The 144,179-nt window shown below is 39.2% G+C and overlaps 24 non-coding genes across 24 annotated transcripts; all 24 read right to left on the reverse strand.

Moving 5' to 3' along the window:
- Positions 1–32,872: 32,872 nt before the first annotated feature.
- trnat-agu (transfer RNA threonine (anticodon AGU)) lies at positions 32,873–32,946 on the reverse strand. Its single transcript has one exon. It is a non-coding gene; the product is annotated as a tRNA-Thr (tRNA).
- Positions 32,947–33,796: 850 nt separating this feature from the next.
- Positions 33,797–33,870, reverse strand: trnat-agu (transfer RNA threonine (anticodon AGU)). The gene has a single exon. It is a non-coding gene; the product is annotated as a tRNA-Thr (tRNA).
- A 15,767-nt stretch (positions 33,871–49,637) lies between these two features.
- On the reverse strand, positions 49,638–49,711 carry trnat-agu (transfer RNA threonine (anticodon AGU)). The gene has a single exon. It is a non-coding gene; the product is annotated as a tRNA-Thr (tRNA).
- Positions 49,712–51,483: 1,772 nt separating this feature from the next.
- On the reverse strand, positions 51,484–51,557 carry trnat-agu (transfer RNA threonine (anticodon AGU)). Its single transcript has one exon. It is a non-coding gene; the product is annotated as a tRNA-Thr (tRNA).
- Positions 51,558–53,329: 1,772 nt separating this feature from the next.
- On the reverse strand, positions 53,330–53,403 carry trnat-agu (transfer RNA threonine (anticodon AGU)). Its single transcript has one exon. It is a non-coding gene; the product is annotated as a tRNA-Thr (tRNA).
- A 1,772-nt stretch (positions 53,404–55,175) lies between these two features.
- Positions 55,176–55,249, reverse strand: trnat-agu (transfer RNA threonine (anticodon AGU)). Its single transcript has one exon. It is a non-coding gene; the product is annotated as a tRNA-Thr (tRNA).
- A 1,772-nt stretch (positions 55,250–57,021) lies between these two features.
- On the reverse strand, positions 57,022–57,095 carry trnat-agu (transfer RNA threonine (anticodon AGU)). The gene has a single exon. It is a non-coding gene; the product is annotated as a tRNA-Thr (tRNA).
- A 2,695-nt stretch (positions 57,096–59,790) lies between these two features.
- Positions 59,791–59,864, reverse strand: trnat-agu (transfer RNA threonine (anticodon AGU)). The gene has a single exon. It is a non-coding gene; the product is annotated as a tRNA-Thr (tRNA).
- Positions 59,865–61,310: 1,446 nt separating this feature from the next.
- On the reverse strand, positions 61,311–61,400 carry trnar-ucu (transfer RNA arginine (anticodon UCU)). Its single transcript is given in 2 exon segments — positions 61,311–61,346; positions 61,364–61,400. It is a non-coding gene; the product is annotated as a tRNA-Arg (tRNA).
- An 833-nt stretch (positions 61,401–62,233) lies between these two features.
- On the reverse strand, positions 62,234–62,323 carry trnar-ucu (transfer RNA arginine (anticodon UCU)). The gene is given in 2 exon segments: positions 62,234–62,269; positions 62,287–62,323. It is a non-coding gene; the product is annotated as a tRNA-Arg (tRNA).
- A 1,159-nt stretch (positions 62,324–63,482) lies between these two features.
- Positions 63,483–63,556, reverse strand: trnat-agu (transfer RNA threonine (anticodon AGU)). Its single transcript has one exon. It is a non-coding gene; the product is annotated as a tRNA-Thr (tRNA).
- Positions 63,557–64,406: 850 nt separating this feature from the next.
- trnat-agu (transfer RNA threonine (anticodon AGU)) lies at positions 64,407–64,480 on the reverse strand. The gene has a single exon. It is a non-coding gene; the product is annotated as a tRNA-Thr (tRNA).
- A 4,541-nt stretch (positions 64,481–69,021) lies between these two features.
- On the reverse strand, positions 69,022–69,095 carry trnat-agu (transfer RNA threonine (anticodon AGU)). Its single transcript has one exon. It is a non-coding gene; the product is annotated as a tRNA-Thr (tRNA).
- A 2,695-nt stretch (positions 69,096–71,790) lies between these two features.
- On the reverse strand, positions 71,791–71,864 carry trnat-agu (transfer RNA threonine (anticodon AGU)). Its single transcript has one exon. It is a non-coding gene; the product is annotated as a tRNA-Thr (tRNA).
- An 849-nt stretch (positions 71,865–72,713) lies between these two features.
- trnat-agu (transfer RNA threonine (anticodon AGU)) lies at positions 72,714–72,787 on the reverse strand. Its single transcript has one exon. It is a non-coding gene; the product is annotated as a tRNA-Thr (tRNA).
- Positions 72,788–75,482: 2,695 nt separating this feature from the next.
- On the reverse strand, positions 75,483–75,556 carry trnat-agu (transfer RNA threonine (anticodon AGU)). Its single transcript has one exon. It is a non-coding gene; the product is annotated as a tRNA-Thr (tRNA).
- A 5,464-nt stretch (positions 75,557–81,020) lies between these two features.
- On the reverse strand, positions 81,021–81,094 carry trnat-agu (transfer RNA threonine (anticodon AGU)). The gene has a single exon. It is a non-coding gene; the product is annotated as a tRNA-Thr (tRNA).
- Positions 81,095–81,944: 850 nt separating this feature from the next.
- On the reverse strand, positions 81,945–82,018 carry trnat-agu (transfer RNA threonine (anticodon AGU)). Its single transcript has one exon. It is a non-coding gene; the product is annotated as a tRNA-Thr (tRNA).
- Positions 82,019–83,790: 1,772 nt separating this feature from the next.
- Positions 83,791–83,864, reverse strand: trnat-agu (transfer RNA threonine (anticodon AGU)). Its single transcript has one exon. It is a non-coding gene; the product is annotated as a tRNA-Thr (tRNA).
- Positions 83,865–85,310: 1,446 nt separating this feature from the next.
- Positions 85,311–85,400, reverse strand: trnar-ucu (transfer RNA arginine (anticodon UCU)). Its single transcript is given in 2 exon segments — positions 85,311–85,346; positions 85,364–85,400. It is a non-coding gene; the product is annotated as a tRNA-Arg (tRNA).
- Positions 85,401–87,482: 2,082 nt separating this feature from the next.
- On the reverse strand, positions 87,483–87,556 carry trnat-agu (transfer RNA threonine (anticodon AGU)). Its single transcript has one exon. It is a non-coding gene; the product is annotated as a tRNA-Thr (tRNA).
- Positions 87,557–92,097: 4,541 nt separating this feature from the next.
- trnat-agu (transfer RNA threonine (anticodon AGU)) lies at positions 92,098–92,171 on the reverse strand. The gene has a single exon. It is a non-coding gene; the product is annotated as a tRNA-Thr (tRNA).
- A 523-nt stretch (positions 92,172–92,694) lies between these two features.
- Positions 92,695–92,784, reverse strand: trnar-ucu (transfer RNA arginine (anticodon UCU)). The gene is given in 2 exon segments: positions 92,695–92,730; positions 92,748–92,784. It is a non-coding gene; the product is annotated as a tRNA-Arg (tRNA).
- Positions 92,785–93,617: 833 nt separating this feature from the next.
- Positions 93,618–93,707, reverse strand: trnar-ucu (transfer RNA arginine (anticodon UCU)). Its single transcript is given in 2 exon segments — positions 93,618–93,653; positions 93,671–93,707. It is a non-coding gene; the product is annotated as a tRNA-Arg (tRNA).
- Positions 93,708–144,179: the final 50,472 nt, after the last annotated feature.

Raw genomic sequence — 144,179 nt, forward strand, 5'->3', positions numbered from 1 at the left:
GTAGGTGATCATTCAGTTTCTATACATGTATTGACTTTCTTTTTTTGTCTTAAAAGTGTTTCGGACCTCATGAACCAAGGGTCTGTGCATCTGCAACTGTGTGTGACTCGCTACTATCTGTCTGCAAGTGTGTTACAGGTAGGTGATCATTCAGTTTCTATACATGTTTTGAGTTTCTTTTTTTGTCTTACAGGTTTTTCGGACCACATGAAACAAGGGTCTGTACATCTGCCACTTTGTGTGACTCGCTACTATCTGTCTGCAAGTGTGTAACAGGTAAGTGATCATACCAAGTAGGTGATCATTCAGTTTCTATACATGTATTGACTTGCTTTTTTTGTCTTACAGGTTTTTTGGACCGTATGAACCAAGGGTCTGTGCATCTGCAACTGTGTTTGACTCGCTACTAACTGTCTGCAAGTGTGTAACAGGTAAGTGATCATTCAGTTTCTATACATGTATTGACTTGCTTTTTTTTGTCTTACAGGTTTTTCGGACCACATGAACCAAGAGTCTGTGCATCTGCAACTGTGTGTGACTCGCTACTATCTGTCTGCAAGTGTGTAACAGGTAGGTGATCATTCAGTTTCTATATATGTATTGACTTTCTTTTTTGTCTTACAGATTTTTCGGACCGCATGAACCAAGGGTCTTTCCATTGCCACTGTTTGTGTGACTTCCTATCAATCTGTCTGCAAGTGTGTAACAGGTAGGTGATCATTCAGTTTCTATACCTGTTTTGACTTTCTTTTTTTGTCTTAAAGGTCTTTCGGACCACATGAACCAAGGGTCTGTGCATCTGCAACTGTGTTTGACTCGCTACTATCTGTCTGCAAGTGTGTAACAGGTAGGTGATCATGCAGTTTCTATACATGTATTGACTTTCTTTTTTGTCTTAAAGGTCTTTCGGACCGCATGAACCAAGGGTCTGTTCATCTGCAACTGTGTGTGACTCGCTACTATCTGTCTGCAAGTGCGTAACAGGTAGGTGATCATTCAGTTTCTATACATGTATTGACTTTCTTTTTTTGTCTTACAGGTTTTTCGGACCACATGAACCAAGGCTCTTTGCATCTACAACTGTGTGTGACTCGCTACTCTCTGTCTGCAAGTTTGTAACAGGTAGGTGATCATTCAGTTTCTATACATGTATTGACTTTCTTTTTTTGTCTTCCAGGTTTTTCGGACCACGTGAACCAAGGGTCTGTGCATCTGCAACTGTGTGTTACTCGCTGCTATCTGTCTGCACGTGTGTAACAGGTAGGTGATCATTCAGTTTCTATACATGTATTGACTTTCTTTTTTTGTCTTACAGGTTTTTCGGACCACATGAACCAAGGCTCTGTGTGTGACTCGCTACTCTCTGTCTACAAGATTGTAACAGGTAGGTAATCATTCAGTTTCTATACATGTATTGACTTTCTTTTTTGTCATAATGGTTTTTTGGACCTAATGATCCAAGGGTCTGTGCATCTGCGACTGTGTGTGACTCGCTACTATCTGTCTGCAAGTCTGTAACAGGTTGGTAATCATTCAGTTTCTATACATGTATTCACTTTCTTTTTTATCTTAAAGGTTTTTCAGAGCTCATGAATCAAGGGTCTGTGCATCTGCAACTGTGTGTGTCTCGCTACTATCTGTATGCAAGTGTGTTACAGGAAAGTGATCATTCAGTTTCTATACATGTATTGCCTTTTCGTTGTCTTACAGGCTATCAGGGCCAATGGCTCCCCACTTCCTGATAGTGGCAATGGAAAGACTATTCTTGGCTGTATGCACTGTGTGTGTGGCTCGCTATCAATCTGTCTGCAAGTGTGTAACAGGTAGGTGATCATTCAGTTTCTATACATGTATTGACTTTCTTTTGTTTTCTTAAAAGTCTTTCGAACCACATGAATCAAGGTTCTGTGCATCTGCAACTGTGTGTGACTCGCTGCTCTCTGTCTGCAAGTGTGTAACAGGTTGGTAATCATTCAGTTTCTATACATGTATTGACTTTCTTTTTTTGTCTTACAGGTTATTTGGACCGCATGAACCAAGGGTCTTTCCATTTCCATTCTGTGTTTGACTCGCTATCAATCTGTCTGCAAGTGTGTAACAGGTAGGTGATCATTTAGTTTCTATACATGTTTTGACTTTCTTTTTTTGTCTTAAAGGGCTTTCGGACCACATTAACCAAGGGTCTGTGCATCTGCAACTGTGTGTGACTCGCTACTCTGTCTGCAAGTGTGTAACAGGTAGGTGATCATTCAGTTTCTATACATGTATTGACTTTCTTTTTTTGTCTTAAAGTGCTTTCGGACCACATGAACCAAGGGTCTGTGCATCTGCAACTGTGTGTGACTCGCTACTATCTGTCTGCAAGTGTGTAACAGGTTGGTGATCATTCTGTTTTATACATGAATTGATCTGCAGCTGTGTGTGACTCGCTACTATCTGTTTTCCAATTGTGTAACAGGTAGGTGATCATTCAGTTTCTATACATGTTTTGACTTTCTTTTTCTTTCTTACAGGTTTTTTGGACCGCAGGAACCAAGGTTCTGTGCATCTGCAACTGTGTGTGACTCACTACTATCTGTCTGCAAGTGTGTAACAGCTAAGTGATCATTCAGTTTCTATACATGTATTGACTTTTTTTATTGTCTTACAGGTTTTTCGGACCGCATGAACCAAGGGTCTTTCCATTACCACTGTATGTGTGGCTCGCTATCAATCTGTCTGCAAGTGTGTAACAGGTAGGTGATCATTCAGTTTCTATACATGTATTGACTTTCTTTTTTTGTCTTGCAGGTTTTTCAGACCTCATGAACCAAGGGTCTGTGCATCTGCAACTGTTTGTGACTCGCTACTCTCTGTCTGCAAGTGTGTAACAGGTAAGTGATTATTCAGTTTTATACATGAATTGATCTGCAACTGTGTGTGACTCGCTACTATCTGTCTGCAAGTGTGTAACAGGTAAGTGATCATTCAGTTTCTATACATGTATTGACTCTCTTTTTTTTGTCTTAAAGGTATTTCGGACCACATGAACCAAGGGTCTGTGCATCTGCAACTGTGTGTGACTCGCTACTATCTGTTTGCCACTGTGTGTGTGGCTCGCTATCAATCTTTCTGCAAGTGTGTAACAGGTAGGTGATCATTCAGTTTCTATACATGTATTGACTTTCTTTTTTTGTCTTACAGGTTTTTCGGACCACATGAACCAAGGGTCTGTGCATCTGCAGCTGTGTATGACTCGCTACTATCTGTCTGCAAGTGTGTAACAGGTAGGTGATCATTCAGTTTCTATACATGTTTTTACTTTCTTTTTTTATCTTACAGGTTTTTCGGACCACATGAACCAAGGGTCGGTGCATCTGCAACTGTGTGTGACTCGCTACTCTCTGTTTGCCACTGTGTGTGTCTTGCTATCAATCTGTCTGCAAGTGTGTAACAGGTAGGTGATCATTCAGTTTCTATACATGTATTGACTTTCTTTTTTTGTCTTAAAAGTGTTTTGGACCTCATGAACCAAGGGTCTGCGCATCTGCAACTGTGTGTGACTCGCTACTATCTGTCTGCAAGTGTGTTACAGGTAGGTGATCATTCAGTTTCTATACATGTTTTGACTTTCTTTTTTTGTCTTACAGGTTTTTCGGACCACATGAAACAAGGGTCTGTACATCTGCCACTTTGTGTGACTCGCTACTATCTGTCTGCAAGTGTGTAACAGGTAAGTGATCATACCAAGTAGGTGATCATTCAGTTTCTATACATGTATTGACTTGCTTTTTTTGTCTTACAGGTTTTTTGGACCGTATGAACCAAGGGTCTGTGCATCTGCAACTGTGTGTGACTCGCTACTATCTGTCTGCGAGTGTGTAACAGGTAGGTGATCATTCAGTTTCTATACATGTATTGACTTTCTTTTTTGTCTTAAAGGTCTTTCGGACCACATGAACCAAGAGTCTGTGCATCTGCAACTGTGTGTGACTCGCTACTATCTGTCTGCAAGTGTGTAACAGGTAGGTGATCATTCAGTTTCTATACCTGTTTTGACTTTCTTTTTTTGTCTTAAAGGTCTTTCGGACCACATGAACCAAGGGTCTGTGCATCTGCAACTGTGTTTGACTCGCTACTATCTGTCTGCAAGTGTGTAACAGGTAGGTGATCATGCAGTTTCTATACATGTTTTGACTTTCTTTTTTTGTCTTAAAGGTCTTTCGGACCGCATGAACCATGGGTCTGTGCATCTGCAACTGTGTGTGACTCGCTACTATCTGTCTGCAAGTGTGTAACAGGTTGGTGATCATTCAGTTTCTATACATGTATTGACTTTCTTTTTTGTCTTAAAGGTCTTTCGGACCGCATGAACCAAGGGTCTGTGCATCTGCAACTGTGTGTGTCTCGCTACTATCTGTTTGCCACTGTGTGTGTCTCGCTATCAATCTGTCTGCAAGTGTGTAACAGGTAGGTGATCATTCAGTTTCTATACATGTATTGACTTTCTTTTTTTGTCTTAAAAGTGTTTCGGACCTCATGAACCAAGGGTCTGTGCATCTGCAACTGTGTGTGACTCGCTACTATCTGTCTGCAAGTGTGTTACAGGTAGGTGATCATTCAGTTTCTATACATGTTTTGAGTTTCTTTTTTTGTCTTACAGGTTTTTCGGACCACATGAAACAAGGGTCTGTACATCTGCCACTTTGTGTGACTCGCTACTATCTGTCTGCAAGTGTGTAACAGGTAAGTGATCATACCAAGTAGGTGATCATTCAGTTTCTATACATGTATTGACTTGCTTTTTTTGTCTTACAGGTTTTTTGGACCGTATGAACCAAGGGTCTGTGCATCTGCAACTGTGTTTGACTCGCTACTAACTGTCTGCAAGTGTGTAACAGGTAAGTGATCATTCAGTTTCTATACATGTATTGACTTGCTTTTTTTTGTCTTACAGGTTTTTCGGACCACATGAACCAAGAGTCTGTGCATCTGCAACTGTGTGTGACTCGCTACTATCTGTCTGCAAGTGTGTAACAGGTAGGTGATCATTCAGTTTCTATATATGTATTGACTTTCTTTTTTGTCTTACAGATTTTTCGGACCGCATGAACCAAGGGTCTTTCCATTGCCACTGTTTGTGTGACTTCCTATCAATCTGTCTGCAAGTGTGTAACAGGTAGGTGATCATTCAGTTTCTATACCTGTTTTGACTTTCTTTTTTTGTCTTAAAGGTCTTTCGGACCACATGAACCAAGGGTCTGTGCATCTGCAACTGTGTTTGACTCGCTACTATCTGTCTGCAAGTGTGTAACAGGTAGGTGATCATGCAGTTTCTATACATGTATTGACTTTCTTTTTTGTCTTAAAGGTCTTTCGGACCGCATGAACCAAGGGTCTGTTCATCTGCAACTGTGTGTGACTCGCTACTATCTGTCTGCAAGTGCGTAACAGGTAGGTGATCATTCAGTTTCTATACATGTATTGACTTTCTTTTTTTGTCTTACAGGTTTTTCGGACCACATGAACCAAGGCTCTTTGCATCTACAACTGTGTGTGACTCGCTACTCTCTGTCTGCAAGTTTGTAACAGGTAGGTGATCATTCAGTTTCTATACATGTATTGACTTTCTTTTTTTGTCTTCCAGGTTTTTCGGACCACGTGAACCAAGGGTCTGTGCATCTGCAACTGTGTGTTACTCGCTGCTATCTGTCTGCACGTGTGTAACAGGTAGGTGATCATTCAGTTTCTATACATGTATTGACTTTCTTTTTTTGTCTTACAGGTTTTTCGGACCACATGAACCAAGGCTCTGTGTGTGACTCGCTACTCTCTGTCTACAAGATTGTAACAGGTAGGTAATCATTCAGTTTCTATACATGTATTGACTTTCTTTTTTGTCATAATGGTTTTTTGGACCTAATGATCCAAGGGTCTGTGCATCTGCGACTGTGTGTGACTCGCTACTATCTGTCTGCAAGTGTGTAACAGGTAGGTGATCATTCAGTTTCTATACATGTATTGACTTTCTTTTTTTTGTCTTACAGGTTTTTGGACCGCATGAACCAAGGGTCTGTGCATCTGCAACTGTGTGTGACTCGCTACTCTCTGTCTGCAAGTTTGTAATAGGTTGGTGATCATTCAGTTTCTATACATGTATTGACTTTCTTTTTTTGTCTTACAGGTTTTTTGGACCGCATGAACCAAGGGTCTGTGCATCTGCAACTGTGTGTGACTCGCTACTATCTGTCTGCAAGTGTGTAACAGGTAGGTGATCATTCAGTTTCTATACATGTATTGACTTTCTTTTTTTGTCTTACAGGTTTTTCGGACCACATGAACCAAGGCTCTGTGTGTGACTCGCTACTCTCTGTCTACAAGATTGTAACAGGTAGGTAATCATTCAGTTTCTATACATGTATTGACTTTCTTTTTTTGTCTTACAGGTTTTTCGGACCACATGAACCAAGGGTCTGTGCATCTGCAAATGTGTGTGACTCGCTACTATCTGTCTGCAAGTGTGTAACAGGTAAGTGATCATTCAGTTTCTATACATGTATTGACTTTCTTTTTTTTTGTCTTCCAGGTTTTTCGGACCACATGAACCAAGGGTCTGTGCATCTGCAACTGTGTGCGACTCGCTGCTATCTGTCTGCAAGTGTGTAACAGGTAGGTGATCATTCAGTTTCTATACATGTATTGACTTTCTTTTTTTTGTCTTACAGGTTTTTGGACCGCATGAACCAAGGGTCTGTGCATCTGCAACTGTGTGTGACTCGCTACTCTCTGTCTGCAAGTTTGTAATAGGTTGGTGATCATTCAGTTTCTATACATGTATTGACTTTCTTTTTTTGTCTTACAGGTTTTTTGGACCGCATGAACCAAGGGTCTGTGCATCTGCAACTGTGTGTGACTCGCTACTATCTGTCTGCAAGTGTGTAACAGGTAGGTGATCATTCAGTTTCTATACATGTATTGACTTTCTTTTTTTGTCTTACAGGTTTTTCGGACCACATGAACCAAGGCTCTGTGTGTGACTCGCTACTCTCTGTCTACAAGATTGTAACAGGTAGGTAATCATTCAGTTTCTATACATGTATTGACTTTCTTTTTTTGTCTTACAGGTTTTTCGGACCACATGAACCAAGGGTCTGTGCATCTGCAAATGTGTGTGACTCGCTACTATCTGTCTGCAAGTGTGTAACAGGTAAGTGATCATTCAGTTTCTATACATGTATTGACTTTCTTTTTTTTTGTCTTCCAGGTTTTTCGGACCACATGAACCAAGGGTCTGTGCATCTGCAACTGTGTGCGACTCGCTGCTATCTGTCTGCAAGTGTGTAACAGGTAGGTGATCATTCAGTTTCTATACATGTATTGACTTTCTTTTTTTGTCTTAAAGGTCTATCGGACCACATGAACCAAGTGTCTTTCCATTGCCACTGTGTGTGTGGCTCGCTGTCAATCTGTCTGCAAGTGTGTAACAGGTAGGTGATCATTCAGTTTCTATACATGTATTGACTTTCTTTTTTTGTCTTAAAGGTCTATCGGACCACATGAACCAAGTGTCTTTCCATTGCCACTGTGTGTGTGGCTCGCTGTCAATCTGTCTGCAAGTGTGTAACAGGTAGGTGATCATTCAGTTTCTATACATTTATTGACTTTCTTTTTTTGTCTTACAGGTTTTTTCGGACTGCATGAACCAAGGGTTTGTGCATCTGCAACTGTGTGACTCGCTACTCTCTGTCTGCAAGTGTGTAACAGGTAGGTGATCATTCAGTTTCTATACATGTATTGACTTTCTTTTTTTGTCTTAAAGGTCTATCGGACCACATGAACCAAGTGTCTTTCCATTGCCACTGTGTGTGTGGCTCGCTGTCAATCTGTCTGCAAGTGTGTAACAGGTAGGTGATCATTCAGTTTCTATACATGTATTGACTTTCTTTTTTTGTCTTACAGGTTTTTCGGACCACATGAACCAAGGGTCTGTGCATCTGCAAATGTGTGTGACTCGCTACTATCTGTCTGCAAGTGTGTAACAGGTAAGTGATCATTCAGTTTCTATACATGTATTGACTTTCTTTTTTTTTGTCTTCCAGGTTTTTCGGACCACATGAACCAAGGGTCTGTGCATCTGCAACTGTGTGCGACTCGCTGCTATCTGTCTGCAAGTGTGTAACAGGTAGGTGATCATTCAGTTTCTATACATGTATTGACTTTCTTTTTTTGTCTTAAAGGTCTATCGGACCACATGAACCAAGTGTCTTTCCATTGCCACTGTGTGTGTGGCTCGCTGTCAATCTGTCTGCAAGTGTGTAACAGGTAGGTGATCATTCAGTTTCTATACATTTATTGACTTTCTTTTTTTGTCTTACAGGTTTTTTCGGACTGCATGAACCAAGGGTTTGTGCATCTGCAACTGTGTGACTCGCTACTCTCTGTCTGCAAGTGTGTAACAGGTAGGTGATCATTCAGTTTCTATACATGTGTTGACTTTCTTTTTGTCTTACAGGTTTTTCATACCGCTTAAACCCCTCCCTCCCTGATGTTGGATCTGTCCTTCAAGGGTCTGTGCTTGTGCAACTGTGTGTGACTCACTACTATCTGTCTGCAAGTGTGTAACAGGTTGGTGATCATTCATTTCCATACATGTATTGACTTTCTTATTTGTGTTACAGGTTCTCGAGAAGTCCATCAACCTCTTCTTCTCCCTTAAGGTGTATCCTTCTAACAAATATATTTTCATCTGCAACTGTGTGTTTCGCTGTCCATCATTCTGCAACTCTGTAACAGGTAAGTGATCATTCAGTTTGTATACATGTATTGCTTTTTGTTGTCTTACAGGCTTTGAGGACCAATGGCTCCCCCCTTCCAGATGGTGCATACAGCCTACAAGTGTCTGTCCATTGCAACTGTGTGTGGCTCGCTATCTATGTGTCTGCAAGTGTGTAACAGGTAGGTAATCATTCAGTGTCTGTACATGTATTGACTTTCTTTTTTTGTCTTAAAGGTCTCTTGGACCAAATGACCCCCTCCCTTCCTGATGGTGCATACAGCCAGCAAGGGTCTGTCCATTGCAACTGTGTGTGTGGCTCGCTATCTATCTGTCTGTAAGTGTGTAACAGATAGGTGATCATTCAGTTTCTATACATGAATTGACTTTTTGTTGTCTTACAAGCTTTCAGGACCAATGGCTCCCCCCTTCCTGATGGTGCATACAGCCAACAAGGGTCTGTCCATTGTAACCGTGTGTGTGGCTCGCTATCAATCTGTCTGCAAGTGTGTAACAGGTAGGTGATCATTCAGTTTCTATACATGTATTGACTTTTTTTTGTCTTACAGGTTTTTCAGACCGCATGAACCGAAGGGTCTGTGCATCTGCAAGTGTGTGTGACTCGTTACTATCTGTCTGCAAGTGTGTAACAGGTTGGTGATCATTCAGTTTCTATACATGTATTGACTTTTTGTTGTCTTACAGGCTTTCAGATCAATGGCTCCCCCCTTCCTGATGGTGGATCTGTCCTTCAAGGGTCTGTGCATCTGCAAATGTGTGTGACTTGCTACTATCAGTGTGGAAGTGTGTAACAGGTGGATGAACATTCAGTTTCTATACATTTATTCACTTTCTTTTTTGTGTTACAGGTTCTCAACAAGTCCATCAACCTCTTCTTCTCCCTGAAGGTGTATCCTTCTTACAAATATATTTTCATCTGCAACTGTGTGTGGTTCGCTGTCCATCATTCTGCAACTCTGTAACAGGTAAGTGATCGTTCAGTTTCTATACATGCATTGCCTTTTTGTTGTCTTATAGGCTTTCAGGACCCTTTCATGTTCCCCCATTCCTGATGGTGGATCTTTCCTTCAAGTCACCTGTGTGTGGCTCGCTATCCATCTGTCTGCAAGTGTGTAAGAGGTAGGTGATCATTCAGTTTCTATACATGTATTTTCTTTTTTTGTCTTACAGGTTCATGACCCCATGAGCCCCTCCCTCCCTGACCATGCATCCAGCCACCACAGTCTGTCCATCTGTAGCTGTCTTGCTCGCTGTCTAATGTTCTGCAACTGTGTTAAAGGTAAGTGATCTTTCAGTTTCAAAACCTGTATTGACTTTATTTGTTGTCTTACAGGTTCTGAGGATGTCATTATCCCCTCCCTCCCTGATGGTGGTTCTGTCCATCAAGGGTCCATCCATCTGCATCTGTGTATGGCTCACTGTCTATCTGTCTGCAACTGTCTAACAGGTAGGTGATCATTCAGTTTCTATACATGTATTGACTTTCTTTTTTTGTCTTACAGGTTTTTCGGACCGCATGAACCAAGGGTCTGTGCATCCGCAACTGTGTGTGACTCGTTACTATCTGTCTGCAAGTGCGTAACAGATAAGTGATCATTCAGTTTCTATACATGTGTTGACTTTCTTTTTTTTGTCCTACAGGTTCTGATGGTGGATCTGGTGGACAAGGGTCTGTCCATGTGCAACTGTGTGTGTGACTCGCTGTCTATCTTTCTGCAAGTGTGAAAGGTTAGTGACCATTCCATTTCAAAACTTGTCGGCTTAACTTTTTTTTGTCTTATAGGTTTTCAGGACCCCATCGTGATGGTAGATGTGGCCAACAAGGGTCTGTCCTTCTGCAACTGTGTTTTTTGCTTTATATCGATCTGATTCTGTGTAACACATAGGTAAACATAAAGTTTCTATATATGTATTGTCATTTGTTTTGTCTTACAGGTTCATAGGACCCCATGACACCCCCCCCCCCCCCGTAATAGTGGATCCGGGCAACAAGGTTCCGTCGATCTGAATCTTCCTTTTGTGCTTCTTGATTCAGACTGTTGTCAGGCCACCCACTGCTCCTGACTCAGTCCCAGTGATGAGCTCCACTGGTAGAGAGACCTCACTTCTGGTTCTGTGGTGGACCCTCTGCTCAGAACTCCATCAAGACATCTCCATCCCTACAGCCTGCAGCTAGGCCGAGAAATTAAGCAGCGCCTATGGGAGGAGTGCCGCTGTCCTGCTCGGAGTATGGAGGTCCAGATCTCAGAGGTCTTCAACTCACCAACTGGGACAAGCTTCACCCCTCACTTTGAACTGGACACAAGCAGAGAGCCACTGCCTAAGCAACCCAAGAGGAAAAGGAGGAGGCGAAGACACTGAGATCAGGAAACATGACTTTTAACTCTTTTTTACTATTTTAACTACTTTTCTTCTTCTTCTTCTTTTTCTTCTTCTTCTTGTTATTATTATTATTATTATTATTGTTATTAAAATGTACTTTTTTCTCTCATAACTGATGTACTGTCATGAACTTTGGCACAGAAATGTGCAATTGTGAAATATAAGCTTAATAATAGAACTGCAAATTTTACATTAGGGTTCACACTAATCTATAAACCTATTCTAAAGAAAAGTTCTTTAGAACTGAGCTTCTAAATTTCACTGAACCAAACTGGATTTAACTTCAACAAAGTACGGATACATAACATGCTTACCATTTGCACTATGATTATTTGCACAGCTGTACAGATGTTAAGTTTCTGTAGATGTTTATCATATCTGTACATAATAGTTTGTATATAGATGTCTACTCGGGCTACATATTGATGTACAGTATTCATACCTGTACAAGTACAGATTTCTGACTACAGATTTTTTTACAGCTCTTTGTTACTTTTTTTTAACTTATTATTTATTCGATTTATTGTTTCGTGTATTTTTCTCTTTTAGTATAATACTTGTTAACGGTCTGTTTTTTTTGTTACTTGTCATACTTGTGTTGCTCTCACCAAGTAAAATTGTAACATAGTTGGCAGAATATAGAGATTCTGAGATTTGGGGTTTACTGTGTAAAGTGGTCTGTTTTCATCTATTTCCAGAGGTAAAAAGTAACATTCCCACTTCTTTTATTACAGTAGTTTTAATAAAGTATGAGGACATCACATATTTGGGCCTAGGTCATCTTCATTCATCTTTAATAAAAGGCTATTAATCATCAGCTGCCAACGATGCCTCCCAAAACCTGTTAAAAATCTCTACTTTTCCAAACTGAGGATTACATCTTCATCTAAAATGGTTTAAACTGGTTTATGCTGGTCTGGTTTGCTGGGGTATTTTTCTAGAAGGGCAGTTTCTCAAAGGTTTATAGTCTTTGTGATGCTCTTATACTGTAACACCTGCTGGTGCAAGGTGCGTTCCACTGATGTGTCTGTGTGCATTTTTCACCACTTAAATAGTAAATAAGCCTGTTAAAGAATTGATTGTCCATAAAATACTCTTATGAATTATTCACACAGGATTATGAATTCTTTCTAGAAAACAAGCAGTACATTCTTATACACCAAATACAATAATAATTAATAAATACAATAAATGAAAGTCTAAATGAACTAAAATGACAATCACTTGTTAGTGTTACCTTTATGGTAATAGAAGGGAAGTGGTATTTTGAGGAACCAATATTCTGTAGTCAACAGTAAACAATTATTTAAATATACTTTTGGTATTATATTATAAATGGATTATTCTAATATATATTTTCATTATGTAATATAACATAATTATAATATTATTTTTAAAGCACAGTCTATACTTACCTGACATCGAGAGTCTCTACACCCAACTGAATGACAGGTGGAAGACGCGCCATGTAGCGATTAATATTATGTCAGTAACAGCTTCCTTGTATAAAGACTCAGCGCTTCTAGGTGTAAGTAGGTCAGACGGGCCGGTGCCGTGACACATCTACCCCCCGACTGTCCCATTGGTTAAAATATTGCACATCTTCACACAGTTGTCATACTTATATGCCAGATTAAAATTTATGGAAAGATATTTATTGATCATTACTGAGACGTTTTTCTCTGAATAAAGTTTTGCTTTTATCTTTATATAAATTTATCTTTATTAATCAAATGTTAAACACTAGCATGTTAAACTGATGTAATACTGTTGTTGCTACTCTGGCATTTAAAACTGATAATAACAGGTAAAGCTAGTGTGACCCATACTAAGGGTATTACAGTAGGAGAAGAGCAAGTACACCTTTCTAATTGTTTGCTCCAGTTATCATTTGGTTCTTTGCCAGGGACATGTGCAGGTAGCAGGAGGAGAGCTCTCCTTAAAGTTCAGCACAGCTTGGAATTCTTCATTCGGACGGTTTGGAGGATGTGGAGGAGTGAACTGCTGTACAGGCCAGGGAGTCCGGTATGCAGCATTGAAGCCAGATGCAGGTATTTGCTGTGTGTTGGTTTTAGTAGTTGATGCTGTAACGGAGTCACAGTATCTGCTGCTGTTCAGCTTGTGTGAAAGCAGGTGTCTGTTGGTTCTAGTGTGCAGCAGCTTGGACTGCAGTTTTAGTGAGGCTTTGAGGGCTTCATTTAAAATGGATGGTGTTTGTGGCATTGAACCCGGTCTGCAACAGTGAGGCCTAGATACAGGTCCCTACTGTTTGTGTCCAAGTTAGCATGTAGCAAATGTAGAGTCTGCTCGCTAATGCACTTGTCTTTAAAGCAAACTCTTACTGACTGCAGCGTGTAGCAGTGCCTGGGGTTTGGGACTGAGTCTGGGTTAGTGAGCAGAGCTCTAAGGCAGATGCACTAAACCTTTGGTTACAGGTGTGTAAATGTATGTAATTGACTGGGGGTTTTGGTGGAAGCTGCAGAGCATTAATGTAGTGTGTTTCCCCTTACAGGAGTCGAATCCCTGCTAGTTTAAATGAATCACTGCTCTTTCCTTCCCCTTTACATGCTTTTATAAATAAGAGTCTTAATCTCATTGTTTTATTGAGTGCCAATATTTTAGACCAGTGTTCTCTTTAGATTAGTTGTTTCAATGTACAACAATTAGTAAATGAAAAGTAGTAACTCCTTTTTTTCTTTACTGTAACATCGTACATCGAAGTGAGTAACAAGCTTTGGGTCGTTGTGGAATGTATAATTCACATGTATTTATAATTTGGTGGTTTTGTTGTGAAGTTTGTAGTGTTCACTTATTTATTTAATTAATTAATTTATTTTATTTTATTTTATTTGCGCTCTTTAAGTTCTTGTATCTCATTGTGTTTGTTTCATGGTTGTGCTCCTGACTTCCTATATATCCAGTTAAATGGATAATTGGTACTTGAGGTTGTAATACGACACTGTCTTATTTTTACTCATTTTCATGTGCAATAATTTTACACTAGTTATCGTGCACTTGCTATCCGCTATCGAGCTAACCTTGTGTAAGATCATCAGATAATTGGGATCCAAATAAAATAATAAAGCAATAAAAAACAACTACCACTAGATAAAACACACTGTTAAGGGGGGGGGGGGGGGGGGATACAATCCAAGAGAACTTGTAGTGACGAGAAATATCAGAGACCCCCCTACTGAGGACATTATATGACCTATACTATTAGACATTATTCTAAATGGATGAACCACTTGATTATGCCTTCCGTTTTGTTCGGACCCTAGAGGGCGCTCAACCACAAGTCCAAAATGAATGGGTCCATACAGAGCTTTTGTGCAAAAGTAATAATGATTTTGATATAGATAACTGCTCACATTCTCCACACAATACATCATAAAACAACTCAACACACATTTTAATCAATTATAAGACATCATTTAAGACGTCAGTGAGTCTGACCAGCCAATAAGCGGTTCAGTTCACCAGTCAATCAGCACTCAGCAGCCAGAATGGGAGCGGTTTCTGCTCTACATCTGTTTCCTGTAGGGCAGGACGTGTGTGCTGTTACATTTTTTTCTTATTCATTTATGTAAGGATTTCTTCTGCTTTAGTAATTAAATATTAAAGATGATTCCTGCCTGAAAGACCAGAAAAAACATTCAAACATTTTTAACCACTGAAACCACTGAAGTCTTATAATTGTTGATTAAAAGTGTGTTGAGTTGTTTTCCTCTGTTCTGTGTTACAGTGAGAGCTGTTATCTGTATAAAAATGATGAATCATTTATAAATGACAATTTTGGGTCTCTGGTAATTCTTGCTCCTCCATCAGCAGCAGAGTCCCTGGGTCAAACGAAACAAGCCTTGTCATTTCTTTTATGATTGATACAGTCAGTTACAGATTCTGGCCGCTAGACGGCGACAAAGCGCCAATTACACGGGTGTCACTCCAGTAAGGGCAGACATATGTTTGTCGTAGCATCTCTGTTTCTGGTTAACGTGTTATTTATAACTGTATATTCAGTGCCAGCATTCAATAATTTATCTGGCGCCCTGGTGGTGTCCAGCACTTTTCTGATACAATCAATAAAAAATCACCAATTTAATTTAATTTAATTTAATTACATTTAATTAATTTTAATTTAAAAACATCTGTTAAAAGCCACCACTGTTAATACATTCAAATTCATGTAAAATCATTGATTGAATAATTCAATATCAGTATAATTTAAAAATGTTAAAAATGATAAACGCTGTGAGGGGAAAATACAGCGCTGATGTAATGTGGTTAAGTGACCAGCAGATGGCAAATATTCCGTTTAATATCAGACTGAGTTAAACCTGTGTTAAAAGACCAGCAGCTGGAAAGCTCCAGTAGAAATCTGATTTAATGATCATATAAATGATCAGGACAGATGAAGAGGTTCGTTAAGCAGGGTGACCAGACGCCCTCTTTTTACCGGACATGTTCTCTTTTTGGGATGTGAAAAATGTGTGCGCATTTATTTCACATCTGTGTCTCATTCTACAGTCACTACTCAGTCTGTGTGCGGATTTATACACTGGAGTTTAATATTAGAGAACAACACACAATTTCCTAAAGGTCAAGGTCAGGAGTGAGCAGTATTTTAAACATACTTCATGAGTTGCATATATTCTAATGCACAGTATAAAAACGTAAATGAGGTATTTGAAAAAGAACACTGATCAAAATTAGAGAACACTCTCAGACACCTGCAAATTGTTGGTGTTAATCTGGCACGTGGTGCTAATTTCCTTAATTATCTGACAAACCCTATTTAACTGGCAGCATAACTTTCCTGTTTTCACTGACTTTGCAAAATGGAAAGCCATTCCAAAGTGACTGAAACCCTCCGTCAGCAGGTTGTCAAGATGAAGGCCAAAAGGGTGACCCTATCAGCCATAGCAAGAGAAGTTGGTCGTATCCCAAGTCTGTGATTTCTAGAATACTGCATCTTTACAACACCACAAACTCATTCAAGTCCCCCAAGAAGGCTGGTCGTCCACGAAAGACAAATGCAAGAGAGGACAGGATAATGCGGAGAATCTCCATGGGCAATCGGTTCAACACTGCAGCTGGAATTGCTCACTAGTTCAACGTTTACAAGCATTTGGACTGAAATCCCACTCTGCAGTGACCAAACCTCTCATTAGCAGAAAGAATCAAAAGGCTAGATTAACCTTTGCTGAGGAGCATGTTGTGTGGACAGAAGAAAAGTGTTCCAGATTTCACTTTAGTGATGAAAGCAAGTTTCATTTATTTGGGTCTGATAGGAAACCGTCGACAAGCTGGGAAAAGACTGAACCCAAAGTGTGTAAAGAAGTCAGTAAAAGGTGGAGGAGGAAATGTCATGGGTTGGGGAATGTTTTCAGCAGCAGGAGTTGGGCCTGTCATACAGCTACACGGCAGAGTGAATGCAAGTGTGTATCAGAACCTTCTTCAACAACACGTGGTTCCTTCCTTGCATTTGTCACTCAGTCAGCCAGCAATTTTCATGCATGACAATGCCCCCTGTCACACAGCAAAACGGGTAAAGCAGTTCCTTGAAACTGAAAACATTGAAACAATGAAATGGCCAGCTCAGAATCCTGATCTAAACCCAATAGAAAACATCTGGAAAATCCTTGGTGATAAAGTTATGGCCAAGAAACCAAACTGTGGAAGAAACTGCATGAAGAGTGGACCAAAATCACATCAGAGCAGTGTGAGAGACTAGTGATGTCCTGTGGCCGCAGATGTGCTGAAGTCATTCAAAGCACATGCCTGTACACTTCCTACTGACTGGTGACTGTTGTAACCTTCAGAAAATGTAGTTGTAATCTTTCTCTGTGCTACAGTCATTGCTGTTCTCTAATTTTGATTATTGTGTTTTTTGTGAAATAAAGATTTGTTGTTGAATACTTTGGTTATTTTGTTAAACACTGTTTTGTTAAACACTCACAAGGATTTGAAATCCTTCAAATGTTGACCAATGAAGATTGCATTATTTCTGCAAAAATCAAGTGTTTATACATTGTTCTCTAATTTTGATTTCCAGTGTACAGCTTTAAACATGCCTGTTGAAGCCCCGCCTTCTCACCGACACGATTAGTCTACATGTACAGGGGTCTACAGCAACCATTGGTCAAACTGCTTCTCACCACAGTAGATTGGTCACAGCCTAAAACACAAATGTAAATAAACACAAATGAGCTTGTCTGTATCTGAGTTTTTTATTTTATTTAGGAATTTGTTTATATATTTTACATTGACATGAATCTGAAAAACTTAAGTAAACGGTGGTAAAAGTAAAACTTTGTTTTTAATTATTTTACTTGACACTCAAGTTGGACTGAAAGGAGATGATTTGGCCCTGTAAGCAGAGTAAGGCTATTTATTAATTTTGTTAAATGAGTAAATGTACGTGCTTTAATGTTCATAAACAAACTTGCTTGAGATATTAAACATTACATATTAATGTCCTTCTCTTACTAAAATGACACTCAATGGAGTAATAGTCATACTGTTCAGTAATGACAAACACTTCAATTAAAATAAAACCTTTATTCATTTTTAAGCTTCTCAGGCTGCAGCAGATTAGGGCTATTTTTACAATCGAATAATCTGACAATTATTGAAATAAATAACTGATTTAGCTTGAGGTAGTTTAAGGTATTTGCTAAGTAACAATTAAGTTCATAAAAAAATTATAACTTAGTCAGAAATTCACTGTGTTAATGAATTACGCTGCTAATATAAAAGTTATATAATATAAAAGATTAATAAAACTCCAATACCTTTTCTCTTTTAAATTTTAAACCCAAGGATTAGTAATGTAGCAGCAATAAAATATAACAAAAATAGATCCGTTTTCCCTTAATCAGTTTTCATATACATTTTTGGATGAACAACAAAATAAAAGTGGAAGTGGGAATTAATGTAAGACAGTAATTTTCTCAGTCAAAAAGTATTTTATGTTGCAGATTCGTTTGTATTAGTCACTTTTATTTTGTGGGGTCTGGCCAGAGCCACAAAGTAGTCGAGAGACTTTAGCTCGTTACCGGAGAGCGGGACTTAATCTGTAAGCAGCAACCTGATTGATTGTTTTTGTTGAAGGGCGGGACATAAAGTAGCTGAAAGCATTGTTTAGAAGGGGTGTCCACAATATTTGGACTTAGACACTGCTTAATTTACCAGCCTAGGACTGGAGGACTGGAGAGTGATCCATATTGAGGCCATGGAACAGCAGGGAGGCTCTCCACCAATGAAGCTCGTCTCTGGGACTGAATCAGGAGCAGTGGGTGTTCTGAAGGCAGTCTGAATCAAGAAGCACAACAAGAAAATTCAGAACCTGATTTCTGAACATCTTCAGTTGAGTCATGTATGATTGTTCCTGATCTGTTTCTTCAACTAGTTGTTTTTGGACCTAAATCTACATCTACAGAGGAGCTTCCATCTACTACCTCTGCTCTGAAGGAGGAGTATATTAAATGAGAGAGGATCATAGATGAAGGGTTTCTAGGTTGAGCTGGTGTGTGGTTTACCTGCTGAGGAGTACTGATAGACGTGGAGATGCAGACTAGGGCTGCAGATTAATAATCAATTAATCTGTCGAAAAAAAATACATTTCCATGTCTTTATTTAAAAATAGAACATTGAATAACAGAGCAAATAAGTGTGTACAATAATTCAATAATAATAGATTACATTATTAAATAAATTAAATAAATTAAAAATAAAATAAATGAAATAATAAAGAAAAATAAGTGCATTGCTGATGCAAACACTGCACTGTATTGGAGTGAGGAGTGAGACAGGATGAATTGCCTTTAGTTTGTATGCACATTTAAACACTGCTTAAGTGAATTACACAGATAATAAAAGTAACACATACACACACTTACACACTCTATCATTGTCATTGTCCAGTTAAGCAAAAAACAGCATGTGCCGTGTTACACCGGTTCACATAGTGTGAGTGCACCGTTATGTTTCCTCACTTCAAAACAGAACTAACTGGGGTTATTGTAGTGACTGTGCTCCCACATTGGTGAGGATTTAAGCTGAACTTCTGTTCTGCGTCATTCATGTTTAATTTTTTGGAATATTTTTACTTCTTGATGTTAAATTTATTTTAAAGATTACGCCTCCGCTCTGACTCGCTTCGCTCATCTCCCTCTTATTTATAATTTTTTTCCAGAGTAGACAAAGCGCCACAGGTAACGTAAGCGGAGATGAGCTGATATGACAAGGCGAGTAACACATACATCGTGCGACACAACAAATCCATAATGAAATTCGTTGCCAACACTTTTAATAATCGATTATTATCAATTTTATAGATTCAGTGTAGCAGCTCTAATGCAGACATTTCCTCCAAGTCAGCCGTTTTGTAGATACTAGTGTCCTTCTGAAGCCGTACTGGTCTGCAGAGGAATGATTCCTTGAATTCTGAAACTAAAATACGAATGTTTAATTATTATTATTAATTATTTTGCACAGTTTAAAATATTACTATTTTTTACATATAAATGTACCATTTCTGTACAAGATGTTAAGGTTGTATAGAGGCCAAACCTTAATCCACTGCATTCAACCGATACTCACTTCGTAATCAATGCTAAACGAGTCTGCTTTCACTAAAGCTTTCTCTTCTTTTAAGCATATCATGAGTTTTAACTCTTTAAACAGTTTAAGAACTAGAGCTCAAGCTGTACGCACCTCTCCTCTGCCGTGCCGCAGAAGACTGGTGTTCTGCCGATTTCTACCCATCCAAATGTGACCTGTGCAAGCGCGGACCCACAACCCACCAACAAATGCTTTCATGTGTTTTTTTTTTTTTTTATGATAAATCTGTTTTTCTCACGTGCAAAATACAATCTCAGCAGACATGTAGAAAGTACTAGAGACCCAGACTTGAGTAAAAGTACAAGTGCTCTATCAAAAAAGTGACTTGAGTAGAAGTAGAAGTGTCTTTAAGCTCCAGACTTAAGTGGAAGTACTTAAGTATTGCATGTAGTTACTTAAGTACTGAAAGTAAAAGTACAGTATTGTGTTCTGTAGTTCTTACAGAAAGCAGTCAAAAGTCTGAGTATCAGTGTTTCTATTATTTCAAATGCTCAGACTTAAGTACTGTCACAGTTCCTCTGGCTGTAGTAGAAGGACAGAACTGTAGAAGACGGAGTTCATGAACATGAACCATTCGGCCACATACGAGTATTTGAAGGTGGGGAAGGTGGTGTTTCTTCTAGTGGTTCTTCCATCTCGGAATAAACTGCAGAGCTCTAGCGTTAGTGTCCTCACTGCAGCTGCAGCACATAAACATCTAACGGAGTAAAAGTATTAAACTCATCCAAAATATGTAGTGAAGTAAAAGTGGAAGTAGGAGATAAAATAATCCTCCAGTAGATACAGATACAGTATTTTAGTACTTAAGTACAGTACTGAAGTAGTTCTACTTCATTACTATATATCTCTGAATCTGAGGATTTACTCGGGTGTTAATATATATAAATATATAAAAATGATTTCTTATTACCATTATTAGCTTATATTTACACTGACATGGTGATTTACACTCTCCTGCTGGGAGCGTTCTCTCATATAATGATTTTAGTCTATCATCATTTCCTACTTACTGGTGTATTTAGGCAGCTTTATCTGTAAATATACACTATGGTAACATTGACAGAAAACGTGATCCATGCACAAACCGTTCCTGGTTAGTGCGAGAAACATGAGTGATGACATCAACTAATTTTTTTTATTTAACTAAATTTAAAACTAATCTTAGTTGTTGCATCCAGACCTTGCAGAATAGTGTAAAATAGTGTGTATTTATGTGTATAGATTCTGGATTTGAATTTGTGTATCATATACTATATAATAAAAGTCACTTGACTTGATTTAGGTAAGCAGCCACTGAATCTGGATCATGATAATATTGTTAATGGTGATAATTCTGCAGATGATGCAGATCATTTGTCAGCCTGATAATGTCTCTGTCTGTCTGTCTGTCAGTCAGTACACACAGTGGCGGGGAAGGTGCAGGGACCCTGTCAACAGATCAGTGAAATGTGAGTACACACACACACAGACTAGCTTTCATCGAGCGTACCATCATCACCATCTCAGTGTATGTTCAACAGGGTAAAGTTAGTTAAAGGTTTTGGATTGGAATTAGGTTTATGAGTAGTGTTATGCTTTATTTTATAGGTGTTTGAGGTGTAGGATAAGTGAGACTCATGCACTACATGGACAGATGTATTGGGACACCTGCTCATTCATTCTTGATGCTGTTTTATTGGATTGACTGTCTCTAGTGTCTAGGGAAGGCTGGAGACAGCTTACTAGATTTTGGAGCATTGCTGTGAGGATTTGATTGCATTCAGCAAGAAGAGCATTGGTAAGGTCAGGATGTTAAATAATCACCACCCCAACTTATTCCAAAAATATTGGATGAAACACCATTAATCACTCCAGAGAATGTGTTTGAACTGTGGCGCAGTGGAACATTCCACAGTTCCACTGTGCCACAGCTCAATACTGGGGGGCTTTATACCCCTCTGCCCCACGACTGGCATTAGGCAGCATGGTGCCAATAGATGAATGCTCCAGAGAGTCCTATTCTGTTGGCACTACTTCTCTACAAAGACTAAAGTGTGTGCATTTGCATATATGTGCAATGGGTGCAATTTAAAGTAGCTGAATGCATTTATTAGAAGGGGTGTCCACAAACATTTGGGCATATAGTGTGGGTTAAGTGAAAGGGTTTGCAAGTAGTTTTAGACAACCCAAATTTTACAAATATTTTTACAGTAAAATGTTACAATATCTGCAGTTTATTGAACAATTCTTCATGCAGCTCATGATTAAACATGAGAGAAACGAGAGCGTCTGGCTATCGATAACAGGGTTGTGGGTTCAATTCCTGGGCTTGGCAAGCTGCCAATGTTGGGCCCTTGAGCAAGGCCCTTTAACCTCTCTGCTCCCTGGGTCGCTGGAGTTGGCTGCCCACCGCTCGGGGTGTGTGTGTACTCCCTGCCCCTAGATCACTAGTGTGTGTGTGTTCACTACCACAGATCGGTTAAATGCGGAGGACACATTTCGCTGTGCAGTGACAAATACATGCACCTTTACCTTTTTCTTTTTTGGTAGGTCTGAAAGTAGGTTAGTTTTAAACAACTGAAAAGGAGAAATTTGAAAAAGATCTTTTTACAATAACATTTAACAATATCTGCATTTCATTGTACAATTCTTCATGCAGCTCATGATTAAACATCTGTTCTGAGAGAAAAAGTACATTTATTTACAAGAGAAGTGATCATTAAAGTGCAGTGGTTGAATGTTCTTCACCTCATCTACAGAGGAGCATTACTACCTCTGATCTGAAGGAGGAGTCTATTAAATGAGGGAGGATCATGGTTGAAGGGGTTCTAGGTTGTGCTGGTGTGTGATTTACCTGCTGAGGAGTACTTACAGACTTGGAGATGCAGCTGTAAGTGTGGACCAGCCTGGAGCTCAACACCTGTATTGAGATCTCTGGAGCTTTGGCCTTAGAAAGTCTACTTTTTAGCTGCAAGTACTTCAGCCGTCTAGTAGGTACTAGTTTCCTCCTGAGGCCGTACTGACCTGCAGAGGAACGATTCCTCAAATCCTGAAACTAAAATATGTATATTTAATAATTACACACAGTAACAATAATTAGTCTAATTTAATAAAAATACACCTCAGAAGATAAATGTACCATTTCTGTAGGAAATAAATCTTGCTGTTGTTAAAACAACCCTTGAGGAGCAGATCTGTGATACTCATCACACTGGTTCCTACAACAGCTTGCACTGCTAATGACAGAAAGAACAGAAAAACCAGAGGAAGCTGAAGGTGTGGAAGGCGATGCCAAGGCCCAGCTCATTTGTGTGACTACTTGATTTCAGATCCCCTGAGGTGGTGTACTGAAGCTAAATTACACACATTCAGTCACTGTCCAATTACTTATGACCCTGATTGTATTTAAATCAGCCCATTTTAAGCTCTAATGTTTATCTAATGTTGGTCTTGTCCATGGTTAGGTTTGGAGTCTGACTGTTTGAGGCTGTGGACAGGTGTCTTTTATACAGATAACAAGGTCAAACAGGTGGCATTAATACAGGTAACAGGTGGAGGACAGAATAGCTTCCTAAAGAAGAAGTTACAGGCCTGTGAGAGCCAGAAATCTTGCTTGTTTGTGGGTGACCAAATACTTATTTTCCAACATAATTTACAAATAAATTCTTTAAAAATTCTACCATCTGATTTTCTGGATTTGTTTTCCTCATTGTCCTCCCTTGTCTTTCATAGTTTCACACACCTCTTATTGTTCTAAGTAGGAGAACTTGCACAATCAGTGGCTGACTAAATACTTTTTTTTGTCTCACTATAAATGATTATTAAATACAACAAATGAAAATCAAAATAAATGAACTAAAATAAAGAATGACGTTCACCTGTTAATGTTATTGTCATGGCGTGTACGGCCAGACCTGAAGGGATGAACACTCGCAGAAATGGAAATCGAAGCAAGATACTTTATTAACCAAATACAAAACAATGGGATCCAAAAAGCAAAGTGCAGCAACATGGGCAAAACCATGAACAGAACCAAAACGCAACAAGTCAGATGGCAAACAAAACAAACCTGGGACTGGGAGGAGCAGGGAGCTAAACGAGAGTGAAACGAGGGGGAAAACTAAAGGGGTATAAACACAAAGCCACAAACCTCGCTTGGGCAGAGAGGGGAGATACTAAGGACAGAGCCGAGCTCTGTGTACAAACAAAGGTAGCGGGGGAACCAGCTGCCAGACCAGAAAGCAAGGCCGACCTAACCTGAACCTGTAGAGTACTGCCTAGAACTTGGTTCACCATGGAACCTGAGCAGGAAGCGAACGTACCTGGCTTGCCTCCGAGTCGGACAGAGAATCTCTCCTAAACATGGGCCGCAAAACTAGAGCTGACCTGAACACGGCGGTAACGTGTGAGGAATCCCAGAGCGTCACAGGGATTCCAGTAGAGTCAATTCACGGCAGTGAACAAAGGGAACTACGCTCCTTTAGTACTCCCAGTCCCAGGTGAAACACATGAACAATGAATCAACACAAATGAACAGAAACGAACAGGAAGTCCTTATTATTATTACTATTATTATTTAATATCTTTTAATTATAATAATATTATTTTTGAACATCCAGTGAACAGTTTAAACTCACCTGGCATATCGAGAATCTCTACACCCAACTGAATGACGTGTGGAAGAAACGCCATCTAGCGATCATTATATGTCAGTAACAGCTTCCTTGTATAAATATAAAGTGGTATGAGGAGTTTAATTGAACCCTACGCCACTGTTTCCTTAAACTAGAAGCTGAGTGAATATTTACTGCTGGAAGGTCTAATTTACACTGGAGAGTGATATCATTTTTCTTTATGCTTTAAAAATTAAATTCTTTAGAAATTTTTATTCAGTTTTTATTACACACTGTGCTGTAATGGCTCCCGCAAGCTTAAGACTCTCCACAGGGGGTGCCATTAGTGCACAACTAGCTCTGTTTGAGTCGATTCTGCGCATGCGTGGACCAATTATTTTTACAGTTTTCATGTGTTTTTCATGATAATTCTGTTTTTCTCATTGCTTCATGCAATCTCTGCTTACCGTTAATATTTGCTAGAGTGAAAAAGTGTAAACTGTGATTAAAAAAATAAAAGTATTAAAAAACGATTTCTTATCACCTCTGTTACCTCATAATTATTACTCTCATATAGTCACTAACACTATATCTCTCATATACGTCTGCTGGGAGCATTCTCTGATATGATGCTTTTAGCCTGTAGAAATATCCCACCTACTGGTTCATTTAGGCACATTTACCTTCATAAAGAAACACATGGCTGCACAACTCGACCGGACCGCCATCGTCTGCATAGCAATTATCAAACAGGTACAAACTACATCCTCTCCTTATTAGAAGTACTTGAGCAGCTTTGGTGTAGAGATGGTTATTGAGAAGCTTTTCAGAGTATTAACACAGTTCAGTGCTGTTGAAGCATTTGACTCCTGACTCCATGCTGCCATCTAGCGTCTAGTTTCATTTCCTACAATGACTGTTTCTGTCCTTTAATACAACGTAAATGTCAATTTGATATTTTCTAAATTAAATTAATATACCACTGATATAATTCTCATTCTTATTAACAACCGATAAAGATAATAAAATAAACTTTATTTTACCTAAAAATGTCTCTCTCTTTTTTCTTTTTTTACACACTTTCACACACTCTGGAAAGTGGGCGTCAGAGTGACTGCATTCAACCCATATTCACTTCCTAATCAATGCTAAACGAGTCTGTGTGTGTCTGTTGGGATTGTTGGGCCCTCATCTGTTTAGACGCATACTATCCTAATTGCTGCTGCCCTAACATTGCATTTAAACCACTCCCATTTGTTCAGAGGTGAAATTTCCAGTAGTGAAATATCTTCAATTAAGTAAAAGGTTACTATTAAATTTCCAAATTGAATTCAAAGGTGATTTACATTTGTTCCCAAGAGAGGAACAAGGTAACTGAACAGTGATCAGTTAAAGGAGATGCTGAAATTTCACAGCTTAAAATACTATCCGTCACATTGTGAGGGATTAACCAGTAGTGTAGCCTTGAACACTGACCTTTATTGGAAGCATTAAACCAGGTGTACTGTCTGGCATTGGGGTTTCCTGTCCTCCAACAGTCTGTCAGATTAGTATTGGAGACTAAGTTATTGAAAATATAATCAAAAAGATGATGCTGCCCTCTAGAGGGAAGACGGTCAACTGAGCCATCTGGAACTACATTAAAGTCTTCTCCTATAACAACCTCATCTGTCGAGTATTTTACCTTCCATTACTTTATCTTCCTACAAAGGTCTGCTTCAAATATTTGGTTAATCGCAATACTGTTAATCGCATATACACAAACTAAAATGAATTTTGCTCCATCAGTATTCACAACTACCAATGACTAATAACATCTGTATCACATACATGGTCCAATAAATCTACACTATGGTAGCATGCTTTGACAAGTAAGTGAAACTCACCAGAACATGTGATCCATGTACAAACGGTCCGAGTTAGCACAAGAAATATGTGTGGTGACGTCAACAACTAATCGTCTATTAAATACTAATGAACTAATTGGGTCGTCGATTTTTGTAGACTATGTCGATTAGCTGTTGCACCCCTACAGCAGATATTCTGTCTGGTTTGTTCTGTAAAGTAATGAAATAAAAACAGTAATATTACTAATATTAGAATCTAAACAGTTGGTAATTATGTGGAATATTATATGGAAATTATATAAACATCAGGGAAAATATGTAAAATTGGTATATTTGGAATTGTACAATAATATATGTTGTTTATATCCTGTAATATAACCTTATTTTCTACTACAGACTCACTCACTATAAGAGCTTATATGTAAATATGTTTATTTGGAACAGATCGCGCATAATAGTGTAAAATAGTGTATATGTTTATATATTCTGTATTTGAATGTGAATATTGTATACTTGGTCACTACAAAAGATTTTTAAATATAAATATAAAAGACTATAAAAGATTTTAGGGAAGCACTCATTTGTTAGCCTGATAATGTCTCTGTCTGTCTGTCTCTCAGTAAAGGCTGAAGAGGCCATGGACCAGCACAGAGGTCCCTCCACCAGTGGAGCTTGTCTCGGACTGAGTCAGAAATAGTGGGTGGACTAACGTAAGTCTAAATCAAGTGTGATTCAGAACCTGATTTCTGAACATCTTCAGTTGAGTCATGTATGAATGCTGCTGATCTGTTTCTTAAACTGGTTGTTTTTGGAACTAAATCTACATCCACAGAGGAGCTTTACTACCTCTGATCTAAAGGAGAAGTGTATTCAATGAGGGAGGAGCATAGTAATGAGGCCGCCCTGACCTGCAGACAAACAATTTCTCAAACCCTGAAACTAAAATATGAATATTTAATCATTATGTACATTTAAAAATATTTATCTAAATTTCATAAAAATATACCTCAGAAGATAAATGTACCATTTCTGTAGGAGATGTTCCCAAATAAATCTTGCTGTTGGTAAAACAACCATTGAGGAGCAGATTGTGGTACTCATCATCCATAAGGAGCTGAAGGTCTGGACAGCGATGCCAAGGTTCCTATTTTCCTGTTATTTAAACAATTATTTTTTAAACCAGATATGAACCAATTATGGTTACCTGGTGGATTTGATTGCATTCTGCGACAACAGCTTTAGTGAGGTCAGTATATTGGTTGATCACCCCACCTAATAATCCCCAACTCTCCAAACCATCTCTAAAATTTTGTATGGAGCACCATCCATCATTTCAGAAAACACAGTTCCACTGCTCCACAGCTCAATCTAACCTACAGGGGCTAGACAAGCTGTGTGTGTGTGCATTTGCACATCTGTGTCAGCAATGGGTGCAACATAAAGTAGCTGAAAGCATTGTTTAGAAAGGTTGTCCACAAATATTTGGACTTATTGTGTAAGTTAAGTGAAACGCTTGGTAGGTTTGAAAGTAGGTTACTCTCAGACAACCCTGAAAAAAGTGCAGTGGTTGAATGTTCTTCACCTCAGGCATCAGCTCTCCACTGGTGTCCAGTTCAATATGGAGGGTGAAGCTTGTTCCGGTGGCCTCAGTGATACAGACCAGAACTTCCACACTCTGTTGGACAGCGGATCTCCTCCCATAGACACTGCTTGATTTACCAGCCTAGGACCAGAGGACCGGAAAGTGATCCATACTGAGGCCATGGAACAGCAGGGATGTCTCTCCACCAATGAAGCTCGTCTCTGGGACTGAATCAGGAGCAGTGGGTGTTCTGAAGGCAGTCTGAATCAAGAAGCACAACAAGAAGATTCAGAACCTGATTTCTGAACATCTTCAGTTGAGTCATGTACAGGTGCTGGTCATAAAATTAGAATATTTTGAAAAAGATGATTTATTTCAATTCCATTCAAAAAGGTAAACTTGTATATTATATTAATTCATTACACACAGACTGATATATTTCAAGTGTTTATTTATTTTAATTTTGATGGTTATAACTGACAACTAATGAAACCCCAAATTCAATATTTATATTATATCTATCAATATATATATAATATTGCCGTTAAGTAAATTCTACTCAGCTAATTTTATTATTAAAGCAACATTTGTGTTACATACAATTAATAAAAACATTAAAAAACTCGATTTGATTTTAAACTACATATATTCTTATTTTATTATGTGTTGGTAACTTTTAATTATTTAGTAAATATTAATGAACCCCAGTCCCACTTTTTACAGTGCATTGCTTCTTAGTAAGTCCGCTTCATGTCCACATCAGAAACAACTGAGTTTCCATTTAGTCTAGAAGGACAAGACTTTACTCTATGAGGCCAAAACTTTGTCATAAGCCTAGACTGATGATTCCCAACTCCACTCATTGAAGCAACACTCCACTCATTGAAGCAACCCTCCCTGCTTACTTTCCAGCTCTCTTTGCTTTAGCACAGCTGATCCAACTCATCAATGGTTTGAGGAGCAGCTGATCAGTCTGATCAGTTCTGCTAATGGAGAGAGAATGGATTTCTGATCACTGAACTGATGAGCTCAGTTAACTCATTACTGCCAGTGTACAACCTATAGAACAAAGCCCTTATTTAATGAACAGGGACATGTCCAGGACTTCTCAGTAATGATCCTCTATAGTTTCTATAATTAATAAAAAGAAATCATTATTCACAGGACCCACAGCATACCTGCATCACAAGTACATGTTCAAATCTATACATGCACCACAGTTTAGCCTCACAAAAACTGGTACAGACATCCTGATGAAATTTGAGATCTGGAACTTCTTAGTGTGGCAGACCAAGCTAAGCTGCAGTTGTTCTACAGGATATTATCAGAGTTATTCACTGACATATTTCTCAGGGCAGTCCAAAATGCCTATGAGAGCCGGCTTCTCCTCATTCATGGCTGCTGCTTTGTTCACCTTCAGCAGTTTTTAGGACCAGACCATTAAGTAGTCTGATAAAAGAGCGGAAAAGGTCTGTGCTGATGACTCTTTTTAACCGTGTCCTAATCTGAGGAGACAAGGACAGACATTAAATAATAGCTACATACAGCACACTTGAATAGAATATATACAGTAAATCTGACATTTACATTTACATCTGACTTGTGTGACTGGTTAGCTGTCTCTCAGTGACCAGAGCTGACCATCTCTCGAGGATCTCCTTTTGGGTTCCTTTTTATGTTGTACAAATTCCACATGAGATTAAGATAAGCGAGTGCAGATCATTTAATTCCTGCAGTATTTTCAAGCCTGTCAAGCAGAATGGCATGATCTACGGTGTCAAAGGCAGCACTAAGGTCAAGCAGCACAAGAATAGTAGTGCAGCCTCTATCAAATGAAACGAGGAGGTCATTTGTGGCTCTTAGTAACGCTGTTTCAGTGCTGTGGTTGGGTCTAAATCCAGACTGAAAGACCTTGTAAATGCTACTGTTGTGCACAGCAGCAGAAACACTGCTTTTTCTAGGACCTTGGCTATGAAGGGGAGATTTGAGATTGGTGTATAATTACCAAGCTCATTGGGGTCAAGGTTAGGTTTTTTGAGAACAGGTTTGATAATTGCTGAATGAAGGGATTTAGGTATGTAGCCAATGTTGAGGGAAGAGTTAACTATAGCCAGTACTGGTTGTATAACCCTAGGCAGAACCTGTTTAAACAACTGTGTTGGAACAGGATCTAGTACACATGAGGATGACTTTAATAGGCTATTCAGAGTATTCAGAGTGTGCATTAAAGCTGGTGCACCATTCATCAACATTCACTGCAGTGGTCAGGGACTGACTATGAATTTTTAATGTTTTCAATTTTATCCTGCTAATGTCAGCAGGAATGGCTGAGTTAGTTTGTCTGTGACTGCTGGTGAGTTTATTCACAGTATTAAAAAGGAATCTGGGGATATTTTTGTTATTGTCTATTAGTGATGCGATTTATGAGGATTTGGCTTTAATTAAAGCTTTTTTGTATTCCGCATGACTATGATGCCATTCAAGCCGTAGAGAGTACGCATATGGTCATTACACCAAGGCGCTAGCTTTCTCTCCCTAATTTGTTTGATCTTAATTGACGCAACATTGTCAAGATTAGAGCGGAGCACAGACAGCAGATCATCTGGTTCATGCTCAAGTTCTATATGATGAGATGGGCTGGAGATGGTTAAATCTGGAAGGTTATTAATGAATACACTAGCTGTAGACATTGTTATGGTACGTTTGCTCATAAAGCGAGGCATCAGGTGGATATCCTGGTTTAAGACTACAAACATGATTAGGTAATGGTCAGAAATGGAGTCAGGCTGAGAAATGCTTACTACATGTTCTGTTTCAATATGCAGGGTCAGAACTAGGTCTAGTGTATGGTTGGACCTATATCTAGGAGTTGGACCTATAACATTTTGAATGAATCCCAAAGCATCTAAGATTGATTTAAACCTAATTCTAAGGGGGTCCTAAGGACTCTTTTCAAAGTGAATACTGAAATCTCAAACAATAAAAGCCTTATCAGTTGTGGTGGAAATCTGTCAGAGAGTGATGAAGCAGACAAGGGAATATGCATTGAGTAGCAAGTTTAATGAATCTGCACGCAGCTCGTGACCACGATACAGACTGCCTCAATGGTATTCAACATACATACTTATAGGAATATCCCCCACCCACCCTCACATGTTGCATACGCATCCTGAAGTCATGACTTACGACACCTGGCACCTCCTAAGAAGGAGTGTATGTAATTAACACTAGTGGTGTGTGACCTCTGGCACACTTTTCTGCCTATTGTTGATAGATTTAAGACACTGTGCCCCTGAGTGTGAGGGTGAGTAAGGGGACAACATGATTAACTGCTCTGTTTCAGCTAATGCTTACCCATATATTTCTTATCTGGCCTCGGCTGGCGCCAGACATAGTATCAGAATGTACTGTACAACTGTGCAGTAGATTATATAGAACAGAACATGATTTACGAATACGAAATATTAAGGGGATACAAGATTAAATGGATACATTATGAATCAGCATGATTACAATATTTTTCATGACACAGTAGAGACAGCTACTTCTGAAAAGAAGTCAGCAATTTCACTAACAAGATCTGTATAAGGTCCAGGAGGACGATAGACTGTAATAAGCAGGAAAGAGAGCTGCTTTTTAGAAGCCGGAGAAAAGCCTGCCACTTTTAGAATAAGCACTTCAAACGATTTAGCTTCATAACCTGAGTTTAGGATTATGCCTAGAACTGAATCATAGATTGTGGCAACGCCGCCACCACGACCACACCTGAGTGGATAACTGCAGTAGTTAAAGCCTGGGGGAGTTGATTCATTCACAGCAATAATTCATTAGGTTTAACCCACGGTTCACAGAGACACAGTGAACTGAGGAGGTTTACAGTTAGAATTTCATTGACAATGACGGCTTTACGTGTTAGAGACCGTACGTTTAACAGCCCAAACTTAACGCAGGAGTTGCTAGTACTCGGACATCACGAAGCGCTGTTGATTCTGATTGGGTTGTTAAAATTGATTTTTGAACGTCTATGATTATCTGCAAGACTAAGCACACACCAAAGCTCTGCATACTGTTAGTCATAGTCTGACGCCAATAAAAAAGGGTTGATTTACTCATTGTAGCAGTTACTGATTAAAGATTACCCAAGGAAAATGCACTGCTGGGATTCAAACGCAGAACCTCCTGTTTACTAGACAGGCGCTATAACCAACTAAGCCGCGGCGCCGTACCTGACTGGTCTTCTATATCAATACAATATAGCTTCAGGCAAACTCAAAAACATTCTCTTCCATACAAACTTCACACAGACAGCAAAAACAACTTCCCTGATTAGGAACCTCTGCATTTTCCAGAAACAAATAACATCAACTCTGAAAGCTTGTCTCAATTGCTTAAACCTATCATATACATGTACAGAGTACTAGACCTTGTCACACAGAATGTACACACAAAACTTTGCATCTTTTGTTTACCCTTCAGGTTCCGTTTAAACATCTTTTAATGGATCAGCAAACATTATTCTGATTCAGAAAAGGCTAAAATCCAACATTTCAAACTGCTTCATCTCACTTTTCACAAATACATGCAGAATCTTCTACAGCACAAATATGTTCCAATACCCCAACATCAAACAGAATATTTCTGAAAGTTTGAAATTGCTATTAATTAGGTAAAAAGACTAGACAAAATCTTGCAAATAAAAGTACAAAAGGGTAGTAGACAGGGCTATAAAGAAGAGGAAACACTCCCGACTCTGGTGGGACTCAAACCCACAACCTTTGAATTGCTCCAGCTATTCATCTAGAAGTCCAATGCGCTATCCATTGCACCACAGAGCCCAGGTTAAGAAACTGGTTCCTTGGCCAACCTTCCTATAAAATAACAGTAGTGCTGCTAATATTTGAGGCAAATAATAAATTTACTATGCATATGTAAATCCCAGTGGTCTGATGATTATCTGCAAGTCTAAGCACACAACAAAGCTCTGCATACTGTTAGTTATAGTCTGACACCAATAAAAAAGGAGATGATTTACTCATTGTAGCAGTTACTGATTAAGGATTACCTAAGGAAAAGGCACCACTGGGATTCGAACCCAGGATCTCCTGTTTACTAGACAGGCGCTATAACCAACTAAGCCACGGCGCCGTACCTGACTGGTCTTCTATATCAATACAATATAGCTTCAGGCAAACTCAAAAACATTCTCTTGCATACAAACTTCACACAGACAGCAAAAACAACTTCCCTGATTAGGAACCTCTGCATTTTCCAGAAACAAATAACATCAACTCTGAAAGCTTGTCGCAATTGCTTAAACCTATCATATACATGTACAGAGTACTAGACCTTGTCACACAGAATGTACACACAAAACATAGCATCTTTTGTTTACCCTTCAGGTTCCGTTTAAACATCTTTTAATGGATCAGCAAACATCATTCTGATTCAGAAAAGGCTAAAATCCAACATTTCAAACTGCTTCATCTCACTTTTTCACAAATACATGCAGAATCTTTTGCAGCACAAATATGTTCCAATACCCCAACATCAAACAGAATATTTCTGAAAGTTTGAAATTGCAAATAATTAGGTAAAAAGACTAGAGAAAATCTTGCAAATAAAACTACAAAAAGGTAGTAGACAGGGCTATAAAGAAGAGGAAACACTCCTGACTCTGGTGGGACTCAAACCCACAACCTTTGAATTGCTCCAGCCACTCATCTAGAATTCCTATGCGCTATCCATTGCACCACAGATTCCAGGTGAAGAAACCGGTTCCTTGGCCAACCTTCCTATAAAATAACAGTAGTGCTGCTAATATTTGAGGCAAATAATGAATTTACTACGCATATGTAAATCCCAGTGGTCTGATGATTATCTGCAAGTCTAAGCACACACCAAAGCTCTGCATACTGTTAGTCATAGTCTGACGTCAATAAAAAAAGGGTTGATTTACTCATTGTAGCAGTTACTGATTAAAGATTACCCAAGGACGAGGCACCGCTGGGATTCGAACCCAGGATCTCCTGTTTACTAGACAGGCGCTATAACCAACTAAGCCACGGCACCCTACCTGACTGGTTTTCTATATCAACACAATATAGCTTCAGGCAAACTCAAAAACATTCTCTTGCATACAAACTTCACACAGACAGCAAAAACAACTTCCCTGATTAGGAACCTCTGCATTTTCCAGAAACAAATAACATCAACTCTGAAAGCTTGTCTCAATTGCTTAAACCTATCATATACATGTACAGAGTACTAGACCTTGTCACGCAGAATGTACACACAAAACTTAGCATCTTTTGTTTACCCTTCAGGTTCCGTTTAAACATCTTTTAATGGATCAGCAAACATCATTCTGATTCAGAAAAGGCTAAAATCCTACATTTCAAACTGCTTCATCTCACTTTTCACAAATACATGCAGAATCTTCTGCAGCACAAATATGTTCCAATACCCCAACATCAAACAGAATATTTCTTAAAGTTTGAAATTGCTATTAATTAGGTAAAAAGACTAGAGAAAATCTTGCAAATAAAAGTACAAAAAGGTAGTAGACAGAGCTATAAAGAAGAGGAAACACTCTCGACTCTGGTGGGACTCAAACCCACAACCTTTGAATTGCTCCAGCTATTTATCTAGAGATCTAATGCGCTATCCATTGCGCCACAGAGCCCAGGTGAAGAAACTGGTTCCTTGGCCAACCTTCCTATAAAATAACAGTAGTGCTGCTAATATTTGAGGCAAATAATAAATTTACTATGCATATGTAAATCCCAGTGGTCTGATGATTATCTGCAAGTCTAAGCACACACCAAAGCTCTGCATACTGTTAGTCATAGTCTGACGCCAATAAAAAAAGGGTTGATTTACTCATTGTAGCAGTTACTGATTAAAGATTACCCAAGGAAAAGGCACCGCTGGGATTCGAACCAAGGAGCTCCTGTTTACTAGACAGGCGCTATAACCAACTAAGCCACGGCACCCTACCTGACTGGTTTTCTATATCAACACAATATAGCTTCAGGCAAACTCAAAAACATTCTCTTGCATACAAACTTCACACAGACAGCAAAAACAACTTCCCTGATTAGGAACCTCTGCATTTTCCAGAAACAAATAACAGAGAGAGATATAGGGGGCACTTTTCATCAAACTAATTTTGACAGGTCGTCTCGACCAATCAGATCGTGCCACGTCATCAAACCACGCCCCCTGTACGTCCCTCCCTCAACCAATCAAAAGCCTGCATTTTCACCGGAAGTCCCGCCTTCTGGATATCCCGCCTTCCGGAAGTCCCGCCTAATGTTTTGCCGTCCAATCGGGTAGCTGGGGCACTTTTCATCAAACATATTTGACAGGTCCCTTCCGACAACCGTTATCAATTCTCACATACCAATGCTGTGCCCATGTGTATGTGTGTGCGTAATCATTGTATGTAATGGTGAGCCTAGCCGGGGTCAAAAGTTCCTAGTCCCCAGACCTTCAGTCAGACCCTGATTCATCAAACTTATCTGACAGGTCCCTTTCGACAACTGTTACTCATTTCCACTCCCCAAAACTGTGCCACGTGAGAGAGAGATAGAGAGATAGAGAAAGAATTGATCAGAGATCTTTAGACTTTTATTTACGATTCAATCACGTATTACACGCAATGATTCGGTAACATCATTTAAAAAAGGCGCCCAATCAGGTGGCCGAGATACATACGATCGAGCAAATCAGAGTATGCAACGTCATAAGTCTCCACCTATTCATTCAATAGGCCCTGTAGGCCAAAGGATTTAAAGGGTCAGTGTTTGTGCGGCGGTTAGGGTTAGAAGATAGCCGTAATAATCATGGCTTCTGTCACAGATACTCCCAAAAAGATGAAACTGACTCTGGCTAAAAGGCGATTGCGTTTGAAAGACACAGACACGATTTATGCGTGGTGTTTGTCTAACGGCTATTATTTCGGGTTCTATTATCATGAAGAAAATGATGCGATGATTTTGTACAGCGGGCCGACATCAAGTTTTGCGGATGCCTCTGAACTTTTTTCCTTGCAACGCGATGAATGGCATACTTTCAAAAGACATTTTGGTTGTATGTATACTTATATTAAATTTAGATATTCGGATTGTAAAGAAGAATACGACGAGATTTTTAATCTAACGTGGAAACCTTGCAAGTCGCTGCGAACATTCAGTCTTTGTCCGAAAAGGAGTGAAGAAAAGTTTGAAGTATGTCTCACCGTAATTTACATGATCAGATGTTGCGCATTTGAGGAAGAATCTAATGAGAGAGACTTTCAGATGGTCTTTAAATGGAAAGATTTTCAAAAGATGATTCTCGAATATTTTGCAAAAATTGACGGCACATTCAATATGGTAAAAACATAGAAAACAAGAGCGACTTCAGAATCTTTTCTTTTTTTTTTTTTGATTTATTTATTTTTTATTTTTTTTATCATTATTTCTTTTTGGAATTTATTTTTGTAATAATAATTCTTTACACGGTCACATATATACATATAAAATTGCATATTTCATTCCTTAAAAACACTTGAAGACAAAAACTATGCGGCTCCGATTCCTTGCCTGATGGACCCCCAGGAAATTGGGGGCATGACCTTTTACGACCACTATCCCACCCCCCTTGTTTCAAAACTGCATTTAAGCAACAGCTTGATCGAATTGGAAGTTCATTTTGAAAGCGTCTCTTTTTTTTTTGAAGAAATCCCCAGCAAAATGGAACACTCTCAAGGTAAGAAAACTTTGTCTTTTACTACATACAATGCATTTATTAGAAAATAGGTAAAGTATAGCGCTCGAAATTAAGTCAACGCATGTTTTTATGTATCTTCTTAAGGTTTAATACACTTTTGATCGTAAGTAATGTAAGTAATATTTTAAAGTTACATGTATCGCATGCTTCCTGGTGATCTACAAATGAGAATTATGAAGTAATTTTAAACACAAATTAAGATACATGTAGTTTGTAATCTCTTTTTTAAATTATTTATTTATTTTTCTTTGATTTTAATCAGCTTCCGGAAGAACATTGTCCAACGCATCAAGTAAGTAACTTTTTAGCTAAAATGATGATGATTAGTATTCTGTGCAATATAACCTTGTGATATAAAATTGTATATTTTATTTATAGACCAGGATTCATATGAACAATTTGATGATGTTATCTTTGTTCAACAATACAATCCACCGAGTAAGTCAATTGAATTTTATTTTATTTTTTCATCCTATGAAACCGATAGTTTTTAGAATGAATGCATTTACTTATTGTATTAATTGTTTAGGTTACAAATCTGAAGAGAGAGATTTTCTAGAGGAAAATAGCGATCGGAGATCTAACACACCATCCGGTCAGTTAATTATATTTCATTTAAAGTAAATACATTAATTAAATACGCATTATACTTATTTATACGATCCCTTGCTTTTAGATTTCGACAACCAATCCAATCATCTCTATCAACCAACTTCTCCGAGTAAGTGATGTTAAACACGTTATTTTGTCAGAAAATGATTTATATTTCTTTACTTAATTACATATTTAATACCTTTAATAGGACCTCAAATAGATGAAGGATCTGCAGACCGCTTCTCCAACACCCATCCATTTGGTGTGTAGATTTTGAGTAATTTAATATATATATATATATTATATATATATATATATATATATATATATATATTTTTTTTTTTTTATTAATTTATTTTATTTCTTTCTTTATTTTTATTTGATTGTTTCAGATTCCGGCGACGATTTATATCAGGACGAAGCATTGGATCATCTCTATGACTTCCGATATCTGTCAAGAGCGGTGGAAATATCTCATCGACGACTGAAGTTTATGACTACGCACGGATCAAGTAACGATATTGCAACCGCTTATTCCACTTTTAAAAACCGTGTGGATCTTCTTATTACTCATTGTAATACTCTGTTTAGTCATGTCTCAGAAACGCCCCAACAGTGATCCTCTAAACATTGATGCTAAGAAGTCTAACATCACCCCATTCTTAAGAGATGCTATAAATGAGCTTAATCAAAGATTGGCTCAAACCTGTGAACACAATCCCAATATAGTCTCTGTATCATCTCCCGACATTAATGTAGCGAATGAAACACCTCAGGATTTTTTGACCGATCTAAACCAATGTCTGTCAAGATTGCAAAATACTCTAAATGAACACGATACGTGCGCGGCTCTGAACCCTTTCCTCTTAGAAGCTGTGAATAATCTTAATCAAAGTTTATCTTTATCTCAGGAACATAACCCAGTTACACAGTTGTCACACTCAGTCATTAACTCAGAAAACCCACCAGATATTCAACACGACGTCTTTAATGAACTAAACCAAAGTCTGTCAAGATTGCAAAATGCACTAAACGAACAAGATCCAATTACCGCGATAAACCCCTTCCTGTTAGAAGCAGTGAATCAACTCAATGAATCTTTGGCACACCCCAGCGATCACAATTCTCATATTGATTCTGTATCATCTCCCGACAATAGCAAAGTGTATAACCCAACTCCTCGAGATTTTTTCTCCGATCTGATTGACAGTCTATCGAGATTAAACGATAATCTGGAAAATTTAAGTCAGGCATCACACATTTCATCAATCAGTTCTGTTCACGATAATGAAACAAGTAACACAACACATAACCCAAATCATATCCCTTTGGAAGATTCTATTAACCTTTCGTCCGACAGTGACGATGATCAAATGGGATATGGTATAGATCCGAATATCGTAATCAATCGTCTTGAAAGATTCAATACCACAGAAATTAGAAGGCGGGTAAACTTTGCATCGTTAGGAAATGTTGACAGTTTTGCAGAGTTTTACAATTATGTACTAGAACTCATAAATCAAATGCTCACTGTCGCTAATGAGGAAGTGGGCCCGCGTGACGTTGTTCACGTCGAAATTCAAGGTAATACTCTGAATGTTTCATCCCCAGTTCAGGTAAGAAACGGGGTTGTAGATTTAGAATCAATTCTAAAGATGATTGAAAACGCTGTTCAGAGTAAATTTTAAATACTTTCTGACGAAACTTTGCAACTGGTAATTCGAATCGTACACGCACCCCGTGGTGGAGGACGTAATAAGCTATCACACTTGTTCAACTCGGACATTGTTCAGAAAAAGATGAAACACCTGTATGTTTTTCAAAACAAAGATAACCTGTGTTTTGCCTTATGCATTTCCCGATTATTGAACCCTGACAAAAATGATTTTCAAATCAAACAACTAGCGACACAATTACAACACAATGCGGGATTATCTGTAAATGATGCGGTCAGTCTGGCTGACGTAGCACATTTTGAACAGTCGCTGAATTGTAAAATTGTAGTGATGTCCTGTGACGGAAACAAAAATGGGTACTCTTATTTTCAAAACAGTAAGATGCCGCATGACAAAACCTTGTTCTTGTTCCTGCACGAAAATCATTATTACGGTGTGAAAAACCTCAAAGCTCTATTAGGCACGTCCTACGTATGCCCTTACTGCTATGCAGGATTTAACGATATGAAACATCATAAATGTGATTTCCATTGCAATGTGTGTCTTGACAGTGAATGCCCCTGTCATCCTAAAGAATCTGTACAATGTAAAGATTGCCTAAGGATTTGTAGATCGGCATATTGCTATGCAAAACATAAATCTAAAGAAGGTAGAAGTTGCCCACCATGTAATTTAAGGTACTACTGTCCTGAGTGTAGCTATGGTGCAGTGGAGGTACGCGGACGATAGGTTTCTTAAACCGGGTAAAGCTAACGTCTTTATAGGTATTTTCACTACAGCCTATGCTAGACTCGAACTGTACAGCGTTATTGATCGTCTGCAACAGAGGTGTTTGTACACAGATACCGACAGCGTCATCTTCAAAAGTAAACCGGGTGACTGGATGCCGCCTCTGGGGGATTACTTGGGTTGTCTCACGAGTGAACTGGACCCGGGTGATCATATTGTAGAATTTGTAAGTGGCGGACCAAAAACCTACGGTTACAGAACTTTCAAGGGTAAGACTACGATGAAAGTCAAAGGCATTACATTAAACTATGCTAATACTAAAGTTGTAAATTTGGAATCCTTGACAGAACTGGTTGACAAAAGTGTGAAAACCCCCTATCATAACGGCGAAATAATGACCTCCCACAATCAAATTGTCAGAGATAAAAGAGGCTTTCACTTGAAAAACAAAGCTCAGATGAAAAGGTTCAGAGTCGTGTACGATAAACGCGTTCTATTACCGGACTTTACAACCTTACCTTACGGGTATTAATCGAGTTTTCATTCGTCAAAAAAAAAAAAAAAAATAAATAAAAAAAATAAAAAGAATAAAAAAAATGGACGGTAAAAAATGGTTTGATGCTAGGCTTCAGCTCCCTTTTTCTTGCATAGTTTGCGGCCCCAGCAATAGCGGGAAATCTTTTTTTATCAAAATGTTGCTTGAAAATTGTAAGAATGTCATGTCAAAAATTCCAGATCAGATTGTTTGGTGTTATACCTGTTGGCAGCCTATGTACGATGATCTGATGAAAAATATAAACGTTCGATTTGTTGAAGGTATACCCGACTCTTTGTGTGATGATGAACTATTTCCTCCCCACAAAACTAATTTATTGGTGATTGACGATTTAATGGAAACGGCTAGCAAGAATGAGGAAGTAGAAAAAGCCTTTACAAAATATACTCATCATAGAAATCTGAGCGTTATCTATCTGGTTCAAAATCTGTTTTTTCAAGGGAGAAGCAGCAGAACCATCAACTTAAACACCAACTACATGGTTCTTTTTAAAAATCCTAGAGACAAGTTACAGATTAGCGTGCTGGCGCGTCAAATGTATCCGGGTAACAGCAAGTACTTTTTAGAAAGCTTCCAGGACGCTACCTCTAGGCCTTACGGATATTTATTTGTAGACTTGAAAGCGTCGACGCCAGAAGAACTTCGTCTCAGGTCAGGACTGTTTTCCTGGGAGAATCCGGTAGTGTATGTACAGAAAAAAACAAAACAAAAACTGAAATGACATCCGATCGACTCAAGAGAAATTTACACGTGTTAAGGGCTCTATATCAAGCTACTCCTCGAGAAAGGAAGCTTATATTATGTAACGCCCCTGAGGATCTCATACTCGCCATTTACGAAATAGCTCTAAATCTACTGAGAGGACGCATTCCTTTAACGACTCATCAGTATCGGCAATTGAAAAAACGGAAAAAATCAATTAAACTTTTTGCTGATAAACGAACGTCTGTGGAAGCTAAAAGAAAGTCTATTAAACAAACCGGGGGGTTTCTTTTACCTTTGTTAAGCGTTGCAGTACCCTTCATCAGTAGTTTAATAGCATCGCGTCAGAAATAACATGGAAACTGCCGAAAAAATGTATTTGGTACCTCACCACCAACTCGAAAAACTTAAAAACTTGAGCGGTCAAGAAAATGTTAGAAAGACTGTAGAAAACGATATAGATGAAGAGATGCGTCATATTCTGGCTAGGACCGACTTGAATCCTTATGAAAAGGCAAAACTTTACGCCGTAACCTTGCAAAGATTTCTAAACCTAGTCAAAAGAGGGGATGAAGAAACTGCTCAACTAACGCTTTCGCTTCCCCTTGAATCTCAAAATAAAACGGTTACCGGTTCGGAAGAGGACGGTAGTTTGACCGAAGATGAAATTTTAAAAGAGGTCATTGATAATGTTCCGTCCAGAACCAGAAAAAATGCTTCCTACATCATGGAGAAAATATCAAAGTCTAGTGGCGTTGCTTCATGGAACGACGATGGAGAGTTTATTTTCAAAGGGAAAGCGATCAAAGGATCACACATGTTGGACTTGGTTAAAAATCTCACGGCGCCTCTAAAAGTATCCGATGACCGGAGACCCCTAGGATGGTCCGAAATGCTACAAACCGTAGCCGACTTAAACATTCCCTTATCAACCATTTCTAACGCGGGTGTTCGGCGTAAAATATCCGGCGTAAAGAAAAACAAGTCATTGTATTCTCAGGTAGTTTCAAACAGCTCGGATCATAAAAGAAGCCATTCTGACTCATCTAGTCACAGTACCCTTGAACCTGTTTTTAAATCCCCCAGTTTTACTTCGTCAAGCTGGTTAAATTTTTAATGATGTGTATTGTCGTGTTGATATAAATAAATGATGAGACGATGTAAAGTTGTATAATCTTGTAAGTTGTTCTTTATTTGAATAAACGGTGCATACATTTTTTTTCTCGTATCCTGCGTTGTTATTTCACTATGCATTACATTCTAAATTTTTCACCGCAGTCAACGCATTGAACACATTTCATGACACAAGTTTTATTTACTCTAGGATACATTTGTTTGACGAAAGATACAACTGTGTTATCGTTTCTTTTCAAATCACTGGTATACATAGACATAATATGATTAAACGAATATCCTTTAGCTCTGTGACATAAAAAGAATATGCAGTGTTGTCCGCAACAAACCGATTCAAACCTTTGAACTTGCTTTGAGTTGTGACTTATTTTCAAGCAGTTCTTCTTTAAAAATGAATAAATAGATTTAGGAAAGAGTTCATAAGTCGGTGGGTTTCCGTACGAGTCAAAAAATTCTCCTGAGGTTTCGTCATTTAGGCTTAAAGCCAGCCAGTGTTCCCCTGGCATGTAACTCGGGTGAGTGTTTACGATGAAAAGCGCAGGAAAATGTGTCACGGCGTTCTCGGGTAATTCATCGCAGGCAAAGACGCCTCTGAATATATTTTTTACAGCGGGGCAACTTCTCATCACATCCAAAAGTTCTCCGGTATCCATGTTTACTGATAATCGATGAGAATGTTTCGCCGATTATTGATTTCCAGAATCGAATCAAAACTGGCGTAAACGATTAGGTTTACGGTTTTCGGAAGAGGGTTTCGAAATCTTAGCTCCAGTCTCATATTTCCAGACTTTATTAACGATAGATGTTGTCCGCAGTCATCATCGGGGCTCAGATTGAACGCGATCAGGGTGTAGCCTTGCGCATAATCTTGTCTGTTTATCGACAATCCTTGATCCTTAAGATGTTTTCCGGACGCTAAAATTAACGAATGAAATTCACGAACGACATTTCCTGATTCAAAATTAGGCTAAAATGGTTTTGCCGGATACTGTGTTCCGTCAACGTAAAGAGCGACAAACTCTGTATCGTAATGTTTAAAATGGAAGGGGTTCTTATCTGTCACTCCGCTGAAAGCGTCATTGTCAACCATTCCGAAAATGACGGTTTTAGGGAGAGGTCCCAGGAATAGATTCTCTTGGGTGCATATACGACTCCCTGCCGGTAGACTGAAGGTCTTCATGCTTACTCTTTCGATCGGGTATTTGGCTGTGGAGTTGAGCAACGCCTGAGCGTGTCCCAACTTTACAGCCGGAGACACTGTTACTTTTTTCACAAACAGAGATGCCAAAAGTAATTTAAGATTGTAATTCCTGACTCCTTCTTTCATGAGACAAAATTCATCTTTACTTCGAACCATTTTAATTTTTAAATCAACACCGTTCAGTAACAGTTTATCCTGAAAAAATATATCGGAGTGAATATGACCGATCAAGTCAAAGGTTTTGCTTTCGGAACTAAAAAGGTCTCTGTTTCTGAATCCGTTGTTACGGCCTTGTGGGTCCGTCACATCCATATGTCCGGCGGTGTCTTTGTAAAATAGCCCCGCGGAATATTGCGTTTCCAAAGCAGATTTGCTAAAATTTAAAATCAATTCCATAATTGCTCTGTAGGGGCTCTGTATTACTCGACTGACTTATGAGACGATCTCCCAGCATAACGTCTACTTGAGAAAAGAGAGACGCAATGGGATAGTTCACAACTCCGACCTTAGCATCGTTAGCTATGTTGGTGCCGTCTGTGTTTGTGATTTTACACCGGAGATGTAAAAAAGTGTTGTTCAAGTCTAGATAGTCTTCACCATTGCCCGCCACGAAAAACTCCAGGGGTCCATTATCCGTTACGGCTGAAAGCGGCGGTATTTCGATGTAAACATACTTTTCAATGCTCGTTTGGGCGTACGGTAGCGTAAAAATATCTAATTCCGACTTGGTGCATTCTGACGATAGACTGTGCAGGAAAGCCATGGCTTTAAAAAATGTTCACCTTTCTCTGTTTGACAGATGATGATGATGATGATGATGATGAGGTAGAACGCTTGTTTCCTCTTCGTTTGGTCTTTTTTACTCTGACTTTACCTTGCGTGATCTTGCGTTTTTTATTCGGAATGACGTACCTCCTTCCAGGAGGCCACCTAGCGTTTTTGTAGGTTATCGTAGCGAGTCCTGATCCCTCCTGTTTTTCAGTTCTGTTTGTGACGATGTTACTCACCACATCGCTTACGATACCTTTTGCTGCGGATTTTAAATGAGGTTTTGCGATAGTGAATCCCCTTTTTATAATAGGAACGGCCATCCTAAAAAGCGCTTTAAAGATTCCACCTAACCCCGACCCATACATGGTCGGACTTCCGTGATAGCCAGGGAGACCATGCCCGGCTTGCTGCTGATAGTAGTCCACGTAGACCTAAGGGTCCGCATACCTTGGGCGAATCATCGTTTAATCACGAAAAGAATGTTTTGCGGGTCTAAAGTGAAGTTTAGCCACAAATTTCCCGTAGAGAAAAGGAACATGCAGATCTTGGTCAGTTTTGACTTCGATGATTATATCGCTTATCAGATTCTTACTCACACGTACGTAGTGTGGCTTGTTGTAGGTTAATGTGACAATTTCGTTGTTTTTACCGCTTATATGTACGCACCTCAACAAAGGTACAAAACTATCCCCTACTCTTTGATAATGAATAATATCTGTATACACAAACATTGTGTAAAATCCCCCGTAAATGTCGGAAGGATAGGGAGCCTCTGGGTTTTCACGCGTGAGTTCTTTTTTTTCTTCCAGACCCAGCACATGCGCCAGTTTTCCGTATGTACTTAGGGAATAGGGCTTCTTTGTGTCCAAACGGATTTTGTTGGTCTGGGGGTTGTATTTAATTCTTACCTCAAGGCCTAAAAGTTTTAAAACCCTGTTCATTTCGTTAACCAATTCTTCCAGGTCACGGTAATACCCCTGGCTCATTTGACAGGTATGATAATCTATGGTAACGCCGTTGTCATAACGTACAAAAAATAGACTTTCCCAATTTCTCAAAGAGTACCATGTATGGGGATATTGCACTTCTGTAAGTGCCACCTCCCAATCGCCAACCAACTCGATGGGTTTAGCAAATTTAGTAGTGTAATTCGAAATCTTATTGTTAGGATAAACGTCGAGGGATGAGTTGCTCGGTAGAGTCACAAAGAACCCACTCTCTTCCATGGTGCACCGATTATGATTTTCATTCGGATATCGTCTCAACGATTTAAACTTTGACAATGTCCTTGGACGGAATCCAAGAGTTAAATTTATCGGGCCACCCTACCCATTTCACTAAACACCTCTTTTTACCATTTTGTACCTTTTCATCCAATATTTTTTCTATTTTAAATGATTTATCTTTTCCTACTATAATCTTTTGCAGTTCTTGTTCATAAAACGTACCCTCTATCTTCTCACCATCGGCGTCTTGCAGTTTGTATACCGGAGGCTCTCTCGGTATCTGTTCGGAAATTGTGAAATATTCATCCGTGTAGTTTTGCTCGTAACCTTTTTCAAACTGACTTTTTAAGCGTGAAATCCTAACAACGTCACCAACCTTAAACTTAAACAGTAGTTTCTTTGTTCTTGAAGGAAACAACCCGTACAAGGTTTTAAATACTTTGAAAGAGTTTGTTTCATTGACCTCTGCGGGTTTCATTTTTATACTGCTGTGGTAGTTGTGGTTGTAGGCGTCAACCAAATCCTGAACAACATCAGAGTATTTTCTCGTATTAAAGGCCGTAAAATATTTCCACATTTTATTCCTGAGCGTCTTGTTAAACCGCTACCGCAGACGGAAGCTTTCAGTCCTGTACCCGTAGCAAAGTGAGTAATGTTGTGCTTTTTCATTAAGCCTCGAAAGTTTTTGTTAAAAAATTCCTTTCCTTGATCGGTTTGTAGTTTTCTTGGAACTCGCCCTTCCTTTAGAATGGAATCAAAAGCTTTGCTCACCTCAGCTCCGGTCTTGTTTCGTAATACGCGTACCCAAGCATATTTAGATAAAATATCGATACACGTCAACATAAATTTCATACCGTCGTTACTATCCGACACATTCGTCATACCCACTAAATTTCACACAAATTGGTTTGTGAAGAGTATACGCATCCTGAGCCGCTAACCATTTTTTAACATCGTTGTCGTTTGCCCTTTTACCTAGTTTCTCAACGACGGCTCTTTTTAAACTCTCAACCCCTCCATAAGACCCTGGATTTGAGGGATTATAATATATATTCTTCAACAACCTCTCGGACATATCGCCGTGTCTCTGCAATAATGGTCAAAAAACGATTGTGTAATCAACATTTATTCTTACAAAAGTCTCGCAATATGAAAGATATTTACATTATGTTCCGTTAAAAAAGACAACAAAGAGTCAATTGTTTTTTCAACATCCACATTTTCCTTGTTTATCATTTTCAAAACACACACGTCGGTTACATAGGTAAAGATACATAGTAAGTGACCGGAGTTATATTCGGTCGATATTTCAAACATATGAGACAAAACGTGATGCATATATTCGTGTAAGGGGTATGAACTATTTGCCGCAACAGAAATTAAAATGTTCCAATTCGAGGATGAAGATCGCACAACTTCCATTTTTCTGTCTAATTTTGATAAAGCGTCATCTGCGGAAATTTGTCTCAGACACGTTTCATCATGGACTCTCAGTTCAATCATTTTGCGGAGCAGAGATTTACCCCGGGTCTTCGGGCATTTCTTGGAGAAGGATTTGGCGGAAGAGACGATGATACCCATGTCAGAGACGGTTCAAGGGGGTCCAGAGAGCAATGAAAGTTCCAATAGTCGATAATATCTTCTTTCACTCCATCGTTGTAAACAGTTGCAGTTTTGTCCTTGATCTCTTGCAGAGATGTCTTGAAGTCACGTTCATCTCGTAATTCGCACACGACCGTTTCAGCAACGGTTTGGAGTTTTTCCAAAGTCGGCACGTTCGAGATTCTGCACAACTTTAGAGCCCTGGCTAAGGTGTATTTTAACCAAGGCCTAAAAAGTTTTGTCAACAGCCTTTTAGCGTTAAAGTGTAGGTACAGATCTTCAGGCTCAAACAAGCAGGTGTGCTGTAATTGGCTGGGGTGGTCGATGGCGCATCCATTGCAGTTTTCACGCATATCACTTTCAATGATTTTGTCCATCAGATCACCCGTCACAGCACGGATGATGGAAAGCACAGCCGAACTTACACAACCGTCGATTTCCACCATCGCTTCAGTCTGAGGTAAATCAGAGGAAATGTTTTCCGTGTTAGGAACGTAGGAATACAAGTTTAAGAGTTCTTGAGCCATTGCCGATGAGACCCCGTCGTCACTGCGTGTAGGAAAAAATAAAATCTTTGTGACTCCTTGATGACCGGTATAAGGATCTGACTTTCCGCCCCCAACCTCTTTCACAAACACACGATTGATTTCCAGATCGTGAACCTTTACAAACGGATAGCTGATGTCGGAATCAAAATGATCATTCAGTCTCATTTTTAATCTCTCCATACCTTTGATTCGTTCCAGCTCATCAAACAATCGTTCGACGTTTCCGACAAAATCTTCATATATCTCTTTCCAGTCATCCCACTGTACCGTCACGTGGTAATCTTTTTTTTCAAGCAAAACGCCGCTCGCTGAGCGCTTGCGGTTGTGCAAGGTAGACAGACATATGGCGTTGGATCCGTCCTCATCGCCGAAGGCTTGTAAGCCAAAAGTGTATGACGATGCTTGGCCTGATGGTTTCCAGGGTGTTATGAGTATTGTAAATACAGGACTAGTACCCTTAGGTCTGTTTTTCATAAAATTGTTCAATTCAGCAGTGCGCTTCTTGAAATTACCCCAGTCATAGCGATGCAAGGTGAAATGGGTAGCTGTGTCTTCCACTCTTGACGTCGCCCCGCTGTACAACACAACTCTGTCATTTTCTTGATCAAAATAGAACCCGAAATAACCGCCTTTAGACAAACGCCACGCATGAATCGTGTCTGTGTCTTTCAAGCGCATTTGTGTTCTTGCTAGGGTCGGTCGTATTTTTTTGGGTGCATCTGTGACAGAAGCGATGATTATTACGGCTATCTTCTAACCCTAACCGCCGCACAAACACTGACCCTTTAAATCCTTCGGCCTACAGGGCCTAATGAATGAATAGGTGGAGACTTATGACGTTGCATACTCTGATTTGCTCGATCGTATGTATCTCGGCCACCTGATTGGGCGCCTTTTTTAAATGATGTTACCGAATCATTGCGTGTAATATGTGATTGAATGGTAAATAAAAGTCTAAAGATCTCTGATCAACTCTTTCTCTATCTCTCTATCTCTCTCTCACGTGGCACAGTTTTGGGGAGTGGAAATGAGTAACAGTTGTCGAAAGGGACCTGTCAGATAAGTTTGATGAATCAGGGTCTGACTGAAGGTCTGGGGACTAGGAACTTTTGACCCCGGCTAGGCTCACCATTACATACAATGATTACGCACACACATACACATGGGCACAGCATTGGTATGTGAGAATTGATAACAGATGTCGGAAGGGACCTGTCAGATAAGTTTGATGAATCAGGGTCTGACTGAAGGTCTGGGGACTAGGAACTTTTGACCCCGGCTAGGCTTCCCATTACATACAATGATTACGCACACACATACACATGGGCACAGCATTGGTATGTGAGAATTGATAACGGTTGTCGGAAGGGACCTGTCAAATACGTTTGATGAAAAGTGCCCCAGCTACCCGATTGGACGGCAAAACATTAGGCGGGACTTCCGGAAGGCAGGATATCCAGAAGGCGGGACCTCCGGTGAAAATGCACGCTTTTGATTGGTCGAGGGAGGGACGTACAGGGGGGCGTGGTTTGATGACGTGGCACGATCTGATTGGTCGAGGCGACCTGTCAAAATTAGTTTGATGAAAAGTGCCCCCTATATCTCTCTAATAACATCAACTCTGAAAGCTTGTCTCAATTGCTTAAACCTATCATATACATGTACAGAGTACTAGACCTTGTCACACAGAATGTACACACAAAACTTAGCATCTTTTGTTTACCCTTCAGGTTCCGTTTAAACATCTTTTAATGGATCAGTAAACATCATTCTGATTCAGAAAAGGCTAAAATCCAACATTTCAAATTGCTTCATCTCACTTTTCACAAATACATGCAGAATCTTCTGCAGCACAAATATGTTCCAATACCCCAACATCAAACAGAATATTTCTGAAAGTTTGAAATTGCTATTAATTAGGTAAAAAGACTAGAGAAAATCTTGCAAAAAAAAGTACAAAAAGGTAGTAGGCAGAGCTATAAAGAAGAGGAAACACTCTTGACTCTGGTGGGACTCGATCCCACAACCATTGAACTGCTCCAGCTATTCATCTAGAAGTCCAATGCGCTATCCACTGCTACACAGAGCCCAGGTGAAGAAACTGGTTCCTTGGCCAACCTTCCTATAAAATAACAGTAGTGCTGCTAATATTTGAGGCAAATAATGAATTTACTATGCATATGTAAATCCCAGTGGTCTGATGATTATCTGCAAGTCTAAGCACACACCAAAGCTCTACATACTGTTAGTCATAGTCTGACGCCAATAAAAAAAGGGTTGATTCACTCATTGTAGCAGTTACTGATTAAAGATTACCCAAGGAAAAGGCACCGCTGGGATTCGAACCCAGGATCTCCTGTTTACTAGACAGGCACTATAACCAACTAAGCCACGGCGCCCTACCTGACTGGTTTCTAATATCAACACAATAAAGCTTCAGGCAAACTCACAAACATTCTCTTGCATACAAATTTCACACAGACAGCAAAAACAACTTCCCTGATTAGGAACCTCTGCATTTTCCAGAAACAAATAACATCAACTCTGAAAGCTTGTCTCAATTGCTTAAACCTATCATATACATGTACAGAGTACTAGACCTTGTCACACAGAATGTACACACAAAACTTAGCATCTTTTGTTTACCCTTCAGGTTCCGTTTAAACATCTTTTAATGGATCAGCAAACATTATTCTGATTCAGAAAAGGCTAAAATCCTACATTTCAAACTGCTTCATCTCACTTTTCACAAATACATGCAGAATCTTCTGCAGCACAAATATGTTCCAATACCCCAACATCAAACAGAATATTTCTGAAAGTTTGAAATTGCTATTAATTAGGTAAAAAGACTAGAGAAAATCTTGCAAATAAAAGTACAAAAAGGTAGTAGACAGAGCTATAAAGAAGAGGAAACACTCTCGACTCTGGTGGGACTCAAACCCACAACCTTTGAATTGCTCCAGCTATTTATCTAGAAGGCCAATGCGCTATCCATTGCGCCATAGAGCCCAGGCGAAGAAGCTGGTTCCTTGGCCAACCTTCCTATAAAATAACAGTAGTGCTGCTAATATTTGAGGCAAATAATAAATTTACTATGCATATGTAAATCCCAGTGGTCTGATGATTATCTGCAAGTCTAAGCACACACCAAAGCTCTGCATACTGTTAGTCATAGTCTGACGCCAATAAAAAAAGGGTTGATTTACTCATTGTAGCAGTTACTGATTAAAGATTACCCAAGGAAAAGGCACAGCTGGGATGCGAACTCAGGATCTCCTGTTTACTAGACAGGCGCTATAACCAACTAAGCCACGGCACCCTACCTGACTGGTTTTCTATATCAACACAATATAGCTTCAGGCAAACTCAAAAACATTCTCTTGCATACAAACTTCACACAGACAGCAAAAACAACTTCCCTGATTAGGAACCTCTGCATTTTCCAGAAACAAATAACATCAACTCTGAAAGCTTGTCTCAATTGCTTAAACCTATCATATACATGTACAGAGTACTAGACCTTGTCACGCAGAATGTACACACAAAACTTAGCATCTTTTGTTTACCCTTCAGGTTCCGTTTAAACATCTTTTAATGGATCAGTAAACATCATTCTGATTCAGAAAAGGCTAAAATCCTACATTTCAAACTGCTTCATCTCACTTTTCACAAATACATGCAGAATCTTCTGCAGCACAAATATGTTCCAATACCCCAACATCAAACAGAATATTTCTGAAAGTTTGAAATTGCTATTAATTAGGTAAAAAGACTAGAGAAAATCTTGCAAATAAAAGTACAAAAAGGTAGTAGGCAGAGCTATAAAGAAGAGGAAACACTCTCGACTCTGCTGGGACTCGAACCCACAACCATTGAACTGCTCCAGCTATTTATCTAAAAGGCCAATGCGCTATCCACTGCTACACAGAGCCCAGGTGAAGAAACTGGTTCCTTGGCCAACCTTCCTATAAAATAACAGTAGTGCTGCTAATATTTGAGGCAAATAATGAATTTACTATGCATATGTAAATCCCAGTGGTCTGATGATTATCTGCAAGTCTAAGCACACACCAAAGCTCTACATACTGTTAGTCATAGTCTGACGCCAATAAAAAAAGGGTTGATTCACTCATTGTAGCAGTTACTGATTAAAGATTACCCAAGGAAAAGGCACCGCTGGGATTCGAACCCAGGATCTCCTGTTTACTAGACAGGCGCTATAACCAACTAAGCCACGGCGCCCTACCTGACTGGTTTCTAATATCAACACAATAAAGCTTCAGGCAAACTCACAAACATTCTCTTGCATACAAATTTCACACAGACAGCAAAAACAACTTCCCTGATTAGGAACCTCTGCATTTTCCAGAAACAAATAACATCAACTCTGAAAGCTTGTCTCAATTGCTTAAACCTATCATATACATGTACAGAGTACTAGACCTTGTCACACAGAATGTACACACAAAACTTAGCATCTTTTGTTTACCCTTCAGGTTCCGTTTAAACATCTTTTAATGGATCAGCAAACATTATTCTGATTCAGAAAAGGCTAAAATCCTACATTTCAAACTGCTTCATCTCACTTTTCACAAATACATGCAGAATCTTCTGCAGCACAAATATGTTCCAATACCCCAACATCAAACAGAATATTTCTGAAAGTTTGAAATTGCTATTAATTAGGTAAAAAGACTAGAGAAAATCTTGCAAATAAAAGTACAAAAAGGTAGTAGACAGAGCTATAAAGAAGAGGAAACACTCTCGACTCTGGTGGGACTCAAACCCACAACCTTTGAATTGCTCCAGCTATTTATCTAGAAGGCCAATGCGCTATCCATTGCGCCATAGAGCCCAGGCGAAGAAACTGGTTCCTTGGCCAACCTTCCTATAAAATAACAGTAGTGCTGCTAATATTTGAGGCAAATAATAAATTTACTATGCATATGTAAATCCCAGTGGTCTGATGATTATCTGCAAGTCTAAGCACACACCAAAGCTCTGCATACTGTTAGTCATAGTCTGACGCCAATAAAAAAAGGGTTGATTTACTCATTGTAGCAGTTACTGATTAAAGATTACCCAAGGAAAAGGCACAGCTGGGATGCGAACTCAGGATCTCCTGTTTACTAGACAGGCGCTATAACCAACTAAGCCACGGCACCCTACCTGACTGGTTTTCTATATCAACACAATATAGCTTCAGGCAAACTCAAAAACATTCTCTTGCATACAAACTTCACACAGACAGCAAAAACAACTTCCCTGATTAGGAACCTCTGCATTTTCCAGAAACAAATAACATCAACTCTGAAAGCTTGTCTCAATTGCTTAAACCTATCATATACATGTACAGAGTACTAGACCTTGTCACGCAGAATGTACACACAAAACTTAGCATCTTTTGTTTACCCTTCAGGTTCCGTTTAAACATCTTTTAATGGATCAGTAAACATCATTCTGATTCAGAAAAGGCTAAAATCCTACATTTCAAACTGCTTCATCTCACTTTTCACAAATACATGCAGAATCTTCTGCAGCACAAATATGTTCCAATACCCCAACATCAAACAGAATATTTCTGAAAGTTTGAAATTGCTATTAATTAGGTAAAAAGACTAGAGAAAATCTTGCAAATAAAAGTACAAAAAGGTAGTAGGCAGAGCTATAAAGAAGAGGAAACACTCTCGACTCTGCTGGGACTCGAACCCACAACCATTGAACTGCTCCAGCTATTTATCTAAAAGGCCAATGCGCTATCCACTGCTACACAGAGCCCAGGTGAAGAAACTGGTTCCTTGGCCAACCTTCCTATAAAATAACAGTAGTGCTGCTAATATTTGAGGCAAATAATGAATTTACTATGCATATGTAAATCCCAGTGGTCTGATGATTATCTGCAAGTCTAAGCACACACCAAAGCTCTACATACTGTTAGTCATAGTCTGACGCCAATAAAAAAAGGGTTGATTCACTCATTGTAGCAGTTACTGATTAAAGATTACCCAAGGAAAAGGCACCGCTGGGATTCGAACCCAGGATCTCCTGTTTACTAGACAGGCGCTATAACCAACTAAGCCACGGCGCCCTACCTGACTGGTTTCTAATATCAACACAATAAAGCTTCAGGCAAACTCACAAACATTCTCTTGCATACAAATTTCACACAGACAGCAAAAACAACTTCCCTGATTAGGAACCTCTGCATTTTCCAGAAACAAATAACATCAACTCTGAAAGCTTGTCTCAATTGCTTAAACCTATCATATACATGTACAGAGTACTAGACCTTGTCACACAGAATGTACACACAAAACTTAGCATCTTTTGTTTACCCTTCAGGTTCCGTTTAAACATCTTTTAATGGATCAGCAAACATTATTCTGATTCAGAAAAGGCTAAAATCCTACATTTCAAACTGCTTCATCTCACTTTTCACAAATACATGCAGAATCTTCTGCAGCACAAATATGTTCCAATACCCCAACATCAAACAGAATATTTCTGAAAGTTTGAAATTGCTATTAATTAGGTAAAAAGACTAGAGAAAATCTTGCAAATAAAAGTACAAAAAGGTAGTAGACAGAGCTATAAAGAAGAGGAAACACTCTCGACTCTGGTGGGACTCAAACCCACAACCTTTGAATTGCTCCAGCTATTTATCTAGAAGGCCAATGCGCTATCCATTGCGCCATAGAGCCCAGGCGAAGAAACTGGTTCCTTGGCCAACCTTCCTATAAAATAACAGTAGTGCTGCTAATATTTGAGGCAAATAATAAATTTACTATGCATATGTAAATCCCAGTGGTCTGATGATTATCTGCAAGTCTAAGCACACACCAAAGCTCTGCATACTGTTAGTCATAGTCTGACGCCAATAAAAAAAGGGTTGATTTACTCATTGTAGCAGTTACTGATTAAAGATTACCCAAGGAAAAGGCACAGCTGGGATGCGAACTCAGGATCTCCTGTTTACTAGACAGGCGCTATAACCAACTAAGCCACGGCACCCTACCTGACTGGTTTTCTATATCAACACAATATAGCTTCAGGCAAACTCAAAAACATTCTCTTGCATACAAACTTCACACAGACAGCAAAAACAACTTCCCTGATTAGGAACCTCTGCATTTTCCAGAAACAAATAACATCAACTCTGAAAGCTTGTCTCAATTGCTTAAACCTATCATATACATGTACAGAGTACTAGACCTTGTCACGCAGAATGTACACACAAAACTTAGCATCTTTTGTTTACCCTTCAGGTTCCGTTTAAACATCTTTTAATGGATCAGTAAACATCATTCTGATTCAGAAAAGGCTAAAATCCTACATTTCAAACTGCTTCATCTCACTTTTCACAAATACATGCAGAATCTTCTGCAGCACAAATATGTTCCAATACCCCAACATCAAACAGAATATTTCTGAAAGTTTGAAATTGCTATTAATTAGGTAAAAAGACTAGAGAAAATCTTGCAAATAAAAGTACAAAAAGGTAGTAGGCAGAGCTATAAAGAAGAGGAAACACTCTCGACTCTGCTGGGACTCGAACCCACAACCATTGAACTGCTCCAGCTATTTATCTAAAAGGCCAATGCGCTATCCACTGCTACACAGAGCCCAGGTGAAGAAACTGGTTCCTTGGCCAACCTTCCTATAAAATAACAGTAGTGCTGCTAATATTTGAGGCAAATAATGAATTTACTATGCATATGTAAATCCCAGTGGTCTGATGATTATCTGCAAGTCTAAGCACACACCAAAGCTCTACATACTGTTAGTCATAGTCTGACGCCAATAAAAAAAGGGTTGATTCACTCATTGTAGCAGTTACTGATTAAAGATTACCCAAGGAAAAGGCACCGCTGGGATTCGAACCCAGGATCTCCTGTTTACTAGACAGGCGCTATAACCAACTAAGCCACGGCGCCCTACCTGACTGGTTTCTAATATCAACACAATAAAGCTTCAGGCAAACTCACAAACATTCTCTTGCATACAAATTTCACACAGACAGCAAAAACAACTTCCCTGATTAGGAACCTCTGCATTTTCCAGAAACAAATAACATCAACTCTGAAAGCTTGTCTCAATTGCTTAAACCTATCATATACATGTACAGAGTACTAGACCTTGTCACACAGAATGTACACACAAAACTTAGCATCTTTTGTTTACCCTTCAGGTTCCGTTTAAACATCTTTTAATGGATCAGCAAACATTATTCTGATTCAGAAAAGGCTAAAATCCTACATTTCAAACTGCTTCATCTCACTTTTCACAAATACATGCAGAATCTTCTGCAGCACAAATATGTTCCAATACCCCAACATCAAACAGAATATTTCTGAAAGTTTGAAATTGCTATTAATTAGGTAAAAAGACTAGAGAAAATCTTGCAAATAAAAGTACAAAAAGGTAGTAGACAGAGCTATAAAGAAGAGGAAACACTCTCGACTCTGGTGGGACTCAAACCCACAACCTTTGAATTGCTCCAGCTATTTATCTAGAAGGCCAATGCGCTATCCATTGCGCCATAGAGCCCAGGCAAAGAAACTGGTTCCTTGGCCAACCTTCCTATAAAATAACAGTAGTGCTGCTAATATTTGAGGCAAATAATAAATTTACTATGCATATGTAAATCCCAGTGGTCTGATGATTATCTGCAAGTCTAAGCACACACCAAAGCTCTGCATACTGTTAGTCATAGTCTGACGCCAATAAAAAAAGGGTTGATTTACTCATTGTAGCAGTTACTGATTAAAGATTACCCAAGGAAAAGGCACCGCTGGGATGCGAACCCAGGATCTCCTGTTTACTAGACAGGCGGTACAACCAACTAAGCCACGGCGCCCTACCTGACTGGTTTTCTATACCAACACAATATAGCTTCAGGCAAACTCAAAAACATTCTCTTGCATACAAACTTCACACAGACAGCAAAAACAACTTCCCTGATTAGGAACCTCTGCATTTTCCAGAAACAAATAACATCAACTCTGAAAGCTTGTCTCAATTGCTTAAACCTATCATATACATGTACAGAGTACTAGACCTTGTCACGCAGAATGTACACACAAAACTTAGCATCTTTTGTTTACCCTTCAGGTTCCGTTTAAACATCTTTTAATGGATCAGCAAACATCATTCTGATTCAGAAAAGGCTAAAATCCTACATTTCAAACTGCTTCATCTCACTTTTCACAAATACATGCAGAATCTTCTGCAGCACAAATATGTTCCAATACCCCAACATCAAACAGAATATTTCTGAAAGTTTGAAATTGCTATTAATTAGGTAAAAAGACTAGAGAAAATCTTGCAAAAAAAAGTACAAAAAGGTAGTAGGCAGAGCTATAAAGAAGAGGAAACACTCTTGACTCTGGTGGGACTCGATCCCACAACCATTGAACTGCTCCAGCTATTCATCTAGAAGTCCAATGCGCTATCCACTGCTACACAGAGCCCAGGTGAAGAAACTGGTTCCTTGGCCAACCTTCCTATAAAATAACAGTAGTGCTGCTAATATTTGAGGCAAATAATGAATTTACTATGCATATGTAAATCCCAGTGGTCTGATGATTATCTGCAAGTCTAAGCACACACCAAAGCTCTACATACTGTTAGTCATAGTCTGACGCCAATAAAAAAAGGGTTGATTCACTCATTGTAGCAGTTACTGATTAAAGATTACCCAAGGAAAAGGCACCGCTGGGATTCGAACCCAGGATCTCCTGTTTACTAGACAGGCGCTATAACCAACTAAGCCACGGCGCCCTACCTGACTGGTTTCTAATATCAACACAATAAAGCTTCAGGCAAACTCACAAACATTCTCTTGCATACAAATTTCACACAGACAGCAAAAACAACTTCCCTGATTAGGAACCTCTGCATTTTCCAGAAACAAATAACATCAACTCTGAAAGCTTGTCTCAATTGCTTAAACCTATCATATACATGTACAGAGTACTAGACCTTGTCACACAGAATGTACACACAAAACTTAGCATCTTTTGTTTACCCTTCAGGTTCCGTTTAAACATCTTTTAATGGATCAGCAAACATTATTCTGATTCAGAAAAGGCTAAAATCCTACATTTCAAACTGCTTCATCTCACTTTTCACAAATACATGCAGAATCTTCTGCAGCACAAATATGTTCCAATACCCCAACATCAAACAGAATATTTCTGAAAGTTTGAAATTGCTATTAATTAGGTAAAAAGACTAGAGAAAATCTTGCAAATAAAAGTACAAAAAGGTAGTAGACAGAGCTATAAAGAAGAGGAAACACTCTCGACTCTGGTGGGACTCGAACCCACAACCTTTGAATTGCTCCAGCTGTTTATCTAGAAGGCCAATGCGCTATCCATTGCGCCATAGAGCCCAGGCGAAGAAACTGGTTCCTTGGCCAACCTTCCTATAAAATAACAGTAGTGCTGCTAATATTTGAGGCAAATAATAAATTTACTATGCATATGTAAATCCCAGTGGTCTGATGATTATCTGCAAGTCTAAGCACACACCAAAGCTCTGCATACTGTTAGTCATAGTCTGACGCCAATAAAAAAAGGGTTGATTTACTCATTGTAGCAGTTACTGATTAAAGATTACCCAAGGAAAAGGCACAGCTGGGATGCAAACTCAGGATCTCCTGTTTACTAGACAGGCGCTATAACCAACTAAGCCACGGCACCCTACCTGACTGGGTTTCTATATCAACACAATATAGCTTCAGGCAAACTCAAAAACATTCTCTTGCATACAAACTTCACACAGACAGCAAAAACAATTTCCCTGATTAGGAACCTCTGCATTTTCCAGAAACAAATAACATCAACTCTGAAAGCTTGTCTCAATTGCTTAAACCTATCATATACATGTACAGAGTACTAGACCTTGTCACGCAGAATGTACACACAAAACTTAGCATCTTTTGTTTACCCTTCAGGTTCCGTTTAAACATCTTTTAATGGATCAGTAAACATCATTCTGATTCAGAAAAGGCTAAAATCCTACATTTCAAACTGCTTCATCTCACTTTTCACAAATACATGCAGAATCTTCTGCAGCACAAATATGTTCCAATACCCCAACATCAAACAGAATATTTCTGAAAGTTTGAAATTGCTATTAATTAGGTAAAAAGACTAGAGAAAATCTTGCAAATAAAAGTACAAAAAGGTAGTAGACAGAGCTATAAAGAAGAGGAAACACTCTCGACTCTGCTGGGACTCGAACCCACAACCTTTGAATTGCTCCAGCTATTTATCTAAAAGGCCAATGCGCTATCCACTGCTACACAGAGCCCAGGTGAAGAAACTGGTTCCTTGGCCAACCTTCCTATAAAATAACAGTAGTGCTGCTAATATTTGAGGCAAATAATGAATTTACTACGCATATGTAAATCCCAGTGGTCTGATGATTATCTGCAAGTCTAAGCACACACCAAAGCTCTGCATACTGTTAGTCATAGTCTGACGCCAATAAAAAAAGGTTTGATTTACTCATTGTAGCAGTTACTGATTAAAGATTACCCAAGGAAAAGGCACCGCTGGGATTCCAAGCCAGGATCTCCTGTTTACTAGACAGGCGGTACAACCAACTAAGCCACGGCGCCCTACCTGACTGGTTTTCTATATCAACACAATATAGCTTCAGGCAAACTCAAAAACATTCTCTTGCATACAAACTTCACACAGACAGCAAAAACAACTTCCCTGATTAGGAACCTCTGCATTTTCCAGAAACAAATAACATCAACTCTGAAAGCTTGTCTCAATTGCTTAAACCTATCATATACATGTACAGAGTACTAGACCTTGTCACGCAGAATGTACACACAAAACTTAGCATCTTTTGTTTACCCTTCAGGTTCCGTTTAAACATCTTTTAATGGATCAGCAAACATCATTCTGATTCAGAAAAGGCTAAAATCCTACATTTCAAACTGCTTCATCTCACTTTTCACAAATACATGCAGAATCTTCTGCAGCACAAATATGTTCCAATACCCCAACATCAAACAGAATATTTCTGAAAGTTTGAAATTGCTATTAATTAGGTAAAAAGACTAGAGAAAATCTTGCAAATAAAAGTACAAAAAGGTAGTAGACAGAGCTATAAAGAAGAGGAAACACTCTCAACTCTGGTGGGACTCGAACCCACAAGCTTTGAAATGCTCCAGCTATTTATCTAGAAGTCCAATGCGCTATCCATTGCGCCACAGAGCCCAGGTAAAGAAACTGGTTCCTTGGCCAACCTTCCTATAAAATAACAGTAGTGCTGCTAATATTTGAGGCAAATAATAAATTTACTATGCATATGTAAATCCCAGTGGTCTGATGATTATCTGCAAGTCTAAGCACACACCAAAGCTCTACATACTGTTAGTCATAGTCTGACGCCAATAAAAAAAGGGTTGATTCACTCATTGTAGCAGTTACTGATTAAAGATTACCCAAGGAAAAGGCACCGCTGGGATTCGAACCCAGGATCTCCTGTTTACTAGACAGGCGCTATAACCAACTAAGCCACGGCGCCCTACCTGACTGGTTTCTAATATCAACACAATAAAGCTTCAGGCAAACTCACAAACATTCTCTTGCATACAAATTTCACACAGACAGCAAAAACAACTTCCCTGATTAGGAACCTCTGCATTTTCCAGAAACAAATAACATCAACTCTGAAAGCTTGTCTCAATTGCTTAAACCTATCATATACATGTACAGAGTACTAGACCTTGTCACACAGAATGTACACACAAAACTTAGCATCTTTTGTTTACCCTTCAGGTTCCGTTTAAACATCTTTTAATGGATCAGCAAACATTATTCTGATTCAGAAAAGGCTAAAATCCTACATTTCAAACTGCTTCATCTCACTTTTCACAAATACATGCAGAATCTTCTGCAGCACAAATATGTTCCAATACCCCAACATCAAACAGAATATTTCTGAAAGTTTGAAATTGCTATTAATTAGGTAAAAAGACTAGAGAAAATCTTGCAAATAAAAGTACAAAAAGGTAGTAGACAGAGCTATAAAGAAGAGGAAACACTCTCGACTCTGGTGGGACTCGAACCCACAACCTTTGAATTGCTCCAGCTGTTTATCTAGAAGGCCAATGCGCTATCCATTGCGCCATAGAGCCCAGGCGAAGAAACTGGTTCCTTGGCCAACCTTCCTATAAAATAACAGTAGTGCTGCTAATATTTGAGGCAAATAATAAATTTACTATGCATATGTAAATCCCAGTGGTCTGATGATTATCTGCAAGTCTAAGCACACACCAAAGCTCTGCATACTGTTAGTCATAGTCTGACGCCAATAAAAAAAGGGTTGATTTACTCATTGTAGCAGTTACTGATTAAAGATTACCCAAGGAAAAGGCACAGCTGGGATGCGAACCCAGGATCTCCTGTTTACTAGACAGGCGCTATAACCAACTAAGCCACGGCACCCTACCTGACTGGTTTTCTATATCAACACAATATAGCTTCAGGCAAACTCAAAAACATTCTCTTGCATACAAACTTCACACAGACAGCAAAAACAACTTCCCTGATTAGGAACCTCTGCATTTTCCAGAAACAAATAACATCAACTCTGAAAGCTTGTCTCAATTGCTTAAACCTATCATATACATGTACAGAGTACTAGACCTTGTCACGCAGAATGTACACACAAAACTTAGCATCTTTTGTTTACCCTTCAGGTTCCGTTTAAACATCTTTTAATGGATCAGTAAACATCATTCTGATTCAGAAAAGGCTAAAATCCTACATTTCAAACTGCTTCATCTCACTTTTCACAAATACATGCAGAATCTTCTGCAGCACAAATATGTTCCAATACCCCAACATCAAACAGAATATTTCTGAAAGTTTGAAATTGCTATTAATTAGGTAAAAAGACTAGAGAAAATCTTGCAAATAAAAGTACAAAAAGGTAGTAGACAGAGCTATAAAGAAGAGGAAACACTCTCGACTCTGGTGGGAGTCGAACCCACAACCTTTGAATTGCTCCAGCTATTTATCTAGAAGTCCAATGCGCTATCCATTGCGCCACAGAGCCCAGGTGAAGAAACTGGTTCCTTGGCCAACCTTCCTATAAAATAACAGTAGTGCTGCTAATATTTGAGGCAAATAATGAATTTACTACGCATATGTAAATCCCAGTGGTCTGATGATTATCTGCAAGTCTAAGCACACACCAAAGCTCTGCATACTGTTAGTCATAGTCTGACGCCAATAAAAAAAGGTTTGATTTACTCATTGTAGCAGTTACTGATTAAAGATTACCCAAGGAAAAGGCACCGCTGGGATTCGAACCCAGGATCTCCTGTTTACTAGACAGGCCCTATAACCAACTAAGCAACGGCGCCCAACCTGACTGGTTTTCTATATCAACACAATATAGCTTCAGGCAAACTCAAAAACATTCTCTTGCATACAAACTTCACACAGACAGCAAAAACAACTTCCCTGATTAGGAACCTCTGCATTTTCCAGAAACAAATAACATCAACTCTGAAAGCTTGTCTCAATTGCTTAAACCTATCATATACATGTACAGAGTACTAGACCTTGTCACGCAGAATGTACACACAAAACTTAGCATCTTTTGTTTACCCTTCAGGTTCTGTTTAAACATCTTTTAATGGATCAGCAAACATCATTCTGATTCAGAAAAGGCTAAAATCCTACATTTCAAACTGCTTCATCTCACTTTTCACAAATACATGCAGAATCTTCTGCAGCACAAATATGTTCCAATACCCCAACATCAAACAGAATATTTCTGAAAGTTTGAAATTGCTATTAATTAGGTAAAAAGACTAGAGAAAATCTTGCAAATAAAAGTACAAAAAGGTAGTAGACAGAGCTATAAAGAAGAGGAAACACTCTCGACTCTGGTGGGACTCGAACCCACAACCTTTGAATTGCTCCAGCTATTTATCTAGAAGTCCAATGCGCTATCCATTGCGCCACAGAGCCCAGGTGAAGAAACTGGTTCCTTGGCCAACCTTCCTATAAAATAACAGTAGTGCTGCTAATATTTGAGGCAAATAATAAATTTACTATGCATATGTAAATCCCAGTGGTCTGATGATTATCTGCAAGTCTAAGCACACACCAAAGCTCTGCATACTGTTAGTTATAGTCTGACGCCAATAAAAAAAGGGTTGATTTACTCATTGTAGCAGTTACTGATTAAAGATTACCCAAGGAAAAGGCACCGCTGGGATTCCAAGCCAGGATCTCCTGTTTACTAGACAGGCGGTACAACCAACTAAGCCACGGCGCCCTACCTGACTGGTTTTCTATACCAACACAATATAGCTTCAGGCAAACTCAAAAACATTCTCTTGCATACAAACTTCACACAGACAGCAAAAACAACTTCCCTGATTAGGAACCTCTGCATTTTCCAGAAACAAATAACATCAACTCTGAAAGCTTGTCTCAATTGCTTAAACCTATCATATACATGTACAGAGTACTAGACCTTGTCACACAGAATGTACACACAAAACTTAGCATCTTTTGTTTACCCTTCAGGTTCCGTTTAAACATCTTTTAATGGATCAGCAAACATTATTCTGATTCAGAAAAGGCTAAAATCCTACATTTCAAACTGCTTCATCTCACTTTTCACAAATACATGCAGAATCTTCTGCAGCACAAATATGTTCCAATACCCCAACATCAAACAGAATATTTCTGAAAGTTTGAAATTGCTATTAATTAGGTAAAAAGACTAGAGAAAATCTTGCAAATAAAAGTACAAAAAGGTAGTAGACAGAGCTATAAAGAAGAGGAAACACTCTCGACTCTGCTGGGACTCGAACCCACAACCTTTGAATTGCTCCAGCTATTTATCTAAAAGGCCAATGCGCTATCCACTGCTACACAGAGCCCAGGTGAAGAAACTGGTTCCTTGGCCAACCTTCCTATAAAATAACAGTAGTGCTGCTAATATTTGAGGCAAATAATGAATTTACTACGCATATGTAAATCCCAGTGGTCTGATGATTATCTGCAAGTCTAAGCACACACCAAAGCTCTGCATACTGTTAGTCATAGTCTGACACCAATAAAAAAAGGTTTGATTTACTCATTGTAGCAGTTACTGATTAAAGATTACCCAAGGAAAAGGCACCGGTGGGATTCGAACCCAGGATCTCCTGTTTACTAGACAGGCGCTATAACCAACTAAGCCACGGCGCCCTACATGACTGGTTTTCTATATCAACACAATATAGCTTCAGGCAAACTCAAAAACATTCTCTTGCATACAAACTTCACACAGACAGCAAAAACAACTTCCCTGATTAGGAACCTCTGCATTTTCCAGAAACAAATAACATCAACTCTGAAAGCTTGTCTCAATTGCTTAAACCTATCATATACATGTACAGAGTACTAGACCTTGTCACGCAGAATGTACACACAAAACTTAGCATCTTTTGTTTACCCTTCAGGTTCTGTTTAAACATCTTTTAATGGATCAGCAAACATCATTCTGATTCAGAAAAGGCTAAAATCCTACATTTCAAATTGCTTCATCTCACTTTTCACAAATACATGCAGAATCTTCTGCAGCACAAATATGTTCCAATACCCCAACATCAAACAGAATATTTCTGAAAGTTTGAAATTGCTATTAATTAGGTAAAAAGACTAGAGAAAATCTTGCAAAAAAAAAGTACAAAAAGGTAGTAGGCAGAGCTATAAAGAAGTGGAAACACTCTTGACTCTGGTGGGACTCGATCCCACAACCATTGAACTGCTCCAGCTATTCATCTAGAAGTCCAATGCGCTATCCACTGCTACACAGAGCCCAGGTGAAGAAACTGGTTCCTTGGCCAACCTTCCTATAAAATAACAGTAGTGCTGCTAATATTTGAGGCAAATAATGAATTTACTATGCATATGTAAATCCCAGTGGTCTGATGATTATCTGCAAGTCTAAGCACACACCAAAGCTCTACATACTGTTAGTCATAGTCTGACGCCAATAAAAAAAGGGTTGATTCACTCATTGTAGCAGTTACTGATTAAAGATTACCCAAGGAAAAGGCACCGCTGGGATTCGAACCCAGGATCTCCTGTTTACTAGACAGGCGCTATAACCAACTAAGCCACGGCGCCCTACCTGACTGGTTTCTAATATCAACACAATAAAGCTTCAGGCAAACTCACAAACATTCTCTTGCATACAAATTTCACACAGACAGCAAAAACAACTTCCCTGATTAGGAACCTCTGCATTTTCCAGAAACAAATAACATCAACTCTGAAAGCTTGTCTCAATTGCTTAAACCTATCATATACATGTACAGAGTACTAGACCTTGTCACACAGAATGTACACACAAAACTTAGCATCTTTTGTTTACCCTTCAGGTTCCGTTTAAACATCTTTTAATGGATCAGCAAACATTATTCTGATTCAGAAAAGGCTAAAATCCTACATTTCAAACTGCTTCATCTCACTTTTCACAAATACATGCAGAATCTTCTGCAGCACAAATATGTTCCAATACCCCAACATCAAACAGAATATTTCTGAAAGTTTGAAATTGCTATTAATTAGGTAAAAAGACTAGAGAAAATCTTGCAAATAAAAGTACAAAAAGGTAGTAGACAGAGCTATAAAGAAGAGGAAACACTCTCGACTCTGGTGGGACTCGAACCCACAACCTTTGAATTGCTCCAGCTATTTATCTAGAAGGCCAATGCGCTATCCATTGCGCCATAGAGCCCAGGCAAAGAAACTGGTTCCTTGGCCAACCTTCCTATAAAATAACAGTAGTGCTGCTAATATTTGAGGCAAATAATAAATTTACTATGCATATGTAAATCCCAGTGGTCTGATGATTATCTGCAAGTCTAAGCACACACCAAAGCTCTGCATACTGTTAGTCATAGTCTGACGCCAATAAAAAAAGGGTTGATTTACTCATTGTAGCAGTTACTGATTAAAGATTACCCAAGGAAAAGGCACAGCTGGGATGCGAACTCAGGATCTCCTGTTTACTAGACAGGCGCTATAACCAACTAAGCCACGGCACTCTACCTGACTGGTTTTCTATATCAACACAATATAGCTTCAGGCAAACTCAAAAACATTCTCTTGCATACAAACTTCACACAGACAGCAAAAACAACTTCCCTGATTAGGAACCTCTGCATTTTCCAGAAACAAATAACATCAACTCTGAAAGCTTGTCTCAATTGCTTAAACCTATCATATACATGTACAGAGTACTAGACCTTGTCACGCAGAATGTACACACAAAACTTAGCATCTTTTGTTTACCCTTCAGGTTCCGTTTAAACATCTTTTAATGGATCAGTAAACATCATTCTGATTCAGAAAAGGCTAAAATCCTACATTTCAAACTGCTTCATCTCACTTTTCACAAATACATGCAGAATCTTCTGCAGCACAAATATGTTCCAATACCCCAACATCAAACAGAATATTTCTGAAAGTTTGAAATTGCTATTAATTAGGTAAAAAGACTAGAGAAAATCTTGCAAATAAAAGTACAAAAAGGTAGTAGACAGAGCTATAAAGAAGAGGAAACACTCTCGACTCTGCTGGGACTCGAACCCACAACCTTTGAATTGCTCCAGCTATTTATCTAAAAGGCCAATGCGCTATCCACTGCTACACAGAGCCCAGGTGAAGAAACTGGTTCCTTGGCCAACCTTCCTATAAAATAACAGTAGTGCTGCTAATATTTGAGGCAAATAATGAATTTACTACCCATATGTAAATCCCAGTGGTCTGATGATTATCTGCAAGTCTAAGCACACACCAAAGCTCTGCATACTGTTAGTCATAGTCTGACGCCAATAAAAAAAGGGTTGATTTACTCATTGTAGCAGTTACTGATTAAAGATTACCCAAGGAAAAGGCACCGGTGGGATTCGAACCCAGGATCTCCTGTTTACTAGACAGGCGCTATAACCAACTAAGCCACAGCGCCCTACCCGACTGGTTTTCTATATCAACACAATATAGCTTCAGGCAAACTCAAAAACATTCTCTTGCATACAAACTTCACACAGACAGCAAAAACAACTTCCCTGATTAGGAACCTCTGCATTTTCCAGAAACAAATAACATCAACTCTGAAAGCTTGTCTCAATTGCTTAAACCTATCATATACATGTACAGAGTACTAGACCTTGTCACGCAGAATGTACACACAAAACTTAGCATCTTTTGTTTACCCTTCAGGTTCTGTTTAAACATCTTTTAATGGATCAGCAAACATCATTCTGATTCAGAAAAGGCTAAAATCCAACATTTCAAATTGCTTCATCTCACTTTTCACAAATACATGCAGAATCTTCTGCAGCACAAATATGTTCCAATACCCCAACATCAAACAGAATATTTCTGAAAGTTTGAAATTGCTATTAATTAGGTAAAAAGACTAGAGAAAATCTTGCAAAAAAAAGTACAAAAAGGTAGTAGGCAGAGCTATAAAGAAGAGGAAACACTCTTGACTCTGGTGGGACTCGATCCCACAACCATTGAACTGCTCCAGCTATTCATCTAGAAGTCCAATGCGCTATCCACTGCTACACAGAGCCCAGGTGAAGAAACTGGTTCCTTGGCCAACCTTCCTATAAAATAACAGTAGTGCTGCTAATATTTGAGGCAAATAATGAATTTACTACGCATATGTAAATCCCAGTGGTCTGATGATTATCTGCAAGTCTAAGCACACACCAAAGCTCTGCATACTGTTAGTCATAGTCTGACGCCAATAAAAAAAGGTTTGATTTACTCATTGTAGCAGTTACTGATTAAAGATTACCCAAGGAAAAGGTACCGCTGGGATTCGAACCCAGGATCTCCTGTTTACTAGACAGGCGCTATAACCAACTAAGCCACGGCGCCCAACCAGACTGGTTTTCTATATCAACACAATATAGCTTCAGGCAAACTCAAAAACATTCTCTTGCATACAAACTTCACACAGACAGCAAAAACAACTTCCCTGATTAGGAACCTCTGCATTTTCCAGAAACAAATAACATCAACTCTGAAAGCTTGTCTCAATTGCTTAAACCTATCATATACATGTACAGAGTACTAGACCTTGTCACGCAGAATGTACACACAAAACTTAGCATCTTTTGTTTACCCTTCAGGTTCCGTTTAAACATCTTTTAATGGATCAGCAAACATCATTCTGATTCAGAAAAGGCTAAAATCCTACATTTCAAACTGCTTCATCTCACTTTTCACAAATACATGCAGAATCTTCTGCAGCACAAATATGTTCCAATACCCCAACATCAAACAGAATATTTCTGAAAGTTTGAAATTGCTATTAATTAGGTAAAAAGACTAGAGAAAATCTTGCAAATAAAAGTACAAAAAGGTAGTAGACAGAGCTATAAAGAAGAGGAAACACTCTCGACTCTGGTGGGACTCGAACCCACAAGCTTTGAATTGCTCCAGCTATTTATCTAGAAGTCCAATGCGCTATCCATTGCGCCACAGAGCCCAGGTGAAGAAACTGGTTCCTTGGCCAACCTTCCTATAAAATAACAGTAGTGCTGCTAATATTTGAGGCAAATAATAAATTTACTATGCATATGTAAATCCCAGTGGTCTGATGATTATCTGCAAGTCTAAGCACACACCAAAGCTCTGCATACTGTTAGTTATAGTCTGACGCCAATAAAAAAAGGGTTGATTTACTCATTGTAGCAGTTACTGATTAAAGATTACCCAAGGAAAAGGCACCGCTGGGATTCCAAGCCAGGATCTCCTGTTTACTAGACAGGCGGTACAACCAACTAAGCCACGGCGCCCTACCTGACTGGTTTTCTATATCAACACAATATAGCTTCAGGCAAACTCAAAAACATTCTCTTGCATACAAACTTCACACAGACAGCAAAAACAACTTCCCTGATTAGGAACCTCTGCATTTTCCAGAAACAAATAACATCAACTCTGAAAGCTTGTCTCAATTGCTTAAACCTATCATATACATGTACAGAGTACTAGACCTTGTCACGCAGAATGTACACACAAAACTTAGCATCTTTTGTTTACCCTTCAGGTTCTGTTTAAACATCTTTTAATGGATCAGCAAACATCATTCTGATTCAGAAAAGGCTAAAATCCAACATTTCAAATTGCTTCATCTCACTTTTCACAAATACATGCAGAATCTTCTGCAGCACAAATATGTTCCAATACCCCAACATCAAACAGAATATTTCTGAAAGTTTGAAATTGCTATTAATTAGGTAAAAAGACTAGAGAAAATCTTGCAAAAAAAAGTACAAAAAGGTAGTAGGCAGAGCTATAAAGAAGAGGAAACACTCTTGACTCTGGTGGGACTCGATCCCACAACCATTGAACTGCTCCAGCTATTCATCTAGAAGTCCAATGCGCTATCCACTGCTACACAGAGCCCAGGTGAAGAAACTGATTCCTTGGCCAACCTTCCTATAAAATAACAGTAGTGCTGCTAATATTTGAGGCAAATAATGAATTTACTATGCATATGTAAATCCCAGTGGTCTGATGATTATCTGCAAGTCTAAGCACACACCAAAGCTCTACATACTGTTAGTCATAGTCTGACGCCAATAAAAAAAGGGTTGATTCACTCATTGTAGCAGTTACTGATTAAAGATTACCCAAGGAAAAGGCACCGCTGGGATTCGAACCCAGGATTTCCTGTTTACTAGACAGGCGCTATAACCAACTAAGCCACGGCGCCCTACCTGACTGGTTTCTAATATCAACACAATAAAGCTTCAGGCAAACTCACAAACATTCTCTTGCATACAAATTTCACACAGACAGCAAAAACAACTTCCCTGATTAGGAACCTCTGCATTTTCCAGAAACAAATAACATCAACTCTGAAAGCTTGTCTCAATTGCTTAAACCTATCATATACATGTACAGAGTACTAGACCTTGTCACACAGAATGTACACACAAAACTTAGCATCTTTTGTTTACCCTTCAGGTTCCGTTTAAACATCTTTTAATGGATCAGCAAACATTATTCTGATTCAGAAAAGGCTAAAATCCTACATTTCAAACTGCTTCATCTCACTTTTCACAAATACATGCAGAATCTTCTGCAGCACAAATATGTTCCAATACCCCAACATCAAACAGAATATTTCTGAAAGTTTGAAATTGCTATTAATTAGGTAAAAAGACTAGAGAAAATCTTGCAAATAAAAGTACAAAAAGGTAGTAGACAGAGCTATAAAGAAGAGGAAACACTCTCGACTCTGGTGGGACTCAAACCCACAACCTTTGAATTGCTCCAGCTATTTATCTAGAAGGCCAATGCGCTATCCATTGCGCCATAGAGCCCAGGCGAAGAAGCTGGTTCCTTGGCCAACCTTCCTATAAAATAACAGTAGTGCTGCTAATATTTGAGGCAAATAATAAATTTACTATGCATATGTAAATCCCAGTGGTCTGATGATTATCTGCAAGTCTAAGCACACACCAAAGCTCTGCATACTGTTAGTCATAGTCTGACGCCAATAAAAAAAGGGTTGATTTACTCATTGTAGCAGTTACTGATTAAAGATTACCCAAGGAAAAGGCACAGCTGGGATGCGAACCCAGGATCTCCTGTTTACTAGACAGGCGCTATAACCAACTAAGCCACGGCACCCTACCTGACTGGTTTTCTATATCAACACAATATAGCTTCAGGCAAACTCAAAAACATTCTCTTGCATACAAACTTCACACAGACAGCAAAAACAACTTCCCTGATTAGGAACCTCTGCATTTTCCAGAAACAAATAACATCAACTCTGAAAGCTTGTCTCAATTGCTTAAACCTATCATATACATGTACAGAGTACTAGACCTTGTCACGCAGAATGTACACACAAAACTTAGCATCTTTTGTTTACCCTTCAGGTTCCGTTTAAACATCTTTTAATGGATCAGTAAACATCATTCTGATTCAGAAAAGGCTAAAATCCTACATTTCAAACTGCTTCATCTCACTTTTCACAAATACATGCAGAATCTTCTGCAGCACAAATATGTTCCAATACCCCAACATCAAACAGAATATTTCTGAAAGTTTGAAATTGCTATTAATTAGGTAAAAAGACTAGAGAAAATCTTGCAAATAAAAGTACAAAAAGGTAGTAGACAGAGCTATAAAGAAGAGGAAACACTCTCGACTCTGCTGGGACTCGAACCCACAACCTTTGAATTGCTCCAGCTATTTATCTAAAAGGCCAATGCGCTATCCACTGCTACACAGAGCCCAGGTGAAGAAACTGGTTCCTTGGCCAACCTTCCTATAAAATAACAGTAGTGCTGCTAATATTTGAGGCAAATAATGAATTTACTACGCATATGTAAATCCCAGTGGTCTGATGATTATCTGCAAGTCTAAGCACACACCAAAGCTCTGCATACTGTTAGTCATAGTCTGACGCCAATAAAAAAAGGTTTGATTTACTCATTGTAGCAGTTACTGATTAAAGATTACCCAAGGAAAAGGCACCGCTGGGATTCGAACCCAGGATCTCCTGTTTACTAGACAGGCGGTACAACCAACTAAGCCACGGCGCCCTACATGACTGGTTTTCTATATCAACACAATATAGCTTCAGGCAAACTCAAAAACATTCTCTTGCATACAAACTTCACACAGACAGCAAAAACAACTTCCCTGATTAGGAACCTCTGCATTTTCCAGAAACAAATAACATCAACTCTGAAAGCTTGTCTCAATTGCTTAAACCTATCATATACATGTACAGAGTACTAGACCTTGTCACGCAGAATGTACACACAAAACTTAGCATCTTTTGTTTACCCTTCAGGTTCCGTTTAAACATCTTTTAATGGATCAGCAAACATCATTCTGATTCAGAAAAGGCTAAAATCCTACATTTCAAACTGCTTCATCTCACTTTTCACAAATACATGCAGAATCTTCTGCAGCACAAATATGTTCCAATACCCCAACATCAAACAGAATATTTCTGAAAGTTTGAAATTGCTATTAATTAGGTAAAAAGACTAGAGAAAATCTTGCAAATAAAAGTACAAAAAGGTAGTAGACAGAGCTATAAAGAAGAGGAAACACTCTCGACTCTGGTGGGACTCGAACCCACAAGCTTTGAAATGCTCCAGCTATTTATCTAGAAGTCCAATGCGCTATCCATTGCGCCACAGAGCCCAGGTAAAGAAACTGGTTCCTTGGCCAACCTTCCTATAAAATAACAGTAGTGCTGCTAATATTTGAGGCAAATAATAAATTTACTATGCATATGTAAATCCCAGTGGTCTGATGATTATCTGCAAGTCTAAGCACACACCAAAGCTCTACATACTGTTAGTCATAGTCTGACGCCAATAAAAAAAGGGTTGATTCACTCATTGTAGCAGTTACTGATTAAAGATTACCCAAGGAAAAGGCACCGCTGGGATTCGAACCCAGGATCTCCTGTTTACTAGACAGGCGCTATAACCAACTAAGCCACGGCGCCCTACCCGACTGGTTTCTAATATCAACACAATAAAGCTTCAGGCAAACTCACAAACATTCTCTTGCATACAAATTTCACACAGACAGCAAAAACAACTTCCCTGATTAGGAACCTCTGCATTTTCCAGAAACAAATAACATCAACTCTGAAAGCTTGTCTCAATTGCTTAAACCTATCATATACATGTACAGAGTACTAGACCTTGTCACACAGAATGTACACACAAAACTTAGCATCTTTTGTTTACCCTTCAGGTTCCGTTTAAACATCTTTTAATGGATCAGCAAACATTATTCTGATTCAGAAAAGGCTAAAATCCTACATTTCAAACTGCTTCATCTCACTTTTCACAAATACATGCAGAATCTTCTGCAGCACAAATATGTTCCAATACCCCAACATCAAACAGAATATTTCTGAAAGTTTGAAATTGCTATTAATTAGGTAAAAAGACTAGAGAAAATCTTGCAAATAAAAGTACAAAAAGGTAGTAGACAGAGCTATAAAGAAGAGGAAACACTCTCGACTCTGCTGGGACTCGAACCCACAACCTTTGAATTGCTCCAGCTATTTATCTAAAAGGCCAATGCGCTATCCACTGCTACACAGAGCCCAGGTGAAGAAACTGGTTCCTTGGCCAACCTTCCTATAAAATAACAGTAGTGCTGCTAATATTTGAGGCAAATAATGAATTTACTACGCATATGTAAATCCCAGTGGTCTGATGATTATCTGCAAGTCTAAGCACACACCAAAGCTCTGCATACTGTTAGTCATAGTCTGACACCAATAAAAAAAGGTTTGATTTACTCATTGTAGCAGTTACTGATTAAAGATTACCCAAGGAAAAGGCACCGGTGGGATTCGAACCCAGGATCTCCTGTTTACTAGACAGGCGCTATAACCAACTAAGCCACGGCGCCCTACATGACTGGTTTTCTATATCAACACAATATAGCTTCAGGCAAATTCAAAAACATTCTCTTGCATACAAACTTCACACAGACAGCAAAAACAACTTCCCTGATTAGGAACCTCTGCATTTTCCAGAAACAAATAACATCAACTCTGAAAGCTTGTCTCAATTGCTTAAACCTATCATATACATGTTCAGAGTACTAGACCTTGTCACGCAGAATGTACACACAAAACTTAGCATCTTTTGTTTACCCTTCAGGTTCTGTTTAAACATCTTTTAATGGATCAGCAAACATCATTCTGATTCAGAAAAGGCTAAAATCCTACATTTCAAATTGCTTCATCTCAATTTTCACAAATACATGCAGAATCTTCTGCAGCACAAATATGTTCCAATACCCCAACATCAAACAGAATATTTCTGAAAGTTTGAAATTGCTATTAATTAGGTAAAAAGACTAGAGAAAATCTTGCAAAAAAAAGTACAAAAAGGTAGTAGGCAGAGCTATAAAGAAGAGGAAACACTCTTGACTCTGGTGGGACTCGATCCCACAACCATTGAACTGCTCCAGCTATTCATCTAGAAGTCCAATGCGCTATCCACTGCTACACAGAGCCCAGGTGAAGAAACTGGTTCCTTGGCCAACCTTCCTATAAAATAACAGTAGTGCTGCTAATATTTGAGGCAAATAATGAATTTACTACGCATATGTAAATCCCAGTGGTCTGATGATTATCTGCAAGTCTAAGCACACACCAAAGCTCTGCATACTGTTAGTCATAGTCTGACGCCAATAAAAAAAGGTTTGATTTACTCATTGTAGCAGTTACTGATTAAAGATTACCCAAGGAAAAGGTACCGCTGGGATTCGAACCCAGGATCTCCTGTTTACTAGACAGGCGCTATAACCAACTAAGCCACGGCGCCCAACCAGACTGGTTTTCTATATCAACACAATATAGCTTCAGGCAAACTCAAAAACATTCTCTTGCATACAAACTTCACACAGACAGCAAAAACAACTTCCCTGATTAGGAACCTCTGCATTTTCCAGAAACAAATAACATCAACTCTGAAAGCTTGTCTCAATTGCTTAAACCTATCATATACATGTACAGAGTACTAGACCTTGTCACGCAGAATGTACACACAAAACTTAGCATCTTTTGTTTACCCTTCAGGTTCCGTTTAAACATCTTTTAATGGATCAGCAAACATCATTCTGATTCAGAAAAGGCTAAAATCCTACATTTCAAACTGCTTCATCTCACTTTTCACAAATACATGCAGAATCTTCTGCAGCACAAATATGTTCCAATACCCCAACATCAAACAGAATATTTCTGAAAGTTTGAAATTGCTATTAATTAGGTAAAAAGACTAGAGAAAATCTTGCAAATAAAAGTACAAAAAGGTAGTAGACAGAGCTATAAAGAAGAGGAAACACTCTCGACTCTGGTGGGACTCGAACCCACAAGCTTTGAATTGCTCCAGCTATTTATCTAGAAGTCCAATGCGCTATCCATTGCGCCACAGAGCCCAGGTGAAGAAACTGGTTCCTTGGCCAACCTTCCTATAAAATAACAGTAGTGCTGCTAATATTTGAGGCAAATAATAAATTTACTATGCATATGTAAATCCCAGTGGTCTGATGATTATCTGCAAGTCTAAGCACACACCAAAGCTCTGCATACTGTTAGTTATAGTCTGACGCCAATAAAAAAAGGGTTGATTTACTCATTGTAGCAGTTACTGATTAAAGATTACCCAAGGAAAAGGCACCGCTGGGATTCCAAGCCAGGATCTCCTGTTTACTAGACAGGCGGTACAACCAACTAAGCCACGGCGCCCTACCTGACTGGTTTTCTATATCAACACAATATAGCTTCAGGCAAACTCAAAAACATTCTCTTGCATACAAACTTCACACAGACAGCAAAAACAACTTCCCTGATTAGGAACCTCTGCATTTTCCAGAAACAAATAACATCAACTCTGAAAGCTTGTCTCAATTGCTTAAACCTATCATATACATGTACAGAGTACTAGACCTTGTCACGCAGAATGTACACACAAAACTTAGCATCTTTTGTTTACCCTTCAGGTTCTGTTTAAACATCTTTTAATGGATCAGCAAACATCATTCTGATTCAGAAAAGGCTAAAATCCAACATTTCAAATTGCTTCATCTCACTTTTCACAAATACATGCAGAATCTTCTGCAGCACAAATATGTTCCAATACCCCAACATCAAACAGAATATTTCTGAAAGTTTGAAATTGCTATTAATTAGGTAAAAAGACTAGAGAAAATCTTGCAAAAAAAAGTACAAAAAGGTAGTAGGCAGAGCTATAAAGAAGAGGAAACACTCTTGACTCTGGTGGGACTCGATCCCACAACCATTGAACTGCTCCAGCTATTCATCTAGAAGTCCAATGCGCTATCCACTGCTACACAGAGCCCAGGTGAAGAAACTGATTCCTTGGCCAACCTTCCTATAAAATAACAGTAGTGCTGCTAATATTTGAGGCAAATAATGAATTTACTATGCATATGTAAATCCCAGTGGTCTGATGATTATCTGCAAGTCTAAGCACACACCAAAGCTCTACATACTGTTAGTCATAGTCTGACGCCAATAAAAAAAGGGTTGATTCACTCATTGTAGCAGTTACTGATTAAAGATTACCCAAGGAAAAGGCACCGCTGGGATTCGAACCCAGGATCTCCTGTTTACTAGACAGGCGCTATAACCAACTAAGCCACGGCGCCCTACCTGACTGGTTTCTAATATCAACACAATAAAGCTTCAGGCAAACTCACAAACATTCTCTTGCATACAAATTTCACACAGACAGCAAAAACAACTTCCCTGATTAGGAACCTCTGCATTTTCCAGAAACAAATAACATCAACTCTGAAAGCTTGTCTCAATTGCTTAAACCTATCATATACATGTACAGAGTACTAGACCTTGTCACACAGAATGTACACACAAAACTTAGCATCTTTTGTTTACCCTTCAGGTTCCGTTTAAACATCTTTTAATGGATCAGCAAACATTATTCTGATTCAGAAAAGGCTAAAATCCTACATTTCAAACTGCTTCATCTCACTTTTCACAAATACATGCAGAATCTTCTGCAGCACAAATATGTTCCAATACCCCAACATCAAACAGAATATTTCTGAAAGTTTGAAATTGCTATTAATTAGGTAAAAAGACTAGAGAAAATCTTGCAAATAAAAGTACAAAAAGGTAGTAGACAGAGCTATAAAGAAGAGGAAACACTCTCGACTCTGGTGGGACTCAAACCCACAACCTTTGAATTGCTCCAGCTATTTATCTAGAAGGCCAATGCGCTATCCATTGCGCCATAGAGCCCAGGCGAAGAAGCTGGTTCCTTGGCCAACCTTCCTATAAAATAACAGTAGTGCTGCTAATATTTGAGGCAAATAATAAATTTACTATGCATATGTAAATCCCAGTGGTCTGATGATTATCTGCAAGTCTAAGCACACACCAAAGCTCTGCATACTGTTAGTCATAGTCTGACGCCAATAAAAAAAGGGTTGATTTACTCATTGTAGCAGTTACTGATTAAAGATTACCCAAGGAAAAGGCACAGCTGGGATGCGAACCCAGGATCTCCTGTTTACTAGACAGGCGCTATAACCAACTAAGCCACGGCACCCTACCTGACTGGTTTTCTATATCAACACAATATAGCTTCAGGCAAACTCAAAAACATTCTCTTGCATACAAACTTCACACAGACAGCAAAAACAACTTCCCTGATTAGGAACCTCTGCATTTTCCAGAAACAAATAACATCAACTCTGAAAGCTTGTCTCAATTGCTTAAACCTATCATATACATGTACAGAGTACTAGACCTTGTCACGCAGAATGTACACACAAAACTTAGCATCTTTTGTTTACCCTTCAGGTTCCGTTTAAACATCTTTTAATGGATCAGTAAACATCATTCTGATTCAGAAAAGGCTAAAATCCTACATTTCAAACTGCTTCATCTCACTTTTCACAAATACATGCAGAATCTTCTGCAGCACAAATATGTTCCAATACCCCAACATCAAACAGAATATTTCTGAAAGTTTGAAATTGCTATTAATTAGGTAAAAAGACTAGAGAAAATCTTGCAAATAAAAGTACAAAAAGGTAGTAGACAGAGCTATAAAGAAGAGGAAACACTCTCGACTCTGCTGGGACTCGAACCCACAACCTTTGAATTGCTCCAGCTACTTATCTAAAAGGCCAATGCGCTATCCACTGCTACACAGAGCCCAGGTGAAGAAACTGGTTCCTTGGCCAACCTTCCTATAAAATAACAGTAGTGCTGCTAATATTTGAGGCAAATAATGAATTTACTACGCATATGTAAATCCCAGTGGTCTGATGATTATCTGCAAGTCTAAGCACACACCAAAGCTCTGCATACTGTTAGTCATAGTCTGACGCCAATAAAAAAAGGTTTGATTTACTCATTGTAGCAGTTACTGATTAAAGATTACCCAAGGAAAAGGCACCGCTGGGATTCGAACCCAGGATCTCCTGTTTACTAGACAGGCGGTACAACCAACTAAGCCACGGCGCCCTACATGACTGGTTTTCTATATCAACACAATATAGCTTCAGGCAAACTCAAAAACATTCTCTTGCATACAAACTTCACACAGACAGCAAAAACAACTTCCCTGATTAGGAACCTCTGCATTTTCCAGAAACAAATAACATCAACTCTGAAAGCTTGTCTCAATTGCTTAAACCTATCATATACATGTACAGAGTACTAGACCTTGTCACACAGAATGTACACACAAAACTTAGCATCTTTTGTTTACCCTTCAGGTTCCGTTTAAACATCTTTTAATGGATCAGCAAACATTATTCTGATTCAGAAAAGGCTAAAATCCTACATTTCAAACTGCTTCATCTCACTTTTCACAAATACATGCAGAATCTTCTGCAGCACAAATATGTTCCAATACCCCAACATCAAACAGAATATTTCTGAAAGTTTGAAATTGCTATTAATTAGGTAAAAAGACTAGAGAAAATCTTGCAAATAAAAGTACAAAAAGGTAGTAGACAGAGCTATAAAGAAGAGGAAACACTCTCGACTCTGGTGGGACTCAAACCCACAACCTTTGAATTGCTCCAGCTATTTATCTAGAAGGCCAATGCGCTATCCATTGCGCCATAGAGCCCAGGCGAAGAAGCTGGTTCCTTGGCCAACCTTCCTATAAAATAACAGTAGTGCTGCTAATATTTGAGGCAAATAATAAATTTACTATGCATATGTAAATCCCAGTGGTCTGATGATTATCTGCAAGTCTAAGCACACACCAAAGCTCTGCATACTGTTAGTCATAGTCTGACGCCAATAAAAAAAGGGTTGATTTACTCATTGTAGCAGTTACTGATTAAAGATTACCCAAGGAAAAGGCACAGCTGGGATGCGAACCCAGGATCTCCTGTTTACTAGACAGGCGCTATAACCAACTAAGCCACGGCACCCTACCTGACTGGTTTTCTATATCAACACAATATAGCTTCAGGCAAACTCAAAAACATTCTCTTGCATACAAACTTCACACAGACAGCAAAAACAACTTCCCTGATTAGGAACCTCTGCATTTTCCAGAAACAAATAACATCAACTCTGAAAGCTTGTCTCAATTGCTTAAACCTATCATATACATGTACAGAGTACTAGACCTTGTCACGCAGAATGTACACACAAAACTTAGCATCTTTTGTTTACCCTTCAGGTTCCGTTTAAACATCTTTTAATGGATCAGTAAACATCATTCTGATTCAGAAAAGGCTAAAATCCTACATTTCAAACTGCTTCATCTCACTTTTCACAAATACATGCAGAATCTTCTGCAGCACAAATATGTTCCAATACCCCAACATCAAACAGAATATTTCTGAAAGTTTGAAATTGCTATTAATTAGGTAAAAAGACTAGAGAAAATCTTGCAAATAAAAGTACAAAAAGGTAGTAGACAGAGCTATAAAGAAGAGGAAACACTCTCGACTCTGCTGGGACTCGAACCCACAACCTTTGAATTGCTCCAGCTATTTATCTAAAAGGCCAATGCGCTATCCACTGCTACACAGAGCCCAGGTGAAGAAACTGGTTCCTTGGCCAACCTTCCTATAAAATAACAGTAGTGCTGCTAATATTTGAGGCAAATAATGAATTTACTACGCATATGTAAATCCCAGTGGTCTGATGATTATCTGCAAGTCTAAGCACACACCAAAGCTCTGCATACTGTTAGTCATAGTCTGACGCCAATAAAAAAAGGTTTGATTTACTCATTGTAGCAGTTACTGATTAAAGATTACCCAAGGAAAAGGCACCGCTGGGATTCGAACCCAGGATCTCCTGTTTACTAGACAGGCGGTACAACCAACTAAGCCACGGCGCCCTACATGACTGGTTTTCTATATCAACACAATATAGCTTCAGGCAAACTCAAAAACATTCTCTTGCATACAAACTTCACACAGACAGCAAAAACAACTTCCCTGATTAGGAACCTCTGCATTTTCCAGAAACAAATCACATCAACTCTGAAAGCTTGTCTCAATTGCTTAAACCTATCATATACATGTACAGAGTACTAGACCTTGTCACGCAGAATGTACACACAAAACTTAGCATCTTTTGTTTACCCTTCAGGTTCCGTTTAAACATCTTTTAATGGATCAGCAAACATCATTCTGATTCAGAAAAGGCTAAAATCCTACATTTCAAACTGCTTCATCTCACTTTTCACAAATACATGCAGAATCTTCTGCAGCACAAATATGTTCCAATACCCCAACATCAAACAGAATATTTCTGAAAGTTTGAAATTGCTATTAATTAGGTAAAAAGACTAGAGAAAATCTTGCAAATAAAAGTACAAAAAGGTAGTAGACAGAGCTATAAAGAAGAGGAAACACTCTCGACTCTGGTGGGACTCGAACCCACAAGCTTTGAAATGCTCCAGCTATTTATCTAGAAGTCCAATGCGCTATCCATTGCGCCACAGAGCCCAGGTAAAGAAACTGGTTCCTTGGCCAACCTTCCTATAAAATAACAGTAGTGCTGCTAATATTTGAGGCAAATAATAAATTTACTATGCATATGTAAATCCCAGTGGTCTGATGATTATCTGCAAGTCTAAGCACACACCAAAGCTCTACATACTGTTAGTCATAGTCTGACGCCAATAAAAAAAGGGTTGATTCACTCATTGTAGCAGTTACTGATTAAAGATTACCCAAGGAAAAGGCACCGCTGGGATTCGAACCCAGGATCTCCTGTTTACTAGACAGGCGGTACAACCAACTAAGCCACGGCGCCCTACCTGACTGGTTTCTAATATCAACACAATAAAGCTTCAGGCAAACTCACAAACATTCTCTTGCATACAAATTTCACACAGACACCAAAAACAACTTCCCTGATTAGGAACCTCTGCATTTTCCAGAAACAAATAACATCAACTCTGAAAGCTTGTCTCAATTGCTTAAACCTATCATATACATGTACAGAGTACTAGACCTTGTCACACAGAATGTACACACAAAACTTAGCATCTTTTGTTTACCCTTCAGGTTCCGTTTAAACATCTTTTAATGGATCAGCAAACATTATTCTGATTCAGAAAAGGCTAAAATCCTACATTTCAAACTGCTTCATCTCACTTTTCACAAATACATGCAGAATCTTCTGCAGCACAAATATGTTCCAATACCCCAACATCAAACAGAATATTTCTGAAAGTTTGAAATTGCTATTAATTAGGTAAAAAGACTAGAGAAAATCTTGCAAATAAAAGTACAAAAAGGTAGTAGACAGAGCTATAAAGAAGAGGAAACACTCTCGACTCTGCTGGGACTCGAACCCACAACCTTTGAATTGCTCCAGCTATTTATCTAAAAGGCCAATGCGCTATCCACTGCTACACAGAGCCCAGGTGAAGAAACTGGTTCCTTGGCCAACCTTCCTATAAAATAACAGTCGTGCTGCTAATATTTGAGGCAAATAATGAATTTACTACGCATATGTAAATCCCAGTGGTCTGATGATTATCTGCAAGTCTAAGCACACACCAAAGCTCTGCATACTGTTAGTCATAGTCTGACACCAATAAAAAAAGGTTTGATTTACTCATTGTAGCAGTTACTGATTAAAGATTACCCAAGGAAAAGGCACCGGTGGGATTCGAACCCAGGATCTCCTGTTTACTAGACAGGCGCTATAACCAACTAAGCCACGGCGCCCTACATGACTGGTTTTCTATATCAACACAATATAGCTTCAGGCAAACTCAAAAACATTCTCTTGCATACAAACTTCACACAGACAGCAAAAACAACTTCCCTGATTAGGAACCTCTGCATTTTCCAGAAACAAATAACATCAACTCTGAAAGCTTGTCTCAATTGCTTAAACCTATCATATACATGTTCAGAGTACTAGACCTTGTCACGCAGAATGTACACACAAAACTTAGCATCTTTTGTTTACCCTTCAGGTTCTGTTTAAACATCTTTTAATGGATCAGCAAACATCATTCTGATTCAGAAAAGGCTAAAATCCTACATTTCAAATTGCTTCATCTCAATTTTCACAAATACATGCAGAATCTTCTGCAGCACAAATATGTTCCAATACCCCAACATCAAACAGAATATTTCTGAAAGTTTGAAATTGCTATTAATTAGGTAAAAAGACTAGAGAAAATCTTGCAAAAAAAAAGTACAAAAAGGTAGTAGGCAGAGCTATAAAGAAGAGGAAACACTCTTGACTCTGGTGGGACTCGATCCCACAACCATTGAACTGCTCCAGCTATTCATCTAGAAGTCCAATGCGCTATCCACTGCTACACAGAGCCCAGGTGAAGAAACTGGTTCCTTGGCCAACCTTCCTATAAAATAACAGTAGTGCTGCTAATATTTGAGGCAAATAATGAATTTACTATGCATATGTAAATCCCAGTGGTCTGATGATTATCTGCAAGTCTAAGCACACACCAAAGCTCTACATACTGTTAGTCATAGTCTGACGCCAATAAAAAAAGGGTTGATTCACTCATTGTAGCAGTTACTGATTAAAGATTACCCAAGGAAAAGGCACCGCTGGGATTCGAACCCAGGATCTCCTGTTTACTAGACAGGCGCTATAACCAACTAAGCCACGGCGCCCTACCTGACTGGTTTCTAATATCAACACAATAAAGCTTCAGGCAAACTCACAAACATTCTCTTGCATACAAATTTCACACAGACAGCAAAAACAACTTCCCTGATTAGGAACCTCTGCATTTTCCAGAAACAAATAACATCAACTCTGAAAGCTTGTCTCAATTGCTTAAACCTATCATATACATGTACAGAGTACTAGACCTTGTTACACAGAATGTACACACAAAACTTAGCATCTTTTGTTTACCCTTCAGGTTCCGTTTAAACATCTTTTAATGGATCAGCAAACATTATTCTGATTCAGAAAAGGCTAAAATCCTACATTTCAAACTGCTTCATCTCACTTTTCACAAATACATGCAGAATCTTCTGCAGCACAAATATGTTCCAATACCCCAACATCAAACAGAATATTTCTGAAAGTTTGAAATTGCTATTAATTAGGTAAAAAGACTAGAGAAAATCTTGCAAATAAAAGTACAAAAAGGTAGTAGACAGAGCTATAAAGAAGAGGAAACACTCTCGACTCTGGTGGGACTCGAACCCACAACCTTTGAATTGCTCCAGCTATTTATCTAGAAGGCCAATGCGCTATCCATTGCGCCATAGAGCCCAGGCGAAGAAACTGGTTCCTTGGCCAACCTTCCTATAAAATAACAGTAGTGCTGCTAATATTTGAGGCAAATAATAAATTTACTATGCATATGTAAATCCCAGTGGTCTGATGATTATCTGCAAGTCTAAGCACACACCAAAGCTCTGCATACTGTTAGTCATAGTCTGACGCCAATAAAAAAAGGGTTGATTTACTCATTGTAGCAGTTACTGATTAAAGATTACCCAAGGAAAAGGCACAGCTGGGATGCGAACTCAGGATCTCCTGTTTACTAGACAGGCGCTATAACCAACTAAGCCACGGCACCCTACCTGACTGGTTTTCTATATCAACACAATATAGCTTCAGGCAAACTCAAAAACATTCTCTTGCATACAAACTTCACACAGACAGCAAAAACAACTTCCCTGATTAGGAACCTCTGCATTTTCCAGAAACAAATAACATCAACTCTGAAAGCTTGTCTCAATTGCTTAAACCTATCATATACATGTACAGAGTACTAGACCTTGTCACGCAGAATGTACACACAAAACTTAGCATCTTTTGTTTACCCTTCAGGTTCCGTTTAAACATCTTTTAATGGATCAGTAAACATCATTCTGATTCAGAAAAGGCTAAAATCCTACATTTCAAACTGCTTCATCTCACTTTTCACAAATACATGCAGAATCTTCTGCAGCACAAATATGTTCCAATACCCCAACATCAAACAGAATATTTCTGAAAGTTTGAAATTGCTATTAATTAGGTAAAAAGACTAGAGAAAATCTTGCAAATAAAAGTACAAAAAGGTAGTAGACAGAGCTATAAAGAAGAGGAAACACTCTCGACTCTGCTGGGACTCGAACCCACAACCTTTGAATTGCTCCAGCTATTTATCTAAAAGGCCAATGCGCTATCCACTGCTACACAGAGCCCAGGTGAAGAAACTGGTTCCTTGGCCAACCTTCCTATAAAATAACAGTAGTGCTGCTAATATTTGAGGCAAATAATGAATTTACTACGCATATGTAAATCCCAGTGGTCTGATGATTATCTGCAAGTCTAAGCACACACCAAAGCTCTGCATACTGTTAGTCATAGTCTGACGCCAATAAAAAAAGGTTTGATTTACTCATTGTAGCAGTTACTGATTAAAGATTACCCAAGGAAAAGGCACCGGTGGGATTCGAACCCAGGATCTCCTGTTTACTAGACAGGCGCTATAACCAACTAAGCCACGGCGCCCTACCCGACTGGTTTTCTATATCAACACAATATAGCTTCAGGCAAACTCAAAAACATTCTCTTGCATACAAACTTCACACAGACAGCAAAAACAACTTCCCTGATTAGGAACCTCTGCATTTTCCAGAAACAAATAACATCAACTCTGAAAGCTTGTCTCAATTGCTTAAACCTATCATATACATGTACAGAGTACTAGACCTTGTCACGCAGAATGTACACACAAAACTTAGCATCTTTTGTTTACCCTTCAGGTTCTGTTTAAACATCTTTTAATGGATCAGCAAACATCATTCTGATTCAGAAAAGGCTAAAATCCAACATTTCAAATTGCTTCATCTCACTTTTCACAAATACATGCAGAATCTTCTGCAGCACAAATATGTTCCAATACCCCAACATCAAACAGAATATTTCTGAAAGTTTGAAATTGCTATTAATTAGGTAAAAAGACTAGAGAAAATCTTGCAAAAAAAAGTACAAAAAGGTAGTAGGCAGAGCTATAAAGAAGAGGAAACACTCTTGACTCTGGTGGGACTCGATCCCACAACCATTGAACTGCTCCAGCTATTCATCTAGAAGTCCAATGCGCTATCCACTGCTACACAGAGCCCAGGTGAAGAAACTGGTTCCTTGGCCAACCTTCCTATAAAATAACAGTAGTGCTGCTAATATTTGAGGCAAATAATGAATTTACTACGCATATGTAAATCCCAGTGGTCTGATGATTATCTGCAAGTCTAAGCACACACCAAAGCTCTGCATACTGTTAGTCATAGTCTGACGCCAATAAAAAAAGGTTTGATTTACTCATTGTAGCAGTTACTGATTAAAGATTACCCAAGGAAAAGGTACCGCTGGGATTCGAACCCAGGATCTCCTGTTTACTAGACAGGCGCTATAACCAACTAAGCCACGGCGCCCAACCAGACTGGTTTTCTATATCAACACAATATAGCTTCAGGCAAACTCAAAAACATTCTCTTGCATACAAACTTCACACAGACAGCAAAAACAACTTCCCTGATTAGGAACCTCTGCATTTTCCAGAAACAAATAACATCAACTCTGAAAGCTTGTCTCAATTGCTTAAACCTATCATATACATGTACAGAGTACTAGACCTTGTCACGCAGAATGTACACACAAAACTTAGCATCTTTTGTTTACCCTTCAGGTTCTGTTTAAACATCTTTTAATGGATCAGCAAACATCATTCTGATTCAGAAAAGGCTAAAATCCTACATTTCAAACTGCTTCATCTCACTTTTCACAAATACATGCAGAATCTTCTGCAGCACAAATATGTTCCAATACCCCAACATCAAACAGAATATTTCTGAAAGTTTGAAATTGCTATTAATTAGGTAAAAAGACTAGAGAAAATCTTGCAAATAAAAGTACAAAAAGGTAGTAGACAGAGCTATAAAGAAGAGGAAACACTCTCGACTCTGGTGGGACTCGAACCCACAACCTTTGAATTGCTCCAGCTATTTATCTAGAAGTCCAATGCGCTATCCATTGCGCCACAGAGCCCAGGTGAAGAAACTGGTTCCTTGGCCAACCTTCCTATAAAATAACAGTAGTGCTGCTAATATTTGAGGCAAATAATAAATTTACTATGCATATGTAAATCCCAGTGGTCTGATGATTATCTGCAAGTCTAAGCACACACCAAAGCTCTGCATACTGTTAGTTATAGTCTGATGCCAATAAAAAAAGGGTTGATTTACTCATTGTAGCAGTTACTGATTAAAGATTACCCAAGGAAAAGGCACCGCTGGGATTCCAAGCCAGGATCTCCTGTTTACTAGACAGGCGGTACAACCAACTAAGCCACGGCGCCCTACCTGACTGGTTTTCTATATCAACACAATATAGCTTCAGGCAAACTCAAAAACATTCTCTTGCATACAAACTTCACACAGACAGCAAAAACAACTTCCCTGATTAGGAACCTCTGCATTTTCCAGAAACAAATAACATCAACTCTGAAAGCTTGTCTCAATTGCTTAAACCTATCATATACATGTACAGAGTACTAGACCTTGTCACGCAGAATGTACACACAAAACTTAGCATCTTTTGTTTACCCTTCAGGTTCCGTTTAAACATCTTTTAATGGATCAGCAAACATCATTCTGATTCAGAAAAGGCTAAAATCCTACATTTCAAACTGCTTCATCTCACTTTTCACAAATACATGCAGAATCTTCTGCAGCACAAATATGTTCCAATACCCCAACATCAAACAGAATATTTCTGAAAGTTTGAAATTGCTATTAATTAGGTAAAAAGACTAGAGAAAATCTTGCAAATAAAAGTACAAAAAGGTAGTAGACAGAGCTATAAAGAAGAGGAAATACTCTCGACTCTGGTGGGACTCGAACCCACAAGCTTTGAAATGCTCCAGCTATTTATCTAGAAGTCCAATGCGCTATCCATTGCGCCACAGAGCCCAGGTGAAGAAACTGGTTCCTTGGCCAACCTTCCTATAAAATAACAGTAGTGCTGCTAATATTTGAGGCAAATAATAAATTTACTATGCATATGTAAATCCCAGTGGTCTGATGATTATCTGCAAGTCTAAGCACACACCAAAGCTCTGCATACTGTTAGTTATAGTCTGACGCCAATAAAAAAAGGGTTGATTTACTCATTGTAGCAGTTACTGATTAAAGATTACCCAAGGAAAAGGCACCGCTGGGATTCCAAGCCAGGATCTCCTGTTTACTAGACAGGCGGTACAACCAACTAAGCCACGGCGCCCTACCTGACTGGTTTTCTATATCAACACAATATAGCTTCAGGCAAACTCAAAAACATTCTCTTGCATACAAACTTCACACAGACAGCAAAAACAACTTCCCTGATTAGGAACCTCTGCATTTTCCAGAAACAAATAACATCAACTCTGAAAGCTTGTCTCAATTGCTTAAACCTATCATATACATGTACAGAGTACTAGACCTTGTCACGCAGAATGTACACACAAAACTTAGCATCTTTTGTTTACCCTTCAGGTTCTGTTTAAACATCTTTTAATGGATCAGCAAACATCATTCTGATTCAGAAAAGGCTAAAATCCAACATTTCAAATTGCTTCATCTCACTTTTCACAAATACATGCAGAATCTTCTGCAGCACAAATATGTTCCAATACCCCAACATCAAACAGAATATTTCTGAAAGTTTGAAATTGCTATTAATTAGGTAAAAAGACTAGAGAAAATCTTGCAAAAAAAAGTACAAAAAGGTAGTAGGCAGAGCTATAAAGAAGAGGAAACACTCTTGACTCTGGTGGGACTCGATCCTACAACCATTGAACTGCTCCAGCTATTCATCTAGAAGTCCAATGCGCTATCCACTGCTACACAGAGCCCAGGTGAAGAAACTGATTCCTTGGCCAACCTTCCTATAAAATAACAGTAGTGCTGCTAATATTTGAGGCAAATAATGAATTTACTATGCATATGTAAATCCCAGTGGTCTGATGATTATCTGCAAGTCTAAGCACACACCAAAGCTCTACATACTGTTAGTCATAGTCTGACACCAATAAAAAAAGGGTTGATTCACTCATTGTAGCAGTTACTGATTAAAGATTACCCAAGGAAAAGGCACCGCTGGGATTCGAACCCAGGATCTCCTGTTTACTAGACAGGCGCTATAACCAACTAAGCCACGGCGCCCTACCTGACTGGTTTCTAATATCAACACAATAAAGCTTCAGGCAAACTCACAAACATTCTCTTGCATACAAATTTCACACAGACAGCAAAAACAACTTCCCTGATTAGGAACCTCTGCATTTTCCAGAAACAAATAACATCAACTCTGAAAGCTTGTCTCAATTGCTTAAACCTATCATATACATGTACAGAGTACTAGACCTTGTCACACAGAATGTACACACAAAACTTAGCATCTTTTGTTTACCCTTCAGGTTCCGTTTAAACATCTTTTAATGGATCAGCAAACATTATTCTGATTCAGAAAAGGCTAAAATCCTACATTTCAAACTGCTTCATCTCACTTTTCACAAATACATGCAGAATCTTCTGCAGCACAAATATGTTCCAATACCCCAACATCAAACAGAATATTTCTGAAAGTTTGAAATTGCTATTAATTAGGTAAAAAGACTAGAGAAAATCTTGCAAATAAAAGTACAAAAAGGTAGTAGACAGAGCTATAAAGAAGAGGAAACACTCTCGACTCTGGTGGGACTCAAACCCACAACCTTTGAATTGCTCCAGCTATTTATCTAGAAGGCCAATGCGCTATCCATTGCGCCATAGAGCCCAGGCGAAGAAGCTGGTTCCTTGGCCAACCTTCCTATAAAATAACAGTAGTGCTGCTAATATTTGAGGCAAATAATAAATTTACTATGCATATGTAAATCCCAGTGGTCTGATGATTATCTGCAAGTCTAAGCACACACCAAAGCTCTGCATACTGTTAGTCATAGTCTGACGCCAATAAAAAAAGGGTTGATTTACTCATTGTAGCAGTTACTGATTAAAGATTACCCAAGGAAAAGGCACAGCTGGGATGCGAACCCAGGATTTCCTGTTTACTAGACAGGCGCTATAACCAACTAAGCCACGGCACCCTACCTGACTGGTTTTCTATATCAACACAATATAGCTTCAGGCAAACTCAAAAACATTCTCTTGCATACAAACTTCACACAGACAGCAAAAACAACTTCCCTGATTAGGAACCTCTGCATTTTCCAGAAACAAATAACATCAACTCTGAAAGCTTGTCTCAATTGCTTAAACCTATCATATACATGTACAGAGTACTAGACCTTGTCACGCAGAATGTACACACAAAACTTAGCATCTTTTGTTTACCCTTCAGGTTCCGCTTAAACATCTTTTAATGGATCAGTAAACATCATTCTGATTCAGAAAAGGCTAAAATCCTACATTTCAAACTGCTTCATCTCACTTTTCACAAATACATGCAGAATCTTCTGCAGCACAAATATGTTCCAATACCCCAACATCAAACAGAATATTTCTGAAAGTTTGAAATTGCTATTAATTAGGTAAAAAGACTAGAGAAAATCTTGCAAATAAAAGTACAAAAAGGTAGTAGACAGAGCTATAAAGAAGAGGAAACACTCTCGACTCTGCTGGGACTCGAACCCACAACCTTTGAATTGCTCCAGCTATTTATCTAATAGGCCAATGCGCTATCCACTGCTACACAGAGCCCAGGTGAAGAAACTGGTTCCTTGGCCAACCTTCCTATAAAATAACAGTAGTGCTGCTAATATTTGAGGCAAATAATGAATTTACTACGCATATGTAAATCCCAGTGGTCTGATGATTATCTGCAAGTCTAAGCACACACCAAAGCTCTGCATACTGTTAGTCATAGTCTGACGCCAATAAAAAAAGGTTTGATTTACTCATTGTAGCAGTTACTGATTAAAGATTACCCAAGGAAAAGGCACCGCTGGGATTCGAACCCAGGATCTCCTGTTTACTAGACAGGCGCTACAACCAACTAAGCCACGGCGCCCTACATGACTGGTTTTCTATATCAACACAATATAGCTTCAGGCAAACTCAAAAACATTCTCTTGCATACAAACTTCACACAGACAGCAAAAACAACTTCCCTGATTAGGAACCTCTGCATTTTCCAGAAACAAATAACATCAACTCTGAAAGCTTGTCTCAATTGCTTAAACCTATCATATACATGTACAGAGTACTAGACCTTGTCACGCAGAATGTACACACAAAACTTAGCATCTTTTGTTTACCCTTCAGGTTCTGTTTAAACATCTTTTAATGGATCAGCAAACATCATTCTGATTCAGAAAAGGCTAAAATCCTACATTTCAAATTGCTTCATCTCACTTTTCACAAATACATGCAGAATCTTCTGCAGCACAAATATGTTCCAATACCCCAACATCAAACAGAATATTTCTGAAAGTTTGAAATTGCTATTAATTAGGTAAAAAGACTAGAGAAAATCTTGCAAAAAAAAGTACAAAAAGGTAGTAGGCAGAGCTATAAAGAAGAGGAAACACTCTTGACTCTGGTGGGACTCGATCCCACAACCATTGAACTGCTCCAGCTATTCATCTAGAAGTCCAATGCGCTATCCACTGCTACACAGAGCCCAGGTGAAGAAACTGGTTCCTTGGCCAACCTTCCTATAAAATAACAGTAGTGCTGCTAATATTTGAGGCAAATAATGAATTTACTATGCATATGTAAATCCCAGTGGTCTGATGATTATCTGCAAGTCTAAGCACACACCAAAGCTCTACATACTGTTAGTCATAGTCTGACGCCAATAAAAAAAGGGTTGATTTATTCATTGTAGCAGTTACTGATTAAAGATTACCCAGGGAAAAGACACAGCTGGGATGCGAACCCAGGATCTCCTGTTTACTAGACAGGCGCTATAACCAACTAAGCCACGGCACCCTACCTGACTGGTTTTCTATATCAACACAATATAGCTTCAGGCAAACTCAAAAACATTCTCTTGCATACAAACTTCACACAGACAGCAAAAACAACTTCCCTGATTAGGAACCTCTGCATTTTCCAGAAACAAATAACATCAACTCTGAAAGCTTGTCTCAATTGCTTAAACCTATCATATACATGTACAGAGTACTAGACCTTGTCACGCAGAATGTACACACAAAACTTAGCATCTTTTGTTTACCCTTCAGGTTCCGTTTAAACATCTTTTAATGGATCAGTAAACATCATTCTGATTCAGAAAAGGCTAAAATCCTACATTTCAAACTGCTTCATCTCACTTTTCACAAATACATGCAGAATCTTCTGCAGCACAAATATGTTCCAATACCCCAACATCAAACAGAATATTTCTGAAAGTTTGAAATTGCTATTAATTAGGTAAAAAGACTAGAGAAAATCTTGCAAATAAAAGTACAAAAAGGTAGTAGACAGAGCTATAAAGAAGAGGAAACACTCTCGACTCTGCTGGGACTCGAACCCACAACCTTTGAATTGCTCCAGCTATTTATCTAAAAGGCCAATGCGCTATCCACTGCTACACAGAGCCCAGGTGAAGAAACTGGTTCCTTGGCCAACCTTCCTATAAAATAACAGTAGTGCTGCTAATATTTGAGGCAAATAATGAATTTACTACGCATATGTAAATCCCAGTGGTCTGATGATTATCTGCAAGTCTAAGCACACACCAAAGCTCTGCATACTGTTAGTCATAGTCTGACGCCAATAAAAAAAGGTTTGATTTACTCATTGTAGCAGTTACTGATTAAAGATTACCCAAGGAAAAGGCACTGCTGGGATTCGAACCCAGGATCTCCTGTTTACTAGACAGGCGCTATAACCAACTAAGCCACGGCGCCCTACCCGACTGGTTTTCTATATCAACACAATATAGCTTCAGGCAAACTCAAAAACATTCTCTTGCATACAAACTTCACACAGACAGCAAAAACAACTTCCCTGATTAGGAACCTCTGCATTTTCCAGAAACAAATAACATCAACTCTGAAAGCTTGTCTCAATTGCTTAAACCTATCATATACATGTACAGAGTACTAGACCTTGTCACGCAGAATGTACACACAAAACTTAGCATCTTTTGTTTACCCTTCAGGTTCTGTTTAAACATCTTTTAATGGATCAGCAAACATCATTCTGATTCAGAAAAGGCTAAAATCCAACATTTCAAATTGCTTCATCTCACTTTTCACAAATACATGCAGAATCTTCTGCAGCACAAATATGTTCCAATACCCCAACATCAAACAGAATATTTCTGAAAGTTTGAAATTGCTATTAATTAGGTAAAAAGACTAGAGAAAATCTTGCAAAAAAAAGTACAAAAAGGTAGTAGGCAGAGCTATAAAGAAGAGGAAACACTCTTGACTCTGGTGGGACTCGATCCCACAACCATTGAACTGCTCCAGCTATTCATCTAGAAGTCCAATGCGCTATCCACTGCTACACAGAGCCTAGGTGAACAAACTGGTTCCTTGGCCAACCTTCCTATAAAATAACAGTAGTGCTGCTAATATTTGAGGCAAATAATGAATTTACTATGCATATGTAAATCCCAGTGGTCTGATGATTATCTGCAAGTCTAAGCACACACCAAAGCTCTGCATACTGTTAGTCATAGTCTGACGCCAATAAAAAAAGGTTTGATTTACTCATTGTAGCAGTTACTGATTAAAGATTACCCAAGGAAAAGGCACCGCTGGGATTCGAACCCAGGATCTCCTGTTTACTAGACAGGCGCTATAACCAACTAAGCCACGGCGCCCTACCCGACTGGGTTTCTATATCAACACAATATAGCTTCAGGCAAACTCAAAAACATTCTCTTGCATACAAATTTCACACAGACAGCAAAAACAACTTCCCTGATTAGGAACCTCTGCATTTTCCAGAAACAAATAACATCAACTCTGAAAGCTTGTCTCAATTGCTTAAACCTATCATATACATGTACAGAGTACTAGACCTTGTCACGCAGAATGTACACACAAAACTTAGCATCTTTTGTTTACCCTTCAGGTTCTGTTTAAACATCTTTTAATGGATCAGCAAACATCATTCTGATTCAGAAAAGGCTAAAATCCTACATTTCAAACTGCTTCATCTCACTTTTCACAAATACATGCAGAATCTTCTGCAGCACAAATATGTTCCAATACCCCAACATCAAACAGAATATTTCTGAAAGTTTGAAATTGCTATTAATTAGGTAAAAAGACTAGAGAAAATCTTGCAAATAAAAGTACAAAAAGGTAGTAGACAGAGCTATAAAGAAGAGGAAACACTCTCGACTCTGGTGGGACTCGAACCCACAACCTTTGAATTGCTCCAGCTATTTATCTAGAAGTCCAATGCGCTATCCATTGCGCCACAGAGCCCAGGTGAAGAAACTGGTTCCTTGGCCAACCTTCCTATAAAATAACAGTAATGCTGCTAATATTTGAGGCAAATAATAAATTTACTATGCATATGTAAATCCCAGTGGTCTGATGATTATCTGCAAGTCTAAGCACACACCAAAGCTCTGCATACTGTTAGTTATAGTCTGACGCCAATAAAAAAAGGGTTGATTTACTCATTGTAGCAGTTACTGATTAAAGATTACCCAAGGAAAAGGCACCGCTGGGATTCCAAGCCAGGATCTCCTGTTTACTAGACAGGCGGTACAACCAACTAAGCCACGGCGCCCTACCTGACTGGTTTTCTATATCAACACAATATAGCTTCAGGCAAACTCAAAAACATTCTCTTGCATACAAACTTCACACAGACAGCAAAAACAACTTCCCTGATTAGGAACCTCTGCATTTTCCAGAAACAAATAACATCAACTCTGAAAGCTTGTCTCAATTGCTTAAACCTATCATATACATGTACAGAGTACTAGACCTTGTCACGCAGAATGTACACACAAAACTTAGCATCTTTTGTTTACCCTTCAGGTTCCGTTTAAACATCTTTTAATGGATCAGCAAACATCATTCTGATTCAGAAAAGGCTAAAATCCTACATTTCAAACTGCTTCATCTCACTTTTCACAAATACATGCAGAATCTTCTGCAGCACAAATATGTTCCAATACCCCAACATCAAACAGAATATTTCTGAAAGTTTGAAATTGCTATTAATTAGGTAAAAAGACTAGAGAAAATCTTGCAAATAAAAGTACAAAAAGGTAGTAGACAGAGCTATAAAGAAGAGGAAACACTCTCGACTCTGGTGGGACTCGAACCCACAACCTTTGAATTGCTCCAGCTATTTATCTAGAAGTCCAATGCGCTATCCATTGCGCCACAGAGCCCAGGTGAAGAAACTGGTTCCTTGGCCAACCTTCCTATAAAATAACAGTAGTGCTGCTAATATTTGAGGCAAATAATGAATTTACTATGCATATGTAAATCCCAGTGGTCTGATGATTATCTGCAAGTCTAAGCACACACCAAAGCTCTGCATACTGTTAGTTATAGTCTGACGCCAATAAAAAAAGGGTTGATTTACTCATTGTAGCAGTTACTGATTAAAGATTACCCAAGGAAAAGGCACCGCTGGGATTCCAAGCCAGGATCTCCTGTTTACTAGACAGGCGGTACAACCAACTAAGCCACGGCGCCCTACCTGACTGGTTTTCTATATCAACACAATATAGCTTCAGGCAAACTCAAAAACATTCTCTTGCATACAAACTTCACACAGACAGCAAAAACAACTTCCCTGATTAGGAACCTCTGCATTTTCCAGAAACAAATAACATCAACTCTGAAAGCTTGTCTCAATTGCTTAAACCTATCATATACATGTACAGAGTACTAGACCTTGTCACGCAGAATGTACACACAAAACTTAGCATCTTTTGTTTACCCTTCAGGTTCCGTTTAAACATCTTTTAATGGATCAGCAAACATCATTCTGATTCAGAAAAGGCTAAAATCCTACATTTCAAACTGCTTCATCTCACTTTTCACAAATACATGCAGAATCTTCTGCAGCACAAATATGTTCCAATACCCCAACATCAAACAGAATATTTCTGAAAGTTTGAAATTGCTATTAATTAGGTAAAAAGACTAGAGAAAATCTTGCAAATAAAAGTACAAAAAGGTAGTAGACAGAGCTATAAAGAAGAGGAAACACTCTCGACTCTGGTGGGACTCGAACCCACAAGCTTCGAATTGCTCCAGCTATTTATCTAGAAGTCCAATGCGCTATCCATTGCGCCACAGAGCCCAGGTAAAGAAACTGGTTCCTTGGCCAACCTTCCTATAAAATAACAGTAGTGCTGCTAATATTTGAGGCAAATAATAAATTTACTATGCATATGTAAATCCCAGTGGTCTGATGATTATCTGCAAGTCTAAGCACACACCAAAGCTCTGCATACTGTTAGTTATAGTCTGACGCCAATAAAAAAAGGGTTGATTTACTCATTGTAGCAGTTACTGATTAAAGATTACCCAAGGAAAAGGCACCGCTGGGATTCCAAGCCAGGATCTCCTGTTTACTAGACAGGCGGTACAACCAACTAAGCCACGGCGCCCTACCTGACTGGTTTTCTATATCAACACAATATAGCTTCAGGCAAACTCACAAACATTCTCTTGCATACAAACTTCACACAGACAGCAAAAACAACTTCCCTGATTAGGAACCTCTGCATTTTCCAGAAACAAATAACATCAACTCTGAAAGCTTGTCTCAATTGCTTAAACCTATCATATACATGTACAGAGTACTAGACCTTGTCACGCAGAATGTACACACAAAACTTAGCATCTTTTGTTTACCCTTCAGGTTCCGTTTAAACATCTTTTAATGGATCAGCAAACATCATTCTGATTCAGAAAAGGCTAAAATCCTACATTTCAAACTGCTTCATCTCACTTTTCACAAATACATGCAGAATCTTCTGCAGCACAAATATGTTCCAATACCCCAATATCAAACAGAATATTTCTGAAAGTTTGAAATTGCTATTAATTAGGTAAAAAGACTAGAGAAAATCTTGCAAATAAAAGTACAAAAAGGTAGTAGACAGAGCTATAAAGAAGAGGAAACACTCTCGACTCTGGTGGGACCCAACCTTCCTATAAAATAACAGTAGTGCTGCTAATATTTGAGGCAAATAATAAATTTACTATGCATATGTAAATCCCAGTGGTCTGATGATTATCTGCAAGTCAAAGCACACACCAAAGCTCTGCATACTGTTAGTCATAGTCTGACACCAATAAAAAAAGGGTTGATTTACTCATTGTAGCAGTTACTGATTAAAGATTACCCAAGGAAAAGGCACCGCTGGGATTCCAAGCCAGGATCTCCTGTTTACTAGACAGGCGCTTGTTGTGTTGACTTGTCGTTCAGAGTCAGACATTAACCACACACGATTATGGAACAGAGAGCTTACTATTTTGTTTATTCTTCCCCTCCTTTCCTCTTTTCTTTCTCTTACCTCAAACAGTCCACTAGTGCCCCCCAGTGTCCTAAATCCGTAACAACGAATTTGTTTAATATATGCATTAAACACATTGCATATGGACACAACAAAGTTACAGCAGCTTCAAGAAAAATGACATTCACTGGCCTGATGGTGGCGTTACAACAAAGCATTAAGCGTTTTTATTCAATAGCATCTGGTCTGTAGCATCTGTGTCCTACACACACTTTTTTTTTTTTTTGGGGGGGGGGGGGGGGGGGGTAATTTCTTGATCCTTTCTACTTTAAGAATTTTTTTGCCAATCCTCACACATCTGGTAGCAAAATACCTTCAATATTTATAATTAATAATAATTATAAGGAATAACTTGTACCTTTTGAACACTTTGACTTTGAACAAGCCCATTTTAACAAAATGTTCAGCACATTATTTTGAGGGGGTATGTCAAGTTTGGTGGACATTTGTCACAAGAAAGCGAGGCCAATAGTACATAACTCTTAGAAACCATTCATCCAGTCAACCTACAATTTTACATGCTGCATCTTTAGCCTGTTCTATAATAGTCTGACCAGAGGACTTGATATGTCAATTATTGTGGTTGGTATTAGCCAATCACATTCAAGCATACATTTGACATGCTAAACATTCACCAATCAGGGTGCAACTTAAGGGGATTTATCAATGTAGGCATATTCTATTAACCAGTGAAGTTGCCAGAAATGCCTTACAATAATGCTGTCATATGCTGTTTCCTATATGTTACATTTACAGATCACACCATATATAATCGATACCAATACATAAACTTATTGATCGATACACAGTACCGATCCGATACCATTGTTAAATAAATCAACTGTATACCTCACCATGTGGGAGAGATTTAAAGCATCAGGATTGATGTAAACATTATCTCACTAACTTTGTAAAATAGTTATAAATGTATTAAATTGCTATTTATTTGTCACTAAAATAAGAAACAATTGTGCAGGACCTTGGCACAGCATTCACCTTACAATGTATTCATTTATTTATAAGTATTTATAGGACACAGTCACACATGCCAGATTTAGTTCTTTTCAAAGGATACAAAAGTCTTCATATGAGATATGACTATTAACAGAATGTTTTTTTTAGTTGAAAATGCAATAATTTTGATGATTGGTTATGTGTATTGATTTGTAATTATCATTATCATTGGGCCTGTTGTGCTGGTTCTTTAGGTCTCATTGGGCCTGTTGTGGTTGGAACTTTAAGCCACTTGCCTATTGTCTATTTTCTATATTGGCACAAAAAAATCCTAAAACTTAGGCCTACTTGAAGCCATAGCTGACACTCGTGTGACTCCAGTGTTGTGACTGCTTTTTTTTCATGGTAATTCCTACTCCATCCACTATGTGACAGTATATTGGAAGTAGGCCAGGTTACAAGCCAAAAGGGAGGGAACTATGAAGCAGCAAGGTGGTTTAGATGTGGCTCACTTCAGGCCTCACTGTAATGAAGATCCTTACTGGTGGAACTACAGGTTCTAACACTCACTGTAAGTTTGCTGTCATTTAATTCTTTCTATATTTAGTCAAGGTTTGTGTATGTGTTATTCATGAGGTTTTGTGCTGTTCTGCTTTTGCAGAAAGCTTCACTTTTGTCTTGTTTTCTGTTTGTTTGTTTCTCTATTTGCAGTCCTTACAACTAACTTGCTCTTCTTATGGACATTGGGATAAACTTTACACACAGAAGACAAATGTATCACTCCTGAATTGACTCTCAGCAACTCAAACCAGGGATTTCCATGGTTTAGACTTTCCTTTCACAAGGAAACACCCAGGATTATAAACTGTTATCAGAAAGAAGGATGTCTGGAATACAAACCACTTTGTGAGAGCTTGGCACAGCATTCACCTTACAATGTGTTCATTTATTTATAAGTATTTATAGAAGACAGTCACACATGCCAGATTTAGTTCTTTTCAAAGGATACAAAAGTCTTCATATGAGATATGACTATTAACAGAATGTTTTTTTAGTTGAAAATGCAATAATTTTGATGATTGGTTATGTGTATTGATTTGTAATGATCATTATCATTGGGCCTGTTGTGCTGGTTCTTTAGGTATCATTGGGCCTGTTGTGGTTGAAACTTTAAGCCACTTGCCTATTGTCTATTTTCTATATTGGCATAAAAAAAAAATCCTAAAACTTAGGCCTACTTGAAGCCATAGCTGACACTCGTTTGACTCCAGTGTTGTGACCTTTTTTCATGGTAATTCCTACTCCATCCACTATGTGGCAGTATATTGGAAGTAGGCCAGGTTACAAGCCAAAAGGGAGGGAACTATGAAGCAGCAAGGTGGTTTAGATGTGGCTTCATGAGGTTTTGTTCTGTTGTGCTTTTGCAGAAAGCTTCACTTTTGTCTTGTTTTCTGTTTGTTTGGTTCTCTATTTGCAGTCCTTACAACTAACTTGCTCTTCTTATGGACACTGGGATAAACTTTACACACAGAAGACAAATGTATCACTCCTGAATTGACTCTCAGCAACTCAAACCAGGGATTTCCATGGTTTAGACTTTCCTTTCACAAGGAAACACCCAGGATTATAAACTGTTATCAGAAAGAAGGATGTCTGAAATACAAACCACTTTGTGAGAGCTTTCCAACTCCTATGTTTTGGATTGGTTCTATGGACTTCAAGTAAGTACCGTTAATAAGAGGGTGAGTACAGACAAAATTTTACCTACCTTCAAGCACTAGTGAGCAGTCCACAAGAAATCTGCAGGCTCTCTTAAGTACTTGTTTTGTAAATTGTGATCTGGCTATTCTAAGGGTAGTAGTATATTTCAGATGTCTCTCTACACTACAGCTGATTTTGGATTTATATGCTTTATGGATGTTTAACTGGAACTATATTACATTAAAAATGGTTAAAATAGGCAGTGTCACAGTAGTGATTTATTCATTATGAAAATGCGCTACATGCATGTTTAGAACCTCTAAAGTGCAAAAAAAAAATCTGTTTGTTGAAGAAGTTAAGGTTTGTCATTGATTTTAATTTCTTCTCTGTTCTTCAGTAGGTTTGTTTGTCTTTAAGTAACACCAGCAGCTCTTTATCTCTGAGAGTTTTTGATTTCCGCACATTTTGTCTTTTAGCATCAACAGCACCTGTTGCAGGAATTCTGGCTATTCTGATTAAATATCCTTGTCCGAATGGAAAGACTGGAAATGTTGAGGAAATATAATGAGTGTAGTTTCTCTGTTCTCCATCGTTTTTTTTAAGTCATGTTTGAGGTTTTAAGGGATTTGTTTGTGAGTGAGAGGAGGGGCAAAGCGAATATCTAATGATCCAATATCAAACTAAGTTGACTGAGCTTTCCAAACTCAAGGTTCTCAAACTCAAATGTGCTTGGATTTTAAGTGACTGTGTTTTTTAGCTCATTAGTAAGACAGCCCGATTAATTTCTGTGAAGTTTCATTTACTAGTGTTTGCAAATGCAGCTTCTCCTAGTCTGAGAAATATGTGGAAATAGTACCACCAGTTAAAGTGATGAAATTGGGTATGATGTCCGGTCCTCTATCACAGAGAAAGGCTTCTCCTCTGCTTCCTGGAATCTGTTGTGCTCTCCGGAAACATTGAGAAGGTGCTACACCAAGACCTTACCCAGTCACACCAGTCAGGTAAGTGATGGTTTACTTTATTCAAATCTTTATTCAGTCAAATGATTTTTAGTTGCTGGACCAGGGATAATGGAAAAATCAGCTGATCTAACATTAAGTCTAAATAAAAATAGTTTATTTCTAGTGTCTTTTGGACCTAAAAGGAGAAGTTTTGTTTTGTTACTGTTAAGAAGAAAGAAGTTATGTGACATCCAGAGTTTTATATCCTTTACACAGTCCTCCATTTTCTTTAATCTAAATGTATCAACATGTTGGGCTGATATATAGAGCTGTGTGTCATCTGCAATGGCAATGGAAATTATAACTGCCCAGTGGTAACATGTATAATGTAAATAATAGCAGTCCTAAAATAGAGTATTGTGGAACTCCATATCTTATTTGTGTAATTTGAGGATAAATCTTTTATCTTTATAAATGTGATGGTGTTCAGTTAGATATGATTTGAACCACGGTAGGGCTGTTCCTGTGATTCCAACCATTTTCTCTAATCTTTCTAGTAGAATAGTGTGACGTATTGTATCAAAGGCTGCACTGCGGTCTAGTAGGGCTAATAAAGAATACGTAGCCTTGATCAGAGGCAAGAAAGAGATCTTTGTAATCTTCACTAGGGCTGTCTCTGTGCTATGATGGGGTCTGAATCCAGATAGGAATTTCTTATTCATGGATGGACTAGGAGATTTGGTTTCTTAATGAAAGGTTTCATGACTGCTAATTTAAGGGTTTTGGGTACATACCCTAAGCTAAGGGATGAATTTACTATTGTTAAAAGAGGTCTGATTATAATTGGGAGTATTTCGTATAGTATTTTAGAGGGAATTGGGTCAAGTGTACAGGTTGTGCAATTTGCTGAGGAAATCTTTTTTTAGTTCTGGCTGTGGAAGTGGGTAGAAGGCTTCCAGCCTTTATTCTACAACCAAGTTATGTTCTAAAGCAGCTGTACCAGGCAATTTTGATTTAAGGTCAAATTTTTGATTTAATAAGGAGTGTTGGATTTGTTGTTTAATGTTTTCTATTTTATTATTAAAATAGTCCATAAAAACATTACTGGTTAAAGAAGCTGGAATCTTGGGACACTTGGGTCATCCGCCATTTTTGCTCTAGTTTCTGCGCTGTTTGTTTTAAGGTACGAGTTTGATCACTGTACCACTGTGCGGGCGGAGCCACCTTGTCTAAGGTTAATTGAAGGGTATTTTAAAGGCCGTTTGTTAATCTATCTAGCTATGTTTAATCTAACGGAGTGTAAGCTAAGGTCGGTAGGTCTGGAAGGTTTTCAGTAAACTGTACAGTGGTCATTGGGTTATTGCATGCTTTAAAAAGTGGCAAGGGGCCAAATTAACATTTTGCCTAAGATGTAGCTCATAGGAGATTAGATAATGGTCTGATGTTACTAAGCTTAATGCTAACACCCAGGGTCAGGACTAAATCTAGGGTATGATTACAGTAATGTGTGGGTCCAGTTACAGTTATCTAATATCGATGCAAGGGCATTTGTTAATGGATCGTCTGCTTTTTCAAAATGAATATTAAAGTCTCCTACTATTATAACTTTGTTGTTGCACACTGCCAAGTCTGCAGCAAAATCACTCAATTCTTTTAAAAATTCAGAGTGTGGTGCTGAAGGCCTACAAATAATAGTGTGAATCCATTTTTATTTGTGGCTGGATTTGATATATTAACGTAGAGAATCTCAAACAAAGTGAATTTGATAGTGTTTTTGAGTATCAAGCGTTTTCTGGTAGATTATGCATGCTCCACCTCCTCTGCCTGATAATCTAGGGCTATGTACATATTTATAACCTGCGGGGGTGGCTTCATTTAGTGCTAAATATTGATCAGGTCTAATACAGGTTTTCCGACATCTGTAGTAGAGATGTATTCATTCTCCATCTACCTCTTCTAAGCCTGTCTGAATGTATATTCACACAAAGCTAAACAGGTGCATGGTCCGACAGGGAAATAGCGTTGATAGTGCTATCAGTGATATTATTGGTTAGACTCTGGGAGATTAAAATCAAGGTTAAGTCTTGGGTAGGAATTATGGCAGTGGTAGTAAAATGTGCATTCCTGGTTTCTAGGATTGAATCAGGTCATTGTCCACCATCAGCATGTGAATGGCAGCTCTATCCTTCGGCGTTGAGGTACCTGATTATTTACTTTTATCTAATATCCCATTTAAGACCTAATTGAAGTCTCCTGCCAAAAGCATTTGTCCTTGGGCATTTCCCAATTTATTAACTCCATGAAAGAAAGATGGGTCCTCCATGTTAGGAGCATAGATATTACACAGTGTTATTTACCCCCAACCCCCCCCCCCCCCCCCCAATTTATATTGGCTTCTATATAAATAACTCTACCATTACTATCCTTATACTCTCTCAGCAAAGTTCAACCTCCTATGGACCAAAATAAGAACTCCATAAGAACCATTAATATTCCAGGAACATTAACATTAGCACTATTTGCCATTCATATGATAAGATAACAAAACTGAAATAAAAGATTGGCATAGCAATCGTTCCATGCCATCTGACCCTCCTAATTTCAAAATATAGGCTACTGCTTTTGTACCAGTGAACATTATTAGGATACCTGTAATTCTAAATAGAACCAGCATAGCCAAACAGGCCAACAAAAATCTTTTCTCCACAGCAGAAGAGAGAACATGAACAGAAAAATGTCTCCAGTAGCCAGCTGAGGATTCTCTTCTTGTTAAATTCATGTCCACAAAACTAACAACAAAGAGAAAAAAGGAAGAAAAAAAAGAAGAGAACTTAACTTAGGTCAGTGGAATGTCAGAGACGTATACTAGGTTATAGCCTAAACAGCTACACAAAGCTATCCAGACCAATCATACCTCTCAGTCTCCTTGTGCTAGTGGATGTTTTATAGTTTATTCTCCATCAGTAACTTGCTTCTTGATGAACTTGACAGCTTCTGTTGTGATGTCAAACTTTGTTTCTCCTCTTCCACGCAAACTGGAGCGCTGCAGGAAAGACTAAAGGAAACCTCACTTTCTTGTCACGCAGCAGCTGTTTCGCCAATCAGAACGTTTTCCTCCTCTCAACCAGCTTCTTCAACATGTATGGAAACAAGGAAATGTTGCTTCCACTCCACACTACACCTCCTTTCTCCCTCACAGCTTTTAAGACATTATCTCACTAACTAACTTCTGTTTACTTTCGAGGAATATGGTGGCCATGGAGAGGCACTGGGAGCATCAGCATGACCAGGGCCAGCCCAAGACTTTATGGGGCCCTAAGCAGATTTTCATTTGGGGCCCCCATACCACTACCTTAGCACCAGATGCTTCATCATTCCGTATGCTGCACTGTGTGTATTGTACCCATTAGCATTATTTGTAATTAGCTTACATCGTACACAAAAATGTTCTAATTAATTTTTACTTTTAAATACAGAGTGATGTATACATGTTCAGTATCATTAGCAGACAAGACACTGCATTTACAGTAAACAAGTTAATGAGATTTTTCTTAATTTTTTCTTCAACAGATGTAGAAAAGTGTGAGAAAGGCACCCATTATTAATATCGGGCCCAAAGAGTAATGCTGCGGTACCTGTGGCCTGGAAGACCTCTAGTACACTAAATTCCAGACACCGTTTGGAAGAAAACAGACAACAGGATCGAGGAAGCAAGCCATTCAGCTGACTCTTCGTGCAGGTTTGACATTCTGTCCTCTACCACCGAGAAAGGCTACACCTGTGCTGCCTGAGATCTGTCAGGTAAGTGATTATTTACTATATTCAAACCATTTGTTCTTCCCTTTCTCTGCTTGTATTAAAAAAGTAATATTAGTATCACTTGCTCACATTTAAACAAACCATGCAGTATCGAGCATATATTGAGAACAGAAAATTGGTTTTAACAGTCTTGGGGGGAAAAAAGGAAACTTACATATCAATTCTTACCAGTACCAGTAACTTCCACAAATAAATTTAAATTTAGACTGTTAAATATACAACCTAAGTCAGGTATGCCATGCAGATTCTCAACCCCAGATCCCTACTACCTTAACCAGTAATATTTTTATAATAAATGTTTTATAATACAGCCTGTACACTCGACCCAATTCCCTTTAAAATACTGACAGAATTACTCCCAATTATAATCAGACCTCTTTTAACAATAGTAAATTCATCCCTTACCTAAGGCCATGTACCCAAATCCCTTTAATTTGCAGTTATAAAACCTTCAATTAAGAAACTAAATCTTGGTCCTGGTGTACTGTCAATTACAGACCCATCTCAAGCCTGACATTTCTGTTCAAGATATTAGAAAATGCTGTGCCTCAACAACTCTGCTTATACCAGAGTAAAAATGAAATGTATGAGAAATTCCAATCTGGATTCAGACAGCCCAAGTAAAGATTACAAACGATCTCTTTCTTGCCTCTGATCAAGGCTACGTAGCCCTACTCGCCCTCAGTTTAGCCTTTGACACTATAGATAACACTATTCTCTTTGAAAGATTAGAGAACATGGTTGGAATCACAGAAACAGCCCTATTGTGGTTCAAATCATATCTAAACGAACCCTATCAGTCCGTATTTCTAAATTACACAGAAGTCCGATATGGAGTTCCACAAAGCTCTATTTAAGGGTATCTATTATTTACATTATAGATGTTACCACAGGGCAGTTATAAGCAGACAGGATGTTAACTTACAGATGCAAATGACACTGCTCTATATATCAGCCAAACCTGATAGTAACTCTAGATTAAAGAAAATTTAGGACTGTGTGAAGGATGTACTCTGGATGCCACATGACTTCGTTCTCCTTAACAGTAACAAAACATAGGTTCTCTTTTTAGGTCCAAAAGACACTAGAAGTAAACTCAGACTAAATGTTAGACTTGGCTGTTTTTTTGCATTGTTCCGGGTCCAGCAGCTACAAATCTTGGTGTCTTATTTAATTCAGATCTATCATTTGAGCAACATATAGCTAAATAACTAGGACAGCCTACATTGCCAAACTAAGAAATTCCTTCTCTACAGGATGCAGAAAAGCTAGTACACACTGTCGTGGAATTCTGTCAAGAATCAATAAGGCAGACAAGAATATGCATTGAGTAGCAAAGTTTTATTGAGTCTGTTAGCAGTTTGAAACCACAGTGCAGACTGAGGTAAAAACAGTTAACGTACATATTTATAGTATAGATTAGGGAGTTGAGAAAAGGGAGGAGAAGAGGGTGTGCGTGCCACACCGACGTCTGAAGAGATACATTGTTCAGGTCGCTGTGACCCATAGATCAGAGTGCTGGCGCCTGAGAGGACACATTGTCCGGGTCGAAAGGTTACTAGCAGGTCAAGCTAGGCTGTAAATATGTCAGGTGCACTCTCAATGTAGCTGTAATCTATGCTAGGAAAAACAATAGTGTTTCCTGGAAAAAGAAGAGCGATTTAACATGCCGTACAGGCAGTTGCAAGGCCAACACATGATTATAGTTAGCACACACTATCACCAGGCTAAGCATGATTACAATAAATGAGTGGATTTTAAATGAGTCTATTATGAATCAACATAAAATTATAATGTGGTTATAATATAATTTTCCATAACAACACTTAACCTCACGGTTAGATTATTGCAACACACTTTTGTCAGGCTGTTCCAGCAGGTACCTCAATAAACTTTGTCGTGGTTCTTCTACTTCTTCTTCAGAGGACTTCTTTTGAATGGAGACTCGTGACCAGTGTCTTTCAGTTGTAACAATGAAACATTTTATTCCAAACAAAAGTACAGTGTGGAGGGAGTCTGCCAATTCTGGGTGCCCCTCTTCTCTCTCTCCCAGACAAAGGAATACCTTATGTTTTATATCCTTCTATACGTCATATGTTGTTGGACTGTTCTCATATGCAGGATGTCTGCATTTCATCCATAAGGAATCATCATTAGCCCCCACCATCTTCTTTCCAAGACTACCCCATGGGCCTCACTATATTCAGTTTCTATACATGTATTGACTTTCGTTTGCGTTACAGGTTCTCAGGAACCCCATCAACCCAACAAATGTATTTTCATCGGCAACTGTGTGGCTCACTGTCTGAACTGTGTGTTCTGCAACTCTGTAACATGTAAGTCATCATTCAGTTTCTATACATGTATTGATTTTCTTTTTTGTATTACAGGTTCTCAAGAAATCTGTCAACCGCTTCTTCTCCCTGAACGTGTATGCGTCTAACAAATATATTTTCATCTGCAACTGTGTGTGGTTCGCTGTCCATCATTCTGCAACGCCGTAACAGGTAAGTGATCATTCAGTTCGTATTCATGTATTGCCTTTTTGTTGTCTTACAGGCTTTCCCCCCTTCCTGATGGTGCATACAGCCAACAAGGGTCTGTCCATTGCAACTGTTTGTGTGGCTTGCTATCTATCTGTCTGCAAGTGTGTAACAGGTAGGTGATCATTCAGTTTCTATACATGTTTTGACTTTCTTTTTTTGTCTTTCAGGTTTTTCGGACCGCATGAACCAAGGGTATGTGCATTTGCAACTGTGTGTGACTCGCTACTATCTGTCTGCAAGTGTGTAAAAGGTAGGTGATCATTCAGTTTGTATACATGTATTGCCTTTTCGTTGTCTTACAGGCTTTCAGGACCAATGGCTCCCCCCTTTCTGATAGTATATACAGCCAACAAGGGTCTTTCTATTTCCACTGTGTGTGGCTCGCTATCAATCTGTCTGCAAGTGTGTAACAGGTAGGTGATCATTCAGTTTCTATACATGTATTGACTTTCTTTTTTTTGTCTTAAAGGTCTTTCGGACCACATGAACAAAGGGTCTGTTCATCTGCAACTGTGATTGACTCGCTACTATCTGTTTGCAAGTGTGTAACAGGTAGGTGATCATTCAGTTTCTATACATGTTTTGACTTTCTTTTTTTTGTCTTATAGGTTTTTCGGACCGCATGAACCAAGGGTCTGTGCATCTGCAACTGTGTTTGACTCTCTACTATCTGTCTGCAAGTGTGTAATAGGTAGGTGATCATTCAGTTTCTATACATGTTTTGACTTTCTTGTTTTGTCTTACAGTTTTTCGGACCGCATGAACCAAGGGTCTGTGCATCTGCAACTGTGTGTGACTCGCTACTATCTGTCTGCAAGTGTGTAACAGGTAGGTGATTATTCAGTTTCTATACATGTATTGACTTTCTTTTTTTGTCTTACAGGTTTTTCGGACCGCATGAACCAAGGGTCTGTGCATCTGCAACTGTGTTTGACTCGCTACTCTCTGTCTGCATGTGTGTAATAGGTAGGTGATCATTCAGTTTCTATACATGTTTTGACTTTCTTTTTTTGTCTTACAGGTTTTTCGGACCGCATGAACCAAGGGTCTGTGCATCTGCAACTGTGTTTGACTCGCTACTATCCTTCTGCAAGTGTGTAACAGGTAGGTGATCATTCAGTTTCTATACATGTTTTGACTTTCTTTTTTTGTCTTAAAGGTTTTTCGGACCACATGAACCAAGGGTCTGTGCATCTGCAACTGTGTTTGACTCGCTACTATCTGTCTGCATGTGTGTAATAGGTAGGTGATCTTTCAGTTTCTATACATGTTTTGACTTTCTTTTTTTGTCGTACAGGTTTTTCGGACCACATGAACCAAGGGTCTGTGCATCTGCAACTGTGTGACTGGTTACTATCTGTCTGCAAGTGTGTAACAGGTTGGTGATCATTCAGTTTCTATACATGTATTGACTTTCTTTTTTGTCTTAAAGGTCTTTCGGACCACATGAACCAAGGGTCTATGCATCTGCAACTGTGTTTGACTCGCTACTATCTTCTGCATGTGTGTAATAGGTAGGTGATCCTTCAGTTTCTATACATGTATTGACTTTCTTTCTTGTCTTACAGGATTCATGAACCAAGGGTCTTTCCATTGCCACTGTTTGTGTGACTCGCTATCAATCTGTCTGCAAGTGTGTAACAGGTTTTGACTTTCTTTTTTTGTCTTACAGGTTTTTTGGACCACATGAACCAAGGGTCTGTGCATCTGCAACTGTGTGTGACTCGCTACTATCTGTCTGCAACTGTGTAACAGGTAGGTGATCATTCAGTTTCTATACATTCATTGACTTTCTCTTTTTGTCTTACAGGTTTTTTGGACCACATGAACCAAGGGTCTGTGCATCAGCAACTGTGTGTGACTTGCTACTATCTGTCTGCAAGGGTGTAACAGGTAGGTGATCATTCAGTTTCTATACATTTATTGATTTTCTTTTTTTTGTCTTACAGGTTTTTTGGACCGCATGAACCAAGGGTCTGTGCATCTGCAACTGTGTTTGACTCTCTACTATCTGTCTGCAAGTGTGTAATAGGTAGGTGATCATTCAGTTTCTATACATGTATTGACTTTCTTTCTTGTCTTACAGGATTCATGAACCAAGGGTCTTTCCATTGCCACTGTTTGTGTGACTCGCTATCAATCTGTCTGCAAGTGTGTAACAGGTTTTGACTTTCTTTTTTTGTCTTACAGGTTTTTTGGACCACATGAACCAAGGGTCTGTGCATCTGCAACTGTGTGTGACTCGCTACTATCTGTCTGCAACTGTGTAACAGGTAGGTGATCATTCAGTTTCTATACATTCATTGACTTTCTCTTTTTGTCTTACAGGTTTTTTGGACCACATGAACCAAGGGTCTGTGCATCAGCAACTGTGTGTGACTTGCTACTATCTGTCTGCAAGGGTGTAACAGGTAGGTGATCATTCAGTTTCTATACATTTATTGATTTTCTTTTTTTTGTCTTACAGGTTTTTTGGACCGCATGAACCAAGGGTCTGTGCATCTGCAACTGTGTTTGACTCTCTACTATCTGTCTGCAAGTGTGTAATAGGTAGGTGATCATTCAGTTTCTATACATGTTTTGACTTTCTTGTTTTGTCTTACAGTTTTTCGGACCGCATGAACCAAGGGTCTGTGCATCTGCAACTGTGTGTGACTCGCTACTATCTGTCTGCAAGTGGGTAACAGGTAGGTGATTATTCAGTTTCTATACATTTATTGACTTTCTTTTTTTGTGTTACAGGTTTTTCAGACCGCATGAACCAAGGGTCTGTGCATCTGCAACTGTGTTTGACTCTCTACTATCCTTCTGCAAGTGTGTAACAGGTAGGTGATCATTCAGTTTCTATACATGTATTGACTTTCTTTTTTGTCTTAAAGGTCTTTCAGACCGCATGAACCAAGAGTCTGTGCATCTGCAACTGTGTGTGACTCTCTACTATCCTTCTGCAAGTGTGTAACAGGTAGGTGATCATTCAGTTTCTATACATGTATTGACTTTCTTTTTTGTCTTACAGGTTTTTCGGACCGCATGAACCAAGGGTCTTTCCATTGCCACTGTTTTTTTGGCTTGCTATCAATCTGTCTGCAAGTGTGTAACAGGTAGGTGATCATTCAATTTCTATACATGTATTGACTTTCTTTTTTTTGTCGTAAAGGTTTTTTGGACCGCATGAACCAAGGGTCTGTGCATCTGCAACTGTGTTTGACTCTCTACTATCTGTCTGCAAGTGTGTAATAGGTAGGTGATCATTCAGTTTCTATACATGTTTTGACTTTCACTTTTTGTCTTAAAGGTTTTTCGGACCACATGAACCAAGGGTCTGTGCATCTGCAACTGTGTTTGACTCGCTACTATCTGTCTGCATGTGTGTAATAGGTAGGTGATCCTTCAATTTCTATACATGTATTGACTTTCTTTCTTGTCTTACAGGTTTTTCGGACCGCATGAACCAAGGGTCTTTCCATTGCCACTGTTTGTGTGACTCGCTATCAATCTGTCTGCAAGTGTGTAACAGGTTTTGACTTTCTTTTTTTGTCTTACAGGTTTTTCGGACCACATGAACCAAGGGTCTGTGCATCTGCAACTGTGTGTGACTTGCTACTATCTGTCTGCAACTGTGTAACAGGTAGGTGATCATTCAGTTTCTATACATTCATTGACTTTCTTTTTTTGTCTTACAGGTTTTTTGGACCACATGAACCAAGGGTCTGTGCATCAGCAACTGTGTGTGACTTGCTACTATCTGTCTGCAAGGATGTAACAGGTAGGTGATCATTCAGTTTCTATACATGTTTTGACTTTCTTGTTTTGTCTTACAGTTTTTCGGACCGCATGAATCAAGGGTCTGTGCATCTGCAACTGTGTGTGACTGACTCGCTACTATCTGTCTGCAAGTGTGTAACAGGTATGTGATTATTCAGTTTCTATACATGTTTTGACTTTCTTTTTTTGTCGTACAGGTTTTTCGGACCACATGAACCAAGGGTCTGTGCATCTGCAACTGTGTGACTCGTTACTATCTGTTTGCAAGTGTGTAACAGGTAGGTGATCATTCAGTTTCTATACATGTATTGACTTTCTTTTTTTGTCTTACAGGTTTTTCGGACCGCATGAACCAAGGGTCTGTGCATCTGCAACTGTGTGTGACTCGCTACTATCTGTCTGCAAGTGTGTAACAGGTTGGTGATCATTCAGTTTCTATACATGTATTGACTTTCTTTTTTGTCTTAAAGGTCTTTCGGACCACATGAACCAAGGGTCTGTGCATCTGCAACTGTGTGTGACTCGCTATCAGTCTGTCTGCAAGTCTGTAACAGGTTGGTGATCATTCAGTTTCTATACATGTATTGACTTTCTTTTTTGTCTTAAAGGTCTTTCAGACCGCATGAACCAAGAGTCTTTCCATTGCCACTGTTTGTGTGACTCGCTATCAATCTGTCTGCAAGTGTGTAACAGGTTTTGACTTTCTTTTTTTGTCTTACAGGTTTTTCGGACCACATGAACCAAGGGTCTGTGCATCTGCAACTGTGTGTGACTCGCTACTATCTGTCTGCAACTGTGTAACAGGTAGGTGATCATTCAGTTTCTATACATTCATTGACTTTCTTTTTTTGTCTTACAGGTTTTTTGGACCACATGAACCAAGGGTCTGTGCATCTGCAACTGTGTTTGACTCGCTACTATCCTTCTGCAAGTGTGTAACAGGTAGGTGATCATTCAGTTTCTATACATGTTTTGACTTTCTTTTTTTGTCTTAAAGGTTTTTCGGACCACATGAACCAAGGGTCTGTGCATCTGCAACTGTGTTTGACTCGCTACTATCTGTCTGCATGTGTGTAATAGGTAGGTGATCTTTCAGTTTCTATACATGTTTTGACTTTCTTTTTTTGTCGTACAGGTTTTTCGGACCACATGAACCAAGGGTCTGTGCATCTGCAACTGTGTGTGACTCGCTATCAATCTGTCTACAAGTCTGTAACAGGTTGGTGATCATTCAGTTTCTATACATGTATTGACTTTCTTTTTTTGTCTTAAAGGTCTTTCATACCACATGAACCAAGGGTCTGTGCATCTGCAACTGTGTTTGACTCGCTACTATCTTCTGCATGTGTGTAATAGGTAGGTGATCCTTCAGTTTCTATACATGTATTGACTTTCTTTCTTGTCTTACAGGTTTTTCGGACCGCATGAGCCAAGGGTCTTTCCATTGCCACTGTTTGTGTGACTCGCTATCAATCTGTCTGCAAGTGTGTAACAGGTTTTGACTTTCTTTTTTTGTCTTACAGGTTTTTCGGACCACATGAACCAAGGGTCTGTGCATCTGCAACTGTGTGTGACTCGCTACTATCTGTCTGCAACTGTGTAACAGGTAGGTGATCATTCAGTTTCTATACATTCATTGACTTTCTTTTTTTGTCTTACAGGTTTTTTGGACCACATGAACCAAGGGTCTGTGCATCAGCAACTGTGTGTGACTTGCTACTATCTGTCTGCAAGGGTGTAACAGGTAGGTGATCATTCAGTTTCTATACATTTATTGATTTTCTTTTTTTTGTCTTACAGGTTTTTTGGACCGCATGAACCAAGGGTCTGTGCATCTGCAACTGTGTTTGACTCTCTACTATCTGTCTGCAAGTGTGTAATAGGTAGGTGATCATTCAGTTTCTATACATGTTTTGACTTTCTTGTTTTGTCTTACAGTTTTTCGGACCGCATGAACCAAGGGTCTGTGCATCTGCAACTGTGTGTGACTGACTTGCTACTATCTGTCTGCAAGTGTGTAACAGGTAGGTGATTATTCAGTTTCTATACATGTATTGACTTTCTTTTTTTGTGTTACTGGTTTTTCAGACCGCATGAACCAAGGGTCTGTGCATCTGCAACTGTGTTTGACTCTCTACTATCCTTCTGCAAGTGTGTAAAAGGTAGGTGATCATTCAGGTTCTATATATGTTTTGACTTTCTTTTTTTGTCTTAAAGGTTTTTCGGACCACATGAACCAAGGGTCTGTGCATCTGCAACTGTGTTTGACTCGCTACTATCTGTCTGCATGTGTGTAATAGGTAGGTGATCCTTCAGTTTCTATACATGTTTTGACTTTCTTTTTTTGTCGTACAGGTTTTTCGGACCACATGAACCAAGGGTCTGTGCATCTGCAACTGTGTGACTCGTTACTATCTGTTTGCAAGTGTGTAACAGGTAGGTGATCATTCAGTTTCTATACATGTATTGACTTTCTTTTTTTGTCTTCCAGGTTTTTCGGACCGCATGAACCAAGGGTCTGTGCATCTGCAACTGTGTGTGACTCGCTACTATCTGTCTGCAAGTGTGTAACAGGTTGGTGATCATTCAGTTTCTATACATGTATTGACTTTCTTTTTTGTCTTAAAGGTCTTTCAGACCGCATGAACCAAGAGTCTGTGCATCTGCAACTGTGTGTGACTCGCTACTATCTGTCTGCGAGTGTGTAACAGGTAGGTGATCATTCAGTTTCTATACATGTATTGACTTTCTTTTTTGTCTTAAAGGTCTTTCGGACCACATGAACCAAGGGTCTGTGCATCTGCAACTTTGTGTGACTCGCTACTATCTGTTTGCAAGTGTGTAACAGGTAGGTGATCATTCAGTTTCTATACATGTATTGACTTTCTTTTTTGTCTTACAGGTTTTTCGGACCGCATGAACCAAGGGTCTGTGCATCTGCAACTGTGTTTGACTCGCTACTCTCTGTCTGCATGTGTGTAATAGGTAGGTGATCATTCAGTTTCTATACATGTTTTGACTTTCTTTTTTTGTCTTACAGGTTTTTCGGACCGCATGAACCAAGGGTCTGTGCATCTGCAACTGTGTTTGACTCACTACTATCTGTCTGTAAGTGTGTAACAGGTTGGTGATCATTCAGTTTCTATACATGTATTGACTTTCACTTTTTGTCTTAAAGGTCTTTCGAACCACATGAACCAAGGGTCTGTGCATCTGCAACTGTGTTTGACTCGCTACTATCCTTCTGCAAGTGTGTAACAGGTAGGTGATCATTCAGTTTCTATACATGTTTTGACTTTCTTTTTTTGTCTTAAAGGTTTTTCGGACCACATGAACCAAGGGTCTGTGCATCTGCAACTGTGTTTGACTCGCTACTATCTGTCTGCATGTGTGTAATAGGTAGGTGATCTTTCAGTTTCTATACATGTTTTGACTTTCTTTTTTTGTCGTACAGGTTTTTCGGACCACATGAACCAAGGGTCTGTGCATCTGCAACTGTGTGACTCGTTACTATCTGTTTGCAAGTGTGTAACAGGTAGGTGATCATTCAGTTTCTATACATGTATTGACTTTCTTTTTTTGTCTTATAGGTTTTTCGGACCGCATGAACCAAGGGTCTGTGCGTCTGCAACTGTGTGTGACTCGCTACTATCTGTCTGCAGTTTCTATACATGTCTTCAGTTTCTATACATGTATTGACTTTCTTTTTTTGTCTTACAGGTTTTTCGGACCGCATGAACCAAGGGTCTGTGCATCTGCAACTGTGTGTGACTCGCTACTATCTGTCTACAAGTGTGTAACAGGTAGGTGATCATTCAGTTTCTATACATGTATTGACTTTCTTTTTTTGTCTTAAAGGTTTTTCGGACCTCATGAACCAAGGGTCTTTGCATCTGCAACTGTGTGTGACTCGCTACTATCTGTCTGCAAGTGTGTAACAGGTAGGTGATCATTCAGTTTCTATACATGTTTTGACTTTCTTTTTTTGTCTTACAAGTTTTTCGGACCGCATGAACCAAGAGTCTGTGCATCTGCAACTGTGTGTGACTTGCTACTATCTGTCTGCAAGTGTGTAACAGGTAGGTGATCATTCAGTTTCTATACATGTATTGACTTTCTTTTTTTGTCTTACAGGTTTTTCGGACCACATGAACCAAGGGTCTGTGCATCTGCAACTGTGTGTGACTTGCTACTATCTGTTTGCAAGTGTGTAACAGGTAGGTGATCATTCAGTTTCTATACATGTTTTGACTTTCTTTTTTTGTCTTATAGGTTTTTCGGACCGCATGAACCAAGGGTCTGTGCATCTGCAACTGTGTTTGACTCTCTACTATCTGTCTGCAAGTGTGTAACAGGTAGGTGATTATTCAGTTTCTATACATGTATTGACTTTCTTTTTTTGTCTTACAGGTTTTTCGGACCGCATGAACCAAGGGTCTGTGCATCTGCAACTGTGTTTGACTCGCTACTCTCTGTCTGCATGTGTGTAATAGGTAGGTGATCATTCAGTTTCTATACATGTTTTGACTTTCTTTTTTTGTCTTACAGGTTTTTCGGACCGCATGAACCAAGGGTCTGTGCATCTGCAACTGTGTGTGACTCACTACTATCTGTCTAAGTGTGTAACAGGTTGGTGATCATTCAGTTTCTATACATGTTTTGACTTTCTTTTTTTGTCTTAAAGGTTTTTCGGACCACATGAACCAAGGGTCTGTGCATCTGCAACTGTGTTTGACTCGCTACTATCTGTCTGCATGTGTGTAATAGGTAGGTGATCTTTCAGTTTCTATACATGTTTTGACTTTCTTTTTTTGTCGTACAGGTTTTTCGGACCACATGAACCAAGGGTCTGTGCATCTGCAACTGTGTGACTCGTTACTATCTGTTTGCAAGTGTGTAACAGGTAGGTGATCATTCAGTTTCTATACATGTATTGACTTTCTTTTTTTTGTCTTACAGGTTTTTCGGACCGCATGAACCAAGGGTCTGTGCATCTGCAACTGTGTGTGACTCGCTACTATCTGTCTGCAAGTGTGTAACAGGTTGGTGATCATTCAGTTTCTATACATGTATTGACTTTCTTTTTTGTCTTAAAGGTCTTTCGGACCACATGAACCAAGGGTCTGTGCATCTGCAACTGTGTGTGACTCGCTATCAATCTGTCTGCAAGTCTGTAACAGGTTGGTGATCATTCAGTTTCTATACATGTATTGACTTTCTTTCTTGTCTTACAGGTTTTTCGGACCGCATGAACCAAGGGTCTGTGCATCTGCAACTGTGTTTGACTCGCTACTATCTTCTGCATGTGTGTAATAGGTAGGTGATCCTTCAGTTTCTATACATGTATTGACTTTCTTTCTTGTCTTACAGGTTTCATGAACCAAGGGTCTTTCCATTGCCACTGTTTGTGTGACTCGCTATCAATCTATCTGCAAGTGTGTAACAGGTAGGTGATTATTCAGTTTCTATACATGTATTGACTTTCTTTTTTTGTCTTACAGGTTTTTTGGACCACATGAACCAAGGGTCTGTGCATCTGCAACTGTGTGTGACTCGCTACTATCTGTCTGCAACTGTGTAACAGGTAGGTGATCATTCAGTTTCTATACATTCATTGACTTTCTTTTTTTGTCTTACAGGTTTTTTGGACCACATGAACCAAGGGTCTGTGCATCAGCAACTGTGTGTGACTTGCTACTATCTGTCTGCAAGGGTGTAACAGGTAGGTGATCATTCAGTTTCTATACATGTTTTGACTTTCTTTTTTTGTCTTACAGGTTTTTCGGACCGCATGAACCAAGGGTCTGTGCATCTGCAACTGTGTTTGACTCGCTACTCTCTGTCTGCATGTGTGTAATAGGTAGGTGATCATTCAGTTTCTATACATGTTTTGACTTTCTTTTTTTGTCTTACAGGTTTTTCGGACCGCATTAACCAAGGGTCTGTGCATCTGCAACTGTGTGTGACTCACTACTATATGTCTGTAAATGTGTAACAGGTTGGTGATCATTCAGTTTCTATACATGTATTGACTTTCACTTTTTGTCTTAAAGGTCTTTCGGACCACATGAACCAAGGGTCTGTGCATCTGCAACTGTGTTTGACTCGCTACTATCCTTCTGCAAGTGTGTAACAGGTAGGTGATCATTCAGTTTCTATACATGTTTTGACTTTCTTTTTTTGTCTTACAGGTTTTTCGGACCGCATGAACCAATGGTCTGTGCATCTGCAACTGTATGTGACAATCTACTATCTGTTTGCAAGTGTGTAAAAGGTAGGTGATCATTCAGTTTCTATATATGTTTTGACTTTCTTTTTTTGTCTTAAAGGTTTTTCGGACCACATGAACCAAGGGTCTGTGCATCTGCAACTGTGTTTGACTCGCTACTATCTGTCTGCATGTGTGTAATAGGTAGGTGATCCTTCAGTTTCTATACATGTTTTGACTTTCTTTTTTTGTCGTACAGGTTTTTCGGACCACATGAACCAAGGGTCTGTGCATCTGCAACTGTGTGACTCGTTACTATCTGTTTGCAAGTGTGTAACAGGTAGGTGATCATTCAGTTTCTATACATGTATTGACTTTCTTTTTTGTCTTAAAGGTCTTTCAGACCGCATGAACCAAGGGTCTGTGCATCTGCAACTGTGTGTGACTCGCTACTATCTGTCTGCGAGTGTGTAACAGGTAGGTGATCATTCAGTTTCTATACATGTATTGACTTTCTTTTTTGTCTTACAGGTTTTTCGGACCGCATGAACCAAGGGTCTTTCCATTGCCACTGTTTTTTTGGCTTGCTATCAATCTGTCTGCAAGTGTGTAACAGGTAGGTGATCATTCAATTTCTAAACATGTATTGACTTTCTTTTTTTTGTCGTAAAGGTTTTTCGGACCGCATGAACCAAGGGTCTTTCCATTGCCACTGTTTGTGTGACTCGCTATCAATCTGTCTGCAAGTGTGTAACAGGTTTTGACTTTCTTTTTTTGTCTTACAGGTTTTTTGGACCACATGAACCAAGGGTCTGTGCATCAGCAACTGTGTGTGACTTGCTACTATCTGTCTGCAAGGGTGTAACAGGTAGGTGATCATTCAGTTTCTATACATGTTTTGACTTTCTTGTTTTGTCTTACAGTTTTTCGGACCGCATGAACCAAGGGTCTGTGCATCTGCAACTGTGTTTGACTCGCTACTATCTGTCTGCATGTGTGTAATAGGTAGGTGATCCTTCAGTTTCTATACATGTTTTGACTTTCTTTTTTTGTCGTACAGGTTTTTCGGACCACATGAACCAAGGGTCTGTGCATCTGCAACTGTGTGACTCGATACTATCTGTTTGCAAGTGTGTAACAGGTAGGTGATCATTCAGTTTCTATACATGTATTGACTTTCTTTTTTTGTCTTACAGGTTTTTCGGACCGCATGAACCAAGGGTCTGTGCATCTGCAACTGTGTGTGACTCGCTACTATCTGTCTGCAAGTGTGTAACAGGTTGGTGATCATTCAGTTTCTATACATGTATTGACTTTCTTTTTTGTCTTAAAGGTCTTTCGGACCACATGAACCAAGGGTCTGTGCATCTGCAACTGTGTGTGACTCGCTATCAGTCTGTCTGCAAGTCTGTAACAGGTTGGTGATCATTCAGTTTCTATACATGTATTGACTTTCTTTTTTGTCTTAAAGGTCTTTCAGACCGCATGAACCAAGAGTCTGTGCATCTGCAACTGTATGTGACAATCTACTATCTGTTTGCAAGTGTGTAACAGGTAGGTGATCATTCAGTTTCTATACATGTTTTGACTTTCTTTTTTTGTCTTATAGGTTTTTAGGACCGCATGAACCAAGGGTCTGTGCATCTGCAACTGTGTTTGACTCTCTACTATCTGTCTGCAAGTGTGTAATAGGTAGGTGATCATTCAGTTTCTATACATGTTTTGACTTTTTTGTTTTGTCTTACAGTTTTTCGGACCGCATGAACCAAGGGTCTGTGCATCTGCAACTGTGTGTGACTCGCTACTATCTGTCTGCAAGTGTGTAACAGGTAGGTGATTATTCAGTTTCTATACATGTATTGACTTTCTTTTTTTGTCTTACAGGTTTTTCGGACCGCATGAACCAAGGGTCTGTGCATCTGCAACTGTGTTTGACTCGCTACTCTCTGTCTGCATGTGTGTAATAGGTAGGTGATCATTCAGTTTCTATACATGTTTTGACTTTCTTTTTTTGTCTTACAGGTTTTTCGGACCGCATGAACCAAGGGTCTGTGCATCTGCAACTGTGTGTGACTCGCTACTATCTGTCTGCAAGTGTGTAACAGGTTGGTGATCATTCAGTTTCTATACATGTATTGACTTTCTTTTTTGTCTTAAAGGTCTTTCGGACCACATGAACCAAGGGTCTGTGCATCTGCATCTGTGTGTGACTCGCTACTCTCTGTCTGCATGTGTGTAATAGGTAGGTGATCATTCAGTTTCTATAAATGTTTTGACTTTCTTTTTTTGTCTTAAAGGTTTTTCGGACCACATGAACCAAGGGTCTGTGCATCTGCAACTGTGTTTGACTCGCTACTATCTGTCTGCGTGTGTGTAATAGGTAGGTGATCTTTCAGTTTCTATACATGTTTTGACTTTCTTTTTTTGTCGTACAGGTTTTTCGGACCACATGAACCAAGGGTCTGTGCATCTGCAACTGTGTGACTCGTTACTATCTGTTTGCAAGTGTGTAACAGGTAGGTGATCATTCAGTTTCTATACATGTATTGACTTTCTTTTTTTGTCTTATAGGTTTTTCGGACCGCATGAACCAAGGGTCTGTGCATCTGCAACTGTGTGTGACTCGCTACTATCTGTCTGCAGTTTCTATACATGTCTTCAGTTTCTATACATGTATTGACTTTCTTTTTTTGTCTTACAGGTTTTTCGGACCGCATGAACCAAGGGTCTGTGCATCTGCAACTGTGTGTGACTCGCTACTATCTGTCTACAAGTGTGTAACAGGTAGGTGATCATTCAGTTTCTATACATGTATTGACTTTCTTTTTTTGTCTTAAAGGTTTTTCGGACCTCATGAACCAAGGGTCTTTGCATCTGCAACTGTGTGTGACTCGCTACTATCTGTCTGCAAGTGTGTAACAGGTAGGTGATCATTCAGTTTCTATACATGTTTTGACTTTCTTTTTTTGTCTTACAAGTTTTTCGGACCGCATGAACCAAGAGTCTGTGCATCTGCAACTGTGTGTGACTTGCTACTATCTGTCTGCAAGTGTGTAACAGGTAGGTGATCATTCAGTTTCTATACATGTATTGACTTTCTTTTTTTGTCTTACAGGTTTTTCGGACCACATGAACCAAGGGTCTGTGCATCTGCAACTGTGTGTGACTTGCTACTATCTGTTTGCAAGTGTGTAACAGGTAGGTGATCATTCAGTTTCTATACATGTTTTGACTTTCTTTTTTTGTCTTATAGGTTTTTCGGACCGCATGAACCAAGGGTCTGTGCATCTGCAACTGTGTTTGACTCTCTACTATCTGTCTGCAAGTGTGTAACAGGTAGGTGATTATTCAGTTTCTATACATGTATTGACTTTCTTTTTTTGTCTTACAGGTTTTTCGGACCGCATGAACCAAGGGTCTGTGCATCTGCAACTGTGTTTGACTCGCTACTCTCTGTCTGCATGTGTGTAATAGGTAGGTGATCATTCAGTTTCTATACATGTTTTGACTTTCTTTTTTTGTCTTACAGGTTTTTCGGACCGCATGAACCAAGGGTCTGTGCATCTGCAACTGTGTGTGACTCACTACTATCTGTCTAAGTGTGTAACAGGTTGGTGATCATTCAGTTTCTATACATGTTTTGACTTTCTTTTTTTGTCTTAAAGGTTTTTCGGACCACATGAACCAAGGGTCTGTGCATCTGCAACTGTGTTTGACTCGCTACTATCTGTCTGCATGTGTGTAATAGGTAGGTGATCTTTCAGTTTCTATACATGTTTTGACTTTCTTTTTTTGTCGTACAGGTTTTTCGGACCACATGAACCAAGGGTCTGTGCATCTGCAACTGTGTGACTCGTTACTATCTGTTTGCAAGTGTGTAACAGGTAGGTGATCATTCAGTTTCTATACATGTATTGACTTTCTTTTTTTGTCTTACAGGTTTTTCGGACCGCATGAACCAAGGGTCTGTGCATCTGCAACTGTGTGTGACTCGCTACTATCTGTCTGCAAGTGTGTAACAGGTTGGTGATCATTCAGTTTCTATACATGTATTGACTTTCTTTTTTGTCTTAAAGGTCTTTCGGACCACATGAACCAAGGGTCTGTGCATCTGCAACTGTGTGTGACTCGCTATCAATCTGTCTGCAAGTCTGTAACAGGTTGGTGATCATTCAGTTTCTATACATGTATTGACTTTCTTTCTTGTCTTACAGGTTTTTCGGACCGCATGAACCAAGGGTCTGTGCATCTGCAACTGTGTTTGACTCGCTACTATCTTCTGCATGTGTGTAATAGGTAGGTGATCCTTCAGTTTCTATACATGTATTGACTTTCTTTCTTGTCTTACAGGTTTCATGAACCAAGGGTCTTTCCATTGCCACTGTTTGTGTGACTCGCTATCAATCTGTCTGCAAGTGTGTAACAGGTAGGTGATTATTCAGTTTCTATACATGTATTGACTTTCTTTTTTTGTCTTACAGGTTTTTTGGACCACATGAACCAAGGGTCTGTGCATCTGCAACTGTGTGTGACTCGCTACTATCTGTCTGCAACTGTGTAACAGGTAGGTGATCATTCAGTTTCTATACATTCATTGACTTTCTTTTTTTGTCTTACAGGTTTTTTGGACCACATGAACCAAGGGTCTGTGCATCAGCAACTGTGTGTGACTTGCTACTATCTGTCTGCAAGGGTGTAACAGGTAGGTGATCATTCAGTTTCTATACATTTATTGATTTTCTTTTTTTTGTCTTACAGGTTTTTTGGACCGCATGAACCAAGGGTCTGTGCATCTGCAACTGTGTTTGACTCTCTACTATCTGTCTGCAAGTGTGTAATAGGTAGGTGATCATTCAGTTTCTATACATGTTTTGACTTTCTTGTTTTGTCTTACAGTTTTTCGGACCGCATGAACCAAGGGTCTGTGCATCTGCAACTGTGTGTGACTCGCTACTATCTGTCTGCAAGTGTGTAACAGGTAGGTGATTATTCAGTTTCTATACATGTATTGACTTTCTTTTTTTGTGTTACAGGTTTTTCAGACCGCATGAACCAAGGGTCTGTGCATCTGCAACTGTGTTTGACTCTCTACTATCCTTCTGCAAGTGTGTAACAGGTAGGTGATCATTCAGTTTCTATACATGTTTTGACTTTCTTTTTTTGTCTTACAGGTTTTTCGGACCGCATGAACCAAGGGTCTGTGCATCTGCAACTGTGTTTGACTCGCTACTCTCTGTCTGCATGTGTGTAATAGGTAGGTGATCATTCAGTTTCTATACATGTTTTGACTTTCTTTTTTTGTCTTACAGGTTTTTCGGACCGCATGAACCAAGGGTCTGTGCATCTGCAACTGTGTGTGACTCACTACTATATGTCTGTAAATGTGTAACAGGTTGGTGATCATTCAGTTTCTATACATGTATTGACTTTCACTTTTTGTCTTAAAGGTCTTTCGGACCACATGAACCAAGGGTCTGTGCATCTGCAACTGTGTTTGACTCGCTACTATCCTTCTGCAAGTGTGTAACAGGTAGGTGATCATTCAGTTTCTATACATGTTTTGACTTTCTTTTTTTGTCTTACAGGTTTTTCGGACCGCATGAACCAATGGTCTGTGCATCTGCAACTGTATGTGACAATCTACTATCTGTTTGCAAGTGTGTAAAAGGTAGGTGATCATTCAGTTTCTATATATGTTTTGACTTTCTTTTTTTGTCTTAAAGGTTTTTCGGACCACATGAACCAAGGGTCTGTGCATCTGCAACTGTGTTTGACTCGCTACTATCTGTCTGCATGTGTGTAATAGGTAGGTGATCCTTCAGTTTCTATACATGTTTTGACTTTCTTTTTTTGTCGTACAGGTTTTTCGGACCACATGAACCAAGGGTCTGTGCATCTGCAACTGTGTGACTCGTTACTATCTGTTTGCAAGTGTGTAACAGGTAGGTGATCATTCAGTTTCTATACATGTATTGACTTTCTTTTTTGTCTTAAAGGTCTTTCAGACCGCATGAACCAAGAGTCTGTGCATCTGCAACTGTGTGTGACTCGCTACTATCTGTCTGCGAGTGTGTAACAGGTAGGTGATCATTCAGTTTCTATACATGTATTGACTTTCTTTTTTGTCTTACAGGTTTTTCGGACCGCATGAACCAAGGGTCTTTCCATTGCCACTGTTTTTTTGGCTTGCTATCAATCTGTCTGCAAGTGTGTAACAGGTAGGTGATCATTCAATTTCTAAACATGTATTGACTTTCTTTTTTTTGTCGTAAAGGTTTTTCGGACCGCATGAACCAAGGGTCTTTCCATTGCCACTGTTTGTGTGACTCGCTATCAATCTGTCTGCAAGTGTGTAACAGGTTTTGACTTTCTTTTTTTGTCTTACAGGTTTTTCGGACCACATGAACCAAGGGTCTGTGCATCTGCAACTGTGTGTGACTTGCTACTATCTGTCTGCAACTGTGTAACAGGTTGGTGATCATTCAGTTTCTATACATTCATTGACTTTCTTTTTTTGTCTTACAGGTTTTTTGGACCACATGAACCAAGGGTCTGTGCATCAGCAACTGTGTGTGACTTGCTACTATCTGTCTGCAAGGGTGTAACAGGTAGGTGATCATTCAGTTTCTATACATGTTTTGACTTTCTTGTTTTGTCTTACAGTTTTTCGGACCGCATGAACCAAGGGTCTGTGCATCTGCAACTGTGTTTGACTCGCTACTATCTGTCTGCATGTGTGTAATAGGTAGGTGATCCTTCAGTTTCTATACATGTTTTGACTTTCTTTTTTTGTCGTACAGGTTTTTCGGACCACATGAACCAAGGGTCTGTGCATCTGCAACTGTGTGACTCGTTACTATCTGTTTGCAAGTGTGTAACAGGTAGGTGATCATTCAGTTTCTATACATGTATTGACTTTCTTTTTTTGTCTTACAGGTTTTTCGGACCGCATGAACCAAGGGTCTGTGCATCTGCAACTGTGTGTGACTCGCTACTATCTGTCTGCAAGTGTGTAACAGGTTGGTGATCATTCAGTTTCTATACATGTATTGACTTTCTTTTTTGTCTTAAAGGTCTTTCGGACCACATGAACCAAGGGTCTGTGCATCTGCAACTGTGTGTGACTCGCTATCAGTCTGTCTGCAAGTCTGTAACAGGTTGGTGATCATTCAGTTTCTATACATGTATTGACTTTCTTTTTTGTCTTAAAGGTCTTTCAGACCGCATGAACCAAGAGTCTGTGCATCTGCAACTGTATGTGACAATCTACTATCTGTTTGCAAGTGTGTAACAGGTAGGTGATCATTCAGTTTCTATACATGTTTTGACTTTCTTTTTTTGTCTTATAGGTTTTTAGGACCGCATGAACCAAGGGTCTGTGCATCTGCAACTGTGTTTGACTCTCTACTATCTGTCTGCAAGTGTGTAATAGGTAGGTGATCATTCAGTTTCTATACATGTTTTGACTTTTTTGTTTTGTCTTACAGTTTTTCGGACCGCGTGAACCAAGGGTCTGTGCATCTGCAACTGTGTGTGACTCGCTACTATCTGTCTGCAAGTGTGTAACAGGTAGGTGATTATTCAGTTTCTATACATGTATTGACTTTCTTTTTTTGTCTTACAGGTTTTTCGGACCGCATGAACCAAGGGTCTGTGCATCTGCAACTGTGTTTGACTCGCTACTCTCTGTCTGCATGTGTGTAATAGGTAGGTGATCATTCAGTTTCTATACATGTTTTGACTTTCTTTTTTTGTCTTACAGGTTTTTCGGACCGCATGAACCAAGGGTCTGTGCATCTGCAACTGTGTGTGACTCACTACTATCTGTCTAAGTGTGTAACAGGTTGGTGATCATTCAGTTTCTATACATGTATTGACTTTCACTTTTTGTCTTAAAGGTCTTTCGGACCACATGAACCAAGGGTCTGTGCATCTGCAACTGTGTTTGACTCGCTACTATCCTTCTGCAAGTGTGTAACAGGTAGGTGATCATTCAGTTTCTATACATGTTTTGACTTTCTTTTTTTGTCTTAAAGGTTTTTCGGACCACATGAACCAAGGGTCTGTGCATCTGCAACTGTGTTTGACTCGCTACTATCTGTCTGCATGTGTGTAATAGGTAGGTGATCTTTCAGTTTCTATACATGTTTTGACTTTCTTTTTTTGTCGTACAGGTTTTTCGGACCACATGAACCAAGGGTCTGTGCATCTGCAACTGTGTGACTCGTTACTATCTGTTTGCAAGTGTGTAACAGGTAGGTGATCATTCAGTTTCTATACATGTATTGACTTTCTTTTTTTGTCTTACAGGTTTTTCGGACCGCATGAACCAAGGGTCTGTGCATCTGCAACTGTGTGTGACTCGCTACTATCTGTCTGCAAGTGTGTAACAGGTTGGTGATCATTCAGTTTCTATACATGTATTGACTTTCTTTTTTGTCTTAAAGGTCTTTCGGACCACATGAACCAAGGGTCTGTGCATCTGCATCTGTGTGTGACTCGCTATCAATCTGTCTGCAAGTCTGTAACAGGTTGGTGATCATTCAGTTTCTATACATATATTGACTTTCTTTCTTGTCTTACAGGTTTTTCGGACCGCATGAACCAAGGGTCTGTGCATCTGCAACTGTGTTTGACTCGCTACTCTCTGTCTGCATGTGTGTAATAGGTAGGTGATCATTCAGTTTCTATACATGTTTTGACTTTCTTTTTTTGTCTTACAGGTTTTTCGGACCGCATGAACCAAGGGTCTATGCATCTGCAACTGTGTGTGACTCACTACTATATGTCTGTAAGTGTGTAACAGGTTGGTGATCATTCAGTTTCTATACATGTATTGACTTTCACTTTTTGTCTTAAAGGTCTTTCGGACCACATGAACCAAGGGTCTGTGCATCTGCAACTGTGTTTGACTCGCTACTATCCTTCTGCAAGTGTGTAACAGGTAGGTGATCATTCAGTTTCTATACATGTTTTGACTTTCTTTTTTTGTCTTACAGGTTTTTCGGACCGCATGAACCAATGGTCTGTGCATCTGCAACTGTATGTGACAATCTACTATCTGTTTGCAAGTGTGTAAAAGGTAGGTGATCATTCAGTTTCTATATATGTTTCTACTTTCTTTTTTTGTCTTAAAGGTTTTTCGGACCACATGATCCAAGGGTCTGTGCATCTGCAACTGTGTTTGACTCGCTACTATCTGTCTGCATGTGTGTAATAGGTAGGTGATCCTTCAGTTTCTATACATGTTTTGACTTTCTTTTTTTGTCGTACAGGTTTTTCGGACCACATGAACCAAGGGTCTGTGCATCTGCAACTGTGTGACTCGTTACTATCTGTTTGCAAGTGTGTAACAGGTAGGTGATCATTCAGTTTCTATACATGTATTGACTTTCTTTTTTGTCTTAAAGGTCTTTCAGACCGCATGAACCAAGAGTCTGTGCATCTGCAACTGTGTGTGACTCGCTACTATCTGTCTGCGAGTGTGTAACAGGTAGGTGATCATTCAGTTTCTATACATGTATTGACTTTCTTTTTTGTCTTACAGGTTTTTCGGACCGCATGAACCAAGGGTCTTTCCATTGCCACTGTTTTTTTGGCTTGCTATCAATCTGTCTGCAAGTGTGTAACAGGTAGGTGATCATTCAATTTCTAAACATGTATTGACTTTCTTTTTTTTGTCGTAAAGGTTTTTCGGACCGCATGAACCAAGGGTCTTTCCATTGCCACTGTTTGTGTGACTCGCTATCAATCTGTCTGCAAGTGTGTAACAGGTTTTGACTTTCTTTTTTTGTCTTACAGGTTTTTCGGACCACATGAACCAAGGGTCTGTGCATCTGCAACTGTGTGTGACTTGCTACTATCTGTCTGCAACTGTGTAACAGGTAGGTGATCATTCAGTTTCTATACATTCATTGACTTTCTTTTTTTGTCTTACAGGTTTTTTGGACCACATGAACCAAGGGTCTGTGCATCAGCAACTGTGTGTGACTTGCTACTATCTGTCTGCAAGGGTGTAACAGGTAGGTGATCATTCAGTTTCTATACATGTTTTGACTTTCTTGTTTTGTCTTACAGTTTTTCGGACCGCATGAACCAAGGGTCTGTGCATCTGCAACTGTGTTTGACTCGCTACTATCTGTCTGCATGTGTGTAATAGGTAGGTGATCCTTCAGTTTCTATACATGTTTTGACTTTCTTTTTTTGTCGTACAGGTTTTTCGGACCACATGAACCAAGGGTCTGTGCATCTGCAACTGTGTGACTCGTTACTATCTGTTTGCAAGTGTGTAACAGGTAGGTGATCATTCAGTTTCTATACATGTATTGACTTTCTTTTTTTGTCTTACAGGTTTTTCGGACCGCATGAACCAAGGGTCTGTGCATCTGCAACTGTGTGTGACTCGCTACTATCTGTCTGCAAGTGTGTAACAGGTTGGTGATCATTCAGTTTCTATACATGTATTGACTTTCTTTTTTGTCTTAAAGGTCTTTCGGACCACATGAACCAAGGGTCTGTGCATCTGCAACTGTGTGTGACTCGCTATCAGTCTGTCTGCAAGTCTGTAACAGGTTGGTGATCATTCAGTTTCTATACATGTATTGACTTTCTTTTTTGTCTTAAAGGTCTTTCAGACCGCATGAACCAAGAGTCTGTGCATCTGCAACTGTGTGTGACTCGCTACTATCTGTCTGCGAGTGTGTAACAGGTAGGTGATCATTCAGTTTCTATACATGTATTGACTTTCTTTTTTGTCTTAAAGGTCTTTCGGACCACATGAACCAAGGGTCTGTGCATCTGCAACTGTGTTTGACTCGCTACTATCCTTCTGCAAGTGTGTAACAGGTAGGTGATCCTTCAGTTTCTATACATGTATTGACTTTCTTTCTTGTCTTACAGGTTTTTCGGACCGCATGAACCAAGGGTCTTTCCATTGCCACTGTTTGTGTGACTCGCTATCAATCTGTCTGCAAGTGTGTAACAGGTTTTGACTTTCTTTTTTTGTCTTACAGGTTTTTCGGACCACATGAACCAAGGGTCTGTGCATCTGCAACTGTGTGTGACTCGCTACTATCTGTCTGCAACTGTGTAACAGGTAGGTGATCATTCAGTTTCTATACATTCATTGAGTTTCTTTTTTTGTCTTACAGGTTTTTTGGACCACATGAACCAAGGGTCTGTGCATCTGCAACTGTGTGTGACTCGCTACTATCTGTCTGCAACTGTGTAACAGGTAGGTGATCATTCAGTTTCTATACATTCATTGACTTTCTTTTTTTGTCTTACAGGTTTTTTGGACCACATGAACCAAGGGTCTGTGCATCAGCAACTGTGTGTGACTTGCTACTATCTGTCTGCAAGGGTGTAACAGGTAGGTGATCATTCAGTTTCTATACATGTATTGACTTTCTTTTTTTGTGTTACAGGTTTTTCAGACCGCATGAACCAAGGGTCTGTGCATCTGCAACTGTGTTTGACTCGCTACTATCCTTCTGCAAGTGTGTAACAGGTAGGTGATCATTCAGTTTCTATACATGTTTTGACTTTCTTTTTTTGTCTTACAGGTTTTTCGGACCGCATGAACCAAGGGTCTGTGCATCTGCAACTGTGTTTGACTCGCTACTATCTGTCTGCATGTGTGTAATAGGTAGGTGAACCTTCAGTTTCTATACATGTTTTGACTTTCTTTTTTTGTCGTACAGGTTTTTCGGACCACATGAACCAAGGGTCTGTGCATCTGCAACTGTGTGACTCTTTACTATCTGTTTGCAAGTGTGTAACAGGTAGGTGATCATTCAGTTTCTATACATGTATTGACTTTCTTTTTTTGTCTTACAGGTTTTTCGGACCGCATGAACCAAGGGTCTGTGCATCTGCAACTGTGTGTGACTCGCTACTATCCTTCTGCAAGTGTGTAACAGGTTGGTGATCATTCAGTTTCTATACATGTATTGACTTTCTTTTTTGTCTTAAAGGTCTTTCGGACCACATGAACCAAGGGTCTGTGCATCTGCAACTGTGTGTGACTCGCTATCAATCTGTCTGCAAGTCTGTAACAGGTTGGTGATCATTCAGTTTCTATACATGTATTGACTTTCTTTTTTGTCTTAAAGGTCTTTCAGACCGCATGAACCAAGAGTCTGTGCATCTGCAACTGTGTGTGACTCGCTACTATCTGTCTGCGAGTGTGTAACAGGTAGGTGATCATTCAGTTTCTATACATGTATTGACTTTCTTTTTTGTCTTAAAGGTCTTTCGGACCACATGAACCAAGGGTCTGTGCATCTGCAACTTTGTGTGACTCGCTACTATCTGTTTGCAAGTGTGTAACAGGTAGGTGATCATTCAGTTTCTATACATGTATTGACTTTCTTTTTTGTCTTACAGGTTTTTCGGACCGCATGAACCAAGGGTCTTTCCATTGCCATTGTTTGTGTGACTCGCTATCAATCTGTCTGCAAGTGTGTAACAGGTTTTGACTTTCTTTTTTTGTCTTACAGGTTTTTCGGACCACATGAACCAAGGGTCTGTGCATCTGCAACTGTGTGTGACTCGCTACTATCTGTCTGCAACTGTGTAACAGGTAGGTGATCATTCAGTTTCTATACATTCATTGACTTTCTTTTTTTGTCTTACAGGTTTTTTGGACCACATGAACCAAGGGTCTGTGCATCAGCAACTGTGTGTGACTTGCTACTATCTGTCTGCAAGGGTGTAACAGGTAGGTGATCATTCAGTTTCTATACATGTATTGACTTTCTTTTTTTGTCTTACAGGTTTTTTGGACCACATGAACCAAGGGTCTGTGCATCAGCAACTGTGTGTGACTTGCTACTATCTGTCTGCAAGTGTGTAACAGGTAGGTGATTATTCAATTTCTATACATGTATTGACTTTCTTTTTTTTGTCGTAAAGGTTTTTTGGACCGCATGAACCAAGGGTCTGTGCATCTGCAACTGTGTTTGACTCGCTACTATCTGTGTGCAAGTGTGTAACAAATTGGTGATCATTCAGTTTCTATACATGTTTTGACTTTCTTTTTTTGTCTTACAGGTTTTTCGGAACACATGAACCAAGGGTCTGTACATCTGCAACTGTGTGTGACTCGCTACTATCTGTCTACGAGTGTGTAACAGGTAGGTGATCATTCAGTTTCTATACATGTATTGACTTTCTTTTTTGTCTTACAGGTTTTTCGGACCGCATGAACCAAGGGTCTTTCCATTGCCACTGTTTTTTTGGCTTGCTATCAATCTGTCTGCAAGTGTGTAACAGGTAGGTGATCATTCAATTTCTAAACATGTATTGACTTTCTTTTTTTTGTCGTAAAGGTTTTTCGGACCGCATGAACCAAGGGTCTTTCCATTGCCACTGTTTGTGTGACTCGCTATCAATCTGTCTGCAAGTGTGTAACAGGTTTTGACTTTCTTTTTTTGTCTTACAGGTTTTTCGGACCACATGAACCAAGGGTCTGTGCATCTGCAACTGTGTGTGACTTGCTACTATCTGTCTGCAACTGTGTAACAGGTAGGTGATCATTCAGTTTCTATACATGTTTTGACTTTCTTGTTTTGTCTTACAGTTTTTCGGACCGCATGAACCAAGGGTCTGTGCATCTGCAACTGTGTTTGACTCGCTACTATCTGTCTGCATGTGTGTAATAGGTAGGTGATCCTTCAGTTTCTATACATGTTTTGACTTTCTTTTTTTGTCGTACAGGTTTTTCGGACCACATGAACCAAGGGTCTGTGCATCTGCAACTGTGTGACTCGTTACTATCTGTTTGCAAGTGTGTAACAGGTAGGTGATCATTCAGTTTCTATACATGTATTGACTTTCTTTTTTTGTCTTACAGGTTTTTCGGACCGCATGAACCAAGGGTCTGTGCATCTGCAACTGTGTGTGACTCGCTACTATCTGTCTGCAAGTGTGTAACAGGTTGGTGATCATTCAGTTTCTATACATGTATTGACTTTCTTTTTTGTCTTAAAGGTCTTTCGGACCACATGAACCAAGGGTCTGTGCATCTGCAACTGTGTGTGACTCGCTATCAGTCTGTCTGCAAGTCTGTAACAGGTTGGTGATCATTCAGTTTCTATACATGTATTGACTTTCTTTTTTGTCTTAAAGGTCTTTCAGACCGCATGAACCAAGAGTCTGTGCATCTGCAACTGTGTGTGACTCGCTACTATCTGTCTGCGAGTGTGTAACAGGTAGGTGATCATTCAGTTTCTATACATGTATTGACTTTCTTTTTTGTCTTAAAGGTCTTTCGGACCACATGAACCAAGGGTCTGTGCATCTGCAACTGTGTTTGACTCGCTACTCTCTGTCTGCATGTGTGTAATAGGTAGGTGATCATTCAGTTTCTATACATGTTTTGACTTTCTTTTTTTGTCTTACAGGTTTTTCGGACCGCATGAACCAAGGGTCTGTGCATCTGCAACTGTGTTTGACTCGCTACTATCCTTCTGCAAGTGTGTAACAGGTAGGTGATCCTTCAGTTTCTATACATGTATTGACTTTCTTTCTTGTCTTACAGGTTTTTCGGACCGCATGAACCAAGGGTCTTTCCATTGCCACTGTTTGTGTGACTCGCTATCAATCTGTCTGCAAGTGTGTAACAGGTTTTGACTTTCTTTTTTTGTCTTACAGGTTTTTCGGACCACATGAACCAAGGGTCTGTGCATCTGCAACTGTGTGTGACTCGCTACTATCTGTCTGCAACTGTGTAACAGGTAGGTGATCATTCAGTTTCTATACATTCATTGACTTTCTTTTTTTGTCTTACAGGTTTTTTGGACCACATGAACCAAGGGTCTGTGCATCTGCAACTGTGTGTGACTCGCTACTATCTGTCTGCAACTGTGTAACAGGTAGGTGATCATTCAGTTTCTATACATTCATTGACTTTCTTTTTTTGTCTTACAGGTTTTTTGGACCACATGAACCAAGGGTCTGTGCATCTGCAACTGTGTTTGACTCTCTACTATCTGTCTGCAAGTGTGTAATAGGTAGGTGATCATTCAGTTTCTATACATGTTTTGACTTTCTTGTTTTGTCTTACAGTTTTTCGGACCGCATGAACCAAGGGTCTGTGCATCTGCAACTGTGTGTGACTGACTCGCTACTATCTGTCTGCAAGTGTGTAACAAGTAGGTGATTATTCAGTTTCTATACATGTATTGACTTTCTTTTTTTGTGTTACAGGTTTTTCAGACCGCATGAACCAAGGGTCTGTGCATCTGCAACTGTGTTTGACTCGCTACTATCCTTCTGCAAGTGTGTAACAGGTAGGTGATCCTTCAGTTTCTATACATGTTTTGACTTTCTTTTTTTGTCGTACAGGTTTTTCGGACCACATGAACCAAGGGTCTGTGCATCTGCAACTGTGTGACTCTTTACTATCTGTTTGCAAGTGTGTAACAGGTAGGTGATCATTCAGTTTCTATACATGTATTGACTTTCTTTTTTTGTCTTACAGGTTTTTCGGACCGCATGAACCAAGGGTCTGTGCATCTGCAACTGTGTGTGACTCGCTATCAATCTGTCTGCAAGTCTGTAACAGGTTGGTGATCATTCAGTTTCTATACATGTATTGACTTTCTTTTTTGTCTTAAAGGTCTTTCAGACCGCATGAACCAAGAGTCTGTGCATCTGCAACTGTGTGTGACTCGCTACTATCTGTCTGCGAGTGTGTAACAGGTAGGTGATCATTCAGTTTCTATACATGTATTGACTTTCTTTTTTGTCTTAAAGGTCTTTCGGACCACATGAACCAAGGGTCTGTGCATCTGCAACTTTGTGTGACTCGCTACTATCTGTCTGCGAGTGTGTAACAGGTAGGTGATCATTCAGTTTCTATACATGTATTGACTTTCTTTTTTGTCTTACAGGTTTTTCGGACCGCATGAACCAAGGGTCTTTCCATTGCCATTGTTTGTGTGACTCGCTATCAATCTGTCTGCAAGTGTGTAACAGGTTTTGACTTTCTTTTTTTGTCTTACAGGTTTTTCGGACCACATGAACCAAGGGTCTGTGCATCTGCAACTGTGTGTGACTCGCTACTATCTGTCTGCAAGGGTGTAACAGGTAGGTGATCATTCAGTTTCTATACATTCATTGACTTTCTTTTTTTGTCTTACAGGTTTTTTGGACCACATGAACCAAGGGTCTGTGCATCAGCAACTGTGTGTGACTTGCTACTATCTGTCTGCAAGTGTGTAACAGGTAGGTGATCATTCAGTTTCTATACATTCATTGACTTTCTTTTTTTGTCTTACAGGTTTTTTGGACCACATGAACCAAGGGTCTGTGCATCAGCAACTGTGTGTGACTTGCTACTATCTGTCTGCAAGGGTGTAACAGGTAGGTGATCATTCAGTTTCTATACATGTATTGACTTTCACTTTTTGTCTTAAAGGTCTTTCGGACCGCATGAACCAAGGGTCTTTCCATTGCCACTGTTTTTTTGGCTTGCTATCAATCTGTCTGCAAGTGTGTAACAGGTAGGTGATTATTCAATTTCTATACATGTATTGACTTTCTTTTTTTTGTCGTAAAGGTTTTTTGGACCGCATGAACCAAGGGTCTGTGCATCTGCAACTGTGTTTGACTCGCTACTATCTGTTTGCAAGTGTGTAACAGGTAGGTGATTATTCAGTTTCTATACATGTTTTGACTTTCTTTTTTTGTCTTACAGGTTTTTCGGAACACATGAACCAAGGGTCTGTACATCTGCAACTGTGTGTGACTCGCTACTATCTGTCTGCAAGTGTGTAACAGGTAGGTGATTATTCAGTTTCTATACATGTATTGACTTTCATTTTTTTGTCTTAAAGGTCTTTCGGACCACATGAACCAAGGGTCTGTGCATCTAAAACTGAGTGTGACTCGCTACTATCTGTTTGCAAGTGTGTAACAGGTAGGTGATTATTCAGTTTCTATACATGTTTTGACTTTCTTTTTTTGTCTTACAGGTTTTTCGGAACACATGAACCAAGGGTCTGTACATCTGCAACTGTGTGTGTGATGCGCTACTATCTGTTTGCAAGTGTGTAACAGGTAGGTGATCATTCAGTTTCTATACATGTTTTGACTTTTTTTTTTTTTGTCTTACAGGTTTTTCGGACCATATGAAAACAAGGGTTTGTGCATCTGCAACTGTGTGTGACTCACTACTATCTGTCTGCAAGTGTGTAACAGGTAAGTGATCATTCATTTTCTATACATGTATTGACTTTTTTTTTTTTTGTCTTACAGGTTTTTCGGACCGCATGAACCAAGGGTCTTTCCATTGCCACTGTGTGTGTGGCTCGCTATCAATCTGTCTGCAAGTGTGTAACAGGTAGGTGATCATTCAGTTTCTATACATTTCTTGACTTTCTTTTTTTTGTCTTACAGGTTTTTCGGACCGCATTAACCAAGGGTCTGTGCATCTGCAACTGTGTGTGACTCGCTACTCTCTGTCTGCAAGTGTGTAATAGGTTGGTGATCATTCAGTTTCTATACATGTATTGACTTTCTTTTTTTGTCTTACAGGTTTTTTGGACCGCATGAACCAAGGGTCTGTGCATCTGCAACTGTGTGTGACTCGCTACTCTCTGTCTGCAAGTGTGTAATAGGTTGGTGATCATTCAGTTTCTATACATGTATTGACTTTCTTTTTTTGTCTTACAGGTTTTTCGGACCGCATGAACCAAGGGTCTTTCCATTGCCACTGTTTTTTTGGCTTGCTATCAATCTGTCTGCAAGTGTGTAACAGGTAGGTGATTATTCAATTTCTATACATGTATTGACTTTCTTTTTTTTGTCGTAAAGGTTTTTTGGACCGCATGAACCAAGGGTCTGTGCATCTGCAACTGTGTTTGACTCTCTACTATCTGTCTGCAAGTGTGTAATAGGTAGGTGATCATTCAGTTTCTATACATGTTTTGACTTTCTTGTTTTGTCTTGCAGTTTTTCGGACCGCATGAACCAAGGGTCTGTGCATCTGCAACTGTGTGTGACTCGCTACTATCTGTCTGCAAGTGTGTAACAGGTAGGTGATTATTCAGTTTCTATACATGTATTGACTTTCTTTTTTTGTCTTACAGGTTTTTCGGACCGCATGAACCAAGGGTCTGTGCATCTGCAACTGTGTTTGACTCGCTACTCTCTGTCTGCATGTGTGTAATAGGTAGGTGATCATTCAGTTTCTATACATGTTTTGACTTTCTTTTTTTGTCTTACAGGTTTTTCGGACCGCATGAACCAAGGGTCTGTGCATCTGCAACTGTGTGTGACTCACTACTATCTGTCTGTAAGTGTGTAACAGGTTGGTGATCATTCAGTTTCTATACATGTATTGACTTTCACTTTTTGTCTTAAAGGTCTTTCGGACCACATGAACCAAGGGTCTGTGCATCTGCAACTGTGTTTGACTCGCTACTATCCTTCTGCAAGTGTGTAACAGGTAGGTGATCATTCAGTTTCTATACATGTATTGACTTTCTTTTTTTGTCTTACAGGTTTTTCGGACCGCATGAACCAAGGGTCTGTGCATCTGCAACTGTGTGTGACTCGCTATCAATCTGTCTGCAAGTGTGTAATAGGTTGGTGATCATTCAGTTTCTATACATGTATTGACTTTCTTTTTTTGTCTTACAGGTTTTTCGGACCGCATGAACCAAGGGTCTTTCCATTGCCACTGTGTGTGTGGCTTGCTATCAATCTGTCTGCAAGTGAGTAACAGGTAGGTGATCATTCAGTTTCTATACATGTATTGAATTTCTTTTTTGTCTTACAGGTTTTTCGGACCGCATGAACCAAGGGTCTTTCCATTGCCACTGTTTTTTTGGCTTGCTATCAATCTGTCTGCAAGTGTGTAACAGGTAGGTGATTATTCAATTTCTATACATGTATTGACTTTCTTTTTTTTGTCGTAAAGGTTTTTTGGACCGCATGAACCAAGGGTCTGTGCATCTGCAACTGTGTTTGACTCTCTACTATCTGTCTGCAAGTGTGTAATAGGTAGGTGATCATTCAGTTTCTATACATGTTTTGACTTTCTTGTTTTGTCTTACAGTTTTTCGGACCGCATGAACCAAGGGTCTGTGCATCTGCAACTGTGTGTGACTCGCTACTATCTGTCTGCAAGTGTGTAACAGGTAGGTGATTATTCAGTTTCTATACATGTATTGACTTTCTTTTTTTGTCTTACAGGTTTTTCGGACCGCATGAACCAAGGGTCTGTGCATCTGCAACTGTGTTTGACTCGCTACTCTCTGTCTGCATGTGTGTAATAGGTAGGTGATCATTCAGTTTCTATACATGTTTTGACTTTCTTTTTTTGTCTTACAGGTTTTTCGGACCGCATGAACCAAGGGTCTGTGCATCTGCAACTGTGTGTGACTCACTACTATCTGTCTGTAAGTGTGTAACAGGTTGGTGATCATTCAGTTTCTATACATGTATTGACTTTCACTTTTTGTCTTAAAGGTCTTTCGGACCACATGAACCAAGGGTCTGTGCATCTGCAACTGTGTTTGACTCGCTACTATCCTTCTGCAAGTGTGTAACAGGTAGGTGATCATTCAGTTTCTATACATGTTTTGACTTTCTTTTTTTGTCTTAAAGGTTTTTCGGACCACATGAACCAAGGGTCTGTGCATCTGCAACTGTGTTTGACTCGCTACTATCTGTCTGCATGTGTGTAATAGGTAGGTGATCTTTCAGTTTCTATACATGTTTTGACTTTCTTTTTTTGTCGTACAGGTTTTTCAGACCACATGAACCAAGGGTCTGTGCATCTGCAACTGTGTGACTCGTTACTATCTGTTTGCAAGTGTGTAACAGGTAGGTGATCATTCAGTTTCTATACATGTATTGACTTTCTTTTTTTGTCTTACAGGTTTTTCGGACCGCATGAACCAAGGGTCTGTGCATCTGCAACTGTGTGTGACTCGCTATCAATCTGTCTGCAAGTCTGTAACAGGTTGGTGATCATTCAGTTTCTATACATGTATTGACTTTCTTTTTTTGTCTTAAAGGTCTTTCATACCACATGAACCAAGGGTCTGTGCATCTGCAACTGTGTTTGACTCGCTACTATCTTCTGCATGTGTGTAATAGGTAGGTGATCCTTCAGTTTCTATACATGTATTGACTTTCTTTCTTGTCTTACAGGTTTTTCGGACCGCATGAACCAAGGGTCTTTCCATTGCCACTGTTTGTGTGACTCGCTATCAATCTGTCTGCAAGTGTGTAACAGGTTTTGACTTTCTTTTTTTGTCTTACAGGTTTTTCGGACCACATGAACCAAGGGTCTGTGCATCAGCAACTGTGTGTGACTTGCTACTATCTGTCTGCAAGGGTGTAACAGGTAGGTGATCATTCAGTTTCTATACATTTATTGATTTTCTTTTTTTTGTCTTACAGGTTTTTTGGACCGCATGAACCAAGGGTCTGTGCATCTGCAACTGTGTTTGACTCTCTACTATCTGTCTGCAAGTGTGTAATAGGTAGGTGATCATTCAGTTTCTATACATGTTTTGACTTTCTTGTTTTGTCTTACAGTTTTTCGGACCGCATGAACCAAGGGTCTGTGCATCTGCAACTGTGTGTGACTGACTTGCTACTATCTGTCTGCAAGTGTGTAACAGGTAGGTGATTATTCAGTTTCTATACATGTATTGACTTTCTTTTTTTGTGTTACAGGTTTTTCAGACCGCATGAACCAAGGGTCTGTGCATCTGCAACTGTGTTTGACTCTCTACTATCCTTCTGCAAGTGTGTAACAGGTAGGTGATCATTCAGTTTCTATACATGTTTTGACTTTCTTTTTTTGTCTTACAGGTTTTTCGGACCGCATGAACCAAGGGTCTGTGCATCTGCAACTGTGTGTGACTCACTACTATCTGTCTGTAAGTGTGTAACAGGTTGGTGATCATTCAGTTTCTATACATGTTTTGACTTTCTTTTTTTGTCTTACAGGTTTTTCGGACCGCATGAACCAATGGTCTGTGCATCTGCAACTGTATGTGACAATCTACTATCTGTTTGCAAGTGTGTAAAAGGTAGGTGATCATTCAGGTTCTATATATGTTTTGACTTTCTTTTTTTGTCTTAAAGGTTTTTCGGACCACATGAACCAAGGGTCTGTGCATCTGCAACTGTGTTTGACTCGCTACTATCTGTCTGCATGTGTGTAATAGGTAGGTGATCCTTCAGTTTCTATACATGTTTTGACTTTCTTTTTTTGTCGTACAGGTTTTTCGGACCACATGAACCAAGGGTCTGTGCATCTGCAACTGTGTGACTCGTTACTATCTGTTTGCAAGTGTGTAACAGGTAGGTGATCATTCAGTTTCTATACATGTATTGACTTTTTTTGTCTTAAAGGTCTTTCGGACCACATGAACCAAGGGTCTGTGCATCTGCAACTTTGTGTGACTCGCTACTATCTGTCTGCGAGTGTGTAACAGGTAGGTGATCATTCAGTTTCTATACATGTATTGACTTTTTTTGTCTTAAAGGTCTTTCGGACCACATGAACCAAGGGTCTGTGCATCTGCAACTTTGTGTGACTCGCTACTATCTGTTTGCAAGTGTGTAACAGGTAGGTGATCATTCAGTTTCTATACATGTATTGACTTTCACTTTTTGTCTTAAAGGTCTTTCGGACCACATGAACCAAGGGTCTGTGCATCTGCAACTGTGTTTGACTCGCTACTATCCTTCTGCAAGTGTGTAACAGGTAGGTGATCATTCAGTTTCTATACATGTTTTGACTTTCTTTTTTTGTCGTACAGGTTTTTCGGACCACATGAACCAAGGGTCTGTGCATCTGCAACTGTGTGACTCGTTACTATCTGTTTGCAAGTGTGTAACAGGTAGGTGATCATTCAGTTTCTATACATGTATTGACTTTCTTTTTTTGTCTTACAGGTTTTTCGGACCGCATGAACCAAGGGTCTGTGCATCTGCAACTGTGTGTGACTCGCTACTATCTGTCTGCAAGTGTGTAACAGGTTGGTGATCATTCAGTTTCTATACATGTATTGACTTTCTTTTTTGTCTTAAAGGTCTTTCGGACCACATGAACCAAGGGTCTGTGCATCTGCAACTGTGTGTGACTCGCTATCAATCTGTCTGCAAGTCTGTAACAGGTTGGTGATCATTCAGTTTCTATACATGTATTGACTTTCTTTTTTTGTCTTAAAGGTCTTTCATACCACATGAACCAAGGGTCTGTGCATCTGCAACTGTGTTTGACTCGCTACTATCTTCTGCATGTGTGTAATAGGTAGGTGATCCTTCAGTTTCTATACATGTATTGACTTTCTTTCTTGTCTTACAGGTTTTTCGGACCGCATGAACCAAGGGTCTTTCCATTGCCACTGTTTGTGTGACTCGCTATCAATCTGTCTGCAAGTGTGTAACAGGTTTTGACTTTCTTTTTTTGTCTTACAGGTTTTTCGGACCACATGAACCAAGGGTCTGTGCATCTGCAACTGTGTGTGACTCGCTACTATCTGTCTGCAACTGTGTAACAGGTAGGTGATCATTCAGTTTCTATACATTCATTGATTTTCTTTTTTTTGTCTTACAGGTTTTTTGGACCGCATGAACCAAGGGTCTGTGCATCTGCAACTGTGTTTGACTCTCTACTATCTGTCTGCAAGTGTGTAATAGGTAGGTGATCATTCAGTTTCTATACATGTTTTGACTTTCTTTTTTTGTCTTACAGGTTTTTCGGACCGCATGAACCAATGGTCTGTGCATCTGCAACTGTATGTGACAATCTACTATCTGTTTGCAAGTGTGTAAAAGGTAGGTGATCATTCAGTTTCTATATATGTTTTGACTTTCTTTTTTTGTCTTAAAGGTTTTTCGGACCACATGAACCAAGGGTCTGTGCATCTGCAACTGTGTTTGACTCGCTACTATCTGTCTGCATGTGTGTAATAGGTAGGTGATCCTTCAGTTTCTATACATGTTTTGACTTTCTTTTTTTGTCGTACAGGTTTTTCGGACCACATGAACCAAGGGTCTGTGCATCTGCAACTGTGTGACTCGTTACTATCTGTTTGCAAGTGTGTAACAGGTAGGTGATCATTCAGTTTCTATACATGTATTGACTTTCTTTTTTGTCTTAAAGGTCTTTCGGACTACATGAACCAAGGGTCTGTGCATCTGCAACTGTGTGTGACTCGCTATCAATCTGTCTGCAAGTCTGTAACAGGTTGGTGATCATTCAGTTTCTATACATGTATTGACTTTCTTTTTTTGTCTTGCAGGTTTTTTGGACCGCATGAACCAAGGGTCTGTGCATCTGCAACTGTGTTTGACTCGCTACTATCTGTCTGCAAGTGTGTAACAGGTTGGTGATCATTCAGTTTCTATACATGTATTGACTTTCTTTTTTGTCTTAAAGGTCTTTCAGACCGCATGAACCAAGAGTCTGTGCATCTGCAACTGTGTGTGACTCGCTACTATCTGTCTGCGAGTGTGTAACAGGTAGGTGATCATTCAGTTTCTATACATGTATTGACTTTCTTTTTTGTCTTAAAGGTCTTTCGGACCACATGAACCAAGGGTCTGTGCATCTGCAACTTTGTGTGACTCGCTACTCTCTGTCTGCAAGTGTGTAACAGGTAGGTGATCATTCAGTTTCTATACATGTATTGACTTTCTTTTTTGTCTTACAGGTTTTTCGGACCGCATGAACCAAGGGTCTTTCCATTGCCACTGATTTTTTGGCTTGCTATCAATCTGTCTGCAAGTGTGTAACAGGTAGGTGATTATTCAATTTCTATACATGTATTGACTTTCTTTTTTTTGTCGTAAAGGTTTTTTGGACCGCATGAACCAAGGGTCTGTGCATCTGCAACTGTGTTTGACTCGCTACTATCTGTCTGCAAGTGTGTAACAAATTGGTGATCATTCAGTTTCTATACATGTTTTGACTTTCTTTTTTTGTCTTACAGGTTTTTCGGAACACATGAACCAAGGGTCTGTACATCTGCAACTGTGTGTGACTCGCTACTATCTGTCTGCAATTGTGCAACAGGTAGGTGATCATTCAGTTTCTATACATGTTTTGACTTTTTTTTTTTTGTCTTACAGGTTTTTCGGACCATATGAAAACAAGGGTTTGTACATCTGCAACTGTGTGTGACTCACTACTATCTGTCTGCAAGTGTGTAACAGGTAAGTGATCATTCATTTTCTATACATGTATTGACTTTTTTTTTTTGTCTTACAGGTTTTTCGGACCGCATGAACCAAGGGTCTTTCCATTGCCACTGTGTGTGTGGCTCGCTATCAATCTGTCTGCAAGTGTGTAACAGGTAGGTGATCATTCAGTTTCTATACATTTCTTGACTTTCTTTTTTTTGTCTTACAGGTTTTTCGGACCGCATTAACCAAGGGTCTGTGCATCTGCAACTGTGTGTGTCTCGCTACTATCTGTCTGCAAGTGTGTAAGAGGTAAGTGATCATTGAGGTTGTATACATGTATTGCCTTTTTGTTGTCTTACAGGCTTTCAGGACCAATGGCTCCCCCCTTCCTGATGGTGAATACAGCCAACAAGGGTCTATCTATTGCAACTTTGTGTGTGGCTCGCTATCAATCTGTCTGCAAGTGTGTAACAGGTAGGTGATCATTCAGTTTCTATACATGTATTGACTTTCTTTTTTTGTCTTACAGGTTTTTAGGACCGCAAGAACCAAGGGTCTGTGCATCTGCAACTGTGTGTGTGACTCGCTACTATCTGTCTGCAATTGTGCAACAGGTAGGTGATCATTCAGTTTCTATACATGTTTTGACTTTCTTTTTTTGTTTTGCAGGTTTTTCGGACCATATGAAAACAAGGGTTTGTGCATCTGCAACTGTGTGTGACTCACTACTATCTGTCTGCAAGTGTGTAACAGGTAAGTGATCATTCATTTTCTATACATGTATTGACTTTTTTTTTTTGTCTTACAGGTTTTTCGGACCGCATGAACCAAGGGTCTTTCCATTGCCACTGTGTGTGTGGCTCGCTATCAATCTGTCTGCAAGTGTGTAACAAGTAGGTGATCATTCAGTTTCTATACATTTCTTGACTTTCTGTTTTTTGTCTTACAGGTTTTTCGGACCGCATTAACCAAGGGTCTGTGCATCTGCAACTGTGTGTGACTCGCTACTCTCTGTCTGCAAGTGTGTAATAGGTTGGTGATCATTCAGTTTCTATACATGTATTGACTTTCTTTTTTTGTCTTACAGGTTTTTTGGACCGCATGAACCAAGGGTCTGTGCATCTGCAACTGTGTGTGTCTCGCTGCTATCTGTCTGCAAGTGTGTAACAGGTAGGTGATCATTCAGTTTCTATACATGTATTGACTTTCTTTTTTCGTCTTAATGGTTTTTCGGACCTCATGAACCAAGGGTCTGTGCATGTGCGACTGTGTGTGACTCGCTACTATCTGTCTGCAAGTGTGTAACAGGTAGGTGATCATTCAGTTTCTATACATGTATTGACTTTCTTTTTTTTGTCTTACAGGTTTTTTGGACCGCATGAACCAAGGGTCTGTGCATCTGCAACTGTGTGTGACTCGCTACTCTCTGTCTGCAAGTGTGTAACAGGTAAGTGATCATTCAGTTTCTATACATGAATTGACTTTTTGTTGTCTTACAAGCTTTCAGGACCAATGGCTCCCCCCTTCCTGATGGTGCATACAGCCAACAAGGGTCTGTCCACTGCAACTGTGTGTGTGGCTCGCTATCTATCTGTCTGCAAGTTTGTAACAGGTGGGTGATCATTCAGTTTCTATACATGTATTGCCTTTGTCATCTCGGTTCGTCTTCCTCTTGAGAGAAAATATGGTCTTTTCTAACATTACTTTCATGTGGTTTCAACTTGTTATGAAATGGTTATCTTAATCCTTTGTCTCACCTTTTGTTACCCTTCGTCTGCCGGCCTAAAGTGGTCACTCTCTCTCTTTGTATACCATCAACCCCCCCTCAACTTCACCCACCTTCTACCCCTCTAAGTGATAACTATCACCCCCTATTTTTGACACTCCAAGTGACCTATCCTTCACCCCCCCCTACCCCTCCTTAAACTCCTCTTCATCAACCTTTCTCCTCCCACAATTTCCAATGTATATAAGGCCCTCTCAAAATACCCCTAATCAGACTGGGTTGACCGTGACCGATCGAGTTGTACATCTCTGTGTGTACCAATAAACTCATCAACACTGAAGATCCAGTCTCCTGACTCCTGAATCTGTCTCCTGGACGCCGGATTTCTAACAATTTGGTGCCGTGACCCGGATGGCCTACTGAAACCTTCTTGGTGAGTAAACACCATTTCGAATCGAAGAGAAATTCTGGTTTCCTAAGACAGAGGAGTCAGTAATTGTTAGCCTCTCTGAAAGAAGAGAAGTTTTGTTGTTTGTCACTGATAGAAACTTAGTGTTTTGTGGCTGTTATCCTCTCTGTTTGAGGGAAGTTTGGTTGTTTGTCACTGATAAAAACCTAGTGTTTTGTGGCTGTTATCCTCTCTGTTTGAGGGAAGTTTGGTTGTTTGTCACTGATAGAAACCTAGTGTTTGTGGCTGTTATCCTGTTTTTGAGGGAAGTTTTGTTGTTTGTCACTGACAAAAACCTAGTGTTTTGTGGCTGTTATCCTCTCTAAAGGAGAGAAGTTTGTTTTGTTACTGTTAAACATAACGTTTGTAACCGGAATCCTCTCTGAACAGAGAGAGGTCTGTTTGTTACTGATGAGTAGTGTTTTTGTTCTTCTGTAGTTAATAAGAAGAAAACTTTGTTTTGTTCTCCTGTTCCCTCACCATGTCCAGAAAAGGCCAACATACTCAGAATCTTGGTAAAGACTCATGGAAGCCTCTTAACTATAAAAGCAGCACCTTAGTTAAGGGAGGGACTGAAATGCTTCAGTGGACTGATTCTGATTTTGAAAAGGTAATCAATGGCATAGTGAAGAAACATATTAATGAGCAAAAGATAACTCAGTACTTTTCCTCCAAAGGTTTCTCTGCTGATAGAGAATGGACTTTTGCTGAGTGTAAGGTAGCTTTAGGTTATGGCCTTAAGCATGACTCAGTGAAGAAGTGTCTTTTTGTAATTAAGCAATATTGGAAATGCAAGTTAAAGTCTATGGAAGATGAGTTAAAGGAAGCTCAGGGAAAGATCTTAGAACTAATTAGTGAATGCAGACGGCATAAAACAGCTACCATAAATGCCAATAGAACATGTAAGACACTTCAGCAAAACCTGACAGAAGTTGAACAGCAGCATGCTAGTTGTAAAACTAAATCAAGGTGCCAGTGTCCTTCTGTTGCCCCTCCAGCAGGTCAGCCATGTTACACAGAGGATGGAGATTCTCAAGTAACAGTAAGGCTGTATCCTGAATTATCTGTAAACGACAAAGGCAATGAGACTGTTCATTCTGATGGATCAGAATCTTCATCTTCTGACGAGGGTTCTGAACATGCTAGTGCAAGGCGAGTTCAGATGAGACCTGTAACCATTGTATCTTCTGAAGTACTTAATCACGCAAAATGCCGAGGTAAACCAGTGTAGAAATTGGTCATGTTCCTTTAGATGCAGATACTTTGGACAAGTTGTCCAAGGAGTTTAAGCATCCAAGGAAAATGGGGCTTGATTTCATTGACCTCATGCATAAGAAAAGGAATCTCTACTCTTTGCACCCCAATGATGCTGTAGCTATAGCAAGCCAGGTACTTAACGTTGCAGACAGTAGACAGCTTGCTAAAAAGGTGTTAAATGCTATGGGTAACAATGGCCAGAACCTTGAAGGGGGATGGAAAGCTTTCAATGATTGGAATAGCTGTCAATGCCATAAAACAACTGACTGGACACAGATAACCAAATGTAGACAAAGAAAGGGAGAATCTGCAGCTGACTTCTGTGAGAGGTTTGAAAGAGTCTTTTTGCGTCACTCAGGTATTCATCAATACAATGGTGATAACATTGACAGTACAACTGATGGTCCCCATTTTGGACAGCTGGTTGAGTCACTACGGACAGATCTAAAACAAGCTCTGGTGACTGCTGTTCCAAATTGGCGGCAAACTAAGTGGAGTGACCTTAAGAATGAACTTGACCGATTGGACATTGATCTAGAACCATGCCATGTTCCAGCATCAATCCATGTCCTCACAGAGACTAGCTCTAACTCAGATGCAAGCAAGAGGTTCTCTAATCAGAAGAAACAGTGTCATTTCTGTCATCAAATTGGTCACTTTTCTAGAGTATGTCGCAAAAAGCGGGCAGATAGCCACAATATGGGTGCAAGGTTGAGAGACAACCTAGTGGGAAATTCTTCTGGGGGGTTTTCACAGGGAAGCCCAGCAGGGATTTCACAAGAGCAATTGTCTTTGACGTT

This window comes from Salminus brasiliensis, chromosome 4 (genome assembly GCF_030463535.1).
Source record: "Salminus brasiliensis chromosome 4, fSalBra1.hap2, whole genome shotgun sequence".
NCBI lineage: Eukaryota > Metazoa > Chordata > Actinopteri > Characiformes > Bryconidae > Salminus > Salminus brasiliensis.